The 144,179-nt window shown below is 35.5% G+C and overlaps 1 protein-coding gene across 2 annotated transcripts; it reads right to left on the bottom strand.

Moving 5' to 3' along the window:
• Positions 1-39,667: 39,667 nt before the first annotated feature.
• On the bottom strand, positions 39,668-142,008 carry LOC145693324 (endoribonuclease LACTB2). Of its 2 annotated transcripts, XM_081769210.1 has the most exons (7): positions 141,768-142,008; positions 100,807-100,977; positions 99,903-99,946; positions 82,713-82,830; positions 57,250-57,448; positions 47,930-48,058; positions 39,668-41,060 (listed from the first exon to the last, which is right to left on the bottom strand). In XM_081769210.1, the coding sequence occupies exons 1-7, from the start codon at positions 141,887-141,889 to the stop codon at positions 40,929-40,931; spliced, it is 915 nt and encodes a 304-aa protein (XP_081625336.1). In that variant the 5' UTR covers positions 141,890-142,008; the 3' UTR covers positions 39,668-40,928. The 2 variants fall into 2 exon arrangements, with proteins under 2 accessions (XP_081625336.1, XP_081625338.1); XM_081769212.1 differs by lacking the exon at positions 99,903-99,946 and having other exon boundaries at positions 100,814-100,977; positions 141,768-142,006.
• Positions 142,009-144,179: the final 2,171 nt, after the last annotated feature.

The following is a 144,179-nucleotide window of genomic DNA, read 5'->3' as shown; positions in this document are numbered from 1 at the left end:
CAAGTTAGTGATTTTACAAGTCGAATATAAAAATATTACGCAAATAACAAATGTATTTACGTTATGTTCTTTGAGTATGCAATAGAATTTAAAATAGTATAGGGAAAACAAACAAATAGTTTCTTTAATAATGCTATAAAGACATTTGTGCTTAAATATTACATGGTTTATGTAGCTTAATTGAAATAGTTGCACTATCGGTAATGCGGCTATTTGCACGTAAATGACAAATTTTAATGGTGTATGAATATATTAAGTTCTAGCATAGTATACATAGATTATTCATTTCTCTATAGCTACAGCTACAGCCGCAGCCGCAAATGTTAATTCATAGACACATAAGCCTAATTTTATAGTTTTGATTCTAAACGAATTCCTTTCAACGATACCATATTTCCTTGCACTTGAGAGAGACTGTAATATACCAATTACCATACATTGTGTATTTTTGACAGGTACCGAAAAGTGAAATACAGATCAAAAATTCCTTTCTCCACATTTATCAAAGATTTCACAAATTACTCCTGGTAAGTCTTTACTATGGCCATTTCATTTTTTTTATTCTTCGATTTAGCGATTTGATCTCTTGGTTCCGGTTTTAACAACTTGCCTCTTCACCCATATACTGTATATAAGGTAGTAGGTAGGTTGGTTCCTTTTTGTACCAAAGTATAATATTTAATTCACATAATATTCACGAGCGAGTGTTAGCGAGTGAAGGCTGGTTGGAACCCCGCAGAGCACTTTCTTTTCCGTCTTCGTTACGAATCGGTTCATTGAACGATTCATTGAAAGAAATGTCCAAAGTAAAGACTTGCCTTCCTCTTAATTCATATAATCCCATTACTGTACCCAGTATTAAAAGATTATGAACAATAATTTCTTCCGTATAGTTGAACAATGAGAGCCATTACATTACATACTGTATTTTTTCATAAAACCGTCTCTTAATTTTCATAAAATTCTTATTATATTTTTAGTAGTTTATTTTACGTTTATATTTGGACGAGGGGATTTGTTTCGTTACTGAATAACCATTTTCGCAGTGGGAAGCATGTAGGAAAGTATATTTCAAGAGAGATGTAGGGCGCCGAAAGCGTAGTAAAATGCACGTAAATGTTGAAGTGTATACAATATACAGAACTCCATTCAAGCAGGCTTATAAGATAGTAACCTCACTTTTTTTTTTTTTTTTTTTGTTATTTTTACCATACTACTTTCATTAGGGTTATTCGCCTTGAGTATGCATTATCCTTATAAATTGGTATTTCATAGCGACATAATAGCTTTTTTCTGTAATTTTGGTCCTCATGTTGTTCAACTTTACAATTTCTTTCCTTGTCATCCTTCTATGTGTTAACTTTTGCTGTAGATTAAGAATACGGAGACACTATTTCGATGATTTCCAGGTAAAATCAATAAATTCACAGTGAAAGAATAACATCTAAGGAACTTCAATATTAGCGCAATATGGTAGAAAGAGTTCAATCAGTATGCCTGAACTGAAAGAATACAGTAGAACTACAACAATTATACTGTCATTGTTGTGAAATCTACCGTACAAGAAGCAATTATACTCAGTATCAACCCTCTCCCAAAGTAGTTTTGTGCCACATTATTGTAAATACCGCTCTCCTCGGTGTCCTAACGCTCTTGCACGTTGCCTACTTTCAGTTGCAATAAAATTCCTAAACTAATTCGCAAAAGTGTCTTCAGCGCCCTAATCACCAGTGCTACTCTTCTTTCGGGAGATTATTAAATATTCCCTCCGCAAGCATGCCTAATAAAGTAGAATATCGCCAATAGTTTAGTGTTTTTTATGCTGTTACGAGTTTATTGTGCACATAAGACAACGCACACATATATTATATATGTATTGCATTTATGCTCCGCTCTTGTTAATCTGCGCGTGAAATACCCAAAATGACAAATATTTGCAGGCACGGCAAAGCTGAAGCTGTTGGCATACATGAAAAAAACTCTTAAATCATTTTATGGTTACCCCATATAGTCAATCTCTACGGTTTATTTATCTTTAATATAACTGGAAAGTCATTCATCTAAAGAAAAAAAAGCATGCTAATTTTTTCTAGTACGCGAAATTCGCCCTTCTTTTGTCATCAATGTTCCATATTCCACCACAACGAGGCGCTGTAAGCAAGTGCTGATCAAAAGCTAATTTTACGAAGTGTACACTATTTAGTGTGCACTCCATTTGTAGACTTCGAGTGTGCATCCTCGAAGTGTGCACTATGCACTTTTGGACACGGCCTTAGGTTCTTTTCTTACTACGTTTAAATCCAATATTTTTATCTGTGCTCCCTTTTTCTTTTCTTCTTCTACCTCCTTTCTCTCCCTGTTTCACTTCCGTACCTCTAACAAATATCTATTGCTTTCAATTTTTCATTGAAATAAGTTTAACTTTTTCCCTACATCAAATTATGAATCATGTTTCGTCTCATTTTTATTATTTCATTTTATTGACACCAATACATGTATATTTTGAAATTAGAATTGTGTTCATGTTGTTGCTGATTTTAATATAGGAGAGAGGAAAGGAGGAGAGAGAGAGGGGTCTCTCTACCAGACACAATTATGGGATAAGAAGCTTAATAATGGATGGCCTAGCAGCAATGTGTTAGGTGTCGCTTTTTATGAGTGTATAAATTCAGTAATTCAACATAAATAGAGTCAATCAGAAGTGTTTTTGTAATGTAGGAATAACAACCTGAAATTTAAAATCTTTTAACAAGCTGTCGAGATTTGAGAGTCGACAAACTTTACACTTTCGGGTACCGGTTACCTCGAAACCCCAGTAGCCAGAATAAGACCGGGATAAGGGACTTATATTTAAAAAATGACAATATCACACGTGTCAGCAAAATGCAGAAGTCTTTTAGTCTGAGAGAAAAAAATTAAATCTCTCATTTCTAGTTCTATTAGTTTGTAGTTCTGAGTGTGTCAAAATTACTGACAGAAATAAGGACAATGAATTATGGTTATTTTGTAGAATATTCCACTTTAATATTACAGGAATTTCATCTTCCGATTTCCTTAGTTGTAAAAAATTATAGAGTATATTGCTATACTATGTAAAGTATGTGTACTGTCACTAATTTCTGAAGACAATTAGAAACAGGATTAAAAGATAAATAGTAATAGTTTTCTATTAAGGGGAAGTATAACTACTTTTATTTTAACAAACTTTTTTGACTTAAAATGTTTGTTCGGGTTCATGCCCCTTCCCCCTTATTCTTGGTACAGAAATGCAAGAACATATTTAGATTTTGATTATTGATTCCAGTATATTTCAAGCATCATTTCTCGGATCAAGGCCTCTGCGATATGTCGATATCGATATTGACACATATCAACATTTGATATCGCAAATATACCAACATCGATATATCAATATCCTAAATTTTCGATATCGATCTTGGGGGAGGGGCGAGCCTTAGCGGTCACTAAGACTTGCGATGGATGAAGAAACGAAACTTAATTTTTACAATAATGTCTTCCAATGACAATTTCTTTATTATCACAAATTCCAATGTAAATAAATCCACTTGGAAATTTGCAATATTATGTACTGTAGTTTCTTAGGCTCCAAAACTTTTTTTCCCGAAAATAAAAAAAGCACCTGTCAAAAGCAAGTGCTTTGAACTTTGACCTAGAATTTATCATAAGAAAATTTTCTTTGTTCCTCTCTCTCGGAGATTTCCATCCCATTTGACCTTTGAGACCGCTCATTGACAGAATATGCACACATGATCACTATATGCAGACATGCTCTTAGGCAGTGAGATATTTGGAAAGGAAACTAGTTTTCAATAATAATAATAATAATAATAATAATAATAATAATAATTATTATTATTATTATTATTATTATTATTATTATTATTATTATTATTATAACAATTGGGTTCACAACTAGGGTCACATCTCTTTATCTTGCATGGGAGGCCCGCAAGTCTGGTAAGCCAATGATGTTCCTTAGCTGTGTTTGTCTCTCTTTCCGTCTCTTGTGAATGTTTGTTGTTGTGCTGTTAGGCTTTTATATTAAACCTTTACATTTAACTTTTTTCTTTTTTACGAGTTTTTTTAAAGAAAAACTGCTTTCGTCTGATATCTATTTCTTACCATTCATCTTGTTTGAACTGCTTAAGTGAGATCATTTTGTAACCTTTTTATGTCATCTATTTCTCTCTCAATAATGGAACGGTAATTCTTAACAATTTATTTTATTCTCTTATTTGCAGTTTGCCACACTGATATATTTGTAACAAAATTGAGGTTTGGTCCAACACTTTTCTAATTCTCAACCAACCCAACGATTCAGTTTTTCGGGCTGCCTACTATTGCAGGAAAAATTGCAGGTAGTAATGCACTTTTGGAGTCGTGTATACATCGCATTGTCATTAACAAATCATATATAATAACTTTTTAAGTAATAAGTAAAAACCTGTTGTGACTCATATTGAAATGTTTGGATCGCGAGCGGAGCGATCAAGAGAATTTTTATCAAATATATTTCTTTGCAAACAAAGAATATTGATTTAATAGGGCGCCGTGTCATTTACACTTTTCCAACATTTTTTTTTCTTCTTGCTCGTTCAGTGCCCTCTTGCTATCATCTCCCGGAGCGACGGATACGTTCACATCACTCGCTACGACTCTGCGTGGCACCAAAGCACATGACGTTGGCTAGACTCAATCATGATTGAGGTTAATCGGCGATGAACTGCTAACGACTTTGCCTCAAACATAGGAACAACACAGACATGCCTGAGCACATTAAAATTTTAACGTGGTGTGTACCTCATCAATTTAAACACTGAAATGGCAACGTTTCGCCATTGCAGACGTGCATTTTGATCAATTATACTGCAAATGGAATGTCACACATTCCTTGATAAAGTTAACATTTTGCATGTGCTATTAGTCCGTACGTACGTTACTCCACACGATAATTCTTGAACAAGAGCGAATTTTCGAATTATGTTTTAGGAATAGACAGCTAGAGTGATTATCTGGTCCAAATTCGTTAATAGAGTCAGTATGTTAACATATTTACTGCTAATGGTAACTTAAACGATGGTTATCATTATCCCGTTTAAAATCTTTAAACTCCCTTGCTTCTATGCAACCTGGATAGTAGCGTAGAAATGTTGGTTGCCTATAATAAAAGGATAAATAGCTTTTTGTTATTACAAAATTTTCCCTCCGAATATCCCATACATGGAATCGCGTGATCATCTTTATTGTCTTCAGTACAGCTTACTTATTTAATTTAGTTCTACGTCTCATAATTCTGTCCTTTACATTAAAGGAAATAATGAGGCTTGAATGGTGACAATGAAATGCAATTGAAAAGACATTGTACAACATAAATGTCTTGAACGGTGAACAATTTCGTTATGAATCAAATGGGCTTTTTCTCGTATTTTAACTTCTTACATTAAAAAGAACAAAATCCAAACACTATACTTGTCGATAAAATATTTTGTAATGCTTTATATTTAGAATATTTTCTCAACATTTTCTTTCTTCTCATTTCAGATCATACTCTGATTTTTAAGCAACAATGGCTGGAAATACAAGTAACAGAGAGAGGACAATCTTAACAAATATTGAGGATGATTTGTCTATAGATGCAACTACCACTCCAGTTAAAAACGAAGAACCTGATAATTCTATTCACACTGCAAACATAAAAATAATATCACCAAAAGAAAATATTGTCAGGTTAGAAAGAAGACCTAGACTAGCATTTCCTTCACATAATAATTACAAACAATATGATTTAGAAACATTATTTAGATCTAGGAACCAATATAATGCATCTACTGATAAACTGGTGACGAGTGAAGAAGACAGTGATTCGTCAACAAGTTCATTTGACTGTTGTGCGGATGATAAACAATGTAATGCTACTGCCGAAGAGGAAATAAGTACATTTACGAAAAATGATAATCTCTTGAAGCAAGACTCAGAACTTGAGAGTCGAACATCAACAACGTTAACAATAAACAATACGTATAATCATCCAAACAACGATGCAATTCATCTTTATCAAACATGCGTAGAAACATATAGACGTTCCGCAACAAACTTACTCACATTCCTGCACAAATACCACGATTCTATGGTTCGATACAGGGATAGCATGAGTGCTTACAATAACACCATTAAACAGCTCGATAAGGAGATGAGGGAGATTTATGGTATCATAACAGATAAGTTTATCTCAACACGGAAGAAACAGTCTGTTTATTCGACACAAAATAAAAGTCTTCATACGAATATCATACCAAGTAATCAACAAACTGAAACATTAGAAGAATCCTCCTTCGATTACAATAGTCATACTAGGTTTGGTGTAATGCCTCGACGAAAGAAAATGAATGTTCTAAATGGGTTTGAAGGAGATAAACGATCAACTAGTGAGATCACTTCTCCAAAGTCAATTGAGTTTTTAATTCCACCTATCAAGACCTTTCACGACATAACATCGTTCGAGAAAGAATACAAATATGCGCTACAACAGATTCATCAAGTTGGAAACCAGATTCAAGATATAATATCTAACATTGCTTCTGAGCAAAATGTTTCCAGAACTGTGAACAGAACGGCTTCAATCAAACAAAAGGCTTTTTCGGAATCAAAACTTCCTACAATGATCAAAAATCATGTTCGTCTGCATGTCAGAAATCTCATAACCAGGAAAACTCAAAGTGATAGCTACATGAAAAAAGATTTACAATATTCACCAATATATGCAGTAAGTAAAACTTTTACCAAATTTAAAGATGTTACAAGGGATTCAACAGAAAACAGAGAAATTGTGATAATTTCAGACATAGAACATGAGATAAAAAATAATCGGATTCAAATATTAAATCCAGCGAAAGCCATTGAAGGGAACCAAAGTAACTCGAGCCTTGTTATCCATGTAAAATCTAAAGAACTACTTTCTGAAAAGGATTTGTCTCTTCTTGCGATTAACTTCCTCAAAGCAAGCCAAGGAGACTTTGCGATAAAAATGAATTCTTTTATATCTAGCACCAGTACCACCACAATCCCTACTTCCAAATCAGTTATGACATACAATTCACTAAATAAAGATAACTATTGTTCTATCAATTTGAATAGTCCCTTACTTTCTCTAGGATCTAGATCTACAACTTCTTTCCATCCAATTATTGAAGAAACACAAAATAGCTTATGTTCTTCTGCCGCTACTGATTTCATTAAAAATCAAAGCTTCTCTGATCAAACCAAGGCAACTACTTTAATGATGCCACCTGAATCACAAGATACGAACATTGAAGGTGAGAATAGGCAATCACTGAAGGTAGATGTACAAAACGACATGCCACTGTCTACTTCGAAAAGCAACCCGTTCAATTTACCTGAAATAATTAAACTCGATATTTCTGAATTAACAGTCGACAAACAACAGAATCCAATTGCATTTAAAAAAAATAATCATCCGAAAATATCCGAGAGAAATGAGACGATTTATCCATCTTTAGTGTATGCTAACGTTGCGTCTACCAATAAAGAGATGGTTATGCCAAATGTAGTACAAAAGAAGGAGAAGGCTATATCCTGTGCAATATCACCTCCTGAAATAATTAAACTCGATATTTCTGAATTAACAGTCGACAAACAACAGAATCCAATTGCATTTGAAAAACATAATCCTCCGAAAATATCCGAGAGAAATGAGATGATTTATCCATCTTTAGTACATGCTAACATTGCCTCTACCAATAAAGGGGTGGTTATGCCAAATGTAGTACGAATGAAGGAGAAGGCAATATCACCTCCTAGCTCTATCAAAAAAATGTATAATGGAACACCTGTTTCAGAGAGTAAAGCATTATCTGTGTGTACAAGCGATTGTAGAAAACTTTACTTTGCAATGGAAGTTGCTCCTTCAAATGACATTATTCCATCGAAACATATCTTCCCTTCATCTGATCATCTTACGCAATTGCAGAGCCAAGCGTTAGCCATTAACTATGTAAGAAAACCATTAAATCAAAAGTTCGTATCGCTTATTAATACAAGAAGTTTGATATCTTTTCAAACCTTGTATCGTCGTGCCATTTTCCCACAATATTCAATATTCAAACACCGAAACTACTTCCTGTTCACTAAACAAAAAGGCATGACTCTAACAGTATCATTACCTATGTTACAAGTTTCTGCAATGTCTAAAAAAACAGTTCCCATCGTTCAACAAAAGGGACAACCAAATACACCATGTAAGAAAGCTTTTTCAACTACTGAAAGGAAGAACCGTGTTATACCAACAAATTTACACCTACTATATCCTGTCATTCTCAATAATGCAGTTTATTTTGAGAGGTACTTAAAAAGTAATGAACATTCTTTTAATGTTGCTCAAGGACACTCAATTCAGGATGTAAGTAAAACGAATACTAATAGTCAAATTCACGGCAGTTTGTCTGATATTTTGAGTTCTGGTGATCATATAGCACCGAAAGAAAATATCGTTGTTCTACATAACTACAAAAGCAAAACTATAATTGTTTCCGGACAGAAAGAAGGCTTACATATGAAAGAAATTTCACCATCAGTAAATATACGAATGCCCTCCCTTAATTTGATGTCTACCTCAGCTCTGAAAGAGCAAAAAGTAAGTTGTGAACAGTGCTCGGATCCGAAGATTGAAAGAAAGGAAGACGTTGAGGAGCTATACCGCGCCGAAACGTTTGTAAAAAAGTCACAAAGTAGATTATCACAATGTAGTGATTCATCGTATTACACAGGGACATCAAATTCTGTATGTGGTTCAGAAACTGACATCATCTCAGAAGTTTCACAATGTTGCACAGTTGAGCGTGGCAAAAACAATTTAATGCCTAATGAGATTGAAATAGACGAATTAGATGATTCTTCCATATTGTTAGTTGGAACTAAAACTTACAAAAATGAATCAATAAATTCCGAAGGTTGTCCAACCATATCGTCACAAGAATTTTTAACTCTAGAACTCTCACGTAAAAACAACGCTTCTAATGTAAGAATTTATAAGAACGACAATGAAAATATCACACAATTGATAAGGTCAGCTGAATGTAAAACACAACACTTGCCATCTAACAACAATAAACAGTTTTTATTGCAAGATACCAATAAGATAATTGCAGAAAAAAATAATATAAACTTTGAGGACTTAAATGCAAGAATTGAAGTAGAGAAAATATCGGAGGAAAGCAAAAGAAATTCAAGTTTTCCTAAAAAGAAATCACAATCGGAAAATGTCAATACTACAGTTGTTAGAACCAAAACTATTGCCACAAATCATGTTAATAAATCTATGGATTATACTACAAAACCATGCAATGGCTCGAATAAAATAGAGCTGAAAAACCTGGTGTCTCCTGGTATAAATGTAGCAAAAGAAAGAAGACAATTATCAGTGACAAATAGACACTCATCCAATCTGCCGATGCGCCATACAAGTGGGAGTAGATCTTTCTGGAATTCTAGACAGCATTCCCAACGATCGAGATCCGATTCTCACCTTTACAAACGTGACAAAAATAAATATGCTGTTAGAAGACGACCGAAAAGCGTAATTCGTTCTATACATGATGAGTTGCGTTTGTCATACGAAGAAGCAACTGCCCTCGAAAAAGTTAGATTATGGATGGCTCATACAAATGCCACTTCGATTGAGCGCTATTCAAAATGTTGCACACAAATGCAACATTCATCATCAATGATTTCCGTGAATATTCCTAATAAAAGAAAGTTTTCGCAGCAATATAATTCACGTATACCTCGTAATATATATATACTACAAAAAGAAAATTTAAAAATATTTAGCAATGTTCCAGAGTATAGAAGAAGCGAAATTGGAACCAATATGGAAAACAATAATATTGCACAAATAAGAAACTACAATATAAAACAAAATAAAATTACTGTAAAAAGTGCTATTAAATCAAATCTACATAAACAAAATGATGAAGTAAATTCCTCTTCCATACAAACCTCCGCAAAAATCTCAAACGACCAACCTTTACTTAGCACATATCCTAGAAGCCAACAAAACATTGTGTTAGGAAATATCAACTTGACGCGAAAGACATCTGCAATACCAATACGTTCGAAAACGTCCACGTCTATGAGATGTGCAACACAATTCCAGTGCTCAAAACTAGCTGCTTCACGTCCATCAAGTTCGAGAAATGTGTTGTTGTGCGTTATCAATACAGGCAGCAAGAATTATTCCTCAGTTCAACAAACTTGTATGACCAAAACAAATGTTCAGGGAACCAAGGAAATCTCAACAAGACCTTTAACAAAGAGTGTTTCGCTGGGAAATGAATCTGAAAGTATTGGAAGATCACTATCACAACAGAGTAATGGCACCACAAGAACTGGTATACCAGTATTTAAATTCAATAAACTAAATATAAATAAGTCAATAAGACAACATCAACAGAACCCTCAGTTGACTATTTCACGATTTTCTCCACTACCTGGGCACATATTAAAAGCAACGTCGCACAACTGTGTTATTAGAGATCTCCAGAATAGTAAAAATACCGCAAGTGCATATATAAAAAGAACATCTGGAAATAAATATTCAAAAGCTCAGAGAGCTGTCCCATCAATACGTGCTAATCAAGCTTGTGCCGTTCCTGTACAAAGAATGAATCATGAAGATAACGTAACAATAAGTGAAAATACACATGTAACCCGTCAACCAACAGAGCACAACGGAAGCATAAAACTAACAAAGAATAATGCATCCAAAATCCCTCTCAGCATCAAAGCCAAAACTAAATATTCGAGAAACATTACGCCAGTACAACCCACAAGTACAACTGCTGTCCCTTAGCATCTTTAAAGTTAACGATACAATACATTCGACATCATCGGGAATTATTAATCAAACACAAAAGTGTATAATTGAAATAATAGTAAATTTAGATATATTTATTGAATTTAATGTATATGTATCTTTGCACGTAATTGTGCAAATGAAAATTAAATTTGTACTAATAAATTATATTTTGTATTTATAAGCACAGTTCTTAATTGTTCCCGTTTAGCAACTAATACAGAAGCAATTCTTCACGAATGAGCAATAGCTAATTTATTACGTGATCGCGAAGAAAAATTGTGTTTTACTAGCTTCTTCAAATGGAACGATATCAGTAATGCTTACCATCTTCTGCAAGTGCTTGAACCGAATGGTCCAAATTTACTCCCCCCCCCCCCCCGGCCAAGAATATAGTAGAGGGACCTGAGTTAGTTGTGACATAACCCAGATAACTGGTTTACTAGATTGATTTTTATTCAACATCGGACATTTTGCCGTTCTTAAAAGCATCACTGTGGTATAACACGTTCGATTGCGACACTGAAAAATTATGCCCCCTCATACCCCCCCCCCAAAATAATCATGGGCGCAATCTGCGCCCTAAAACCCGCTTGTGGACAGTCTTGCTCAATATTTAGATTCGCTGACTCAAATCTTCAGCTTCATTTTCAAGTTTATCAAACCATTGTGACATGTTTTGTGCGATATTTTCTCATTATAGTGTGCTGCATTACTTTACAGTGCATTATTTTAACCATTGGGCACAAGAGGTATGTAAAAATCTGATTTCAATATCACGGGAAAAGTTTGTTATTTTTGTTTCAACCAGAGGCTCAGTGCCACGTATCAATAGTAGAAGAATCTTTCTCTAAGGTTACAATAAGCTTGACAGGGAATGTTTATCAGTAATGTTCGAATTGGTTACCATTTTAAACAACAGTGGCACACAATCGTAGTATGATATTGCGACAAATTTTAACGTCCATATAACAGAGCCCTCCTGTAATCACTTCATGAAGATGTCTCCACTAATACACTGTCGTGTAATTACTCTTCAAAAAACAACAGTCTAAGGCTGTGAGGTCCGGGCCCCAGGAGAACAATTCAATGCATCTATGACGGTAGATCAAACGATCTGTTGACCAAACGAGATCTTACTAAGCAAACTACGTCTGATTGCATCATCATCTTGTTGAAAGAAGCAGCCTTTTTCTGTTCCACTCTAGAGTAGAATTATGACTGAAGTATATCCAGGTACCAATGCGCAGTTCAATGCCGTCATAAAAAAAAAAAGAAAGAAAAAAAAGGACCCGGACATGACTACCACACAGTCATCTCAGGCAGATTTATATCCTGTTCAAGAATATGGGAATTGTCTATGCTAATAAACACAATTGTGCCAGTTGATGTATCTATTCAACTTAAATACCCCGTCAGGATTTTTCTATAATTTTCATATACCTCGTATATAGGGTGGTCCAGAAGTGGGCGTACCCCCCTCTAGTTTCAACAATATAGTGTTAGTTATGGTAGAATGTCTGTACACATTTACCTTGAAGTCTTCAGTCATAAACATCGGTATGATCATCATCCATGTCGTAAAACAGCTGAATTCTGCGCCAAGTTCTCGCAGATGTTTTGTGGAGATACTCCGGAGTCACGAAAGTGAAGGCGTGTTTCACAGCTGCTCGTAATTCCTGCGTTGTGTGATAGCGAGTGTTTCTTACTTGTTGCTTTATAAAACCCCAGAGAGCATTGCCTAGTGTCGTCAGATCGGGACTTCTTGGAGGCCAGGCAAAGGGAGCTGGTGAAAATACACAACCTCTTCCGATCCAGCGGCCATGAAACGTCTGATTCAGGTAACTGTTATCAAGCAGAAAACAAATGAACATAGATAACAATGTTGCCAGACAATGCCAAGCAATGTTACCAAACAACGCCAAGCAATGTTACCAAACAAATATGGGTAAAACCTACAACCGTCAGAAAACACTAATTAGGGGTACGCCCACTTCCGGACCACGCTGTATAATAATATGATTAAAAAAAAAAAAAGACCAAATGTTTCTGTTTCATCCTAGAACGTCTCTATATTTTAGATGTTACTATTCGAACTATTTTATTAGAGAAAGAAGCTAGTAATTTATAAACAAATGCTAATATATGAATTAACTGTTACGACAAAACATTTTTTAAAAAATATATCGTATTGTTTATTTATTGCTTTCGACGATTCTTTCGCTAGTTATTCTTTGTTATCATTAAGTATGAAACTTTCCTCGGGAACACAAGCTTTGTCAATCTATATCTCTGACGTTTCATGGTGTCAGATCTTGATGGTTGTTACAGTGAAGGTTATTCAAAAAATCCAGATCATCCACTCTTTTTAAAAAGGATGTATTTCCATAATCAAATGTAGGAAATTTAATATTTTTGGTTGAAATAAATATTTCAATTAGCCAAAGAAGATTTATATTGTACACAAGGATTTTCAACGAGTGGATAACCATTTTTCAAAAGCAAGACTTATATGCCAAATTCATGTGCTGGCATGTGAATGTCCTCCAAAATAACTTCTGAGAGCACACTATGTGAAACTATGGGTAACTTGAGCTTCGTTTAGCACCCATTTTGGAACCAATGCAGCACAGACAACTTATAATGCAAATAAAGTATTTAGCAAGAATGTGAGTAATAAACGCAAGTACGTCACAAGTTTGATAAGTTCTGTTCGAGTGATTTTAGTCTTGAAAATATGCCATAATGGCAACTTCAATCAAAAGTGGATGACGAGAAAACTAGTGGAAACGGGTCCGTCTCAAACTATCCATGAATTATTAGCAGCAAGGTTTGACATTAATATTTCAATAGTATTGGAATATTTGGATCAAATTGGCAATATTTAAAGAAAAAAAAAACTCGCGGTTGGCGTGAACTAAACGAGCAGCAGAGGTTATATCTTGAAGCTTGCCTTCCTTTGTTCACACGACACAAAGACGAACCATTCCTACCTCGCATTATGTACGCTGAAGAACGTATTCTTTTAAAGAATTTTTTACTTAATTGCCGAAACAGTTCGAAACTCGAGCTGCACCTAGAAAGTCACATGGTGTCCATTTAGTGGGCCAGTGTCGGTAGATTCAATGCATGAAAATCTAATTATTTTCACGAAAGCTATCGTCAACGTATTTTCTAAATCGCAGAGAGGATGTTAAATGCATTCCTTCTTCCTTGACTGATTTTATACCCAAATGTTGGGCATGATTGGAAGGTCTCAGATACAAAGGTCGTTCAAGGTTGACCGGAACTTTCGTGCGTAAATAATCGATGAATAGCAGGATCATGATGAAACTTGCGGGTGACGTAATGTATTCCTTCTCGAGTAACTAGCGCCCGGCATGACGTATTTGGCGCATGCGCAGCAGTTGCAGCGAACATGGCGGCAAGCAGTGTGTCTGTGACTGTGGAGCAGCGGTGTGTAATAAAATTTCTTGTGAAGGAAGAAGTTAAACCAGGTGAGATTTTCAGAATATTGCAAGCATAGTATGGTAAACAAACGAAGACACGGACAAGAGTGTACAAATGGTGTGAACAGTTTCGCGAAGGACGGGAGCTGGTGACAAATGAAGCGCATGGACACATTCGCCCGACTGCAGTCATACCAGTGAATATCGCACGTGTTGAGCAAATGATTCTTGAGAATCGGCGAGTAACAGTGTGGGATATTGCTATCGAGGTGAATATCAGTGTCGGGAGTGTTGAGACAATCATTCACGACCACTTACGCTTCCGCAAAATCTGTGCAAGGTGAGTTCCCCGCCAGCTGACATTTGATCATAAGTGGACATGCATGACGGTCTGTGAACAGCTTCTGAATCGGTTTCGAGCTGAAGGTGATGAGTTGTTGCAATCCATCATCATGTATGATGAAACATGGTTGCACAATTCAATCCCAGAGATCAAAAGAAGCAGCATAAAATGGCGGCATAAAGGTTCCCCGCTGCCCAAGAAAAGCAAAACGCAGCCGTCCGCTGGAAAATAATGGCAAATGTCTTCTATGACATGGGACAAACGGGGTACAACCTGATATAAGAAGTAAACAGTGTTTTTCCAACCTAAAATCTTGTAAAAAAAATCAAGTTTTGTAAAGTTGAAGTATAATCCAAGGAACATGCTAAATAGGATATTGTCAAAATAGTCTTGTACATTTGGTTTATTTCTGACACAAAAAATCAAAATATATAGAGTATCAGTCCAGTTAAGTTTGCAGCTGCCCTGCCCATTTTTAGTAACGTTCACATACTAATTATTACCCATACACTGAACTCAATGGGTGATATCAATAAAACGGAGAAGTTACTCATTACGCCCAATTTTGAAGTAGTTACTCGCATTGGTATCAATAAAAAGAGAACTGAGCACTAGTCGTCTCGGCTGACCTCGGAGAAGCCCCGCCCTTTTGAAGTAACCACACCTCTATTCTCGAGCCGAGTAACTACTACGCGTTTGATATCAATAAAAATCAAAGACCCCTCTGTGATGCTAGTAACTTCTCCAAATTTGTGGAGCAAGCTAAATAGGTGACTCCGTGCGAAATATGGCAGAGTATATGATTGTTTTACTACGTAGAAAAATTTATAAACTGCATAGAAATGTTGGAAATGGAGATTACAAAAAGCATTATAAGTTTATGAAAGAAAATGTAGTGATTAGCACAACATTTTTTAAGGAGAATCAACCGAAATTCGGGGTGGTGGACTACGTAATGATGAAAAGGGTTTTCTTCAAGGGCGCCGATCCTGTGAGGGCCCGGGTCCCCCAAAGCTCATGTGGGCCCCTATTGTATTTATGAATATACAATATTTGGCATAATTAGAGTGCAATTTGTCTTAAAATCCCGATATATATACCTTCTGCATCTGAATGTCCTCTCCCCCCAAATTTACAGAGAAATCGGTGCCCTTGGTTTTCTTGCGTTACGTGAGCGATCCGGGATTCCAGGTTGGAATGTCAGGGGATTCTGGTGTGGCTCAAAGTACTATCTATGACTACCTGAAAATGGATTGTTTTCGGAAGTGTGCGTAATATACAAACAGCAAAGGCAGAGTGGCAAGAACAATATACATTTCCGGGTGCTATCGGAGCACTTGACTATATACAAGTGGCATTAAAGAAACCTAGTATTTTGGAGAGTAATACGTTAATAGGAAGAGCTATTTCGTGGCTAAGCGGTTAGCGTACATGCCTTTGGCATAGGAGACCCGCGTTCGATTCCCGGCAGGAGCTCATGTGGTTTGGATTCCACGTTAATCAGTGGGTTCTGTCTCATATAGGCACGCTACTGAAAAGGACGTTAAACTAATAATCAACTCAACTTAACGTTGATAGAAAGGGTGTATACATAAGAATGTATTTTGTTTATGTCAAGGCGAAAGGGGACAGGTATGGTGTGGAAAATGCAATCAGATGGACGTGATTTATGACGTGGGTGGCTGGACTTTTTTTAAAAAGAAAACAAAGGAGCCAAGTGTCTGATTTCGTTCTTAAAGCCAAACAATCTACAAAGACCTTGGACAACACGTGATATGTGCTTGTCGTGTTAATCTTGATACTGCTGGATTCCAATCAACATCCATCAGCTCAAATAGGTTCATTCCCATGGTTTCAGTATTACTTTCTTCTTTCCTTTTTTTTATTTTTTCTTCTTTTTTATTTTTGTTTTATTCTCGCTCGAATATTAAATATTCTCTTTTGAATTTGTGTCTCAGTCGTAGATGTATTTGATATTTCGTTGCATTTCACTGTAATTACCTTCAAAGTTTCGGCTTTCCTTCGTTTACTTTCTGGTAGCTGTGACTTTGAATGTACCATTGGAAACTCTTTTAAAATATCCACAAATGCACTTTGGTTGAAGCTATCGTTGCTACTTGCCCGTTTCATGGCTTTTAAGATACTACGCCATAAGTTAAAAACAACGAAATGACTGCGCGATGAATGGGAGAAATGAATAATCACTTCTTTTATTGATACGACTCAGTGCTACGTGCAGAGGAAGCGCGAGTAAACGTTCATAAATCTGGAGCAGACTAGACCTGAGTAGTGGCTTGTTTTATTGATACGAAATTGAGGGAGGAGATTACTCCAGGCGTAGTTACTCCGATTCTCGAGCAGGACTTCTCAGGAGTAGTTACTTATTTTTATTGATATCACCCAATATTAACTTTGATTATAAATTAAAAGCTACTTTGCCAATAAGAAAGCTCTACCGTTTTTCGTAAAATAAGTTGATTTTTGGTCAGTTAAGTATATTTAGTCTATAGAATAGCTTTCGTCAGTTAGCAACACTGCTACTTCCTAATCTTAGCTTAAATAGGAAGGAAGCTGAAGAAAAGTTAACCTAATTTATAAAAAAGATAGTGCATTCTCATTGATAATGTATTCCTTAAGATACATTCAATATTAATATCAATATAAAACCTATTTGTAGAATTACTGGGATTTAGTGCTATTTTGTTAATACTTACATCATAATGAACCAGTGCTTTCATGGTTAGCTTGTTTTTGAAGAAATACAGAAAGTTCTGCATACAGTAATACTCCACTATATTAGATTCTAAGTAAAACAAAGATAAGAAAATTAATGTTTATAAAATGAGTTATTTTCCAGTCAACTTTCCAGCCATGTTGAAATTTTGCAAACTAATATGCTTATTGCCTTCGTATTGGGTATTTACTCATTCATCGTCAGGGTCTTCGTCGTCGGGATTATCTTCGACGGTAAAATCATCCTCTGATTATTCAGCTGTTAAGTTCTTGAGTTGCGTTGCAGGATTTTGACAGTTTGCTTCACCAAGACAGAACCCAAAAAACAGTACAACTTAGGTTACACTTGTATAAGCACACAGGGCTTTTTACACACCTGCACTTAATCATTTGTAAAACTTGTAGCGGAGCAACTTCTGTTCCTGTAGGCATCTTTGCTGCTACGAGAGCCTTTGTTGAGCTATCTAACACAATCCAGGTCCAGTTGGTTCCATTGCAGATCTCCATATTGCACATTGAAGGTGTGCTCGTTTCACATGCTCTACAAATGCTTCAGTTGTAGGTGACAATGTTTAAGAGATGGAGCAAGTGCAGCTGTATGCTTTCCTGTAACAGCACTACAAAAATGAAACCTTATGTCTGTCATTGTATCAAAAGATTCTTTTACATAGCATGATTCTATAAACCGTGTTGCCTCGCTGATAAAAGAATCCATATTAACATCTAGAAGTCCTAAAAGGAGTAACTCTTTGCCTTCTTAAAGCTTCTTGACTATTTTACCGTTACCAATTCCGTAAATGTTTTCTACACTATCACATCCTGAGAGAGCGTGAGCTGCTAACAGTTAGTCAACTATAATCTTATCTTTCATAACTGTTGCTCCTATATCTATTATCATCCTGTTTTTGGTCTTGTCGATTCCATAACAACATTTGCTTTCGAACTATAAAGATTATAAAAGTGTAGTAGTAAAAAAAATGCATCTATATCATCACAAATCACTTTTAAGTTTTCGTGGTTGCAATCTAGTACTTTCTTCGCAACACACTGAACAATAGTACATCAGCTTCTTCGTGTTCTGTTCGGAGGTCAATTCGTTCCATCACAACAGTGTTCTTAATTTCAAGAGGCACTGCATGTTGACCAATAATGGTGAGTGTTTGCAAGTTCTTCTCAGAGAATGGCCACTGTGCTACATATTTGCATATTATCTGTATGAGTTGAATTTTATTTGCGTAACTTGCAAAAACAAAACAAACAAACAAAAATCACATTGTGGTGGGAGTTGTGCCATCAAATTGAGACGATACTTTCTTGACCCTTTCTCTGACGCTCTTTCGGACCTCGTCATACTTTCAATGCTGCCTTCGACATATCGATCAAATATGAGACAAACTCTTGAGTGCCTAAGATGCTTCTCCAGATACTCAGAAAATTTAGCAACATAATTTCTAACTGTTCCATTTGCTGGCCATGCAACTATCCACAATATAGCACACCGAACAAGGAATACTTCATCCACTGCAGAGTAAAACCTTTGTGAATGTTCTACAATTAAAATGGTTTACATCTTTGACTTGCTGGTACTTCTCATCTCTTCATTGTCTTAATAAAAGCGGTTGGGGCAGGTGAAAGCTCATGTTGAAATAATCTTCTGATATCGAAGTCTCAATTTATCAACATGCCGACTACTCAGGTGTACACAAGATTAGAATCGACTATACGTTCACTTGAAACTTTATCATTTTTCTTCAACTTAGCCATAGTGACTCCTCTCCTTTCTATCCTATTGTAGAAACCTTCCGGCCATGATTCCTCAAAACTTTTAATCTGAGTTTTTCTAATTGCAACATTATTCACGTTAGTGTCTTTTGATGAAGCTACTGCAGATATATTTATAATTTTTTATGGGTGTTATTCTGGTTGTAGAGGTTCTATAAACTGTGCAAACTTAAAACGCATTATTCTCGATCACTGTTATCCAGAATAATTCTTGCTGGAGACTCCTCTTTGTGATGCATTACAATCTTTTGTGAGTTGTAGTTCTCTCTTATATCCTCCACGTCCTCTTCTATTTGGTTGAAAATGTGTAGACTACGTGCCCATTTCTACATTGCATTAGGTTTTAGAGTTAAGACCGATTATACCCTCTGGACCATGACCATATCACATAAATGTTTTTTCTATGCACATATCACTCCAAATTAGATTTCATACTCCTGGTTTATGTCGCATTACATGTTCTCCTTTCAGAAATTTCTCCATAATGTGGTCGGGAAGTTTTTCCCCTGTATCTTAGATAAATACAGACAATATTTTACGTAACTAAAGTGATTCACAGAAAAAAAAAAAAGAAAAAAAATGGTAACATTTGTTGGATAGCCCACAAATGCAGTAGGAAATTACCCTCACGTTCTGCTTTGATATAAATCATCATTATGATAACGGGTTTTATTGAACAATCCAGCTATTCGTACAATTTACACGTTTTACTTTTCATAGCAGATGCTTCCGAAAACCCCATCAAATCGACCTCAGAAGGTTGTATGTCAACGTACAATAATCTAAGGCATAAATCTAATTTTCTTCTATACCTAAAGAACTGAAGAAACGTTCAAAAATATTTATTACACCTTCCTGAAAGTTGTCCTTTCGTATGGACGAAAATGTTTACATACTAGTAATAAATTTGAGTTGGCAACACTGTTAAACAACGTGAACATGAAGTTTATTCTATAGTACAAACTTTCCCTTGACAAAGGTTATTTGCTCTGCAAAATTTCAAAGTAATTACTGAAGGTCTTGCTGCAGAAAAGAAGCCATTAATGCGCAGGGCGCCATATTGAAAAGGATTTGTATATCAAAATGCCCAACAATACCGACCCTTTGGATTTCTATTTTATCGATTAATATCTTTCAAAATCCGTTAAAAAAACTTTGGGCATACCTCCACGCAAGGTACACCTTAGATAGATTCTGCTAGATTAAAGTGTTCTTAATCTTCTTTCAGATTTTGGATATCGAAAACTGTGCTCAAATTGGTTGCCAAAGCTTTTAACAAGAGAAATAATACAAACGCGGAAAGAAATTTGTTTATACCTTTCGAATCTTTCCCAGGAGCACGTACTGAGACGTTTAAAGGTATCAGAACGGGTGATGAGACTTGAATTTATTATTATAACCCTTCTTCAAAGCGCCAATCAATGTAATGCACCCACAAACCGTTGCTAATCAAGAAAAAACAAGGTTTTTCTTTTTCAAAGACAAAATTATGATCACTGTTTTTGGGACGAAGATTAGCTCGTTTTCATGATCATTCTTGAAAAGAATGCTTCCATCAACAAGAAAAGATCCTGTATATCTTTAGAAAATATAAAAAGAGCAATTACAGCAAAAAGATCGAGGCTAAGTCCTCAAATCGAATCTCATCAGAACAATGTAAGACAGCACACCGTACACCAGACGCTGGCACGGATAGAATTGAAGTCTCATCCAGCTTACAGTTCCAAACTGCATCCCCGATGTCTACCTGTTTGGTAGATTGTAGAATTTTCTACCTGGTAGAACATTTGAAAACGATGCCAAGCCAGAGAGGAATGGTGGATATGCTTAATAATCCTGATATGTATCCAATGGTTGTGAGTTCATATGTACCAAGTATCGTTATTGTGAGTTATCAATTTAAAAAAGTTATAAAGGATGGTGCATTACTTATTGACCAATAACTATTTTTGAGAAAGAATAAGTGAACTGTGTTTTCATTTTAATATATCGCCTTTGTGGATTCAGAAAGTTATATAACATTGATTTTTTTTTTTTTTTAATAATAATAAAATTACTGTACCATCTTTCAGAATATAAATTGAACTTAAAGGTTTGATGCGGTAGATTCAAATCTGATTCCCATTAAATCGTAGGTCCACGTGTCATATTTCTGTGGCAAAGGGAAGTTCCAAATAAACAAAATCAAGATAAAGATTCTAATGATGTGAGCTCCATTGCATGACAAAATTATTAATGAAGTGCCACCCTAGTTGTGGAGAAGCCAATGCTAAGAAAAGCACAAATGAACTTAATGGACTTAGCTTTGACTTACTTCGCTTGAAACTGTTTCCATAAACTATACTCATTTGGATCTTATTGAGTTTTGGACTTATTTCTAAAAGATATGTATCAGACAGTAAATATGCTAAATAAAAAAACAAAAATGAGGGCAAAAACAATATAGAAATCAAAGCTGGTATTTGGAAATCTACAACCTGTGATTTGAATGAATGATACCAACATTTGTCTCACAGACCTGATTTTATTTCATGTATTCATTTAGTGCTCTATGTAGACACGTATTCGTTGAGTGTAACTGTAGAAAGACTTCGGCTAGCCGGCAATTTTGTCTCTAATGACAAAGTAAGCACAGAATCACAGTATTGCAGTTGCAGTTTCAAAATTATTTAATAGATTGCCCTGAGTCAGATTTACAATCGGAAGGAGACCGATATTATATTTCGTGACATTCTCCATGTTAAATCAGCCCAATAATTATCTATTTTGATTATAATAAAAAAAAAAATTGAAAATAGACTACCCCATTCTTCATAAAAAATAACATGAAAAAGTACTCATATATTGAGGACTGCCATCAGAAATCGACAAGACATTCAACACGAAATTAGTGTTAAGAATACCTTTCTTGAGGTATGAGATTTAGATGCCACTATTAAGAGACGACTAAAAAAACCTTTAGTAACTTCTGAAAAAGCACTCTTTTCAGAAAGCTATGAAGTTGGAAAGTTTCAGTGTCTATTGCTTCCAAGAACTGAAACTAGTACTTCTACAATTACGTTGAATACACTATCACTTATTTTACAATATAATGTTATAAATAGAAATGAAGCAAACCAATACTGAAAAAATATTTATTTTCAATATTTATAATCTACAATATTCGTAACTTCTTTAGAATAAAGAACAACTATATTCATATTTCTATATACAAAAGTATGATATAAAACAATCAACGTTCACTCATACTTTCACAGCAAATAGAAATTTCCCCGAATTAGCAATCTCAGTCTGCTTTGACTTCACATACTTAAAGCTTCCATAGCATACAAAACAACTGTATCATTGTATAATAACAATTAATAATGTAAAACTGTTATTGTGAGTAGTCCAAGGAAATAATCCCAAATTTTAACTCTTCTCTGCAAAGGAGGTCTATTGCAATATTTTGCTACAATCCTTCACTTCATGTATCTTGTGCTTATATTTATAGTTAGGGTCGTATGATACTTAAGTCTTTCTTTAGTATTCATCTTTATTCTCATATCTTTTAATTAGCTCTCATGATTTGTTTTAAAGAACAGATAAAAATATTTTAACTTATAGTTCTTTATGTCATCGAACAAGTCACTTTCTTCGGAGCAATTAATATTGAATCCATCTTGAAGTAACACGTACTCCCATCATAATTGTTAAGTTGCTTACCTGTACACGCTTCAGAACTTAAACGTTTCCCCACTTCGACCACCCTATTGGACTCCAACTGTTAACAAACGTATCCAAGTAGATTTCTATATTTATATTTTTCAAATAAAGATTATTAACTTGAGACTATAACTTCACCGAAATGAATTTATTAAATTCCTTCTAAACTGTTCAACAATAATGTCAAGTATTTTTTATAGAAGCTAACAAAGTGTACGTTATAAAATACTGATTCCTACATTGAAAGCCACTAATTGAGACAGTAAAATAGTGTTAATGAGACAAACAAGGAAACACATTGACCAAACAGTTTCTCTCTATGAATAAAAGTACAATTTGGTTCACCTGGATGGGCCACATTTTATCATCTATTTCAATGTTCAATAAGAGAGCAAAAACTCTTCCGTGCGCATCCAACCGAGAAATGTCTTTGGAAGTAATCAGATAAGGAATTTTCCAGGTGTCCACTCAGCCGTGGAATCAGCACTCTCGTTATCTTTCGATCAGCTTTTTCTTCAAGGAAGTGATTCAATGTCACGCATTAAAAATAACAGGAAACCACTAACTAGTTCATTTCTAAAATACTGATTCCATTTCACAGGTAGCGAGGTATATGAAGGCACAATTATATATAAATCTCCAAAATTCACTTCTATTCAAGTTGTCTAGTATAAGTATATATCAAATAAATATTCCTTCTTTAATTTTCTTACTACTGACCATTAGGAATAGTTTATATAAGTATACAAATGTATTACCGTTCAAGTTAGACCTTCATGTTCTCTTTCTTAGTCCGATTGAAAGTTTAACTTCTCTTTTCAGCACTGACGATACGGGACCTTAGTGGGATCCGAACCACTACTCAGGTTTGCATTTTCCTGGTTAACAATTTTAGACATCCAAACTATACTATGCATAAATATCGGAAGTCGTATAGAAAGGTTATGTCCGTCCGTCTGTCCTTTCAACGTTGATCGGCATTGGAACAAAAACGATAATATATAACAGTGATCCAAACGATAATATATACTAGTAGCTCCCGGGGGCATTTTCAGTAGATCGCGTTAACGTTCTGGTTGGCTAACCTTGATTCCTTCACTGAGCTGACGCAACAAACGTAACAGTTTTATTTTATTTATTTATTTTTTTTTAAAGTCCGTAGTTCTTTCGGTTATAGCTCAGAGTAGGATCTAAAAATGACACGGTAGGTCAGAAGCTTCATAACTTTGGCGACCACTGATATATAGCGACAAGCTTTTTTTTTTTTTTTTTTAATTGATTTAGGTTTTCAAGAAAATATGTTACTTTCGCTTTTAACATTCTACTAAAACCGAAAATAATTGAAATTTACTAGTAATCTCGGGGCCATGGATAAACGACTATTTTTCCTGAAAGAGGAAAAAATTTCCTCTACCTCCAATGGCTTAGCAACCGCAAACTTCACTGGGGTTCGCGAAGGCGTCAATGCTGCCAGATTTCTAAACCGAACTAACGAAGGTTTCATTTTTTAAAAGGGTCCTCTTTCCTTCAGAATGACATTTAAAAAAGCGAAGAGTGTAAATGCCTCTAAAAAGGTAAATATACATTCTCAATTCCTGCAAGAGTCTTTGGTGCTACAATATACAACTTAAGGCAGGTAGTAGGGTTAGGGTTATTTTCCTTTTTTCCTCTTGGGTTTTATAGTTTTCCCGATTTTGCAAACCATAATAAAATGAATCACATTCTTGTAAATTTAAACTTTTTTTTTTGAAATTTATATATAAAGGGGAAAAAGAGAAAGAAAATTTGACTTAGGTCTTCTTCATCCATGAATGAGCAGTAACACACATAAAAAAGTTAAAACAGTTTTTTTCTACTGTTTTGAAAATTAAAGAAACGAATAGAAAGAAGGAAGAAATCTTAGCTTAAAATGCTTTCTCAATAAACTTCGTTCCTTATAGAAAGATTCAATTTATCGTTTATAGCCAACAATAGTTCACTGGCGCAAATCCCGGAGGTATGAGGGGAAATGTCCCCCAATCTTGGAACTGGGGGGACTGTCCCTTCCAATAATCCGATTTGATTTTTTTCCTTATTCCATCAGAACATTACGTCGTCTGTTACATAAATCAACGCCAAGAAAAAGCGAGCGCGAAATGTGAGTCCAATGAAGTTATTACTTAGAGATACCGTTATCTCGAAGAAATTAAAGCTTACCGTTTCGCGGGATACTGTGACGTATACCTAGACGAAACTTGGTACGATAGCAACACGTGCCAAATCAAAAATTGGTCCGACGACTCTTGACAATTGCACAGTTGCAACTTCGGACAAAAAAAGGGAAAGGATCGTTATTATGCACTTTGGTGGCCGATTTGCTTTTGTGGATAGTTCTTTATTTATAACTCACAAGAAAATGTCTGATGCTCCTCCTGTCGATTATCAGGGATAATAAACGCAGAAATTTTCGAGCATTGGTTTGAAAATTCCATACCAAAACGCTTAGAGGAGATATCTTCTATATATTTGTATAATGCCCCTTCCCATAGTCATGTAATTAATCCGAAGCCTAATACTTCGTGGAGAAAAGAAACTATTCTTAATTATATGCGAATCAACAATAGTGCTGTATCTAGTCCGGTCCCAATAATACCTGTTCTTCTCCAAATTATTGATGAACAACTGCCTGCGAACGGAAAAAGAAGAAAGGTACGCAATAAGCGAACTGGCAGCATCATATGGGCATGTTGTTTTAAGATTACCTCCATATCATTGCGTACTTAACCCAGTTGAAATGGTGTGGTCACAATTAAAACGGACGGTAGCATCCCAAAAGATGAAAGGCGAACCCCTACCAAAACTGGTGTTTTCATTAAATAGTATATTCAACAGAATTCGAGTTGACAATTGGAGAAATTACGTAAGACACTTGGAGGATATTGAAAAAAGTTACAGAAATCTTCAGTCAGCTCAAGTAGAGTTTTAGTGGAAATAACAGATTCGTCAACAGACGATTCTAACTTAGATCAGGAGTAGACTTTCCCAGGGAAGATAGTAATCCATAGTTTTTAATATTCTCTTATTTTCGTAGATATGCACCTTATAAAATTTGTAGTTGGTTACTGTTCAATTAAATTTTTCTTGTTCAAAATATTTGTATTCACGAATGGGCGAACATATAATTGCATGTTTTTACAGAATTTCCTATTTAAAAATAATTTCCCTATTTATTTTTGCGTTAATTAAAATATTGATATATTTTATTGCAAGTTTTTATTTTGTAATATGATAACGCTTGCTCTTGTAGAAGAATTCACATACGGTTTTAGTAATACGTGGCAGTTTTATTTTATTACCACTGGCAATACAATATATTTCTTTTATCCTTTATGATTCATTACTCGAAGACGGAAAATAACATAGAAGCAAAGTTATCTGATATACAACCAACAAAGAAGTGAAAATTTTAGGAGGGCTGAAAGTAGTTGAAGACGAACTAACCCTAGCTAGATCTGATTTCGATATGAACATTGGTTAAGAAACTTGGGCAATATGTATCTTTAATTAATGCTAATTATTTAACACCTATCCCAATAAAGCTTTTAAATTTTTTATTGCTAAAAGTAAAAATTTACCAAGATTATTTTTAAAAGTCAAGAATATAAAATTACTGAACGAGATGATTTTTTTTTTTTTTTTTTTTTTTTTTTAAGATGAGGTGAAAAAGAATTCTTTGAGAATCGAGACAAGACTTCTTCAAACTTAACAAGACGTCTCTTCTCGTGGGCAACACTAGTCAAGATCGAGTTAAATTGTTTCCACGCCTCTAATTGTAATAATATACAATAAATCTAAACAACATTTCTTTAATATCGCCTATTTATTGGCTTGAATGATGAGAACCATAAACCCAGCCCAAGACATTTGCAAGCAACTGAATTATATTGATTTCAATACAATAGTAAAATATTTACATACAAGTCATCATTTTTCACAATAGCTTGTTTTAAATTTTATTTAAGTTTAGTTTACTAAAGGCTTTATCAACCAAGTGCTAATCAAATTGCAATTTTCTGATATTTTGCACTAATGTTTGTTTTTAATTACCTAGGACTTTTTCTTCAATAAAACTAAAATTATAGTACAATATTATAGAAAATGACTCTACTTCCCCTTCTCATAAGGGAACATCTTATATTGGTAGTAGCATTGCCCAATCAACCAATGCACAATCGATAGAGGAGTGAAGAATTGTGAGAAATCCAAAGCTTTACGGGCCAACACCCAGAAACACCGGAGATACAGAGGAAAGAAGGATCTAGAATCATGTGAAGATAGCAATGCAAAAGATACATTGACACAGAAATAACTTCAACATTATTAAAGTAATCAAAATGAAATTTTCACAACAGTATACTAAGCAAACATTGTACCCCCAGACATGCACAATAAGACCATATGTAAATCAATGTTGCCAACTGAGCACAAAGTGAAGTGTTGTTAAATGACCCAGCAAATATATACTAGATACATATAACATCTAGTAAAGCTAATTATGAGTAGAACCATACCTATCACATCTTGATGTACAGTGTTGCCAACGCTTGAGGATAGGTCATATGAATTCCTTTATGAATCTTGGATGTAGAAGACTGCATAAAGTATACGATTCAAACTAGTTAAAACCGAAATATGAGAAAACAAACAAGAATATAATCGCTGAAGTATGAAAATAAGGGACGAAGCAGTTTTATCCAAATGGAAAATCAGAATACTATCAAACACAGCACACAAAACTTCATATAGGAATTCATATAGGCTTATCTTCAAACGTTGACAACACTGCACATCAAGACTTCACAGGTGTGGTTCTACTCATAATTAGATTTGCTAGATGTTATAATTTGTGTTCCGCGCCATTTAACAAAACTTCATTTTTTGCTTAGTTGGCAACACTGCACTACATGATGTTATTGAGCATGTCTGTGGATACAATGTTTGCTTAGTATACTGTTGTGTAAATTTCATTTTGATTACTTTAATAATGTTGAAGTTATTTCTGTGTCAATGTATCTTTTGCATTGCTATCTTCACATGATTCTAGATCCTTCTTTCCTCTGTATCTCCTGTGTTTCTGGGTGTCGGCCCCTAAAACTTTGGATTTCTCACTTTTCTTCACTCCTCTATCGATTGTGCATTATTTGATTGGGCAATGCTACTATCAACATAAGATGTTCCCTTGTCAACAACGGAATTTTTAAAATAAAAGAACTTCAAGGATTCGTGAGATACTCTATTCTTAGCAAAAGCTATTTGAACCCTCTTTTACCCTCCTAAATACTCTACTATTCTTAGTCCTTGATTTTGTGACAAAGGAACATACTTACAAATTCATGTTTCTATCTCTAATAGTTAGACTTAGTTATTGATGAGTAAGTCATTTTAATCTTTTTTTATATAATAGTGTATATATCTTTCTTTTTTTAAGAAAAATGAATGATTCGTGTTAAGTTTTGATATTTTCGCCCGATTTGAATTATGTTGTAGGCAATGGAACACACAACATTTTTCTTAGATTATTTTTTATTACACAATTCACAATTTCTCGTGACGGGGAACAAATGCTCCAATTATGATGTGCTCATTAACCCTATCACTAAATCAAAGAATAAATCAAAAATCATATTATAAGTGGCAGACCTTTACTCACTACGGTATCTGCGTGCAGGACAAAATCCAAGCAATATGCTTGTGAAATGGACAAAATCGAAGAGACACAATCCAAGTGGGTTCTATTGATGGAGAATTCAAGTAGAAGTAAAACAGAGAATTTAGAAAGGAACGCATTTATTTCTCTCTTCTCAAAACTTTCATATTAGTTATATTTGTCAATAAGGCAAGCTAGTATAGACCCTATAATAAGCCAAAAATACTTCACGTCAAAATTAATCCACGTCAATGACATCTCAGGTGCATTTTATCCTTGGTTTATTGTCAATTAGACTAGTGCATAACGTCTGAGTTCTTGTTTCAAATCGAAGAATTATTATTATTATTATTATTATTATTATTATTATTATTATTATTATCACATTTGTCTGCTCTGTTGCTACGAAAACTTGGTCCTTCTTGATACCTTGGACTGCAATTCAATATGCTTATGTCCAATCAATTGCTGAAGGTCTCTGCTTTTCACTTCACAGAATTTATTCTTATTTGTACGTGATAGACCAAGTTCATTCTATGCTGGCGGGTATAGTGCCGGTACCCTTCGATTCCTCAATTAGTTGCTGAGTTCGACGAAAGACCCTCTCAAAATAATCTACCAAATCTGCATTTTCCTATTCTCCATTGCATATGTCTCTCAGGCCACTTTAAACTTGGTGCATTGCTAGAAATGCTAAACACAAATCACTCCACTATGTGTACCCATGGATTCATATTCCCTGTATAAAGTTTCAAAACCTAATGCTTGAAATTTTCTCTACACAGACTGCGGCAAATGGTAGAAACGTACCTTCACATTTGCACTCAGTCAAAATATTTTTTGACAGTGTTCATCATCGCCATTTCGAAGTTCATTACAATAGTCAAAGGATCAAGAATTATATTTAGAGAAACATACTTTTGATACTGTGTATCACTTACCTCTCTTAATAGTAGGAACTTCATTAATTATATGAACTTTCTTTTAAACACACTATAGATTATATGCAATAACTTCTTGCTATGTCTAGACCCTGTCCGTTCGTAGCCTCCATTTTCATTTTCAGTTGTAACTTAAAGGCTGTAACTGTTACTTGTTACTGGAATGATCATGCTCTACGAAATTCCTTGAATCTTGATTCTAGATTCATTTTTGAATGATATATCATCCAAAAATTATATAATATCATATGATGAAATACATTTTATCCTCTTAGATTTCTTCTATCTCGCTCTTAGATTTCTTCTAGGTTTTTATCTGCTTAGATTCTGATAGTTGCATTTTGTCTTTGTGTCACGGCACCTCGTCTTTTGAAAGTGATTTAGGTGAGCGGTTATGCAGCTTTCGTTTGAAATATATAATTAAAATTTTTGTTATTCAAATGGAACTCTACTTAGGACAGATTGAAATACGATACCTATAAAAGTATAGACTTCAAGGATAAGGAAATAACTGCAATATTCATATGGAAATAAGAGAGATTCAATAAAATACTTCACGATTTATAGAATAGATGCTAGATTATTATCGCAAGGTTTCGATGTGGATCAGGTATCAGAAGTAGGCTAAAAAATACAAACGGATATATTCAACCATCATCTTACAAATGAATCAGTAAACTACGATGTAGTTGTACACTCGAGATCGACAGTAATTGCGAATATAGTCAGTGATTTATTGAAGGTATTTAGTAGGAGCACAGGAGTTGGAACCTAGGCTCACAGTTTCCTTACATTTCCTCTATTCTTTCTGAACACTCACCCCTAAAGTAGGATTTTTTTTCTATGCTTTATATCAAATTGCATAGGCATTGAGAGGAAATCCTATGAAAAGCCGATAATAATTTATTAATTCACTTTTAATTACGAAAATGTTAAATTTAGTCTTGTCGGTTGTTTAATAATGTTGCTAGTTTGGATGATAGAAAAATAAAACATTTGGAATGACTTAAGAGATTTGTCACTATCAGGACAGAACAATGCTGCTTAAAATAAGTATACAAATCTGATGTTTTTTTAAATTTTATTTTACTAACTGCAGTACTTATTTCTGCACAGTAGAGAGATTTACGTTCTTTCTATGTTACAAATAATAATAATAATAATAATAATAATAATAATAATAATAATAATAATAATAATAATAATAATAAAACACTTGTTTTAGCATTAGAGATAGAATAACAGGTATTCACTTTTGCTGCGGATGTATATAATTTTAAATTTTAAATAGAATCTAATATAAGTAATACGAATCTTCAATAATAAAAACAATGTTGCAATTTATTGAAGACAATTTAAAATTAATAGTTTCTGTTTATCTAATGATACAAAACGATATTTAGAATTCCATTCAGCAAATTGCAGCTGATACTTAATGTTTAAAAATCGATGAAGTGTAAGAAATACAAACTTCTTTCTCCCCATTTTTCCTCCTTCGCAAGTGAGCATCTGTTTCACACCTGCACTTAGGGGGAAAAGAAAGCAATATGATTCATCGATCGCTTTGTCTATGCCTTTCGGCGTTTTCTTTTCATTTCCAGACCCCTATAAAACTAAGAAAATCGACCGTATTGAATCAAAATTTTGAAGTTCATTGTGGTGAAAGCATCTCTCTTACTACATAATTATGAATGATTTAAGCAGCGTGAGAAATCTTCGTCAAGCTATTTCGACTCAGGGTCTAAAGGAATTTCTTCTGCAACGGAATTTCATCGCTGTTCAAAAGATATGCAAATTTTGCGGAGGAAATAGCAGAATTCGTATTCAGGGGAAGGGTAAGTGAAAGAGGACTATTATGTCTAAGATATTTTATTTTAAGATAGCCTTTTGCTGCTTCTTTGTAATAGAGTTTACATAGCAAAATAAATGTTATATAATTAAAGCTTAGTTTCTGACTGTCTATACGACAAATCGCTCACATGCATTTAACCAACAGTTGTTAAATAACTTTAAGCATGTGTAAATAACGATTTTGTAAAATTTTAAAAATTCACGTACCTCAATGAAAATTTCATTTCAATAAAAATAATAAGACTTTGATAATACGGCCGCTTCTCTTGGCGACATATTAGATATAATTTAAAGGACATTTATTTTTAAACAATCATTGATTAAACTGGTTTTCAGGATTATAATTATCACTTGCACACTTTCGAAAACAATGAGGCAACACAACACAATGGCATGTACGCACATTAAAAAACAAGAAAGTTTAGATACTTTTGTTTTAAATTAAACTAAATTTATTATAATTCAGATTACATTACAATTTATTTATTTTTAAGGGAAGGAGCTTCTTTACCGATGTACGAAAAGAAATTGCTTAAGAAAAACATCGCTGCGAGAAGAGACGGTTTTTTCTATTGCCTGTGTAAAGACCCACATGTTTCTAGAAGTACCCATGGCATGGATCTTAAAGTATCCACTGTCAATAATACGCGAGACGGGACATGGAAAATATGTCATCTGTAAAATTTTAAGTGAATTTAGAGAACTTAAAGCACTATGGCTACTTGAGACAAGTGAGAAAATTGGTGGAAAAGGGCATATTGTAGAAACTGATGAAAGTGCGTTTGGGAAACGAAAGTACAATAGAGGACGTCTGATGCGCACGCAATGGGCTGTTGGTGGAATAGATCGACAGACACACCGTAGTTTTCTTGTGTTGGTTGAAAGAAGAGATGCAGCCACGTTAGAAAACGTTATTCTGGATAACGTTTTACCAGAATCTGTTATTAACACTGATTGCTGGAGAGGCTATAGTAGACTAAATAATTTGGGGTATGTGCACAATACAGTCAACCACAGTGTTAACTTTGTCAACCCTAACAACCCTGACACTCACACACAGACGATCGAGATTTTTTGATCAAAAGTAAAGCGAGACATTCGGCGACGAATTGGAAAAATGAGCGTCAGAAGAATAGAGTTATTTAGCTGAATACATGTGGCGTAACAAATTTGCAACAAGCGAAGAATTGTTTGGGGATTTTTAGCGTGCTGTTGAATACTTTTACCCACGTTAAAGTATTTTTTGCTGTTACTCCTTGACAATGGAAATTCATTTCCTGCAAGCTGTTAAAATTGAAATGTCCGTAGATGAATAAGATCTATGTAAATATAACTGACAAAGGGAAACGCACTTATCCTGCAACTTTTAAACACGTCAATGTGATGGTCAGATTTATAAATACAGAAATCGACGGTCACATTGCGTCCTAAGCCTGGAAATAAGTGTGAAGGAAACTTGGTATGGTCTTTCAATCTTTAATTTAAATATTTCACTAATGTCGATGTTTCGAATTTAAGTAAAGTTGAAGAGAAAGATATTGCCCGCAGCCCTCAATGGATTCGATTATTATTATTATTATTATTATTATTATTATTATTATTATTATTATTATTATTATTATTATTAACAACACGGCGAGATATAGCTGATGTTATTGTGTTGAAGAAAATTTCTGTACTCGAAAGTGAAGAACAAACGTGTTAATAGAAAAAAAATATTTGTCATCGGATATCGTACGAGTTGTCACACAAGATGCGTAAGATGGAGGGGAACACATTGCTCGAACTGGAAGTTTGTGGAGGTGTATAGAGCTCCAGGTGGAAAATCTTCGGGTAAAAGGCCTACAAATGATGAGAAATTATGTAACACAGAATGTTGGGAAAATAAAGAGGTTCGTAAGGGATAAATATTGGCAAAACAACGTTAGTTATAATGTCTGCAATAAAATATGTCAACAAATATAAAAAAATTGCTTCCTATCCCTTCTCTAACTGAATTATTTAAATGAAAATCAAAATTAACAATTTTTATGTACACACACACACACACACATACCAGCAGATGTGAATATATTCCCTTACCAGTTATTTTTATCTTATTGTCAGGACGACAGTTTTATTTTTTCTTTCGTTTTTAAACGTTGTCTCTCTATTGAGCAGACAACTTTTGTACAATTAGGAAATTTATTGAGCCTTAGACTTCAACGTCAACGGGTAAAAAGATCATGTCAAGTGTATATATCAATTTTGACTAGTATTGTTCTGTTCTGATAGTGACAAATATCTTCAGTCAGCTAAAATGGTTTATATTGTACAAACTAGCAGTTGTTTGCTCTCTGTCATAAAACGGTGGGGCAAGGTGATATTCAATATTTTTGTAATTAAAACGAATTAATGAACCAAAATTGCTTCATTTTCAGATGAATTCTTTTCAATCTCTATGCGATGTAATATAAATCATAGAAAAAAATTCCAGCAACGTTAGGAGTTTGAATGTTCAGCTTGAGTAGAGGAAAGATCAGAAGGGTTGTTCACGTCTGTTTGGCCTATTTTCGGGTATTTATCCTCTTCTTTTATGCGTACATTTGACCCTCTCCAATCTCTCCCTTAGCCGAAAATCGAAAGCACGGTTTCGTATGCGCTTAAGTCTACCTGTGGCTCCAAATGACCTCTTTCTATGCAGAAATCTGTCCAAATACACACAAATACATATACATACATTTAGTTTATATATATAATTATAGGTTTATACAATTCAACAGCAATTTACTCATACAATTAAACGATTGCTGATTTGATGCACTTACGTTTTGTTACTCTGTTATTGGCATTTGAATTTGTTATTCATAGTTGCCGACATGATGTCTGAAATATTGCATAGAATATTTAAAATATAAATGTGGAAAACGTTCCTCAGAGTCAACACCAACAAAACACATGCCATGTTTAATAAAAATTCGGTAAGTTCTGAGAAATGTATATGGGTGTCTAAGATATGGTTAATAAAACACATGTAATATACTGCCAGTAGAGATGCAAGGGCTCGGAAAAAAAACGGCTTTTTTGAAAAAAAAACTCGGTTTTTTCTGCTTCGCTTTTTTGCTTGGGAAATTTTGGGCTTTTTTCAAAATTCTGCTTTAAATTGATAAAGCAGAATTTGTTTCGCTTCTCTATAACACAAAAAGTTATTTAATTAGTGGTTGATGCCGATAATAATATAAAACCTCAAAAATAAACCATGAATTTCGAAAAGATATTTTAAGATTAAGATAAAGAATTTTACTTCAACATTTTTACATTATGAATTCCAAAGGATTAACCAATGTATATAATAAAAAAAATTTAACCTCCTATATACAAAAGTAAGCAGAGTTGGCAAGAACCATGGTTGTTTCTGAAAATGCCAAAAACCTGTTTTTTGGGGGCAGTTTAAACCAGGCTTTTTTGGGGTTTAAACCAGTTTTTTTTTAATTTAGATATTTTGCTTTATGTATTTATATTACATATTCACAGAAATAAGTTTGTTTCGCCTTGGTGTTATTATGCAATAACGGGGTTATGCTGGAAGAGGTCTCATAAGCTTAAAGAAGTCCGGTCAGTAAATTTCTTAAATTGAGAAACTCCCGCCCTAGCCATCGGGAAAATCCCGTCATTATTTTAAATGTAAAACAATAACGGTAAAATCCTTTTATTGCTTTCCATGTAAAATTTAAAGGTCAACGTATTATAATCAGTACACTAAAACTGAAGTATTAAATTACAAATTTAGTATGTAGATATCATTGAAAGTCCAATCCAAGCTAATGTTGGAAGCTACGTAGGCAATCGATAAATTTTACCGATTTCAATCAATATATTTAAGCATCCTTGGCTTCTTTATAAAACAACAGGCATGCAGAAATATATAATTTGGTTTCGTTTCGTATGTTTAGGCTTAACATCCTTACGTAATACCGAGGTTATCAAGGAGAAGACTTTCGCTTAAAGTGACTCCGAACCGCTACTTGGTTTACACATGAAAAAAGGGTTGTGGTTCGACCGAGAATTGAACATGGGACACCTTGATTAAAAGGTGAAAAGGAAATAAGACTAATGCAGATGGTTTGACATGTGGAAACGTCATCATGAAGTTCACACGATTCGCACTTTTGTTCTTTTTATTTTTTGGGTTTAAACCAATTAAAAAAAACAGCTGGTGTAAACGAGCCAACCCTAAAAGTAAAAACTTCTTTTAAAAAAATATACAAATAACTAGCAAAATTGTATGTAGTATTTTTACTTCAAAATATTCCATACCCACTTTTTGAAACAAAATAAAATTAAAATAAAATATAAGAGAAATACTTAGATTTATATGATACAATTAAAGGCTGCACATCTGGAATTTTTGGTTCTGTATATTCTTGAAATTCTACAGTTAAGTTTTTTATAACCACCATCAAGGGCGCCCATCAGGGGGGGGCAAGGGGGTGCTCCAATGTACTTCAGAGGACAATGTACTTCAGAATATCGAAAATCTAATAGAATTTTTACACATTAGTTACAGCAAAATTTGAAACTATTTTTGAAATGTTGCTTATACTTGCCCCGCCTTGGAAACCACAACATGGGCGCCCTTGACCACCATCACGGTTTACCCAGTCCTCAAGTTTTCTGAATTTTTAACAAGAGGGATTCAACATATCATTACGGAATTCCCCCCCCCCCCCCCAAAAAAAAAAGGACTACGGAAGATATTTAAGTTAAGCTAAATACAACTGCACAACAAACATGACTGAAAATCTTTAAGTTTTACGTTCCACGGTTATGCCGGTTAGGCTAAAGCAGAAAACATGACTGAGTGGTTGGCTTTTGCGCTTCTATCGGGAAGTCCGGGATTCAACCCAGCATTCGACCATTCTGACAAAGCTTTCCTTCATTCCATCTGTGAATGTAGAAATAGTGCGTGTACTGGCCGACTAGGAGTGTAGGAGTTGGCCGACTTCCTTTCTTATTGTTTTTAAATCGTTATTATTACTAATTACCAGCAGTGACGGTTTTGCGAAGGTTAGGGGGTCGGTCTTTCGGACTGAAGCCTGTTCCCCAAAGTTGCGGAATGTCTAAAAACGAACGAAATATCTATTAGTTATGCCTTTACTCATAAACTTTGAGCTCCCGAAAAAAAATAACGAATGTTTAGAAAAACTAAACATTAGTAGTAAGAAAACCCCTCCCAAAATACTTTTCTAAATTCGCCACTGATACTCAGTATAAAATGATCTTCAAGGTTGTATCCGGAAGATTATTGCTAAACATATAAACGAAACGAAATATTAGTTATGCCTGTACTCATAAACTTCAAGCACCTCCCAAATAAAATTAGGACTTTTTAGAAAACGAAACAATCAGAGAAACCCCTCCCAAAGTACTTTTCTAAATCCGCTACTGATTATTTGTATAAATTGGTATTCAAGGTTGTATCCGGAAAATTATTGCTAAATCACTGCACAACTACAGTATAACAGAAATGTGCAAGTACGGTTTGACGGACATATTGGAAAACGTATGCTTTGACGGATATATAGAAAAACGTAAGTTTAACTTTTGTGCTAGAAGCTAGAGTACTAAACTCTTAGAAATGAAACACGGATGACAAACTAAAATGATCTAGGGAAGAAAAAAAATATAGTTAAATAGACTGTAAAATTGCCCTCAAATACTACATTCTTCATGTTAGCTTTAATTCGTAAAACATGTGCTCCATCTATCTTGATGGTGAATTTCAGAGCTAAATATGGCATTTAGGTCATGAAATTCTTATCTAACTATAGAATATACTATAAGAAAGCTATTTGGATAGAAAAATCATGAAAATGAAAAAAGCCAAAATTTCCAAAATTCTAGTTTTTTTCCCAAAAAAGCCGGCTTTTTATGTGAGAAAAAACCATTGATTCAAAAAAGCCGGTTTTTTTGCATCTCTAACTCCCAGACATTACGTGACTTTAGTGCATATAATCCGTACCAGGCCGCATAAAACAGATTTTCGGGGTTAAAAAAGCGAAATTATTTTAATGTGATCTAAAGATGTACGAAAATTATACTATGCTTGAAAAATCACCACCGAAAATCTATCTCCTTAATATCGAATATACAGGGAGTGATATCTATTCTACATGTATAACGACCTGAGTATTAATTTTTGTAATTTATCGAGGGCAACTATCCTAAACCCTTAATAAAATATTCCTTGCTAAGTGAGAGTGAGTAAAATGGGCATACCTGTTACGCCTACATCTAAGATGAGATGAAAATCATAATGTAAGTTAGTAGTTAAGTCAGTAGGCGAAACGGGAATAGGCTACTCGGGAAGTCATCATTAGAAGTAGGGATGGTATCGAGACGAGACGAGACTTTGTACAGTCTCGGTCCCGTCTCGAGTCCAAAATTGCCGTCTCAGTCAACAGATGCTTGTCTCGATCTCGGTCTTGTCTCGAAAGTCTAGAAATAAATAGTGAGAAATTAAAATTGTGAAAGTATTAATATCCTACAGTCTGTCGTTTCCGCTTCTTATTTTGTGCCTTTATTCTTGACTTTGAATTATGTGTTTTGTGCCTCTTCGTAGCTAATTTGATAGCGCTAATGCTTTCCATGCGTGTGTTCCAGGTTCAGTCATCAGTGTGTACAACATACCTGGATAAAACCCTAATAGTAACCCATATTTCACTTTCAGCAATAGACTTTGTTTCATATAGCCTTAGTACTGCCTATACGATTAAACTCTATTAAATTAACTCCAGTATTCTACAGTAGTATATTTCCTTCATTTGAATCAGAATTGTTCAATACTTCCTAACGGATAACGCAACACATAGCAGCACGAAAGTATTTAATCGTACCGAAATTGAAATTCTACAATTTCTCATTTATTATCCAATACATTTTGCTTTGACTGTCATTTTAAAAACAGAACATAACGTTCATTATCTTAATAAATAGGGTAAATTATTACTACAATATATTTTGTTTCAAATTGATCAAATGCTTTATTATCGTTTCACATCTTCGTGTTTAATTGACACTTTATGACACGAACTTCCTGAACCTTGTGATGGGAGCTACGGCACTCATCTTTGCAATGTGTGGTCTCGGGTTGGGTCATCAAACAAGTTAGATTGAGAAGTTCGATGTTTCGCACTTCAGTTTCAGAGTTCGCGTCTCACTTTAAGTACATTCTGTTTCTTATACAAGTTCATAAGGTCGTAATGTATTACATAAGCATATATCCAGTGCCGTAACTAGGTAGGAGCAACTGGGCCACGTATTATCGTTTTTGAATAAACTATTCCCAATGATTAGCAATAAGAAATTCAAAGCAGGAATATTTATTTGATACATATACTAGACAACTTTTTCTGGAATGGCGGTGAAGTTTCGAGATTCATATATAATTGTGCCTTTATATACCTAACTGCCTGTGAGATGGAACCAGTATTTTAAAAACGAACTAGTTAGTGATTTCCTGTTATTTTTAATACGTGACAAAGAATCACTTAGGAAAACTGATCGAAAGATAACGAGAGGTGTTGGGTCCACGGCTGAGCGCACACCTGCACAATTCCATATCTGATTACACCCAAAGACATTTCTCGGTTGGATGATCACAGGGAAGACTTTTGCTCTCATATTGAAGATTGAAATATATGATAAAATGTGGCCCATCCAGGTGAACCAAAACCACACATTCTAAACTACCGTCTTGCCACTTCCACATAGGACGTTATAGGATAGTGTACAATAAAGGGAGTAACTTTTTTAGGCACATCACTACTGATTTCACTGTAGTATATGTACGAGTAAATCTACGTTTATACAGGAGGTAATGCACAGATTTCCACAATCATTAAACGTATGGAATGGAATTCCTATACATAAGAGGTAAATCAATATATATTCAACAGTAGTAAAGTTTTATAACAAATTTTCGTCTTGTTAGCAAAAAGTAACAATAGATAGTAAGTAAATTAAATCTCTCTTTCTACTGTATAAAGAAGACTAGGTCCTTTATGGAATCATAACCACAACTATAAGCAAACAAGTAAAATGGAATGAAAACTTTGAGCTTTACGTCCCACGATTATGCCGGCTAGGCTAAAGGAGAAGGTGATTATGACAAATTAATGAAATGGTGGAATGAAGAAAGTGGGAGGAAACGGGAGAACCCGAGGAAACCCACGCACACGCTGTTTGTCCACCACAAAGTTCACTTGGGAGCTGGGATTGAACCCGGCACCCCAAGCACCAGAGGTGAACGCTCTACCATTGAGCCACCGTGGCCCCCTAGTAAGCAAGTAAGAAAACCACAATATATACACAGGGTGTCCCAGGGGGAAAGGACAATATTTTGGGAAATTGTAGTATAGGTGATTCTAAGCAAAGGAGTTCATATGAAGATGGGTCCTAATCTCAATGGTTTGAGACCTACAGGTTGTGAACCATTTTTAACTTTATATTGCATATTGCTCCCCTGTAGTTACTCTATAGAGGTGAAATATAGCGTATTTGAAAGACGATTTAATGGCCTTTATAACGGTATGCAACACTGACAGTGGTATCTTTGGAAGGGAAGCTATTGAGGGAAATTTGGGAAAGTTAAGATTATTTAAAGAAATTTGATGCCAAACTGATTCCCAAATATCCCTCAATAACTTATCTTCCAAATACACCACTGCCGTATATTGCATACCGCTGGAAAGGCCATTCCGTCACCTTTCTAATCCGCTATGTCGCATCTCTATAGCGTAACTACAAGGTGAGCAATATGCAATATAAAGTTAAAAATGGTTCACAACCTGTAGGTCTCAAATCGTTGAGATTAGGACCCGTTTATATGAACTTCTTTGTTTAGAATCTCCATACTACCATTTTCCGAAGTATTGTCCCTTCCTCCTGGGACACCTTGTGTGTATATATATGATGATAATTATTTCATATAAATTACCATTATTTGAATGTATAAACATACGTATAACTTGTTTTGACATATCCCACAATATATATATAAAAACAACCTATATTTATGTTATTTCATGACCTCATGAAATTGTATTAAACTACGAATTAATATTGAAAATCAATACGTAAGTGAGTGAAAATAAAGCCGTCAACACCAATACTAGTTCTGTTTTAACGATCATATTTTTAAACAATGAAGCTATTTTATATATATATAGTTTAGATTTTAAAAGTTAATGTTCACTCCTAATTATACGCTATTTATTTAGTAAATGAATATTACTTTTAAAACTTGCATTCCTCAAAACCCAGATAAGATGCCAATAAAACAATTAAAATACAAAAGCAAATAACATTTCTTCAAAAAAATTTTAAAAAAGAAAAAAAAAGATAAACAGTACAACATATAAAGCACATAAATACTCCAAAACAATAATGTTTATCTGTATATCACCCCAGTTCTTGTACTCAGTTTCTCAGTAAAACATGAAATCTGTGATCACAGATCAAATATTATGACAAACCGTCATCAGTTCTTAATCTCCTTCCCACCAAGTTATAAAGAAGGTGAGAGACTTTTGTGTTGCCACAGCGATCCACGATGCAGTACTCTTCGTTCTTTTAACAACTTCAGCAAATGGTGACGAACATTTACTGCTGCTACTTGATGCATGTGTTCTGGAGTGTCCTAAAAAGAAGTAATTATATATTTAATTATGAGTATAAATAAAACATGTTTCTAAGCCTAGTGGATGTACAGTCCGCAGCAAAAAACCTGCAACATGAGCATGTAAGTTTATTGTGAAACGACGAAGTCTTTTGCTCCAAAATAAGTGTGCAGAGGAGCACGCCGAGGTTTCTCCTGGCGTAATTCGTGCCATTTAGACGTTATGTTGATTCCCTGGGCTGTTAGGCGTAGTTTCACAATAAACTTACATGCTCATGTTGCAGGTTTTTTGCCTCGGACTGTACAGCTATTCAGGTTTAACGTTAAATTTTCAAATACACATTTCTGTAGCCTCAATACCGCAAGGGAATGTTAAACTGAAATGAAATAAATAAAACCAATTATTCGGCATTTCACTACCAAAATATTTCACTTAACTGAAGGGTACATGTAAATAATAATAATAATAATAATAATAATAATAATAATAATAATAATAATAATAATAATAATAATAATAATAATAATAATTTAATAATTAGGTTTTCTTTTTTGGTAAGAGAAATTCCTGATTTGATCTCAGGCAAAGATACATTCGGATACTTCGTTCAATTTTAGACAAAAATACGACCAAGAGCTAACAAGAGGGGTCGAAACTCAGAACACGAAATAAACATGAAGCTCATTCTTGTAAAGGGGCGATCAACTGAAACCCATTCAGTGGTCAAATTCATGACATAAATTTTATTTCGAGCGGAAGCTTGCACACTATCTAGAGGTGTCTATAGTTAGCGTGCAGTAAAAATATTGTTCAGAAGAAGTCACCATGAGCGTTGAGACACTTGTCCTACTGTGTCACTAACTTACAAATGCCGTCCATGTAAAATTTGGACGGCTGACGATCAAACCAATCACGCACAGCGTCCTGTACCTCAGCTTCAGACTGAAATCTCTGACCTTTGAATGCCTTCTTTAGAGGTCCAAAGATGTGAAAGTCACAAGGTGAAAGGTCAGGGCTGTAGGGCGGGTGTCGCAACTTTTCCCACTTCAATCGTTGAAACAAATCCTGCACTTGGTTTGCAACGTGTGGACGCGCGTTGTTATGCAACACAATGATTCCAGCGGTTAATAAACCAGGTCTTTTGTTTCTGATGACTCTCTGTAATTGTGTGAAGGTCTGACAGTAGCGTGCGGCGTTGATGGACTGTCCTGGTTCCTTGAAGTCGAGCAATAATGGTCCGTGGCAATCAAAGAACACAGACACCATAACTTTCCCCGCTGACGGTTGCGTCTTAAACTTTTTGGGACGTGGAGATGAGAGGTGTTTCCACTGCATACTGGAAGACTTTGAACTCGATTCAAAATGATGGCACCAAGATTTACCCTCAGCAACAATAAGCAGCAAGAAGTCGTTACCTTCCAAATGGTAACGTAACAAATGTTTAATGGCGCAACCCATACGCTCCAATTTTTGGTCTTTCGTCAATAACCTGGGGATCCACTGCGCGCACACTTTATGATACCCCAGATCTTTCACAATTTTTTGAGCAGTACCATAACTCATGTTTAATCCGTTCGCTATGGATTGAATACTAATGCGTCTATGTGCAGCTATAGCCACAGTCACCTTTTCACGAGTATCTTCTGTGGCAACAACATGGGCTTGACCAGGACGGGGATAATCAGTGGTTTGTTCACGCCCCTGCCGAAACATTCTGGTCCAGTCCATCATTGTTGTTTTGGAGATGTATGCATCACTATACACGTCTTTCATACGCCGGAACACTTCAGCTGGTTGACAACCTTCTGCACTCAGAAACTGGATGACGGCACGCTGGTCCTGTTTGGACGGACTGGGGATCTTGAGCACCATCTTTCACTCGTTATACCTGCAAATCGGAAACAAGTATCAACCAACACACAGGGACATTAGCCATTACACACTATTAAACAAACAATATCCTCCTACACACTATGCCAATAATACATGGAACGAACGGGTTTCAGTTGATCGCCTCTTATACATAATAACGAAAGTTTTAGAATACTAAAACCAAAACAATGCTCTTATTGAATATGTAGATCTGATGAACAGCACATCGCAATCATAGGAGGTGATATGAATTACAATACAGTAGTGGGTATTTATAGTGTTAGACGAAATTTTGCAGTATTAAAACTAGAAAAATGTCTTATTTATGATGTGAGTAAAACTGAAAACTTGTATTAAGGTGACAGTACTAATAGATGACAGCACGTTTCCCCTATCTTTCCAGTGTATTTTGAAGGGAGTCAAAATAATTCGATTACATTCAAGAACTGAATATGCAAATTTGGTCCACAGAGACGTTGAACAGTAATATTAGTCGACAGTGAGATTTTTTTTTTTAAAATGAAACATGGTGTTCCTTATAGTTTTTGAGCTGCTGAAAACGAACCTGATTTTAATTTTTGTCCTACATCTTCAGATTTAGAAATAATGCCAGTTATAATAGACCCTTGCCAAAACTTCAAGAAAATCGCACAATTTCACCTTGTCAAACATACGCCCAGTTTCACACACCTCATGCAATCAGGTATAATATATTAAACTACCGCAGAGATAGCTCGAACATGAGGTAAAAAAAAGTGTTTGGAAGAAAAAGAAGAAATTAAAAATGGAAAAGAATAATTTTTGGTGAAATAGACAAGGTTGTAACACTTACAGTTATGGATAAATTAAACATAATTTTCTTACAAGGATGTCTATATTCTTTATTATAAATTAACGAGAAATGTTACAGTTTCGGAAGTATATCACTTCCTTCTTCAGACTACTATTCCAACTGAAATCATAGATAACGTAACATAATTTGTTATCTCTCTACGTTATCTATGATTTCAGTTGGAATAGTAGTCTGAAGAAGGAAGTGATATACTTCCAAAACTGTAACATTTCTCGTTAATTTATAATAAAGAATATAGACAGCCTTGTAAGAAAATTATGTTTAATTTATGGTTAAGATGGACACAAGGCCTTTTTATAAAAATTACAGTTATGCTATGGGAATATATTCAGGTATAACATATAAAAAATTCACAGATGTTATCTGAACACAATTTTTTTTAGGATTACTTTTTGAACTATTTTTAATTTTACTAAAATAATTATTTTTTTCGAGAAGTTGCTTCTTAAAATTTAGACGACACCTAGAAAAAAACATCATAATCATAAATGAGTTCTTTTATATTTCTTATGGGCATTAATTTTCTTGTTAAGTAAACTAATTAGAGTGCGAGAATACCATCTTGGATATTTAGAATTTATTTTAACTGCTATTGGAACATTGTTATTCCATCATTAACCTTTTGTGTAAAGGGATTAACAACTTTGTTCAACAAAATATTAGTCCATACCCCTCCTTAAAATTTGTTTATATAAGAAAGAAAATCACCTTTATGATACAACAAACAATGATCTCTCGAAATGTCTTGTACTCTAGATGGACATTTAACAGAAATAGCAATAGGATCATGATACTGATCAAAAGAGACCATCGGTAGAACATTTTTACTAGATTTAACGTATGTATTGTATACGATTATATCAAGACTTGAGACCGTACAATCTACAATTAAGTTGAGATCAGCCAAACAATTGAATAAAATTCTAGCTTTGAATTTTGAATAATAATTTATTTCACTAGAAGAATTTCTATTAGTCCAGTCAATTTTAGATATGTTAAATTACCAATAATAACTATGTCATAGTTCAAAAAATCCACTTTGGAAGCAGTAAAATCAAGTAATTCATGAAGTTTATAACAATGTCGGATAAAAGAAACAACACGCAATCAATATAGTTCTTCCCATTCACTATATCCATTTTAATCCATACACATTCAGTCTCAATTTCTAAGTCAAATCTCCGTTGACAACTTTTAACATCAAGTAAAACACCATCTCTACGACTACACTGCTTACAGGAATAATCTCTATCAGAGCAAAACATTTACATTCTTCAGAAAAATAATTGTAGGAATGTTGATTATCACTAAACTACGATTCTCTTAGAGCTATACCAAATGAAAAATTAGCAACAGCAGTACAAAACATGCTACTTTTGGTTCTCAAGCCTAGAACATTTTGATATGCAACTTCATTATAGACTAGTTATTATTATTCTCATTGTTATCCTGTTTTTCAGTATTAGTTGTTAAAAATCTCTCATAGAGAGGACCAATTAATATACTACTAGGCCAGATCGGAGTCATTTGTAATTCCAAAATATGTGTCAAATACTTTAATATGAAATGACACACAAGCATCATATTTACTTTTTTTTTTTTTTTTTTTTTTAATCTCGTGCATTTTACATAGGTTACATTCCTTTCATTCACAATATTTTCTGTATCACTTTCTTAACAGTAGAATCAAATCTTGTTACAAAAAACTTTTCCGACTTCTCGCTACTAAGTTGACTTATCTATGTCACAGCTTGTAACCAATGTACGTTCGCTTTTATGTATATTTGAACTTAAACTAGGATTTCTTTTGTTACTTGCCTTTCTTAATTTTTGATTTTTTACTCCCTTTTTGTTTTTTGAAATAACTTTAACCCATTGCTCTTTATTTTTGTCATACATAATACTTTCTTGACTGTTTCCATTAAAACGAACATTTTCGTCAACAATCGAATAAGGAAATTTTTCAGGATCATTCACATCTATAATATGCAAATTCTTATAAGAATCAACTAATAATGTCTACTCTAAATATTTGCATGATTTTTTCGTAAGAAAATCCCTAACTTCTTTACTCTGAGACTTTAATTGACCAATTCTTTCAAAATTCCAAGTTCATTCTTTCTTTTTTATTATTATTTTTTTTTTTTAAAGTTTCTATGACCTGATCTTATGGCTGCTATGACAGGTCTCCATAGCTCTGTTTCTGATTTTATATCTTTGCATACGTTTCATAATGTTGAACTTAACTCTATTTGTACAGTCACCAGCAAAAATCGGCGTACACATCTCATGGTTTTTCGAATAACTTCGGGACTCAGCTGAAAATTTTAGTTAGTTTTCTTGGCCTGAAGGGAAGTAATTATCTGTATAGTAATGAAAACTGTTCGAATTAGTCAATTCTTTTGGAAGTTATTGACGAAAGAACAAGCAATTCAATCATGATGGTGACTCTCCAATACTTAGTTGTATTAGTATACTCTGTAATTCATTAATCTGTCTGACATTAACAGTAAGTTACTAAATGTATTTTCTGTTCTGTCTGAAAAGTCTCTGACCACAGCCCCGGAAAAACAATGCACTCACTTGGTGTATTCATCTTCCTAATTTCCTTCACATTAGTTTCCTCCTGCTCCCAGACACTGAGCCCAGTGGCGTTTACACTGCTCGAAACAGGCCTGGAATTCTTCCTCTGCTGTTGGGGTAGCCGTCGCGCTGCATTAGACGTCCTCTCGTGTATGAACGTAAGTTCCTTTATGATGTCTTTTGATTTCTTGGAACAGCCAAAGTCGCCTGGGGCTATTCGGAAAGAGGAAGCTTGATGAACCATCGAAATATTATGTTCTGCCGAGAAAGGCAATAAAATGAACAGGAATATTGCCCTGGTGCTGTTGGGTGGTCCTCGAGTTCCACAAGTTTCATCATTTTCGACACAAAACTTCACGAAGATGACGGAGAACGTTTAAATAGTCCTCTGTAACTGTACACCTACGTCTATGTACTCAAGATTCACAATGCTACGGTAATCAAAGTACAATTCAACATTACCATATTTGCGCGAATATAGGCCGCACCTAAACTTTTGACACGAGATTATAGAGAAAAGTAAATATCGATTATAGGCCGCGGTACTAAATTTACGAGAAAGTACAATTAGACAGTACTTTGAAATGTATCTCTCTCTCTCCTTCTTTGACTTTTGCATAACTAAGGGTGATTCATGATGACCTTCTTTATAATAGTGACTCTGAGCAGCATTCTGGATCGTCTAGCGAAGATGAAGAATCAGACGTTGGTGATAATGAAATGATGGGAAGTGATTGTGTGTGATTTGGGTGGGTACAAACAAGTTGACAGAGTTTTGCGAAACAAAGTTGCTTTTTTTTTTTCAAGAACAGCTTACTGTATATAGATATCCGTGCATATTATATATACTGTATAACAAAGATAAGTATTCCTCTTAATAGAACTATTAAATGTACAAGTGTTTTTTTGTGGCAGTGTAAGGTGTTACCGGTTGCCAATGACTGTGATAATTTTTGTGAACAAGGTATGTTTTTCTGCTACTTTCTTCCTAAGTCTTTGATGGTTTACAAGCGTAACAGCATTAACTTGTAATGGTATTAACTTTAACACACAAGATACGTGTACATGTCATTTTGAAATTGACGATTTATGATCTGTGGGAGAAAATTTCAATTACAGGCCGCACCACGATTTTTCAAACCAAAATTTAGGAAAAAAGTGCGGCCTATATTAGCGCAAATATGGTACTTTGATTTTAATACAGATCTTACAAGCCTTTTTAGGTCTTGGCGAGCTAGGATGCTTCTTCTGAGACGATTATGCCTTTGTTTATAGGTTGCATCCATATACCAATGTTTTTATCCTCTTAAACCTGTGCAGAAACCATGAAACAAACCCACCATAACTACTCCTGTACAAACACAGTTGAAAGTGAATATACCGCCACCTACGCTAAACACAACATGAGTCTCTGTGTGGACAACCTGCGCAATGTAGTTTTTCCGAAAACAAAGAAGGCTGAATGTTTCTCAGACAAACCTTGTATATTTTACTTATAATCTTTATATTGTTTCTTGTCCATTTAACAGAAACATCATCATAACATGCAATCAGAAATATATGCAATGACAAGGCACTCACCGTGTATATTCTTTTGACTATATCTAATTCGGTAAACGACCTTGCTGACTCTCTTTCAAGCAGTTCAAGAATTTGCTTCTCTCGCTCGTTTCTATGATTAATATAGTATTGGATTTTCGGCAGCGGATCCTGTAAGAATGTAATGCACAACTTAAATTCACAGAACCTCTGTAACCAAACAATCATTAAATAAGTAATGTAAATTATTTCTAATTTATCTCTCGGGTAGTCGAATAGCTGCGGCCTTGTCTACAGTATACTTTTACAGAGCACAAAATACGATATAAAAATTAATAAACTTAAATCTAAAGTCACCTACTTTAACAAAGTTCGAAACCTTGTAAAAGTAATCTTCCAACAGCAATAAATGATTTACAATAATACATATATAGATTTTACAAACCGATTTACATCAAAACTTGCAATATTTTCTCTTACCTTCCTAGTTGTTTTGAAAAATAAATAAGATAGGGCCTAAACGATGGCTATGTTTTTGCAAAGAAAAGTACGACAGGGCAACACTATTTCTTCCAAGGATTTTTCGAGTGTGTTTCGATTTCTGAACTGGAAAAACAGAGGAATACGAGGACATCTGAGATATCTTTGTTTTGCTGATGACTTTGTTCTGTTGGGAACCATCACAGAACTGCAAGATATGATAGATCGAATTTGAAAAATAAAGAAATCAGGTTGAAAATGTATCGTGGCGGACAGAAGTCATTGATTAGGTAATGGCGAATGCTTTGAAACAGATACAGAGTATGAGAATTAAATCTGTCATATTTGTAGTTTCGTGTAGAGAAGAAAAAAAAAACTTGTGAATCAAAGGTTAAAGAACAACTCAAGTTCTTAATATAAACTATGCCGAAGATTATTGACTTATATCTCATAAAAGAAATACAAAAAACGTTTTGAAACAAACAAACAAAAAAAAAAAAAAACTTTGCAAGCGGAGACAAAGAAACCTAACGTAACCAGACTAAAGACGAATCCGTTACCGCGTAGAGATCGTGGTTCAGTGGTCAAGGCGATCGACCAGTAATCTGGAGGTTCTTGGATCGAATCCACGTCGGCAAATATTTTTTTTTAAAAAATTAGGATTTTTGATGGCGATTGATCGGCGACAACACACGTTTTATTATATTAAGATATTCGAATACTCGGATGTTTCAATACTTGAACTATCAAATCTTCAGAAATAATAATAGTAATAATAATAATCATCATCTCGTTGAAGATTAAAAATTAGAAACTTATTATCACTCGGGTCATTGCATTAAAACAGAAACGTGACGCGAAACAAAAAATATTTCGGTTTCGTTGAATGTTGCTCACGAAAAGAGAAATTTCTCATCTCGTTTCTAAAACAAAACAAACAAAATCGGGATAAGAATTAACATTTTGCATTTGAGACGCGACAAGGCTAACTCAAATTATAGTCTCGCTTTGGAGATCAGAATCGAGACGAGGCGAAAAGAATCGTAAACATTTCTCATTTTATCTCGATTTTCGAAATAGTGTATATCCACTCTTTAAGTAACAATTGCTCTGTAGACTGAATCTTATACGCTATTTTCTTACTTTGTATTTCAGACCTTTTATAATTACATTTGCATATCCTAAAAGTTGGTTTATTATATGCGTTACTGTTTAGTGATATTCAGTTATTTATTTATTTATTTTTTATTATTTTTTTTTTACAGTTATTTTACTTAAAACGCACTACGTATAACTTTAGTGGAACACTTTCGTTTAGAATTTGGGTAGTTGCAGAGGTGAGTCTTGAAGGTACAGACCCCCTTCCCGAAATCCCGACGTTTAAGTTTTGCCAAATTTTAGGGCAACTTTAAAACTTTCAATACCATTAATATTATTATTGTTATTATTATTACTGAAGTGTTGTGAATTTAATGGTTCAGTTCACCTTCCACCCAGCTCTCGCCTAGTGGGCATTGTGCTGGACAAACGCCGTGTGTGTAGGTTTTATCCGGGTTCCGCTTCTTCCCACTTTCTTTATTCCAATATTTCTCTCATTCTCATCATCAACGTTTTCTTTAGCTTAGCCGGCATAACCATTACTTAAAAACAAATTTAATTAGGGCTCTTGTCAGTTCAGTACCCCCACTTTCTACATGAAATTTGCCTGGAAACTTTTCGTTTAACATTTACCTAGTTGTAGAGGGGTATGCAGAGGGTATGTCCTAATGTTGCGGACACTTCTCCCCAATCCCGAATATTTTGTAACTTTTGCCTAACGCTAGGGTAGATTTTACAGATTTTAATACAATCTGTCCCCATACGTAATTTCTCTTCCATATTATTATTATTATTATTATTATTATTATTATTTTAAATATTATTATTATTGAAGATTTTTAGATCTCAATATAAAATCCTATTCGAATTCAAATAAGCATACTGAAGTTGATAGGAAAAGAAACTGGTTTGGACCCCGTTTAAGAGATCCTTTGCAAGTATTAGTGTCCGGAAGGAAAAGAGGGAGAAAAAGAAGGTGTCAACCCCTGAACAATAAGAAATTTCGAAACTTCGGATGCCTTAACAGAAACTAAGTAGGATTTGTTTTCATCACTAAACATAGTAACGCCCTTTCTTTGGATTATGTATGCGTTATATTGATATTTTAACAAAATAAACATACCAATATAGAAAAGAATAGTTCCTATTTACAAATTTTGGTTGAACGGATATATGGTGCGTGTTGGAAATGGCGAACGAAAATATTATTGTTATTTCTAGTAAGAGTGGCAGAACTTAGAAACAATTCCGCAAGGAAACAATAACGTTTCAGACACATTTATGACTCATACTAGGCCCTAAGGATGACCCTAATGTATTCATGAATTGTTTGCTAAATACGCTAAGCTCTCAGACAGTACGAATCAAGATTGTAGATATGTGAAGTCATGTTGTTAGTATTTCCCCTGTAAAGAAAGCCGTTTCAACTCTAATCTGTAAGACCGAGAGAAATTAAATAATTTTCATGTTATTATACATCAGAAATATCAACATTGTAAATGATAAAAATTCCCTTAACTACCTCAGCGGGAATCGAACCTAGGACCCCTAAATTACGAAGCGAATGCTCAAGCCACTACCCTAAAACTGCTTTGTTAAGTAAGAGTCAAGAAACACTTGTGTATGTAATCAAATTGCACATGTTTACGATTCCAATATTTTATTAACGATGAAACCCTGATTTCGGTCATGGTAAAACACTGTACAAATTTAAACTTAAAAAAGATATAAAAAAACGTAAGGATATGAGGGAGGAAGCGGTCTTAAGAGTAATTCGAATCCTTAACTGGAACCTGGTGCCTCAGACCACTTTTTTTCTGATTCACCGAAAGTATCTCCGTAACTTGTCTCTATTATACTCGGTTATATTCGTTTTACAGTTATTTCCAATACCTTGAACGACAGGGAAACGAACATAGATACATCGAGAACATTTAAAATTTCAAAGGCTCTCCCACCGGGAATCGAAACCGAGTGAGTCCCTGCTCACTGAACTATCTGATGGGTGGGGTACAGGGTTCGTTCCCAAGGCAAATAAGCTTGAGAAGGACAACATCGTGCTCGTGGGTTTTCTCGGGACACTCCCGTTTCCTCCCACTTTCTCATTCCACCAATTCGTCCATCATAATTCGCTTGCTTTAATCATGGTCTTCCTCAACCTAACAGGCATAATCGTGGTGCATTAAACGCAAAGATTTCATTTCATTTCCAAACGGTTAACCCAAACCATTTCGAATCGAAAAAGTTATATTTTCTATTGCTTATTAACGAGTTCTCACAAAAATATTTAGAGAAATAAACATGGGGAATCATAATTCGATTTAAAAGAGAAACAGAAGATTTATAATACCTTAACTTGAAACGAAACCATTTATGTACCTTTCGGAACTTTTCCAATATACGTATGAATATGCTGAAAAGTGGCAATATAGTGTCTGTTTTCAAACAAAACTGAACCAAATTATGATTCGGTTTCTGAAATAAACGGACACATTCTGTTACAATCTTATACCGAACCCAAACTAGTTAAAAGGGTTTTGGAACACGTTTAGTGTCTAACTTGTAGTTTTTGTTTCTATTGTCTCGTGAAATTTACTGCCATTATATAGTTCAAATTTGGAGATAAAACCCCTGTAGCCACCTACTTCCGCCCATATATGTAATAATTCGTGTAATTTTCTAAAGCACTGGAAGAAGATGAAGTTTTCACACTATTAATGTGCAATTTTTCATTCTTATTGAAAAATGTCTGAACTTTTCAAATTTTAACAGTAAATGAGAGAAAGTCATTCTTTAGCACCTCTTTTGGGGCGTGAGCACAAACGTTCACATTCCTTAAGGGAGATTCAATGTTAATTTTTTGTAGCTGTTTTCTCCAATCATTATTGGTACGGAATTTGGGGCATATGAGTATTATTTGCTAGAAAATACAATAACACTCATCCGCAATGTTAGTAATGTTAATAGTTCTGGAACATTATTTTTGGTAAGGATACTCTTTTGGGGGCAAGGAGCGTAAAAAGGTGGTGGGTAGTGTGTTACCAAAATCCCAAATTCTATATTTTAGAACTCCAGTAATCGTCAGCTTAAACACAAATGTCAGAATTAATGCTCCGATGCTCCTTGCGTGTCCCAGTGACTGATATGGGGCTACATTCCCGCTTTTAAAAATCACATAAAAAAATCACCGTAAATATCCCTAGCAGGGACTACAAGAAGAAGGTATTTTTTGGATCAATTAATGTGAAATTCAATGCTATTGTAATAGAAAGGTATGTGTATTGTTGTAAAGGCCTGGAAAAGAACCGGAAATTTTGGGTAAAAAAATAGTTTTTTACCGTTTTTTTCGAGCTTGGAAAAAACGAAAAATTGGGAAAAAATTAAATTTTTAAATATTTTACTACATTATGCTTTTAAAATGAAAACTATTTTATATTTACTAGTTTACAGTTAAGATCATTGAGTAGTTATGTTTCTTGCATTAGAATAGAGAAATTTTGTGGCAACAAATAGACTTGCACCGCTCTAAAGTTAGCACTGTGATAGAATAAAGTTATGGCTACAAAGGAACTGAAATATAATCCTAGTTAGACTAATTAATACAGACGCACTTAAATAATCTTAAGTAATCTTATAGTTACCATTTTATGGCTGGGAAATGTTAAAATAACAGGGCCAGTATCATTTTAGTTAATAACAATATGTTAAATCAAATATATATATTTTATGGAGATACGTATCTTCCTTGTGCTGTGCAAAATTTCTGGAAATTTTGAACTCATTAGAAAAAATCTTTTGTTCGGAAGTATTGGCAATCTGAAAATATAATTTAAAAACTATTTCTTCGCCTGATGCTAATCTTATTTGATGTGACGTATTTGCAGCATATGTACAACGTATTTCGCTAGCAGGAAAAATATTTAAAAGCAACAGCTTTTTATTTTACTGTTTAGTTTTCTGATTTCTGATAATAATCCCTCTTTATTATTTGTATATTTTTCTAACAACTCAAAAAGAGATTATCTTATTTACATATACACACACAAACCTCACAAGTGCGTAAATTTGAGCAGCGACAAGTATTATAGAATTTAACATGTGGAACTTCCGTTCGTTATTATTAAAGACTAGCTGTATACACGTTCTTTGCATGGGGAGAATACGTTTCATTTTTTGTATAAGGGGCACCAAAACTGTCACCAATGAACTTAGGGACCCCAAAAACTATGAATTCGACACTAGTATCAGTCATTTACAATTACTTTTACATGACACCCTCCAACTTTACGAGTACTAATGGGGGCTGAATCTGGATTTAAACGGCATAGAAAGTGTTACTGTTCATCTCAGCCAGCCCGAAAACTGGTATCAATACTAATATCGGTCATTTTCGATCATTTTTAAATATATATCCCTGCTCCCTCCCCGAAGTTGTGGCGCTGAATTTGGATTTAAACAGCAGCGGAAGTGTTACCGTTCATCACAGCAACCCCAAAAACTATGGATTCGACACTATTATCAGTCATTTTCGATATATATATATACACAGGGTGTTAATGAACTATACCGACAAACTGTAAGAGATGATTCCTTACATCAAAACAAGATAAAAAGTTCATATGAACCTGTGGGCAAAAGTTCATAGTTTCAGAGCTAGGGCTGTCCAAAATGGCGAAAAAGCCAAATTTCAAGAGGCCCTATTTCGAATTTGAGAAACTGTGAATGATGGTCCCTATCAGCGTAAAGGAAGTCACGCATACGCAATCCAAAAATGCATTCCCTGAATATTCATAAAAGTCATGTCTACCTTTACCCTGCTTCATCTCACAAGGAGAAAGCAGACTTTGATACATGAACTTCGTAGCCATCTTTCGCGAGATAGTAGTGCACAGTTAAAATGTGAATATTACAAACTGAGAGAGCGCAATGGCCAGAAATAGCAGATAAAAAGCGCTTTAACTTTCCGACTCGCTGCATATATGATACTACGCGTAAAGTTATCAAGTGACGGCGTGGCAGAGTGAAGAGCATCTACGACTCACATGCAAAGGGTCCTTTTGCATGGGGATGAGGAGGAAGTTCTATATGGGGGGAGGCTATAACCAAAGGGGATTTCCCCCTTATTCCTTTTGTAATTCGCACACTGTCCACAGATATAGACACGAAGCGTCAAGAACATTTTTTATAGAACGACAGTGGTAACCATAATATCAGGGTTGGCTGGTTTAAACCAGCTGTTTTTTTCAAAAAAAAAAAAAAGTTTAAACCAAACAAAAAAAGAACGAAAAATGCTTTAAATCCTGTGAACTTCATGGTGACGTCTCCACATATGAAACCATCTGCATTACGTTTATGTACTTTTCACCTTTTAATCAAGGGGTCCCGTGTTCAATTCTCGGTCGAACCACAACCCATCTTTCAAGTGTAAACCAAGTGCGATTCGAGGTGTCCCTTTAAGCGAAAACTTTGGTATTTCATAAGAATGTTAAGCCTAAACATACGAAACGAAACCAAATTATATATTTCTACTTGCCTGAATGCCTGTTGTTTTATAAAGAAGCAAAGATTGCTTAAATATATTGATAGAAATAGGCAAAATTTATCAACTGTCTACGCAGCTTCCAACATCAGCTTGGATTTGACTTTGTTTTAATTTTATTGAATGATATCTACATACCAAATTTGTAATTTAATACCTCAGTTTTAGCGTAGTAATTATGATACGTTGAACTTAAAATTTTATATACAAATACATTTAAGGTAATAACAGGATTTTTCCAATGGCTAAGGCGGGAGTTTCCCGATTTATATATAATTGTATAATGTTTTTACTTATGTAACTGTTTATCTTTTTGTCCTTCTGAAAAGACTCTTGACAATTATATTAACAAGTAGGCCTATGTAAAGATCAGTACAATGTATTTTTATCAGGAGTCCTTCGTGAGTGAGTCGGCAATCGCATTTATGACCAATTAGTCACGGTTTCGTGTCGAAATGGACAATTTCTCTTGGATGAAGCCGAGAAGCGGTTTGGATTCCGCTTTAAGCTTATGTGACCCCTTCCAGCATAACCTTGTTGTTGCATAATAACACCAAGGCGAAACAAACTAATTTCTGTCCATATCTAATATAAATACATAGAGTAAATTATTTAAACAAAAAAAAAAAAAAAAAAAAAAAAAAACTGGTTTAAACCAAAAAAACCTGGTTTTTTGGTTTTTTCAATAAAAACCATGGTTTTTGCCAACCCTGCATAACATATTATGTGGTATCAATATATTTACGGAACAGATTACATTTTGTTGCTAGTTAGCAAACGTTGAAAGATTTTACAACATATTTCATCATTTCTATTGTTTTACGCATTATAAACACATGGTGAATTAATATTTTATTTGTAGTTACAAATTGCTACTTTATTGGTTAAAGTAAAAAAAAAAAAGTTGAATCGAGCGGGAATTGAACCCTGGACCCTTTGCGCGTGAGTCGTAGGTGTTCTTCACTCTGCCACGCTGTCACTTCATAACTTTACGCGTCGTATCATATATGCGGCGAGTAGGAAAGTTTAAGATGCTTTTTCTCCGTTATATCTGGCCATTGCGCTTTCTCAGTTTGTAATATGGTGTCCCTGGCTCAAACCCCGCAAACGTAGTTTTGTGTTGGGCAACATTATGATCGGGATACTCCAATTTTCTCCCATACTTTCATTCATTTCTCATCGTCACCGTCTCCTTTAGCCTAACCGGCATAAGCGTGGGATGTAAAACTAAAGATTTCATTTGCACCAGTGTTAGTCCATCTCATCAAAGGGGTAATAATCTCCAAATTTTATGCCATAAAAGGGAACGAAAAAGCCATCATAACCTCCAAGCTAAAAATCCCAGTTCAGTGACGTCAAACGAACATATTAGCTCGATCCAAATACCTCTAATTCATTCGTACCAGCAGGTGTGCGGTGGCTCAGTGGTAGAGCGTTCACCTCTGCTGTATGGGGTCCCTGGTTTAAACACCGCGAAAGTAGTTTTGTGGTGGGCAACATTATGCTCGGGATACTCCAATTTTCCTCCACCAATTCATTCATTTCTCATCGTCACCGTCTCCTTTAGCCTAAACGGCGTATTTGTGGGACGTAAAACTAAAGATTTCATTTGCACCAGTGTTAGTCCATCTCATCAAAGGGATAACAATCTCCAAATTTTATGCCATAAAAGGAAACGAAAAATAAAAAGTATTCGTAAACCTGTACTATTTCATAACGTAATGAATCATCAAGAATATGTTTTTAATAATTAAAAAAAAGTCATCATAACCTCTAATCCAAAAATCCCAATTCGATGACGTCATAGCAGGGCCAAGGTACCTCTGACTCATTCGCAGTAGCGTGCATGGCCCCTGAATAAGCATAAGCAAAATTTAATAGGTGACGCAATACCAGGTCAAGGCAACCCTGATTCATTCACTATGGTCCACGGTGGCCCCAAATTGGATAATCAAAAGTTAGATAGGGTGGGGCCAGTACTACTATCGCTGTGCTAGCCACTATGCTACCCAGTGCATTCTCAGATATTTTCATTCCTCAAGTTGTTTCTCATTCAGACCCCGTGCGCTGTCACAACTCTAGTTGTGTTCGGACAACCTAGTACCTTTATATTAAGCAACTATACAGGTTGAATTATGTTGCATGAGAAAGAAGGAAACAACATTTCTTCTTACTCTATATTCTCTATGTGCAAAGCGTTGCTTCATTCCTTTTCATATAACTGCCAAATAATATATAAACAAACCTCTATAACAGGTCCATGTCCCGGATATATTGACTTCGGCTTCAAGTCAAGTATACGCTGCAGAGAATTCATATAATCATGAAGGTCTTCAAACACTGCTGTACCTTCACCCAAAATACAGTCGCCACTGAATAGAACATTATCTTCTTTTAACATTAAAACAATGTGATCTGTCGTATGTCCTGGTGTATGTATTACTCTGAAACGGAGATATATTAGACAATGATTTTTTCAAGCCAAATATATATTACAACTAATTTACAACATAAATTTGTTTGACTGTTATAATTAAAGGTAAATAATTTATTTTGAAGATGTTACTAATTAATTATATACTACAAATTGATACGAGGAAAGGCCAGATAGTTCTTATCCTCACCATAATAGAAATGTGTTAATAATGTAAAAATCTGCACAATGATAGATTGGCATCTCACTAATATGTGAGCCAACATGAGTCGACTAATATGCCTCACTAATATATGTCTTTATAGGTTCTGTTGAATTGATGTTACAGCCAGAAAACTAGTTGGTTATATGTTGAGCAAAACTGAATACTGAGCTGTAATTAGATTCCTCCATCTTCAAGGAAAATTGGCGCGAATGATACATGAAGAGATGACAGCTACGAATGGAGAGGAATGCTTATCTTATGACGCAGTGAAACGTTGGAAAAGAGAATTAAAATACGGTTGCACAAGTCTATAGGGTGGCTCAAGAGAAGGTCGTCTCTCAACGGCTACAGACCCAAGTGAAGTGGAAAATGTCCAGCTTGAATTATACGTGTGACTAATAATTGTTTAACTACGGAGGTGAACATTAATAGGGGTTCCGTTTACACCGTATTGCATATAACATTCTGCACACGAACAAAGCGGCAGCAAAGTGGGTTCCCCGATTGTTGACACTTTTTCAAAAACAATAGCATTCTGGATCATACCATAAGGATAAGAATTCTTTTGTAAACAGATTGGTGATTACGTATGAATGCTGGATGTCTATGTGGCCTGAAACCAACGAAATTAGTAAAACATCGAAGAATATCTCGTCATCCACCTCCAAAAAGGCTAAAGTGCCGCATTCATCCATCAAGGTCTGTTGTCCGTGTTTTGAAACTATAAGATGTAATCCTGATTTATTACTTTAAGAGTAAGGCTACAATTACAGCTACGTGCTGCAAAGGTTACTGATTGCTATCAAAGCTAAGAGACGGGATTCGCTCTCGAAAGGCGTGTTGCTACTAGTACCGACATACCAGGCAGCAGAAACACTCAGTTTTTTTATGCCAATGTAGCTATAGTCGGCATCAGAGAAGAAAACAAGTTAGGGGTGACGAAGTGGGAAACAGAGGGTATAATTGATGCTCTCGCAAAACAGTCAGGATAGTTTATGAGTGTATAAAGAGACTTTTGAGTTGCCAGGTATATGGTGAATGCCATGTTTGTGTGGAAATCAAAAGAAATGTACCGTATTTCCTTCTAAAACAGCTTTTCGTGGATTATTAATTTCTTACAGTGTAAATAACTTCACAGCTATATCTGAAGCTTTATTAGTAAATAGTAAGTAAATATGTCAATGTATCTGCAAAAGAAAAAAAATATTTATACTTGAAAATTATAATCATCAACGAATTACTCATTTCGCAGCTGAATCTTGTACGGTCTACTGAATCGTACCTGAGCGAGAAGTTAGAACTCATATTATTTAAGTGTTTTGACAGATCGTGAAGCATTGATGAAACTTCTTAATAGCATTTTGTTTATTGGTTTTTAGTGTTCTTTTTTAGTAGCGGAAGGGGGGCAGTGGTTCAGTGGCAGAGCGCTTACATCTGGTGCATGGGGTCCCTGGTTCGATCCCTGAACAAGTAAGTTTATGGTGGACAACATCGTGTCCGTTGGCTTTTACGGACTACACCCGTTTCCTCCCACATTTTCATTCCATCAATTATTCAATCATTCATTTGCCTTAATCATCCGTCTCCCTTAGCATAATGGGCATAAACGTGGGACGTTCAACTGAAATATTTTCTTTTCAGTACTGGGACCATTTGAGGCATGAATCAACAGTTTAAACTGGAACCCAAACAAATGAAGTGCGTTTAAATTTCAATGCTCTCCCTCCGGAAATTGAACCCAGGACCACGCGCACCACAGGCCCGTGCTACCTATTAGACCAGCGGGGAAGGCTAAAAGAAACTTTTTATTACTAGTTGTCCCCCCCCCCCCCAAAGCCTTCGGCTTACTGTACGCTATACGTTAAAATTGCTTAACTGTACGTTCCAGTTCATAGTGGTTCAGGATGAGCAAAAACCTGGCCAAAACCTATAAGTGGTTATAAAAATGTACAAAATGCTTCTAAAGTCCCAAATGTGTGAGAATTGTATATTTATAGTACTAAGAATTAACGAACACGTTCATCGTTCGGTTGCACTAGCCTTATCTGCAAGAGAAAGTTAGTAGGAAATGTTTGTAAACACTGATAAAGTACTGCGTATTCGTATGCAATATGTCAGTACACTCACATGTACTAATCTTACTACACTCATACATACAAGTCTTCATTACACTCACACACACGAATGAAAAACGACAATTGATTTTGTCAACCACATCTGTACGTCAATCACCACTGTCACAGTCAATATCACTGAAAGCAGATCGGATGCTTTCATTATTTTGGCTGTTGGACGCGGCGTTGGCTCTTTCCCCTCCACGCTCCGACATCTTCAACAGTAGTCGTCCTTTGTGTGACAAGCAACGATTTCTCTTCCCGGTAGCCACGTGCCTAATACTCGAAAGAAAGGGATCAGAAGTAATCAGAGGTATATGCAACATATCCTGATTCGTAATAGTGCGAGAGAATTTGCGCGAGTGGTCTTCTCGAAATGTTCGTAAGTCTTTATTCCGTGCCTCTTCAGAAAGCTGACCTATTGGTAAAATGGCATTCTGTATCACAGCCAATCCATGAACAAGTATTTTATGGACACTAGCCAGCATATACGTAGATCGAACTGTAAAGATGAACAAAGAGTTTGGCTGTCTCAAGTGCATAACTGTTAAAAGTCTTGGGATCAATATCAAGTCCAGAGTTGATTACAGATAGTATCACCAAAAATCATTTAATCAGTTGTTCAGAAATCCCGTTATTTGTGAAAATTGGTATGGGTCCGCAAAAATCTCCTAGTAGTGTTCCAATCATTGCTTGTTTCGCTGCCTCCTGCTTTGGGTCTATCAGCGGAAGGTCTATTTTTTCTCTCAACTGTTTCTGAATCTCATGTTTCCGTGAGTAATTGGCGATAACTTGGATAAATGTCTGTGTTGCATGTTTTGGCACCAACTCGTATACAGTTGTATTGGCTTTTGGTTAACTTAGCATCGATAAATAATGCAAGCACCTCTTCTTTGGTGTACGGTTTGGGAGAAATACTTTGGTCCTTTGCGCTCACAAACGCTTGCCTCATCTTACAAGCTCTAGTCGGAATTGTTTCTGTCACTTCATGAAGTACTTTTGCTGCATACTTTTGTCCTGATGCCTGACGACTAACTTTGGCAGCAAAAGCCAGTTCCGATGTGCTTGCAGATGCGTGTAAGTCTTTCGTTTTGCTCCGTTTTGTTCTGTCACTAGATTCTCTGAAATCCTTCGATGGACGAGCGCCAGAATTTGATCGACGTTCCATCTGTCTCTGGACTGTAAACGTCAGTTCTCCTCCCTCAAGCAATGCTGTATGTGTCTTCAGAAATATGTAATGATTTCTGCCACTCTTATACAGTTTTTGGTACACTTCCTGCAAAATATGGAAACAGTTCTTCGAATGTTTCACTAATGCGGGCTGGGTGATCACCAAGGTCCAATTGCGTCAAAACCCAGGTCTGGACCTTCCGTGTTTGCTCCCTCTGACAATGTCCTTTCATTTATCTTATTTTCTCATAGAGTTGGATGTGTCTTGGCTTTATGATAAACTACAGACTTCCTGCAAGTAAAAACCTGAACTATTAATTTCGTTGTACTGTCACCACACACAATCACAAAGAAACATGTATTTCACGAACTCGCACATAATCGCACCTAAACTTCATGGAAAACAATTCACCATGGATTATTCTTCGGGACCATTTCAACAACTCCGCTGGGGAACGTTGGGCACTATACTAAATCTTTGTAGTTTTGTGAACCTTCTGTTGACACAAGTGAGATTTTGACACATTAACATATTTTGTTTGAGGAAACGTACATATGGAAGATACTGCATAGCCACTTTGGATAGTTGCAGTGCTTGAGAGGTATATTGGTGCCATATATAACAGATGTTTCTTTTAACCACATATTCATAGGTATCAAGCCATGAACTTGAATGTCAAATACTCTATTTGGCAACTATTTCAGGAACATGCTCACAATGGTTAACTTCCACCCTTTCTAACTCATCCATTACATGTTACTCGTGTTCATTTTATGTACTTAGTAAACTTTGGATATTTCTTAAGCCATACATTAAACCAGTAACCTTCTAACGCAATTTTCAAAAATTGGGTTTTGGCTCGTTCTGAACCACTGTGCAATTGTTTAACTTTTTAAGTTTGTCCACTAACTTGCAGTTACACGAAAATTAATGTTCAAATCTTAATAATAAACAGCAAAACACACAGTTCATCATTATTATAGTTTCAGTATTTAAACTGAAAGAATACAATTACATCCTCACAATATATTGCTGTAGAAATTCACAACTACGAGTATTAATGCTCAAATCTAAGTATGATCACAGACCTTGTCCTATTTTCAAATGATTAAATTGAAACAATACAGTTTTTAAGCTGCAATTAAATCGTCACAATATTTTTATATGCAAGTTGACTGCACGTTAGCGATATCTATTGGTATCTAAGCATGACTATGAACTATTAAGAATTGGCGTTACTCACAGGATGAGATATTTCCCTTTTATTCGTAATAAAGATTAATTACGTCAACGAACTTTGCTTAAGAAAGTAAATTCTGCTAATGACAAAGATAATTTCGAAAGGAGTTATCTCCAGCTTTACACTAAAAGAACTTTATACTGACTTTCCTATATTTTAACGAAATTAGCTTATCGAGGTTAAAAATATAAATAGAAACTGAAGAGTAAAAACTATAGGCTATTAAGGATTATCTAGTTCATACAATGGATTCAGTTTCTAGTGTAATTGAAAGTACTTTTTACCTTTATTAAATTATGTAATTACGTCATTACATTCTTGCCATTTAATATTTACTCTATCACTTTCATCCTTTTTTGTTTTTTACTCTATCACTTTCATCCTTTTTTGTTTCCTTGAATTGTAATTTCTAGAAGGAAATTTAGATATAAGATTGGCCACCCTGTAAAAACTCTTCACAGCCGGGAGTAGGTAGAGAAACTCAGCAAGAAGGGTTGCTAAGACTGAATTCCGAAGTCTTGCAACCTTCTTAGATACCTTTGCTGCCCCTACCCATCACATTCACCCATTCGGGTCCGTATAATTACTTCCTCTTCCCAAATATGAAGCAGCATTTACGAGGTAGGGGTTTTGCAGATTGTGATGAAATCATTAATAAGCTTAATTTGTCTCCGACTCCGAAGACTTTTATACAGATGGTATTAGACTGATCCATAGATATGAGGAATGTAAGGCAATACGAGGTAAATATGTAGAGAAGGACGTAACCACGAACCCAATTACAGAGCCCTAGCTCATCTCTATTATAGTGCAAGTAAGAACTTTCTAGCCTCCCCTCGTAATAAACATATTTGTAAGAAATTAGTTACTTAAAGTGTTCAAATTGCCTGTTAATATAGACGCTTAATTTAACAAGAAGAGTGTGAACAACAACTGCACTCCATCCAGCAATAGCAAGCTTGAGTGGAAATAAAGTTAACATCACTAGGCCTACTTATTTCATAATGGACATCAAGTAGGTAGAACAATTCTCACTCTTCTATTTGAGTATCGATCTCAGTGAAATTTCCTTAGGATTTCGATTACGTACGGTTACAGTACTTTTCATCCTATTCTTCGATTCTAGAAAAGGAACAGATGCATCCTTCCTTTCCACATTAAGATTTCTATCAAACGCAATACTGCTTTTACAATACGGAATTATAGAGTAGCCATTATACGACAGTTTTTCAACGAAGAACGACCATTATTTTACACTATATACCCATCCTCATATTTTTCATTGTTTTTCTTCAAATTTTATGCGATGCACTTGTCCCAGCGTTTCTGCCAATCATCAAAGACATACTGGAAGTCATTTTTGGAAAGGTCGGTCCTTTGGTATTGCTTCCGATTCTGGCCATCTGATGATGAAAAATGACGAAGGTGAAAAACAGCAAAAGGCACACACGACCAGGCTTGGACTATAGTGCGGGTGATTTGATTTGATTCGATTTTGAGTTTAGCGTCCCTTTCAGCAGCGAGGCTATATGAGACGTGGACCTACTGGTTAACGTGGAATCCAAACCACCCGAGCTCCCTCCGGGAACCGAACCCAAATCTCCCACGCCAAAGGCACGTACGCTAACCACTTAGCTACGAGAGAGCTCAATATAGTGGGGTGAGAAACACATTTCACATAATAATAATAATAATAATAATAATAATAATAATAATAGAATATTTATCACAAGTCGACGAGCGTTGTCATAGTTGACGAGCGCATCTATTTTGTTGCGAGGAGTTAGATTCACCATCTTCGTGTAACTTCCGTTCCAGTTCCTAACCAACATATACGCAGACGTCCATTTGTTCTGGCGTGAGCAGTGTGGAGTTGAGTTGATTTTGAGTTTAACGTCCCGTTCAGCAGCGAGGCTATATGAGACACGGATCTACTGATTAACGTGGAATCCGAACCACCTGAGCTCCCGCCGAGAATCGAGCCCGGGTCTTCCACGCCAAAGGTGAACAGTGTGGAGACCCAGCGAGCACAAACACGTCTCATATTATTCAGTTTTCTGTTACTAAGGTGTGAATGACGCCTTATAATCTTTCCAACATGCCTTCGTAAAATTATTCCCCGATTGTCTCTCACAACTACGATAACAGTGTTGATGTTTTCTTCCGTAAGAACAGTTATTAATGCCTCAGGGCAACCTTCCTTTGAAGTTGATCGTCTCATTTTTCTAAACCACTTCCGAGTTATGTTGTAGGGCAGAGTAGTTTCTTCATAGTCTCATAGTCTTCATAATCTTCATTGAAGCATTGCATACACAGATCTGCCACCATGATATATATATATATATATATATATATATATATATATATATATATATATATATATATATATATATATATATATCAGTCAGTCAGTCAGTCAGTCAGTCAGTCAGTCAGTCAGTCAGTCAGTCAGTCAGTCAGTCAGTCAGTCAGTCAGTCATTCATACATACATACATACATACATACATACATACATACATACATACATACATACATACATACATACATACATACATACATACATACATACATACATACATACATACATACATACATACATACATACATACATACATACATACATACATACATACATACATACATACATACATACATACATACATACATACATACATACATACATACATACATACATACATACATACATACATACATACATACATACATACATACATACATACATACATACATACATACATACATACATACATACATACATACATACATACATACATACATACATACATACATACATACATACATACATACATACATACATACATACATACATACATACATACATACATACATACATACATACATACATACATACATACATACATACATACATACATACATACATACATACATACATACATACATACATACATACATACATACATACATACATACATACATACATACATACATACATACATACATACATACATACATACATACATACATACATACATACATACATACATACATACATACATACATACATACATACATACATACATACATACATACATACATACATACATACATACATACATACATACATACATACATACATACATACATACATACATACATACATACATACATACATACATACATACATACATACATACATACATACATACATACATACATACATACATACATACATACATACATACATACATACATACATACATACATACATACATACATACATACATACATACATACATACATACATACATACATACATACATACATACATACATACATACATACATACATACATACATACATACATACATACATACATACATACATACATACATACATACATACATACATACATACATACATACATACATACATACATACATACATACATACATACATACATACATACATACATACATACATACATACATACATACATACATACATACATACATACATACATACATACATACATACATACATACATACATACATACATACATACATACATACATACATACATACATACATACATACATACATACATACATACATACATACATACATACATACATACATACATACATACATACATACATACATACATACATACATACATACATACATACATACATACATACATACATACATACATACATACATACATACATACATACATACATACATACATACATACATACATACATACATACATACATACATACATACATACATACATACATACATACATACATACATACATACATACATACATACATACATACATACATACATACATACATACATACATACATACATACATACATACATACATACATACATACATACATACATACATACATACATACATACATACATACATACATACATACATACATACATACATACATACATACATACATACATACATACATACATACATACATACATACATACATACATACATACATACATACATACATACATACATACATACATACACACACAAAAAAAAAAAGAAAAAAAAAGAGAGAGAGAGCACTCAAGAGCAACCGCAACGGTCTCATTATATTTACTACTTAAATAAGGTATTCCGTGACATACTGGTATCTACTTGGTGTTTCCAACAACCTTGAAGTTTGGGGAAGATCAGAGTAGTATTTTGCGTTACAGTTGTTCAAATGCACTCTGTTAGGTGTGCCTGTACTCAATATGTGTGTCGTTAAGACTTAAAATGCTCGCTTTGTTTGCTTTTCTGGAGCAGTGTAAAGTGCAAATTTTAATGAAATTTATGTATTACTGAATATTCGTTTTGTTTACGTTCTAAACGGAAGTGCTTCACGTACATTACAAGACGTTGAAAAAATTTTATTATTTCCTAGAAACTCGAAATATGAGAAAAGTGCGTGACACAAGCCTTTGTAAACAAAGACGAATTCTGACACTGCTAAGTGAGGGCTACTCAAATAGAAAAATCGCCGAAATTCTAGGTATAATCATACTATCTTCGGTATAATAATACAGAAGCAAGGAGAGTATGGTATGTCTTCTGAATGACAACGGTGTGGGAGAAAATGAAAACAGCTGCAAGATTTGATCGAGAGGTTTTTTGCTTGGCTGTATCAGAGCTTTCAGGGCTATGAAATACAGTAATTATTTATTCTAATGCAGGTTATAACATAAGCTGGATGACTGTTGTCAAATCATTTAATGAAAAAGGGTTACATAAGAAAACTCTAAGAAAGAACCCACTTTTAACTCAAACATGTAAACGCTAGAAGAGAGTTCGTGAATAGACACGGTGCATGGAGTAATGAACAGTGTTGCCACGTAATTTTATTGGATGAGGAGAAGTTTATGATTGTTGAAAATGACATTGGAATTAAATTTTGGATGAGAAAAGGAAAAAATGTGCGAAGATGAAGCCAAAGTACGTTTCCAAACGAAGGAAATTTGATAAAAGTATCATATTATCGGGATGCTTTACTTCAAATGGAACGTGATGAATTAAAATCTGGAATAAACAAGTTAATGCGGCATATTATATTGACATCCTGAACCGAAAGTTACTACAACCATTTGTTGACTATTTCTCAAATTCTAATTCGAGTGGATTTATTTTCCAAGACGACAATGCGCCGTGTCACAGATCACGGAGTGTAGCATACTGGTTTTAAAGTATGAATTTCCAAAGAATATGGTGGTCACCAAATTCTCCGGATAGGAATCTTATATACAGTGGCATATTATGTCACAAAAAGAACTGGCATATTATGTCACAAAAAGGACATGGGAAGATATATCAGTCTAGGAGTGAAGCATTTGTGAACATCATATCCCGTTGGTTTGCAGCATTAAGATCTGGCCGTGTCGGTGTAACAAAAGACTGAATTGTCATAAAGATTGTGGTGTATGAAATTTTCTTTGTTTCATTTACTTTTAGTAATTTACCTACCGTTTAGCGATAAACTTTGCACAAAGAGTGTGATGATAAAAAATATGCATTAAATTTAGTTTCTGGATTATAAGATCCTTTGATGTATAAAACTCAGTGTTTTTAAGTAATGTTCATATATGTACTATAGGAGCACAACATAAGCATTAGAAAACTATTAAAAGATCAGTTGAACAATGTGTGACCAACGAGGTTTATAAAAATAAGTCTGGAATTAACAATGTAACAGTTTTTCCAAAGTGGTGCTATTTTTTTTGTGACAGACTGTTCTATATATATATACACAGACGTGTTCAAATTATTAGACTCAATATTCAGTTTCTGAATATTTTACTGTTCTTACAATATTATGTGAGAAAATACGTTCGAACTTAGTCCAAATTACTACTTTGTAACTCTGTAATAATTTCTATTGGATGTGGCATATGCTTTTCAATATCAATAAAACAAATGCGTACGTAACATTCCAATATAATTACTATGAAGTATGTATATCCAAATTGGAAGAAAATTGTCTCTCACCCAAAGATTAATATTTCGTATGAAATCCCTTATTCTTTATTAAGTCTTTTATCCTTTGTGGCATCCTACGTACGAGTGTAGCACATTTTGCCTTCAATTCAGCATCGTGACACCACAAATTAATTATCTCCTTGATCAACTGAAGTTCGGTTCTAATGTGCTTCTTCTCTAGCTTTTCTTTCATGAAGCTCCAAAAGTTTTCAATCGGGTTCATATCAAGACTAGTGCCTGACCACGGAAAAACACTAATTTCGTTGTCCTCGAAGCATTTTGTCACAGCTTTGGCCCAGTAGCATGGCTCCATCATGCATAAAGATAAATTGTACTTCATAAAACCAGTGCAGTTTGGGAAAGCAGTTCTTCTTGAAGAACTTGTAGGTATTGGTCGTGCTTCATTGTTCTCTCTATTATATACAGCTCACAGATCACGAGAACCCTGAAACAGGGTAGCGGGGAAAGGTCAACGACACGGTCAAGTTTATTTTCGGTTTTTGAGGTGTGGTCTATACTTAAATGTCGTCTGCTACTCCGGGTAAAGTGATCTGTGTGCTATTCCGTGGTGTCATTTGAAATGCGCGTTGTGCTTTGTTTCGTGCTTAGTTTATTTTTGTTTTTCGAATTAGTGTGTTTTTAATATTACAATATACTGTGTTTTAGTGTAATGGCGAGCTCTAGGAAGAAAGGCGCGACTATTCATACTGATTCTCGAGAAATAATAAGCAACATTGTTGAATTCTGTGACCGCGAATCAAGAGAGAAACAGTGTTTAGTACCTCTTGGTCAAGCCACAAAACGTGCTTCTAGAGCTGCAGGTTTGTCTGAATCAACTGTAAAATAATTCACAAGGACGAAAATTAATTTTTCCTGGTATACACAGGAAAAGACCTGATCACAGAAATGTAATTGTAGACGATTTTGATTTGCGTGTTGTAAGAAATGCTGTGAATGAAATGTACGTGTCAGACCACATTATACCAATGCGTGCTAAGCTTTTAACTGTAGTGTGGCAAAAAATACATTTCCCTTGGAAAATAGACTCACTGCACAAGGTATTGAGACAGTGTGGTTTCATTTGGAAGAGATGTAACAATAGGAGAAAGACCAGAAATTGTAACGTAGAGGAGTAAATATTTAAGAGCTGTCAAGAGATATCGGGGAGAAAATCGCGCTCTGATATATCTTGATAAAACTGGAGTCGACAGCAACATTACAACAAAGAAGTGTTGGCAGTCAGACAGTTGTAGGGGTCAGATGTTGTAGGGATCCATGCGAATGCTAGTTTTGCATATCGGCTCATAGTTGCGCATGCGGGAAGCATTAATGGATTTGTGCCGAACGCGTGTCTTATATATAAGGCAGGTAGTAGTAAAGGTGATTTTCACGGTCAAATGAATAATGAGAATTTCCAGAAGTGGGTTAGAGAAAAACTTATCCCAAACATTTCTCCTCGGTCTGTCATAGTAATGGATAACGCTCCTTACTATTCAGTAGAAGCAGAAAAAAGTTCCTTCGGACTATAGCTTGAAAATAGGCTAATAAAATGTATTTGCTACTCCTATTCGACTGTAGTGTCATTCAAATATCACTTTCCTCCACCTTCAAATTGAACAATAACATTAGTCTCGGAAGCGCTTTGCCAGACGTGCAAAATTCAATGAAGAACGTCGTGTACGATGACCTATATAGTCCAGTAAAGATAGCCCATTTTTCTGCCAAGAAAGGAACAAATTAGTAACAAGCTGAAAATTGGTATGGAAGTAGGGGAATATGTTAGGAATAACATACTAAAAGTCCCCTAAAATCCCACTGTAGCTTTTCCCGCAATTTTGAAAAATGTCCGCCATCTTTAGACGACGACAAGGAATTTATGGAAATCGTCACCCTTTATGTTTATTCCTCTAGCCACCGTTCTAATTATCACAAAGCCATGAATCATATATGGTTGGAAAGCTTGAAAGACAGAAAATCTAAGTAAATAACATATATGCCCATCGTCCTAAATTTCTAGAAGAAGAGGAAGAAGAAAACAGCTTTTTTATTTAAAAAAGTTATATTTTCAGAAATCATGAGAAGTTTGCAACACTGACAGTTATTACACACCAACGAAACACCACCAACAGATGTCCTTGATATTTATCTCAATCATAGCCAAGCAATGACACAAATCGGTGCAATACAAGCCGAGAAAAAATATAACTTATGTTACTTTCTGACCTCTTTGTACAAAAGTGCATAAGGTGACATACACTTTCACGGTTCTAGTCACATTCTTTTATCACATAGGACCAAGAGTTATATATCATTGGAAATCTTAAGAAACGTAAATTCGAACGAGATAACACTTATGCTCATCTTCATCATCATCATCATCATCATAGGTATTCTGCCTTTATTGGCAGGTCACTTGCCGCAGCTGAGAAGCTTCCATGCTCCACGGTCCTCCGCTAACTTCTTCGTCTTCGCGTATGATCTTTCTGTTTTTATATCATCCATTAATTGTAGTCTCCTTCGACCCCTCCCTCTCTTTCCCGCCACCATACCCTCTAGGACGTCCCTCATGATACAATCTCTTCTTAGGCAATGTCCCAACCAGTTTCTCTTCCTCTTCCTAATAATATCTAAAAGTATTCTTTTCTCACCCACCATTTCTAACACTCTCTCATTCGTTTTCCGCTCGACCCAACTAATTCTTTCCATTCTTCTCCACACCCATATTTCGAAGGCTTTCAGTCGATTTTCATCACCTTTACGTAATGTCCACGTTTCCGCCCCATACAGTACAACACTCCACACGAAGCATTTTATGAGTCTTTTCTCAACTCTTTATTCAAGGTCCCACAAAACAGACTTTTCTTCCTCCTAAAGGCTTCTTTCGCCATTCCTATCCTTACTTTTATTTCACGTTCGCACTTCATGTTATTACTAAGAATACTACCCAGATATCGAAAACTATTCACTTGTTCTATTTTCTCCCCTCCTACTTTTATATTTGACACCGACCCCTTCGTTCCAATCACCATGGCTTTTGTCTTTCTAACATTTATTTTCATTCCATATTCTTCAAAGCCCTTTCTCATTTTTTGTAACATTTTATTGATTTTCTTTTCAGGTTCTGCAACAAGCGCCATGTCGTATGCAAATCTTATGTATCTAATCATTCTACCTCCTACCGAAATGCCATCATCATCATGTAAACTCTTTTTCACTATCTCTTCTAGATAGACATTAAATAGAACACTTATACTAATCAAGCCCAATTTGTGGAAGAAGCGCAAAACCCAAACGTGATTTTCGCATAAATACTTTAAAGCTTGCAACACTGACAATTATCGTATGTTAACAAAACTTAGCCACCGTTTTCACTATCATCATTATTAATTTACTTTTAAAATGGCTAACGTTTTTCCCAATGAAGTAAGCTTTTATGATACATAGTTTTACAGCACTTAAATATAGTACAAAAATCATTTATTGATTGCATTAGAAAGTAGCAGAAATTGGTAGTCTCCTATTCATAGGAAAATCGTAATTCACACATTAAAAATAACTCTCAACTATAATAGTCATTTGAATGTAATTTTTTAAAAATATGTCTTGTTTAAACTAGAATGCAATTTCCTCCTAGTATTCTTCAAATCAACTTAACATTTACATTACACGTTAGTTTGCACTTTAAGAACATTTTTGTAACTAGTTCATTCGGACTTATTTTATTAGAAATCAATGAGGTTATCATTATCTCGTTCATCTCTATGGTCTTCATCATTTGGTTTTGCACTCATTCATCCAATTCCTCGACAGTGACATAAATTAGAGCACACAATTCCTGCTTTCCGACAACCGTATATACTTTCACAGCCCTTTTTACGGTTACAGGATATTACACGGAGCGGGTTCCTTGGTCATTCTTGCTGGTGCGAGAATACCTCCTAATGTTGTCCATCTATATTCAGTCGCTCGCAAATCATTTCCACGGTACATTTGAACCTGATGATATGGTGTTTCGCAGCATCACTGGTGTGTGGCAATTTTGCCAATTGTATTTCGTTCTGAATGGGGAGCCGACTTACTGCAAGGATGTATGAATGACATGGAATTCATCCAGTAAGGTTACTATTGCTGGAGAATCGTAGTGTGTTAGGAGAAATGATGTGCCAGCTTCATAGACTGTACACTAGCATTATCATGGTTCAAAACTTCAAGTGATTGGCATAAATCTTCCCGTTTTTGAAGTAATTGCAATGGTTTTTTCCTTCCCTGTCGATACAAATCACGTGAAGTGTCGCATCCAGTTAAAGCATGGTAACTGAGCAAAACAGTTATTATATTTGTCTGTGTATCTTACAACTTCTTAGTACTAAATTCTTTACTCACGTCTTGTACACGTCCGAGTTTTCGAAATGTGATTGTCGTACTGACTATTACCTTGTTCAAGCAAAATGATTAAAATATCAACATCCTCGCCAATTACCACGACGTGCCTATAAGGATTTAAAGACTTGGCTACAGCAATTTTACCCATAAGTGCGTCAGCATCACTTGTTGCTTGCTGGGTTTGAATTCCAGCTTGTGTCAAATGAACCATAAACTCAAGGGTGAAACAATCCTTATTTTTGAAATTATCTACGAATTTATCTTTTGTTGTTGTTGTAGTTGTTAATTATGTGGTTTCATTTGTGAATAACACCAAAGCTGATTGAACCTTTGACTCACGTTGCTCCCGCTCAGCGGCTTTTGTACAGTTTTCAGTGCAATACCCATAAAAAATAATTGTTGCTTTCGTTCCTGAGTTTGTGAGTACATAGGACACATACGAGTTGTGCACGTCAAGGTATGTTCCATGTTGTGGCCAAACAACATGATGTAGAAGCCAGCCTCCATCTATAACGTACACAGTGTTTTCAATTTGAGTTTTAAAATTTGTCCGATATTCAAACATGTCGTACAAAGCGAACTTTTTCGTTTTTCTCATGGACATTTCTGTGAAGAGAGAAAGTGAATAGGGTGCAAGCTCGTAAGAAAAACACCGCTGGAGTTCTTTTTCGGACTTCTAATCATATGATTCAGTTGAAGTATGGTGTTTACAGCCAGTAGCTCATCACTGATACACACTACATTGTGCATTACGGATAGTGGGGTGACTATCTTTTTTGTTTAAGTTTCACATTTCCAAAAGTCCGTCCAAACATTCCTTCCATAGCAGCCAATCCGATTTCCTTAGATTTATCAGTTGACCATTTCATTACCTACCATGCCAGTGCTTAGGGACGCGAGCTCCGGATATCAAGGGAATGGAGAATGCTGACAAAACCAACGCAAGAATTTCTTTAGATGTAATATATCACGCGATTGACTGCTTTGGTACAGGTCCACATGCCGACCAGTGTGAAGTTCTTGCCTATCTTTGTTTAATAATTTTTCAAGACATTCTCATAAGTGGCACGCTGCTGGATTGTTTCGCTGCTGGATTGCTAGACATACTTGACATACCTAGATATTATCTTTTCAGTCATGCCTCTCCCATGAGTCAGTCCACTGCTGCTCTTCATTGCTCTCGCTAAAACCTACTCAATCGCCATATCAGACCATGTACCACTCCAAAATATATCTTTTCTACGAATAGTGAAGTAACCGTCTCCTGTAAATAGCTGGAACTCATGAAGATCCATTTCATCCTCCAACCGCAACATTTCTAGTAAGTACAGATGGGTAAGTACAGATCTGCGTATTTGGCATACACAAGATGCCCAGCTGCACAGAAGTATGGTAACATTTCTCACATGCAGTGAAGATGAAGATTCAAGTCTCCAGTTCTTTCGAATTAAAAGACGCATAATTTCTACAAGCTGAAAGTACAGAGCGAATAACTTACAGATACGGCTTGTTTCTGCAGCAGCGTCAATAAATAGCTTCAGGTCATTTGCAATCTTGATTGACTATTTTACAAAATGTTGAACAACTACATCAGTATCGATATCTTCTTTAGTCATCAGAGGAATACAAACATCTCGCAATTGACGCACAAACTCCTCAGTGGCGTCGGATTCATGAATTAAACAGTATATATTGCAATCGCTGTGTTTTAAAAAATGAGCTCGCAAAGCACGAGCAATAAGAATGGCCTGACTTTATCTGTGGCATGGAGTTACTAGCATACACACAAGACCAAAGTTCTTCAATGCCACTACTTTTCATTATATATGCAATTGTTTCCATAAATGACATTATAGTGTGAAAAACCACTAAGTCTAACAACCACTGACGGTAATTCAACAGAATTTCTACATGCTGCTATAATGTCACATGCTTTAGAGTACAAAGGTTGATCCAACGTGACTAAGCACGCTTTTTTTGCTTATTTCCTGCACATTCTTTGCTGGCAAACATAAGCGCCGAGTATACAGCATTCATGCTTATTGGCTGAAGAATGATGAAAAGTTGAATTACTACTTGATATGTTTGGTACTTATGGTTGTTGCTTGTCACCAGCTGCATAAATCCATTCCAATTCGGGCAAGTTGGTGTCTTCAACCACTTGAGAATCATCCATGTTACATCGTACAGAAGGTGGATTTCAGTTTGGATATTCAGAACACGAAGGTATCTTATATCTTCAATAATTAAATCCGAAAGGCCATTGCCTTTGCGTGTGTACGTTAAAAGTGGTATGTTCCATTCTTTCTTTGACAGTGTACGGTTTTTGAGCCCAGGTATTGCTCAATGATATGTGAGCGACTGAATATGAATGGACAACATTAGGGGGTATCCTCGCACCAGCAAGAATGACCAAGGAACCCGCTCCGTGTAATATCCTGTAACCGTAAAAAGGGCTGTGAAAGTATATGCGGTTGTCGGAAAGCAGGAATTGTGTGCTCTAATTTATGTCACTGTCGAGGAATTGGATGTATGAATGCAAAACCAAATGATGAAGACCATAGAGATGAACGAGATAATGATAACCTCATTGATTTCTAATAAAATAAGTCCGAATGAACTAGTTACAAAAATGTTCTTAAAGTGCAAACTAACGTGTAATGTAAATATTAAGTTGATTTGAAGAATACTAGGAGGAAATTGCATTCTAGTTTAAACAAGACATTTTTTTTTAAAAAAAAATTACATTCAAATTACTATTATAGTTGAAAGTTAATTTTAATGTGTGAATTACGATTTTCCTATGAATAGGAGACTACCAATTTCTGCTACTTTCTAATGCAATCAATAAATGATTTTTGTACTATATTTAAGTGCTGTAAAACTATGTATCATAAAAGCTTACTCCATTGGGAAAAACGTTAGCCATTTTAAAAGTAAATTAATAATGATGATAGTGAAAATGGTGGCTAAGTTTTGTTAACATACGATAATTGTCAGTGTTGCAAGTTTTAAAGAATTTATGCGAAAATCACGTTTTGTCCCCAAATTTTGGGTTTTGCGCTTCTTCCACAAATTGGGCTTGATTAGTATGTGGTGCCTTCCATTTCAACTCAGGCAAAAAAATATAAAATTGTACCATCACCATCTCAGATATTGTTGAAACTTTTTTTTATAGCAACTAGACGTGTTTTTAAGAGACCCATATTTTTTTGTTTTGTCGAAAAAAATTTTCCCGCCAAGTAATGGGCCATCAAAGACGGGGAGTACAATTTATGAATTGTAGAAGACGTGGAAAATGGTCAACTTCGGAGCCTCACCATTCGGCTATGGAGACAGGTAGAGGGATATAAATAAACTATATTTTATTATAGTTTGGTTTGCACATGCGTATCTTTTTGTACATAAATTAACAAATGAACGTCAATTTATCTGAAAAGTCGAAGTTTGCGAATTTTTTTCAAGCACTTCCGGTTCGAATTTTAAAATTCTGTTTTCACGGTTGATAAGACCTAGCTACCCACTTTCCGAAACAATTTTTGTATCGCTTCTGTGTGCAACCGTTTTGTCGCAAAAAATTCGAGAAATTGTAAAATTTTCAAAAATCGCCATTTTTGGGCGCCATTTTCTCGAAAACACCATCTTGTAAAATTCTGAAATTTTGTCAGATGGTTCAACTTTACATGAATAATAAACACACCAAATATCATTCTCGACCAATGCTTCATGAATTAACTGCAGCCTTTTAAAGTTAGTGAAGTTTCGTTAACTTTGATGTCACAGTTAGCAACACTGAGAACAATAAAAGTGCAATGATTTGATGATGTTTGTGGTTCACATTCATTAAATGAAGAATAAAAGGTTTTCTTGACTGTTTTTTTTTTTTTTTTTTTTCATTATTTTGATCAAGAAGGCTCTCTGAAATAGTAAATGAGCCTCCCCCTACTCCTCCGTTTTCTTAAACCGAAATAATCTGAGGTGGAAATTATGATTACGAAACACACAAATTTTAACTTTACTTGAAACGGCCATCCAATAAATTCTGATGATCTACAAAAAGCCTGAATTATTACCTCAGTGATGATTTGGAATGCTCCAGACAAAGCAACAAAACGAGAGTAATACCCGGAGTTTGTACTTGCACTATACTCACGAATTCTTCTACGGTTTTAGTGGGGGCGCGGTGGCTCAGTGTTAGAGCGTTCACCTCCGGTGGTTGGGGTCCCTGGTTCGATCCCAGATCGCGCCTTGTGGGCTTTGTGGTGGACAAACACCGTGCTAGTGGGTTTTCTCGGGGTTATCCCGTTTCCCCCCACTTTCTGCATTCCACCATTTTACTCATTTCTCATAATCACCGTCTCCTTTAGCCTAACCGGCATAAGTGTGGGACGTAAAACTTCAAGATTTCATTTCATTTTCTTCTTCTGTGGTTTTAATACTGTGTATCTGTATTTGCCTAATGTTATACCGCGTTGCCACATTCTTTACGCCCCCCCCCCCCCCCCCAATACCGTCGCAGAGACCCTTGCATGGCCGGTTTCACTGCAAAACCACTGCTTTATCGGACCTGTCTGCATCTCGAACATCTGAAAGCTATTTTTAAAGTGGGATGCAGCACCATCAGAAATCACTAACACGATTTGGGAAATTGTAGACACTTATTTTCTCGTATTCAAACCTTTTTCTATAAAATATATTTTCGCTTTTCTTCGAGTATTTTTAGAATTTTGTCTATGGTTATGAGTACATAAGCTGAATCGTGTGTTTTATCGTCGTTTATTACAACAAAACTGTCAGTTTTTTCATATTCCGGTGATAACTCTGAATTTCACTTTGCAGAATAACAGCCCAGTTTTCAGCGAAGTCCATATGATGTAAAATAGAATTTGTATCTTGAAATTTTATACGGTGATTTTCGGTAGCAATTAATTCTCTTTGGATTTTCTTGATGTAGTTATGAATTACAATTCTTACAGTTAAAGCAGCAATGTTCGATACGAAAACAGAAAGTGGCACAGTTTTTAACGAGATTATTGTTTTCCCATATGGCATACGTAACACTTTCATTTTCATCAGGATCAATAATTAAAGACTCCACACTTATTCCTTCCACTCCAGGACATTCACCACATTCTTGAAGAAGACAGTTGTCATTTTCTACGGATCATACTACCAAAGGAAATAGGTCACTCATGACAGCTTCAATACAGGCTGCACCTTTGATTTGTAGCAACGCAGTAGCAGCTAACTTAAAATTTGCACAATACACACATACACACTTCCCTCGCAGGTTGCGGACTGACCCACTTTAGTCGAATACTGTAAAATTCCGAGTGACCCATTCTTATGCTGGGATTGTTCTGTTTAAAAAGTCAGTAAATTTCTTTGGAACGCGTAAGAAAATGTTTCGATTTTTTAAAACTTTTTGTCCTTTTTCAATCACTGTAATGACATCGCACTTAATTGTGACTTTGTCTGGAGCATTCCAAATCATCACTGAGGTAATAATTCAGGCTTTTTGTAGATCATCAGAATTTATTGGATGGCCGTTTCAAGCAAAGTTAAAATTTGTGTGTTTCGTAATCATAATTTTCACCTCAGATTATTTCGGTTTAAGAAAACGGAGGAGTAGGGGGAGGCTCATTTAGTATTTCAGAGAGCCTTCTTGATCAAAATAATGAAAAAAAAAAAAAAAAAAAAAAACATTCAAGAAAACCTTTTATTCTTCATTTAATGAATGTGAACCACAAACATCGTCAAATCATTGCACTTTTATTGTTCCCAGTGTTGCTAACTGTGACATCAAAGTTAACGAAACTTCGCTAACTTTAAAAGGCTGCAGTTAATTCATGAAGCATTGGTCGAGAATGATATTTGGTGTGTTTATTATTCATGTAAAGTTGAACCATCTGACAAAATTTCAGAATTTTAAAAGATGGTGTTTTCGAGAAAATGGCGCCCAAAAATGGCGATTTTTGAAAATTTTACAATTTCTCGAATTTTTTGCGACAAAACGGTTGCACACAGAAGCGATACAAAAATTGTTTCGGAAAGCGGGTAGCTAGGTCTTACCAACCGTGAAAACAGAATTTTAAAATTCGAACCGGAAGTGCTCGAAAAAAATTCGCAAACTTCGACTTTTCAGATAAATTGACGTTCATTTGTTAATTTATGTACAAAAAGATACGCATGCGCAAACCAAACTATAATAAAATATAGTTTATTTATATCCCTATGTACATACCACAACAAGAATTATAACTCTACCTGTCTCCATAGCCGAATGGTGAGGCTCCGAAGTTGACCATTTTCCACGTCTTCTACAATTCATAAATTGTAGTACGCGCCTTTGGCGTAGGAGACCCGGGTTCGATTCCCGGCGGGAGCTCATGTGGTTCGGATTCCACGTTAATCAGTAGGTCCACGTCTCATATAGCCTCGGTGCTGAACGGGACGTAAAACTCAAAATCAATCAATCAATCATAAATTGTACTCCCCGTCTTTGATGGCCCATTACTTGGCGGGAAAATTTTTTTCGACAAAACAAAAAAATATGGGTCTCTTAAAAACATGTCTAGTTGCTATAAAAAAAAGTTTCAACAATATCTGAGATGGTGATGGTACATGCTCTGCCTGAATTGAAATGGAAGGCACCATGTGTTATCTCATTCGAATTTACGTTTCTTAAGATTTCCAATGATATATAACTCTTGGTCCTATGTGATAAAAGAAGGTAACTAGAACCGTGAAAGTGTATGTCACCTTATGCACTTTTGTACAAAGAGGTCAGAAAGTAACATAAGTTATATTTTTTCTCGGCTTGTATTGCACCGATTTGTGTCATTGCTTGGCTATGATTGAGATAAATATCAAGGACATCTGTTGGTGGTGTTTCGTTGGTGTGTAATAACTGTCAGTGTTGCAAACTTCTCATGATTTCTGAAAATATAACTTTTTTAAATAAAAAAGCTGTTTTCTTCTTCCTCTTCTTCTAGAAATTTAGGACGATGGGCATATATGTTATTTACTTAGATTTTCTGTCTTTCAAGCTTTCCAACCATATATGATTCATGGCTTTGTGATAATTAGAACGGTGGCTAGAGGAATAAACATAAAGGGTGACGATTTCCATAAATTCCTTGTCGTCGTCTAAAGATGGCGGACATTTTTCAAAATTGCGGGAAAAGCTACAGTGGGATTTTAGGGGACTTCTAGTATGTCATTCCTAACATATTCCCCTACTTCCATACCAATTTTCAACTTGTTACTAATTTGTTCCTTTCTCAATCCTATCTTTACTGGACTAATATTGTAGTGTTCTTCCCCTTTCTGTAGCTAGGAGTGAGACCAATATTTTCTCAAAATGCTCTGTCATCAATATGTTATTTTATCCGGATCAGCTGTTCAGAAAAAAAAAAAGCACTGGGGCGCACTACAACACAGTATCACATATGGAAAACGAAAATCAGGATATTGTTAAAATGAAGCTAAATCAAATAAATTATCCACTAAGGGCTGGCATTGACAGTGAATACAAATATTAATTTATACCACTGGTATTTCATTTGTGGTTAACCATGCTTAAATAGCGATGCAAAGAGCTCGCTCAGCGCCAGAGAGGCCTGTCGCGGAACAAACCTGAGCGTAACTCCGACCCTGTCGGCCTATGCTTATACATCGCCGAATACGGTGTTCTATACCGTATATACGAACCATCGGTAGCTATGTGCTTCGTTTTCAGTGAATTGCAAAAATGAAATGAAATTTTTGCGTTTTACGTCCTATGGATATGCCGGCTAGGCTAAAGAAGACAATAATAAATGAAATGGTGGAATGAAGAAAGTGGGAGAAAACGGGAGAACCCCGAGAAAACCCACGCACACGGTCTTTGTCCACCACAAAGTTCACTTGGCAGGAGCAGGGTTTGAACCCGTGACCCCATGCACCAGAGATGAACGCCACTGAGCCACCGCGGCCTTCAGTGAGTTGGAATGTCGATTATGGGAAAATATTGGTTCAACTCCAAGGAATATTCTAAGACATTCAACGACAAACTAGACCGAAAAATTAGGGGGAAAAATGGTTAAGGGAATGTGCGCTCAAAGTTGTGAACAGGTGGTTTTTATTCTCGAGAAAACCGCTGTTTTGCACACTCATCGCTAGCCGATTGTTTGTTTTTTGGTCACATTTCTCGCGGAATATTGCCTGAAATTTGGTCACTATTTTCAAACAATCCTCATTAAAATCCGTTGAAAATTTTTAAAAAATGGCTGGTGGTGAAATATTGAAACACTGTCTTCCACAATTGATACCATCATGTCCATGGGATTTCTCGGGATACTCCCGTTTCCTCCCTTCTTCTTATTCCATCTATTCTTTCATCATCATTCACTTGCCTTAATACTCGTCCTTCTTAGCCTAAAGGGCATACTCGTTGGATGTTAAACTGAAATATTTCATTTCTTCCATAATACACAAAGGCCGGCTGAGTTGAGAGTCCTATCACGTTAGTTCCGTGGCAAAGCGTTTCGAAGACATGTGTCATTGTTCACTGTTAAGGTGGCCACACAGAAAAGTGACATTCAAATGACAATAGAGTAGAATAGGAGTGGCAAATAAATTTTATTAGCTTACTGACCCGGCCAAACAGTTGGTAATTTGCAAGTTGTAAAACAACATTGCCCTTCAAGCTTTAACCTTTCCCCAATAAGTTCCCCTATCTTGCAAAATACGTACATTTTGACCTCATCATTCTGTCGAGCACCCAAGAAAACACCCCAGTACCAAAAATGAAGTGTGTATCTCAAAAAATGGTTACTTCAAACTTTTTTCAGAACTGTTCGATTTTGAACTTTTAACGCTCATAATTCGAACACGCTTCCTATTGAGGATTTCTCTGGTTGCCTAATTGTTTCATATGTAAAAAGGAGTCGACTGAGCATAGGATCAATAAGAAGTCAGAGTAACACCCCACGACCTTCCCTAGTAAGCGAAATGAATTAGTATTTTCCACTAACGGGTTCAGGCAACTACTCGTGTACATACGAAAGCTCAAAAACATAAATAAATTATTTTCAAGAAGATATAATATTTTGCCTAAGCAAATTAAATTTCATAAAAAATAAAGAATGAAAGAAAAGAAAAAAGAAAGAACACATATTACATATTTAACATTCAAAATGATAGTGAAAATAAACTTGCTTTATATTATACGTGTGTATAATATTTACGTGGCAACAAACAGTTAAAAATTGAAAAGCGCTTAGCTGTTTCTTAAAATTATTCTTCCTTTCTCTTCGCTTCCTTTGCTCTTCGACCTTCTACTTTGAGCTGGATTCTTTTTTCTTTTATATGATTCCTCCCCTTTCCTCATTTTTAAACTTTCATTAATTATAATAGTTTTGTCACAATTCACAGCTTCCGCTTGTGGACTTCAAACGCTAACAAGGAATTGCCCTACTACTGTGACTGCAACAGCACACATACAAGTTTGGCAACGAAGCCGGCGTCTGCGCAAGCACGAGATTTAGCCGCTAAAACTATTTCCTTAAACTTAGAATAATATTTGGATAAAATGTAAAACATAACACAAAAAACGGCCATATTATATCCATATTCCGTAAAGAGAGAACTACTTGTAAAACAATTTATGCTTATAAGTAAAAATTTCATAAAACTGAGCACAGGAGTAACAAAATCTAACAGCAAGCGCCATCTTGCGTACTCATCTTAAAACTAATCAAGTTTTCCTCTTATATGTTAGTTTTTTAGATAACAGAATACATAAGCACAGGAAATAGTATCTTATGTTGTAGCTAACGCATAACTCTATTTTATAGTGCAATACTTATAATATGTGCCATTTCCTTACGCATTGGTTAAGGCAATGGACTAATGCTTATATTGACTTCCGGGTAGCGATCCACCTTAAGACAACATACTGGTTTACTGATAAGGCAAATAGAGCCTTCTCTCTTCTTTTACTCTGCGATGATAATATATATAAGGTCAAAAGAGATCTTGTTTTTATGTCTATTCTTCAAGAAGAGAAAAACCTATAAATAAGAACTGTAGTATACCCACAGATCAAAGCACACGTATCAATATCTATGATTTGTATTCTACAACTTACTCTAGTGTAGCTCCCTCTGTTTGTATTGTGTCTCCGTTTTCAAAGAAATTTAAAGCCAAATCATTTGGTAATGGATTATCTGGAGGATCTTCCCGCTTATATTTCCACACAGAACATTCTAAAAACGAAAGCAAACCAAACTATGATTTCCATCTGCGGTTAATAAATAATATAACTTGAGAGCAATACGTATATATATATATATATATATATATATATATATATATATATATATATATATATATATAAGGCTATTCTTATAGTAGTGACACAAAACATGTTAATTAACTACGAAAATTACAGTTCTTTAATGTAATGTTTTGCTGCCGCAATGATGTAATTAGAAATATCAGTAGGACAGTCTGTTTGTATTTTCGATTTTCCAGCAGCAATCTATACAGGTTGTTAATGAACTCTATGTCATAGATTTAAGAGGTAATCCCTTATGTCATATCAAAGAAAAATTTCTAACAAACACAGGTTGGGAAACGTCTTTCGGAGTTCTAAACCGCCTAAAATGCGAAACATCACTTTTTAAAACGCACTGCCTTGAAAATTATGGCATCTCTCACAAGCGGTTTAAGGAATTAGACACGAATTAGCATGTACTCTATATAAATATTCACGTTTCACAATCCCTGCGTATCGGAGTAATGAACTGAATAAAGTAGGTTGGAGTGCAGGTATATACTTTTAAGTACTAATTGACTACTCGTTGCGTGGATATCAGAGGATTGTGAAACAGATATTTAGAGTGCATGCTAGTGTCTGTGTAATTCTTTGAGCCATGAGAGGTCCCATAAATTTCAAACCACGGCGTTTTAAAGTGTGATGTTTCGCATTTTCGGCCGTTTATAACCCCGAAAGACGTTTCCCAACCTGTGTTTGTTAGAAATTTTTCTTTGATATGACATAAGGGATTACCTCTTAAATCTATGACATAGAGTTCATTAACAACCTGTATAGATTGCTGCTGGAAAATCGAAAATACAAACAGACTGTCCTACTGATATTTCTAATTACATCATTGCGGCAGCAAAACATTACATTTTCTTTCATTTGCTGTAAGGAATCATTTCCTAAATTTATGACACGGACTTCATTAACACCTCGTATGAAATCAGAGTTTGAAATAGAATCCAAACAATTACTTCGATCTGCATTAGTAGTTTCATGCACCCATTAGGAACTGAACCCGGAATCAGCGCCCAGAAAGCAATAGTAAGCCATTCAGATAAGAAGAAATTATTTGCGATTTTGTGTTACAAGCCTACCCTTTGCAATTAGGCCTCAACACTATCTCCTTTCGCTATTACTTAAGTTTTATCTGTATTAGAACTTGTTCCTAAACATTACTTTTCTATGTATTAATATGCAAGAATACTTAAATTTTAATTCCATCGTTTAAAATTTTGGAGCTTCTAGCTTCATGTTTTTGTGCATGATAAAGTTCAAACCCTGCCGGAGTTCGACTTTTAGCCTCGTTGCTATATACGGTTATTAACGTTAAAATGGCGAAACAACTGAATAATTTAAATTTGTGGTGCCATGTAGTGTATCAGTAAGCGGATAATATTTTTCAAGTTGAAAATTTTTACCATCTTATGCTCGACCAATAACGTACAGTGAAGTTTCGACATGGGTAGGTTGAAATACTAGAGGAAAAGTTATTCATGCAATACATACTTTTGCAATTGACTGTACGATGCTTTTGCTTCACATGGAGTATTGCCATTTCATATAAACAAGTAAAATCTAATCCGTATTAACTATCAAACACAAACTGAAGTTATTCACATCACTCACAACAACAAATGCCAACATGCTAATACAAAAGGTTAGTATAACAGAACACAGCACAATAAATTACACTATTACTAGAAGAAGTGCTCGTTCTTTACACAGGAACAATAAAGGATAAAACCCGCAATTTGAATATTGTAATTAGTTCGGTCTGTTTTCTTTTTGGAAGCGAAATTTTTGAAAACGCTTATTTTAAATGAATAGCTAATTGAAAGAAATTAAATTATAGTGTTATAAAAATGCTCCATTCGTCCCTTCGGACCCTTATTTTCGTTAAAGGTCACTATACAGAATTTCGCCTCTCCACCTTAAGCGTGTCCTCATATTGGACACTTTCTGTACAAAGAATCGGAAATTTGAATATTAAAGAAATTGTTTCCCCCCTCCCATTAGGAGCGGAATTTTCAGAAACGATGAAACATGTTTTCATCAATTTTAGGTAAGAGTTTATATACAGAATTTTACACGTGTAATTTAAGTACATTCCTACACTGAGCAAAATTTGAACAGAGTGTCGGAAATTTGGGTATTATAGAAATTGTAACCTTCCTCTTTAGAAGTGAAACTTTCGATAACGCTGAAATACGAATTAAGTTGTTTCTATTGAGGAGTTTGTGTACCAATTACATCTTCCTAACTTCAGAGATTTGTAAGATAATCTACTCTTAGCAAAGTCACTGAATCTCTTTTACCCTCTTCTTGAAGATAAGTATTAAAAAAAAAAAAAAAAAAAAATATGGTATCCTTTTCTTTCGTGGCAAAAGCAGTTTTCTGTGCAAATTTCAAGTTTCTAGTTGCGAGCTGAGGATTGATGAGTGAGTCCTATTACGTTTTTGTGTAATATTACAAACAGGGCACGTGCACCCCGCTCGTTGTAAATATACACTATCTAAAATGAGAAGCTAGCAGTCAAAATAGCAACACTTTCCGGAACTTTCTGCCATCATGTTTCCGTTTGGGGCTTAAAAGAAAGCAGAACTTTGCAAAAGCAATAGTTTAAGTCGATTTTCTAAAGGTTGAAGGAAAGGGATTCATCAAGCAAAATAATATAACATTTGTCAAATAGGGAAGAAAACAGAAGCCAGGAGAAGAGAAGAATATTTTTCTGCATATCACTTGCGACCCTCTTTAAAATACTTTCCTCCGTTTTATGCAATAGTGTTGTCAGGGGTAAATACGAATTAAGTTGTTTCTATTGAGGAGTTTGTGTACCAATTACATCTTCCTAACTTCAGAGATTTGTAAGATAATCTACTCTTAGCAAAGTCACTGAATCTCTTTTACCCTCTTCTTGAAGATAAGTATTAAAAAAAAAAAAAAAAAAAAAAAAAAACTATGGTATCCTTTTCTTTCGTGGCAAAAGCAGTTTTCTGTGCAAATTTCAAGTTTCTAGTTGCGAGCTGAGGATTGATGAGTGAGTCCTATTACGTTTTTGTGTAATATTACAAACAGGGCACGTGCACCCCGCTCGTTGTAAATATACACTATCTAAAATGAGAAGCTAGCAGTCAAAATAGCAACACTTTCCGGAACTTTCTGCCATCATGTTTCCGTTTGGGGCTTAAAAGAAAGCAGAACTTTGCAAAAGCAATAGTTTAAGTCGATTTTCTAAAGGTTGAAGGAAAGGGATTCATCAAGCAAAATAATATAACATTTGTCAAATAGGGAAGAAAACAGAAGCCAGGAGAAGAGAAGAATATTTTTCTGCATATCACTTGCGACCCTCTTTAAAATACTTTCCTCCGTTTTATGCAATAGTGTTGTCAGGGGTAAATACGAATTAAGTTGTTTCTATTGAGGAGTTTGTGTACCAATTACATCTTCCTAACTTCAGAGATTTGTAAGATAATCTACTCTTAGCAAAGTCACTGAATCTCTTTTACCCTCTTCTTGAAGATAAGTATTAAAAAAAAAAAAAAAAAAAAAAAAAAACTATGGTATCCTTTTCTTTCGTGGCAAAAGCAGTTTTCTGTGCAAATTTCAAGTTTCTAGTTGCGAGCTGAGGATTGATGAGTGAGTCCTATTACGTTTTTGTGTAATATTACAAACAGGGCACGTGCACCCCGCTCGTTGTAAATATACACTATCTAAAATGAGAAGCTAGCAGTCAAAATAGCAACACTTTCCGGAACTTTCTGCCATCATGTTTCCGTTTGGGGCTTAAAAGAAAGCAGAACTTTGCAAAAGCAATAGTTTAAGTCGATTTTCTAAAGGTTGAAGGAAAGGGATTCATCAAGCAAAATAATATAACATTTGTCAAATAGGGAAGAAAACAGAAGCCAGGAGAAGAGAAGAATATTTTTCTGCATATCACTTGCGACCCTCTTTAAAATACTTTCCTCCGTTTTATGCAATAGTGTTGTCAGGGGTAAATACGAATTAAGTTGTTTCTATTGAGGAGTTTGTGTACCAATTACATCTTCCTAACTTCAGAGATTTGTAAGATAATCTACTCTTAGCAAAGTCACTGAATCTCTTTTACCCTCTTCTTGAAGATAAGTATTAAAAAAAAAAAAAAAAAAAAAAAAAAAACTATGGTATCCTTTTCTTTCGTGGCAAAAGCAGTTTTCTGTGCAAATTTCAAGTTTCTAGTTGCGAGCTGAGGATTGATGAGTGAGTCCTATTACGTTTTTGTGTAATATTACAAACAGGGCACGTGCACCCCGCTCGTTGTAAATATACACTATCTAAAATGAGAAGCTAGCAGTCAAAATAGCAACACTTTCCGGAACTTTCTGCCATCATGTTTCCGTTTGGGGCTTAAAAGAAAGCAGAACTTTGCAAAAGCAATAGTTTAAGTCGATTTTCTAAAGGTTGAAGGAAAGGGATTCATCAAGCAAAATAATATAACATTTGTCAAATAGGGAAGAAAACAGAAGCCAGGAGAAGAGAAGAATATTTTTCTGCATATCACTTGCGACCCTCTTTAAAATACTTTCCTCCGTTTTATGCAATAGTGTTGTCAGGGGTAAAGAATATTATCATATGTCACTTTGAAGAGTTTCAGTGTCATTGGTTATTTTGGTAGATATTGGTGCACCCCCCTCAGACAATCCTGGATCCGGCCCTGATTACAGATATGCTTCTCCTTGGAAATAGCTATTTTGAAATTCAATCATAAAGGGCAGAAGTAACACCTAACTTGAATATCCATAGTCTTTTTTCTGTTTCTTTTCCGACAGGGTTTAAAAGTTACTAAACCAGACTGGTATTTTTCTTTAAGTCTTTCTGCTTTCTTTCTGTTCATAACCTTTCGTACTTCTGCAGATAGCCGCTATATTAAGACAAAATATGAAATATTTCAGTTTAACGTCCCACGACTATGTCCTTTAGGTTAAGGGAGACGGATGATTAAGGCAAGTGAATGATAATGAAAGAACCGGTGGAATGAGAGTGTGGGAGGAAGAAGGGGGGTACCTGAAGAAAATCCACGAACACGATGTTGTTCACTACAAACCTACCTGGCCGAGGATCGAACCAGGGACCCCATGCACCAGAGGTAAGATCTCTACCACTAAGTCATTACCATATATTAAGACACTGTGATGTTGTGTAGTAAGAAACTATGCAATGCTGTATTTTTCAATGTAAAAAGTACTACACGAAGCCAGCGCCTCCGCAGCGAACCACAAACAAATTGCGTGAATTTTCACACTTTCGGTTCCCAACGCTATATTTTGACTGTAGCTCTCGTCCCCCGAAATATCTCGAAAGTCAGCTTCGTATCTTCATTTCGGATTCGTGTATTACTCTCAATGCTCTCTTCTGCTGGGAGCAATGACAAAGTAATCACATTTCCGCCCATTCTCATGCGTTTAAGAGAAGATTATAAAGAAACAGCTTTCGGTGTGTTGTTGAAGGGTCTGAACTTGAAAAGTTACTATTGTTTGCTTATTGCTATTACGAATTATAGAAAACTTATAAAGTAAATCATATATTACTAAAGTATGGCGTATCAACGATTAGGAACACTGAGTTTGACGTATAAATACATTATTACAAACTTGGTCTTATACCTTACTAGACCCTACGTCCCTGCTCTTGACCGACTTCAACACCAAGCAATACAAGTAATTCTTAAATCTACAAGGAAACGCACGACATGCTTCACAAAAATTAGATTTTATAAACAAAAGTTATCCTGAAATATGTTCTTCAAGTTGTGGTGACTCAATTCGTTATTTGCAACAAACTGTTTTCAACCTCAAGCAACAAGCTACAACGGGAAGCTTCAAAGAACGCTCAGGGTTGCTACGCATTTTGCGAAATGAAATTCCCTGATTTTTCCAGGTTTTCCAAGAACAAGAACTGTCTTCATAATGGTGAAAAAATAAAATAAAACACCTAGCACTTTCGGTCACATACTATAGCCGTCCTGTTCCAGTCTCTGGTGAGTATATTGAATTTGTCAGTTAATGTCTTCCTACGTGCAATGGAGATTGTAATCATATATATTTTAACTATACAAAATTGGAAATTATGCACAATTGAGTGTCATCACAATAATAAAATAAGAAATTACTGTGAAAATGTTTAAGTATTAATGAAATAAACAACTTGCCTGTTTTGTTTCTTTCAACAGTTTCCTTGATATCCTTTGATTTAATGCACATAGTTTTTCTGAAAAGTTTTAGATTTAGACAATTCTTTGGTCACACTTATTCAGTACTTCACTATGTTGCATTGTCACGCTTAGAACGTTTATTGGGTAATTCACTATGTGTCATTAAGAAACTTCATCTCTTCATATTTCCACGAACTTCCCCCAAAGAACACTAAAGTTTAAAACAATAATAATGAAAAAAATTTAAAAAAAAAAACGACACTAATGTATAGGTTTTACTTTTGTAATGTGCGAATTTGATCTTTAAATGCCCTTTGATTTAACACACATAGTTTTTCTGAAAATTTAAGATTTAGACAATTCTTCTGTCACATAAACACTTACTCAGTACTTCACCTTTGTTTCATTGTGACGCTTAGAACGTTTATTAGGTACTTCACTGTGTCATTAAGAAACTTCATCTCTTCACATTTCCACAAACTTAACCCAAAGCACACTAAAGTTTGTAACAGCAATAATAAAGAAAGAAAAAAAAACTGAACACTAATGTACGAGTTTTATTTTTGTAATGTGCGAATCTGATCTTCGAGCAACTGTGCTACTTCCTTAGCGTCGGCAAGTACTTTCCTCTTCTTTTCTTCCAAAATCTTCACTTGTTCCCTTCTTCGTTCCTCCACCACCCTAGTTTTCTCACGTTCCTTGTCCTCCATTTTCTTCTGCTGAAACCTTTCGTGATATCTTGTTCGGGCATTTCTCACGTAATGGATCATTTCCTTAGTAATTTCAACCTTCTCAACACCTCCAACTTTTTCTACTGCTTCCCAAATCAATCTCTGTGCCACGAGTGACTCTTGAGATTGATTTTCAATTGGGCATTCTTTATTCATTGAAAAATCCTCGTTCTACAGCAGCATTCCCGTGTGAAGATACGAATATCTTCTTAAGGAATGGCATCAGTTCGGTTCCACTACATGCAGTAACATTCTTCCAGAATGTATCAAGTCGGATTGTCCGTGAGTAATTTCTCATCTCTTCCAGAAACTTAGGATCCGAACATGAAATTGTGAATTCCCCCTCTACACGATCAGCACACATTCCAGAAATCCACTTGATTTCGACAAACGTCTCAAGGCATGAACGAAGCCGTTTCTTGGCAACTTCCGGGTTTCTAGAGATTACATCGGGATCACAAAACGACAGACTTCTCACGAACTGGAATTTCAGAGGAGTCTTTTCAAGAAAATTTGTGCAAAGTGTCTGCAGACATTTTCGACAACTCTGTTTGAACAAAAGTATATCTTTCGGAGAAGCATTCTCAACTTGTTTAATAGCATCACGAACGCCATATCCCAAGTTGATGTTCCTTGCGCTAACTAAGTTCTCGAGATCTGTTATATTAATCTTAACAATATTTGTAGCTATAACCATTACATCAGGTTTCACGAATCTATTCATTGCAGTTGTCACTATATTTGATAATTCACAATACAAGAAAGGAACCATGGGCTGTTCGGCCTGAAATGCCTTCAAAAAGGGTTCAACATCAGAAGCAAGCAATTTAAAAAGTGCTAATTTTGGACCAATCATTTTATCTTCTAAATATTTATTCATAGTGTCGTAACTTGCGGATTTTGGTTCTTTTTTCTATCTCTTTGCTACGTCAACATATTTAACTAAGTTCTTAAGCACTTCTAGTGCTCTATCAGCTACTTCCGTATTCTCAACCCAACGTACGGCACAAAATTTCTTCGGAAACTTTGATGAACCAGTAAAGGAGACATAATCTGCTCTTCTTGCGGGTACGTTCTTAAATACATTATATATAGCTCTTAAAAAATCTACGATATTCCACTCGGCAGATTTTATTGCAGTTTTGAAAGAATTATTCACATTTTGTAGGCCACATGTTCCAAATTCTAGGATAACTGGACCGACCTCTAACTCTTGACACAATTCTTCTTTAAGTTCCAGGAGAAACTTAACATTAACATTCGGTCCATCCATTGAGACGTGCAGAAGACGTCTTAAGTCAAAGGACTGAAGTTTTTCTTTGAACGCGACTAACAGATCGGCTACTGTTGAGTGTCCTAAAAATGACGATCCAAAGTATTTGCTAACAACCTTCTCTTCCTTCTTACTCCAAAATCTGATCACAAAGTCCATTTGTTGAGCTTGGTTTATTTTATTTAGGCTTTCATCAAAAGAAATACAAAAACAATCACTATCGGCTGCATCGCTTATTGTTTGTTTTAAGAAATACGGTGCTAAACCATAAACTAGACAATATGCCATTTTTGCTCTGCCGATTGCGATTTCCTTAGCTATGTCACTGTCAGGGAACATAATTGGAAACAAGTTTGAGATTTGGCCAGCTGCAGAGAGGGACAAATGAACATAAACTGACTGCAAGCACCAATAATATTTCTGCTTTTGTTGTTTGCTCCTTGGTAAGACATACGGGTTTTAGTCTCAGTAGTGGGTTCAGAAACTGAAGCTTTACATGTCGAATCAGGGGCATTATCACTACAGGCACGGGTTTTATTGACAGTCTCTGGAGTAGGTCCAGAAACTGAAGCCTTATTTGTCGAGTCATAGGAATTGTCACTACAAACAGATGCAGCAACCACTTCATTTTTTCACACATAGATACCGGTTTGTCTTTGGAAAACATGAAGATGGCCGCTATACCGGGTGATTTAGCAGCACTTACTGCGGCCTTATGCTTTCTACCTTTTATGTGGCTAACAAGCGCTAGTTTCTCCATGTTGCTAAGAGAAGCACTTTTCCTACAGATTTTACAGTAAAATGAGAATTGGTCCGATTCACAAGGCAGAAGCCACGAAGAGAAGTCACTATTTGTAAGCCACTGGGAATTAAAAGAACACAACCTATACTTGGAGCTAGCCATAATATGAGGTGCATTAATTAACCTGTGGAAGAAACAACGTACCGTCGTATAAGAAAGCTGGATATACACAACTGTCATATCAAATACGTATATTACTCATAGAAATTGAAACTTTATGTTTCTGTATGAACACTAGAACGAAAACAGTTCTTAATATCATATGTTTTCTACGGGAAACTTTTCGGTGTTTAAAATTTTCGAATTCATACTTTTTTACACATGTTTATGTACGTATGCCCAAAGCTTTTCGCTTTTTTTTTTTTTTTTTTTTTTTTTACGTGTAATCCATTACTGTGCGAATTTGCAGATCATATATAAACAAAATCACTCACCAGGGTGCAAAATTACTTGTTAACAGCAAATGTTAACATTAATAGCACTTACAATACATTTACTACGGCCAACTAATAAACCAGATTTTAGGATAGTGTTACTAAAACTATTATACCTGAACAAGAAATGTATCTTTTTTTTTTCTTTCTTTCCTTTTTTTTTTTAACTTCTGTTATGTTACGCTGTATTACAACTCTCCCGCTTGGTTCTTTGTTCTTCCTCAAAATGCGCTATAAAGACCAGTGTTGCCAACAGAGCAAAATGTTTTTCCATCACATCTCAGAATTAAAACCACTAGAATCTCTCAGACAATTTGGGAAACCATCTGATGAACAATTATGCACACCAGGTCGTGGAAGTAATGCACCTTAACATACTCTTTTTACATTATGTAGGTGCATTACTGGCGTGATCAGGAGTGTATGATTGCACAGATGATTTCCCAAACTTTTGCTTAGTTGCAGACTCGCCCTCATCTTCGATTGTATCCAGTGCATGTAGTGAGAGTGCGTCCAGTTCAAAGTTGCAACTTTTATCTCACAAAATTCCCTGACATTTTGCTCAAATTTTCAAAATTGCCTGATTTTTCCAAGACTTTTCCAGTAACTTTAAATTCCCTGATTTTTCCAGGTTTTCCAGTTTTTCCAGTCGCGTAGCAGCCCTGAAGTTTAGTAATATTTCATGAAACCAGTAATTTTTTAAGAAATTTGTAGTTAAGTATTTCTATTAAATTTTTGTATCAAAGTAGGTCGTGAATTCACCCACTTGCCTCTTTTTCAATCCTCAAAAATGCGAATTAAGGTGATTCAGAAGCCTCAAAACACCATACGCCATATTGCGCTTTTTTTTAACGAAGTTATCATGAAAATTTGCTGTTAACATATTTATGAAGAAAAATTAATATTGATTTTCAGTATATTTATAATATATTTACTCAATTACTTTACCAACAAATCATCTTTACGTTTCTTTTCCCGATACAAGTAGTCTTAAACATCTTCATTAATATAAAGTAGTTTATATATTATTTTAACTATAAACTAGCATATAAACTAGTTTAGTACTATATATCGGGTGTTCTAAAAGTGGCGCCCACGGACCACAGAGCACTATTCTACAAGCCAAAATACAGCGAAAATGTTATATGATGGAATGTTCTCCGGGCCCTCCTTCAGCCGCTATGGGGAATCAAAATTTCATAATGTGCAACGTCGCAGATTAACTTGGAGCCATTAGCATTACTCTACGAATACAACAATCGATTGCTACACTAATAAGTGATGCTAATGTCAATCATTTACCTGCCATCTGGAAAGAATCTATATAACTATTTGATAGATTGGTAGATCTAATCTATGGTTTTTATTTGCCACGTTGCCATATAGTGCAATTTATGTCTTCAGACGAGGACTCGAAAGGTATATATATATATATATATTGTTTGCTTTATTTTGAAAACTGGCGGCTCTGTGCGCCGCCATTTTTAGAACACCCGATATAGTACTTTATACACTATATGTAACACAGAGTGGCCCAAAAGAGGTATACACCCTTGCATTGATCAAGTGTAACATTCTAGTTTATGGGTTTATTTGCTTCTGCTCTTCCGAACTTAAGCTGCAAGTAAAAACACATTAAAAACAAATAATAAAGAAACTATGTCTACCTGATGGATAACAATAAGAAATGATACGAAATGCAATGAGCTGATCAGTGTGGTCGGTACTGTATACCTACTTTTGGGCTACCCTGTACATAAACTACGTCTACATATGTCCTTTTATTAATACTTTCATAAATTAGAACTCACTTGTCGGTAATTATTTGTAAAAATAAAAAAATAAAAAATAAAACTTCTGGGTTCAAAATGTACTACAAATTTACTAAACTGTTTCAGTAAACCTTCGCCTGAGTCAGATGTTTTTGTAACTCATATAAGTCTTGACATTTTTTCATACAATCACTTTGCACTTTTGCCTGTGCTCAGCTGAAAAGTGATAAGCTTAAAACTCTCATACTCGACAATTCTTTTGAACCATCTACTATAGCAAACACTTTGCACAAAAACTTCTTTCGTAACAACAAATGTATTGCAGCACTCGAGAGTTGAATTTCGAAAAACATACTAGCAAATGTATTTTCTTATTTTAAATTACGAGTTCATATGGGAAATTTCATATTTGCAACTTTAGTAGTTAATGATATCAAGTATTCTTTTGAAAATAAATCATCTCCTCTAACATCACTCAAGTATACATTTCCAAAAGCCTTTCTTTATTATTCAATACACCAGCTTAACGTTAGGGTACACAATGAAGGGAGTCCCGTCGTGGGTTGGAAGCTCGCAGACTCTTCCCTTTTCTATAAGAGAAAGGTCAGTTTAAGCATTACCGCTGTTTTGTAGAAGACTCCTAAGTGTTCATTATGAGTAGAAAACAAATTATCATGAGGCTCGTCATCTCGAAAACCAACCAATATCGACAATAATATGTAGACTCTCGCGCGCAAACCTTTTTTCTTTCTTTCTTTCTTTCTTTGTCCATAAGTACCAGTCTGAAATTAGGCGATTTAAACATGATACTGTAGGGGACACGAATATTGAAGTATTCCACACGTAACTTTTAATCTACATTAGGAAGTAAAATTTTAGTGAAGGAATGACACTGAGATTTTACTAACAATTTTACTCTTACATTGTTTTTATCCTTAATCGGTTCCTTAATTTTGTTCCCTAATTTAGAAAATCTTTGCACTGAAATGAGCAAGGTTCGACAGGCACCATTAGAACATTGGTAATAGCAGAAATATATCATATTTGGGATTTTGGTACGTGGTCCCCTTCTCACCTGGAAAGCAGTCTCAGGGTTCGTTTTATTACTATGATACAGTTTTATAAATATTAAAATTACATGCAGCAGACAAAAATACATTGTCACTGAAAACTGAATTTCAGTTATCTATATCAACAAAATAGTAATAGTAATAATAATAATAATAATAATAATAATAATAATAATAATTTATTTACTAATAACTTAATAGCTCCTACAGGTGATATAACTAAGTACGTTAACTTTGCACTTTTGTTTGCTGCAATGTTCCGTAACTAATTGTAACTTATTTAGCGCTTATAAATTTTAATTACATTTTTAGAGGATCTGAAATGTATTTTTGCAAACGAAACCGCATAGTTACGAGTGTTACGTAACTGATCCGTTACCTGCATCATAAAGTACAAAGTCAAAACTTAAAGCTTCTAAGTATAGCGGTTTCAGCTGTTCACTAAAGATGAGTTACTTCAGAAGTATTAAGAATTTTAATATTTCTATCACTACGAAAACTTATGAAAGATGGAAGATAATGGATGACCAATTCAGGATTCAATTCAGTAAATGATTTGACAAATAATCTATTATCGTTGCACATCACACATCATTTCAAGTTGTTATGGAATTACAATAAAACACGAAATTGGAATAGTATTGAGATGAACAGTGACACTTCCGATGCCGTTTAAATCTACATTTAGCCCCTTCCCCAAGTTACGATTTAAATTTAGATTTAAACAGAATCGAAGTGTCACTGTTCATCTCAGCGATCCCCAAAACTATGGATTCAACACTAATATTGGTCATTTTCGATAATTTTTATATATCTCCCCTCCCCTAAATTGAACCATCAAAGTGAAATGACAAAAGCTATTCCAGGCCCGAACCTCATATATGTTGAAAATTTGATTGAGATCGGTGGGGTAGTTGAAGAGTTATTAAGTCACAAACGTAGTCACTTTAATTTTTGTTTATTTTTATAGATCTCCCCCTCCCAGGTCCGAACCTCTATGTTCAAGATCGGTCGGGGGGGGGGGGGAGTTCAAGAGGTACGAAGTCACAAACATAGTGACTTTCATTTGCTTTTGACATAGTCACTAATCACATAGTGATTATATATATATATATATATATATATATATATATATATATATATATATATATATATAATATTACACAGGGGTTGGATAAAACATCTAAAAACACTTCATATAGAACACGTAAGTTTAGTCCTCCACTAGACAACACGTGTTGCGGTTACCGATCGTTTTTTTTGTTTTCAATGTGTCATGTGGACCTTCCTCTTCCGTCAGCAGTAACCAGTTCACCTGTGAGTATGGTGGTGTGAATGTGGTGCGGTAAAATGGGCGACCTCACAGACTTCCAAAGAGGCATGATCGTTGGTGCCCGTCTGGTTGGAGCTTCAGTGGCAACAGTGGCGAACATTGTGCCAGTATCAAAAGGCACTGTGTCCAATGTCACGAGGGCATACACAATTCATGGGGAAACGACGTCTGCAAAGCACAACAGTGGTCGAAAGACAATCCTGTCAGATAGGGACCGGAGGGCATTAAAACGGATTGTAACAGTTAAAAAGAAGACCACTGCAATGAAAATTACGTCTGAACTCAATTCCGGCCTACAGAACCCGGTTTCATCGAAAACAGTGCGACGGAAACTTCATAAAATGAAAATTCATGGCAGAGCCGCTATCGCCAAACCCCTGGTCACAGCAGTAAATGCGAAGAGGCGTATCCAATGGTGCAAGGACAACAAGGCGTGGACTCATGAGCAGTGGAAACACGTAATGTGGTCCGATGAATCGACCAACACCTTGTTTCCAACAACCTTGTGTTTACGTATGGAGAACACCGTCGCAGGCCTATGATACAGACTGTCTGCTCCCAACTGTAAAGCATGGGGGTAGTTCTGTTACAATATGGGCAGTGATATCGTGGTTTTCTGCAGGTCCCATCATAGCCCTGCATGGAATGATGAATGCTAAGGCGTATGAGATCTTTTTGGGGAACCAAGTTCTACCCATGGCCCAAATATTGTTTCCTGATGGTGATAGCATCTACCAAGATGATTTGGCACCCTCTCACGTCGCAAAAACGGTGAAATCATGGTTTGAGGAGCAGGACCAGGAGCTATCACACCTCCCCTGGGTCCCACAATCACCAGATCTGAACATCATTGAGCCATTGTGGTCTGAGTTAGAAAGGCGTGTTCGGTCTCATTAGCCTCCACCAGCATCCTTTAAGAAACTGGAGCATGTTTTGGAGGAACAATGGTACAAAATTCTACACACCACGATTCAAGAGCTGTATACGTCCATTCCACGTCGGATCCAAGCTGATTTAGACGCAAAAGGAGGCCCCACACCATACTAGGTATGACTTTCACACTTTTGCATACGTTTTAGATTTTTTGTCCAGATATATATGCATTTTCCTGTATAGTCAGTAACATGTATATTATCTCGTGAATATGTTAGACAATTACGTCACTATGGTCACTATGATACCTTCTGGTTTCACTGACTATGTGGAACTTTCCAGAAAATATTCTCCCGTTCATTCTAACATTGTGGTTACGCTTTTGGTTTATTTATTAAATTTTGTTTGAAGTACGCTGCGAGAGATTTTTAGCAAAATAGACATAACTAAACTTTTTGTTATATTCTTGATAGTATACCTAGTTTTATGACACGAATTAGAACTTAATAATTTTACGCGTGAATGAAAGATACAAGCCTCAATGTGTAACTAATTTAATAATTTTGATTGTTTGTTGTTATGCGGCGTTTGTGAAGTGTTTATGTGGTGTGACATGCATGGCAGTTGACAGTTTTCAATTACACATATCAACTTATTTTTAGTTGAAGTGGTTGTTACTTACTTAGAGTGAGAGCTTACTAACTAACTTGCTTACTTAGAGTGAGAGCACAAGTACTTGATATAGTAGAAGTCTACAGAGATGGCTGCTAATTGATATTAACTGTTATTTATTTATTTATTTTGAACTTTATAGACATAGAGATGTTTGGTTTGAACTCGAGATGTATTTTTAGTTTTAGAACGACAGAGAGAGAATTTACGATGTAAAATTTGGCCACACCGTACCATCCCTATTACTTTTGATGAAGTTATTACTCAATGTGCCCGTGGTTATGACGTACAGCCACGCGCTTGAAACATTGACCCAGAAATCTGGGTTTATGTTCAAATCGGAATTTGTTTACACGAAGAAATTTATTGATCCAAGATTCACATAATGAAGAAGTTCATTATGTAAGGTAAGCTGTCTTCAGCACACAAAGCGAAGTTACAGACGAGCTTATACAATAATTGCTAACGTTGTACAATGGATTTTTTAATATAAAATTATGTGTAGCAACTTTTTTCTGTTTCTTTATTTATTTTGGCAAATGATATTAAATTTGGAAGCAAAAAACAATAAAAATAAAAAGTTTATAATTTGAAGGTTACAATATTAGGTAATTCCCAACCAATCCTGCACGAAGTATTATTCTGTTTTGTGGCATTGCGTTTCGTAAATTCTTACTTTAAAATACAAGGAAGCAAAATGAAATCAACTGTTCGGACGTACAAATCTTAAGACAGTAATAAACTATCGTACTATTTCCAAGATAGCAAATGCACGGTAAAAGCAATCTTGTTTGTTAGATGGATGCATCAAATGCATTAGATTAATAAATCAAATCAAGACTGGAGACAAAGATACAAAATGTTATACGCTTTCACTTATGAACTTCTATAAACAGAGCGCTTTATTATCTAGATAATGTATAGCAATGTAACTTCGGTAAACATATTTACTTCTTTCTACGCACAAATTAAATTGCATGGACACTGATTTTACCCTGTTTACAAAATATTGAACAATTTCAATACTTACTGTTGCCTAAAGGTGCACACATGAGAAAAGTTAGTTTCAATTAGCTCCTAATGCCACTGAATTTCTTTTTTCAATCTTTTCATCTGTAGATGTATTTTTTCACGCAAATTTAAAACTGGTGTTCTGAGATTCTGATTCTCAATTAATGGGTTTCAAATTATAGAAAAAAGTGTTTATAAGCTTTAACATATTGTTTTATAGTAGAACTTTATTATAAAGTGTTATTTATATGAAATTACTAAACAGTAACTACTATGCCACACTGCAACTTCTACCCTACATCCATCAACTTTTTATGAATAGTAACGTAAATTTTATCTTGAAAAGTAAACTATTCTTAGCACGTAATTATTTTATTTATACCCGAAATTACAAATTTGTACATATTTAATGCATGATGTAATTGGTTATCCAACAATAATTTAATGCAACTGACAATATATATACACAAAATGTTCAGTCAGAAACCAACAGTCCAATCAAATGATGATTCCTGTGTGTGACTTATATGATGCATTTTTCTGTACATTATTGAAGAATCACGTGGGTAACGAGTGAAAAAAGAAAATAATTACCGATATTGGAAGACAACTGTTATTATTGTTGTCATCTATTTCTTAAATAAAGAATAATGAACGAACGACATACCAAAGAGTTATTCCTACTCCACACCTTACTGTGTTGTAGTTAGTCGAAATACTATTTTTAAGGCTCATTTTTTTAAACATTAGCACTGTAAATAATCCTAACGCATACACATCTAAAACTGGTAGTAATAATGTATTATAAACATAAATACTAAAGGTATTTCGCTTCCACCTTTTGTAACTCACCTCTTCTTTTTCTCCTCATTAGAAGATATGTCTTCAAGAAATCCCTGTTGAGAGATAAATTTCAGTCGTAACTCAAATTCTCACTGTGCATTCGGACAGGAATTAATCTGTAACGGCTGGGAATCTATCTCTTGTAGGATTTTATACATCCTCTTAAATCTTCACTGGCAACTATCAACATACAAATTCTCAAGTAACACTAGCAAAACACTCACCTTTTCCTCAAATTCTCCAAACAGACTATTTTTGAGCACATTTGTACAGATTCTTCACCATAGAATAATCGATATAAGCAGAACAACAGAATTATATATATAATCAACCAAATTGACTTGTTAGGAACTTGTAAACAGACATACAATGTGATCGCAGGCCAAGGCTGAGATCAGATATCGGATCATTAGCCGCGAACACAGAATAGCTAAAAATCCAATAAAGTTATAGAAATAAATTATATTTAAACATGTGCACAATTCACACGTAATATCTTACACAAGAAATACTAATATTTGGTAATATACTTAAAATTGAAAACTCTACAATTCTATCCCATCTTTTCTACACTTACAATATATATTGCATAGGGTTGTATCCTAAAAAAAGCGAGGCAGGGCAATTTCTTTTCCCTATTTCAGGAATAATTGAAGATTTGAGGCTTGACGGACGTAGCAATACTCATTAAGAGTATACCGTACAATTAAATATTAATTTTACTAATTATAAAAATATATACAATCGAAGAAAGCCCACAGAATGTATTTGCCAAAAAATATGGTTCTAAAGCAAAAATTCAGAAGAAAAATAATTTTCTAGAGAATCTCAATTACTTATAGAAAGACTATGAGAAAAATATAAACAACACTCAAACAATTTAAACCTATATAAGGAACTTAAAAATTAATACCATGTACCAGGCTTAAAGCTACTCATGATGTCGCCAACGCCACCTATATGATCATGATGCCAGTGAGTTACAACTATCTTCTCCAATTCTATATTTTCCTTACTGAGAACATCCTGCAAATATCCTATATACTGTGGTCTATCATTTTCACCAGTATCCAGTAAAATTCTCCTGCAAATAAATATAAGCACATTTAGTTTTTACATTTTTTTTTAAAGATTCCGCTATGTTGTTACAATGAGAATATATATCAGCATTTTTTAAAGTTTGCTACACAAAATCACAGAATTGCGATGCAAACGAAAACTTTCATCGCAAAATGTGTTACATCTATGATTATAATTTATTACCGAAGTGAGTTATTTTCACTCACTCACTCTCTCTCTCTCTCTCTCTCTCTCTCTCTCTCTCTCTCACACACACACACACACACACACACACACACACACACATACACACACACACACACACACACACACACACACACACACACACACACATATATATATATATATATATATACATATATATATATATATATATATATATATATATATATATATATATATATATATATATATATATATATATATATATTGGGTGTTCTAACAATTGCGTCCACGGACAGCAGAGCGCTATTCTTCGGGTCAATATAAAGCGTTTACCAAATGTTATATATAGTATACTCTCCGGGCCTCCTTTAGCCACTATGGGGAATAAAATTTTCACTATGTGGCAACATCAAATATTAACTTTAGAATTTCTCTACAAATCCATGAAGCAGTTACACTGATTCGAATGCTAATAGATAGTGCTAGTTGTAACGTCTATCAACTTTAACTGCTATGTAGAAATAATCGATGTAACTATTTGATGGATTGATTGATCTCCTCCATGGTTCTTTATTTGCGACATTGCCACATAGTGCAATTCGTGTCTCCGGACAAGGACCCGAAAGGTATACAATTATATATACTTTTCACTTTATTTTGACTTGTAGAATAGTGCTTTGTAATCCGTGGGCCTCATCTTTAGAACATCCGATATATATATATATATATATATATATATATATATATATATATATATATATATATTACGAGTATAGTATACGATACTATACTGTACAATATATACAGGGTGATTCAATAAGAACGTACCAGGCCTATATCGCAGCTAATACTCCACGTAGAGCCTTCAAACAAAAAATTGCATTACCAAATCGTATATGTAAAATGCAATAAAAATAGTAGCGACACCAGTGGCGTCTCATGAATACCTCCAACGGGGGCCAACTTCAAAATTGAAATGGATAGTGGTATAACTGTTGGAATCGTTCGAAAGGACATTAAATGTCATGCAACTTTTAGAGGACAAACTTTGTAATATCCTTTCCCATTTAGGCGCGGGAGGCGTTGTTGCAGACTTGTATCTAACTACCCGTACCAGGCCTATATCGCACCTAATACTCCACGTAGAGCCTTCAAACAAAAAATTGCATTACCAAATCGTATATGTAAAATGCAATAAAAATAGTAGCGACACCAGTGGCGTCTCATGAATACCTCCAACGGGGGCCAACTTCAAAATTGAAATGGATAGTGGTATAACTGTTGGAATCGTTCGAAAGGACATTAAATGTCATGCAACTTTTAGAGGACAAACTTTGTGATATCCTTTCCCATTTAGGCGCGGGAGGCGTTGTTGCAGACTTGTATCTGACTACCCATAGCAGGCCTTAATCTCAGCTAATAATGTACATAGAGCCATCAAACAAACAATTGAACTACCAAATCGTATGCGTATAATGCAATAAAAATAGTAGCGACACCAGTGGCGTATCGTGAATATCTCCAACGGGGGTCATCTGCAAAATTTGACATGGAAACAGGGGTTGATTGTGCCTCCATTGAAACAAGCGCACAATGGGAGAAGCGTCGAGATGAAACACGTTGTCATATTTCTTCCTCGTTGGCAGCAACGCGGTCGCATTACTAGGTGAACGTCAGATGGTGCGAGGGTGTATCCAGTCACACCAGGCGAATGCCGCGAGGGTACGCGCAAACCATGCCCTGGCAAACAACAGCCGACGCCTTTGCAGGATTAACTTGGGGCCTAAGTCAAGGGTAGCCCAGACCCACAATGACGTGGACGCGCGATGTATCTTGTGTGTGTACGTACAATATGAAATATCTCCAAATCCGGGAGCATGTGTTGTGGGATTGTTTGTCGTTCTTTCGAACAGCATACTCATTTATCATTGCCAGTGATTGTGTGGTGGTACTCTTGTAGATCCAGTAGATAACTCGTACATGACCTTGCTCAAGACATAGTCTATGCGGCTTCGAACAGGCGATTGCTGCTATGTCGGACAGAGGGCAGAAGGAGCGATGCTGTAGCCAAAACAGGTAAAAACAAGCGTGTAGAGTAAAAGTGATTAACCTCTACAGTGAGTTAAAGTGGTCCGTGTACTGGACAAAGTGTGGTGCATTGAATTGTACTACCCCTGTGCATTACAAGCTCGTGACGGACGAAAACGAAACTTCCACAAGCAGTGAAACCTCTGTGATTGTGTTGATGTTTGAGTGATTGTAGTAGGAAGTGTCGGTAGTAAATAACATTCATGCGGTATACGAATTTGGAGGCATTCCAAATGCTCAATTTTAGGAGAATGCCGGGAAAATTATAGGGCTGCAGCTCGATTATACGCTGAACGCTATCCACAGCGACAAGCTATTTCCCACAATCTGCTGCGGAGATTAGCAGCACGATTGCAGCAGACAGGCAACATGCGTGGACGCTATGGTGTCCGGAGAAGAATCGTACAAAATGAAGACGTTGCCATTGATGTACTTGCCGCTATTGCAGTAAATCTTCATGTATCTTCGCGGCAGATCGCACGAGATCGTGGTATAAGTCAAGGTAGTGTCCTGCGTATTCTGTGGAAATTACATTTTCACCCGTACCACCTCTCTCTACATCTAGAACTAAGTGATGCGGACTGTAATTTACGGTGAAATATCCCTTACACAGTTGGCAGGAAACCTTAATATTCGTGTACATATATCTACCTTATCAAGAGCTGTGAAACGCTACAATTATCTCCGATATAAGAAGTGCAAGCGACAGCCGCCACTCACTGCGCAACACAAAGAGCGACGTGTGAATTGGGCCAAGACACATGTGACCTGGAAGCAGAACTGGCGTCGTGTCATCTTCAGTGACGAAAAGAAATTTAATTTGGATGGTCCCGATGACTGACGATACTATTGGCACGATCTGCGGAAAGAGGAACAGATGTTCTCTAAGCGACAGCAAGGAGGACAGTTGGTAATGGTGTGTGTTTGTGGGGAAGGGGGGCTTTGGTTATTATGGTACAACAAACCTCGTATTTCCTACATCTCGTATGGGACCAACCACGTACCAAACAACACTTGCAGACAATTTGTTCCCATTTGCCGCGCAAATTGCTGGTCCCGAATGGATTTTCCAACAGAACAATGTCACTATCCATGTTGCTGGAACTACCAGGGATTGGTTTCGGAACAATGGTGTGAATGTCCTTACAATTCCCCAGACATAAACCCGATGGAAAATTTATGGGGAATGTTGTGTCGCTCAATGTACGCCAACGGTACCCAGTACAAGCATGTTCGTGAATTGCAGGATGCCATCATCGCTTCATGGAATCAAATGATGCATGGTAAGGCGTATGAGGCCATTTTGGGGGACCAGGTTCTACCCATGGCCCAAATATTGTTCCCTGATGGTGATGGCATCTACCAAGATGATTTGACACTCTGTCACGCTGCAAACACGGTGAAATCATGGTTTGAGGAGCATGACCAGGAGCTATCACACCTCCCCTGGGTCCCACAATCACCAGATCTGAACATCATTGAGCCATTTTGGTCTGAGTTAGAAAGGCGTGTTCGATCTCATTACCCTCCACCAGCATCCTTTAAGAAACTGGAGCATGTTTTGGAGGAACAATGGTACAAAATTCCACACACCACGATTCAAGAGTTGTATACGGTGCCTTCCATTTCAATTCAGGCAAAAAAAAAAAAAAATATATATATATATATATATAAAATTGTACCATCACCATCTCAGATATTGTTGAAACTTTTTTTTATAGCAACTAGACATGTTTTTAAGAGACCCACATTTTTTTGTTTTGTCGAAAAAAAAATTTCCCGCCAAGTAATGAGCCATCAAAGACGGGGAGTACAATTTATGAATTGTAGAAGACATGGAAAATGGTCAACTTCGGAGCCTCACCATTCGGCTATGGAGACAGGTAGAGTCATAATTCTTGTTGTGGTATGTACATAGGGATATAAATAAACTATATTTTATTATAGTTTGGTTTGGGCATGCGTATCTTTTTGTACATAAATTAACATTGGACAAAGGTGATATGTCCGTGCCGTAATATTTGCAGGACAGAAACTTCAAGGCATCTCATAAATCAGAGGTTCATGCAAAACTTTGTTTTTGTTAATGGAATATTTGATGGAGGTTTTTTTGTTTTTATGTAATGTGCTACAAATGCAAAAACCCTTCGGACATTATCCATATCAGTCAAAACCTGATTTTCGAAGAAAAATGGACATATCACCTTTGTCCAGATACCCATCGAAATGAACATCAATTTATCTGAAAAGTCGAAGTTTGCGAATTTTTTTCGAGCACTTCCGGTTCGAATTTTAAAATTCTGTTTTCACGGTTGGTAAGACCTAGTTACCCGCTTTCCGAAAAAAAATTTGTATCGCTTCTGTGTGCAACCGTTTTGTCGCAAAAAATTCGAGAAATTGTAAAATTTTCAAAAATCGCCATTTTTGGGCGCCATTTTCTTGAAAGCACCATCTTTTAAAATTCTGAAATTTTGTCAGATGGTTCAACTTTACATGAATAATAAACACACAAATACTATTCTCGACCAATGCTTCATGAATTAACTGCAGCCTTTTAAAGTTAGCGAAGTTTCGTTAACTTTGACGTCACAGTTAGCAACACTGGGAACAATAAAAGTGCAATGATTTGATGATGATTGTGGTTCACATTCATTAAATGAAGAATAAAAGGTTTTCTTGACTGTTTTTATTATTATTATTATTATTTTGATCAAGAAGGCTCTCTGAAATAGTAAAATGAACCTCCCCCTACTCCGTTTTCTTAAACCGAAATAATCTGAGGTGGAAATTACGATTACGAAACGCAGAAAATTCAAGTTCACTTACTTAAAATGGTCTTCGGAAACAAAATGTCACTGATTTTTTTTTTATTTTTTTATTTTTTTATTTTTTACATGGACCAATCATTTGCTTTATTTGTGTCTTCTTCGCTAATAGCATGTAACCGTGCAGGTGCTCCAATAGGTGTTGGCTCACTCACAACTCGTCCAGGAGTGGATCTAAGGGGAAGAAACTTTTTTATTTTATATATAAATAAAACCGATCTCAGAGTTTGGAGCTCGTAGCTCTAAGTAGCAATATTACGCCCCCCCCCCCCTTTCCAGAAGTCCATCCTGTATCCGCCCCTGCGTAGCACATTGTCGATAGTCACAAATGCTGAAGGTCCATGTGGAAGCATAAACAACACTTCAACTTCACGTAATTCATGACTTATTCATAATATTTCTGCTACGCACCACTGGTTATCATACCTATATGTATGTAACAGAAGTTCCTTTTTTTGCAGATTTCTTAAATCTACACTTTGAATTGCAGAAGTTCGAGTTTGGGGGAAGCATGAAGTTAGTTCATGGTGACCCGTTACTGCCATAAAAACTTCGCCATTTTCCGAAAGCGAAAGATGACTTCGTTGAATACCAGCTACCGGTCGCATACTTTCCCTTTTTTTCTTTCGGCAGTCGTCGAATTCAGTTCCAGGGAACAAAACGAGAGTAATAGCCGGAGTTTGTACTTGCACTATACTCACGAATTCTTCTGCGGCGCGGTGGCTCAGTGGTAGAGCGTTCACCTCCGGTGCTTGGGGTCCCTGGTTCGATCCCAGATCGCGCCGTGTGGGCTTTGTGGTGGACAAACACCGTGCTTGTGAGTTTTCTCGGGGTTATCCCATTTCTTCTCATAATCACCGTCTCCTTTAGCCTAACCGGCATATGCGTGGGACGTAAAACTTAAAGATTTCATTTCATTTTTTTTCTTCTGCGGTTTTAATACTGAGTATCTGTATTTGCCTAAGATTATGCCGCGTTGCCACATTCTTTACACCTCCCCCCCCCCTCAATAACGTCTCAGAGACCCTTGCATGGCCGGTTTCACTGCAAAACCACTGCTTTATCGGACCTGTCTCCATCTCGAACATCTGAAAGCGATTTTTAAAGTGGGATGCACACTATCAGAAATCACTGACACGGTTTCGGAAATTGTAGACACTTATTTTCTCGTATTCAAACCTTTTTCTATAAAATATATTTTCGCTTTTCTTCGAGTATTTTTAGAATCTTGTCTATGGCTATGAGTACATGAGCCGAATCGTGTGTTTTATCGTCGTTTATTAGAACAAAACTGTCAGTTGTTTCATATTCCGGTGATAACTCTGAATTTCACTTTGCAGAATAACAGCCCAGTTTTCAGCGAAGTCCACATGAAGTAAAATAGAATTTGTATCTTGAAATTTTATACGGTGCTTTTCAGTAGCAATTAATTCTCTTTGGATTTTCTTGATGTAGTCATGAATTACAATTCTTACAGTTAAACAAGCAATGTACGATACGAAAACAGAAAGTGGCACACTTTTTTAACGAGATTATTGTTTTCCCATATGGCATACGTAACACTTTCATTTTCATCAGGATCAATAATTAAAGGTTCCACACTTATTCCTTCCACTCCAGGACATTCACCACATTCTTGAAGAAGACAGTTGTCATTTTCTACGGATTATACTACTAAAGAAAATAGGTCACTTATGACAGCTTCAATACAGGCTGCACCTTTGATTTGTAGCAACGCAGTAGCAGCTTACTTAAAATTTGCACAATACACACTTCCCTCCCAGGTCGCGGACTGGCCCACTGTAGTCGAATACTGTAAAATTCCGAGTGACCCATTTTTATGTTGGGATTGTTCTGTTTAAAAAGTCAGTAAATTTCTTTGGAACGCATAGGAAAACGTTTCGATTTTTTTTAACTTTTTGTTCCTTTTCGATCACTGTAATGACATCGCACTTAATTGAGACTATGTCTGCAGCATTCCAAATCATCACTGAGGTAATAGTTCAGGCTTTTTGTAGATCATCAGAATTTATTGGATGGCCATTTCAAGTAAACTTAAAATGTGTGTGTTTCGTAATCGTAATTTCCACCTCAGATTATTTCGGTTTAAGAAAACGGAGAAGTAGGGGGAGGCTCATTTTACTATTTCAGAGAGCCTTCTTGATCAAAATAATGAAAAAAAAGTAAAAAAGAAAACCTTTTATTCTTTATTTAATGAATGTGAACCACAATCATCATCAAATCATTGCACTTTTATTGTTCCCAGTGTTGCTAAGTGTGACATCAAAGTTAACGAAACTTCGCTAACTTTAAATGGCTGCAGTTAATTCATGAATCATTGGTCGAGAATGGTATTTGGTATGTTTATTATTCATGTAAAGTTGAACCATCTGACAAAATTTCAGAATTTTAAAAGATGGTGTTTTCGAGAAAATAGCGCCCAAAAATGGTGATTTTTGAAAATTTTACAATTTCTCGAATTTTTTGCGACAAAACGGTTGCACACAGAAGCGATACAATTTTTTTTTTTCGGAAAGCGGGTAACCAGGTCTTACCAACCGTGAAAACAGAATTTTAAAATTCGAACCGGAAGTGCTCGAAAAAAATTCGCAAACTTCGACTTTTCAGATAAATTGACGTTCATTTGTTAATTTATGTACAAAAAGATACGCATGCGCAAACCAAAGTATAATAAAATATAGTTTATTTATATCCCTATGTACATACCACAACAAGAATTATAACTCTACCTGTCTCCATAGCCGAATGGTGATGCTCCGAAGTTGACCATTTTCCATGTTTTCTACAATTCATAAATTATACTCCCCGTCTTTGATGGCCCATTACTTGGCAGGAAAATCTTTTTCGACAAAACAAAAAAATATGGGTCTCTTAAAAACATGTCTATCTATTAAAATGCTACAGTACCAATTACGAGTGACCGAGCTCTAACCTATAACCTTAGCTTTCAAAGCTTTGATTTACGGTTATTTGTGATTTCACGTTTATAACAAAGACAAATATTTTTAAAAGAGTGTACTTTAAATAAATTACTTAAAGAAATATTCTTCACAAAGTTTATCCTTTAAAATTATTGTTCAAAGGCCTTTGCCTTTAATAAGCCTTCTCCGAAATAAATGCAAATGAATTGTGCTGCCATCTTTGGAGCTTTTTTAAACTACGTTTATATGTTTGTGGCCAATCCTTTCGACAATGAGATCTCGGAAACTACAGGCTCTAGAAAGATGACGTTTTCACTGATCGATTGCAAATTTCATGTAGATTGTCCAGTTCTAATTGAATATTTAAAAAACATAGGCACTCTTTCTTTATTACATTTTTTAGGGGTACATTGGAAGTGTTGAAATTAAAAAAACTAAAGCATCGCATCCTACGCATTATACATTCCAACATCACACTGTTGTATATAGGGGTTGTATATGTCTCAAGCGTTTGTTTCATGGCCAAATAATAATGGAAAAGGAAAAGGAAGGATAACCATTTCTCCAGTCTAAGATGAACTTTTATTTTGGGAGTGTTTTGCCCAATGAACACCTGTATATAACTGACATTATAATTAATTGTATATATAATGTATTTGCTTATTACATCCTGCATGCAAGAAGAAAGAAAACACTGGTCATACATGAATTAGAAACTCCAACCGGAAGCAGGCTCAAATCTTGCAAACGGTGCGAGATATTGAGAAAAAATAATCGAAAAATGTCTCCTCTTTATGATACCCCTTGTTTTTTTTTAATCACTACGTCTTTCACTTGTGTCTGTAAAGGGACATGTACAGATGTTGTAAGGAATGATAAGGAGATTTATACTCATATGCGAATGATGCGCTGTGTAGAGAGCGCTGGTTTAGCTAGTTGCTATAAAAAAGTTTCAACAATATCTGAGATGGTGATGGTATATGCTCTGCCTGAATTGAAATGGAAGGCACCATACGTCCATTCCACGTCAGATCCAAGCTGTTTTGGACGCAAAAGGAGACCCCACACCATACTAGGTATGATTTTCACACTTTTGCAAACTTTTGGATTTGTATATATAATGGATTTGGATTTGTATATAAACAACTATTTATAATGTATAGTTTTTTCTTCAGATAGAAGGATTCTCTTTTGATCTGATATAGTTGCGATAAATCTTTCCGCAAGAACCTGACGCTTTTCTTTATGTACCTGTCGCTTCTCAATAATACATACCAATCCATTATAAGCTAGATATATATATTACCGGAGAATGGTCGTAAAATTGACCATGTGAACTTCAACATTTCATAGCATATGGAAATACGTAAAGCGCGTCAAAGCGCTTTGCAAATGAAGAACTTCAGCTTACTTTTGTGAAATTAGATAATTAACGAAAACACGAAACTAGCAGTAAAGTTCAAGAAATTTCTTGACGTCCTCAGTGGGTGGTTCAGAAAATTGACCTATTAGTCTTCGCCCACTACATGGTAGTGAAACATATATTTTTTCCGAAATCCGATGTTGCCAACAAAATTCTAACTGGCGACAGTTTTCGGCTGCGATAGGGGAGTGAGAAAAACCTATCTACTCTGTCATTTAAGTAAGATACGGAGTGACTTAAATATTTCGACGAAGAAAAAATAGCCTAGAAACTCCTAATGCTTTGTGACGTTTTCTTATTTGACACTTTCAAGAGAAAATCTTCCTTCTTCCAGTGAGAAGGAACAAACTATATACAAGCAGTGTTCATTTTCTTCTTCCCTAGTTGAGAGTGTGCATTCTTTTAGTTATAAACATGAATACATCTATTGAAAAAGCAGCATGGAATTTTTATCTATAAAATACTCTTAAATTCTAATCAAATATTAATATCCGAAATGTATGCTGAAGTATCCTACTTTCTCATTCACATAATAGAGCATAAGATCAAAATTTTATGAATAGTATATTTTAATTATATTTTACATTTTATTACATTATATCTAATTATTTTATTACATAATTACATTATACTGCATCAACTATTTTTATAAAATTCTACACCAGAGCATAAGCCGTCCTAATTAATTTTCTTTAACTGATTTTTCCTTATGACACCAGAAGAACATTGGTATAATATTATATTTTCTTCTTTCTCTTCCTTATTCGATAAAGATAGGAAAGATGCCTAGTGTTATATACAGACCACGGTTGACGGAAAGTTAGTCCGATAATAAAATAGTAAAACAAAGAGAATTCCGTTCAGGTCCTCGTATTAGAAGAGGAAGAGAAATTACAATTGATATATGTTACTAAAAACGATAAATTTTATTTCAGTGCTAAAAGATCACGACGTAGGAAGGCTTCACACTTGTAGCAGTTCTGCTAGCAATAGCCAAGGGCGTATCCAAGGAAGGGATCCACTGGATTCAGGACCAAGAACATAAGAAATTGTACTTCTTTTTGTAATATACTGTACCTATGTTTTGTCTACACCAGGGGCACACTTAGGAGGGACCTACTCGATCTGGACCCCCTCTGGTGTTTCGATTTCGGACAAAAATTACAGAGTGTGCGCCTGACAAAATACTTAATAACATTATTATTTTATGGGTATTTCTGACACTATAAATCTACTGTCGTCGTAAGTCTTGGAAACTACTTTTGGTATTTCTGAGCGACAAAAAAAAAAAAAAAAAAAAAAAAAAAAAAAAAAAAAAAAGTAGCTGTTTTCTTTGAAATGAAAATGAAATCTTTGAGTTTTACGTCCCACGGTTATGCCGGTTAGGCTAAAGGAGACGGTGATTATGAGAGATGAGTGAAATGGTGGAATGAAGAAAGTGGGAGGAAACGGGAGAACCCCGAGAAAACCCACGAGCACGGTGTTTGTCCACCACAAAGTTCACTTGGCGGGGGCTGGGATCGAACCCGAGACCCCAAGCACCAGAGGTGAACGCTCTACCACTGAGCCACCGCGCCCCCCTGCTGTTTTCTTTATTCTATGGTACATTCCTAATGGTAACAGTGATAAAGAAAACAAATTATACAACCAGAATAATCGTCCAAATATGTATCTTAGTTACGAAGGGAACAAGCAATCGCTATGTCATATTACCATAGTAATGTAGCACCAACGGAAATTCTTCCTTTCGCTCTCCTCTCATTATACTGTATATTGATATTTAATTTCATACAGCTGTGTAGCCATACGATAGTTATTCGACGTAAGAATTATAGAAATTTGAAGCTGAAGAAATTAATATCTACGGCATTTTCGTTGAAAGGATAAAAACATAATTACTAGCACTGCTATATGTAATTACCTCATTAGTTACTTCTTATGAAATAGTTAATGTGAGTGATTTTCTTCCAACGTAATTTCACTAAAATATAATTATCGTATTTTATGTTTAAGCAATAACTGCAGCATAATATGATATAGTTTAAGAAATTGGAACGAAAAAAAATTAGTAGAGTGTATGTTTTATTACATATTGAGAACGTAAATTAAGTAATATAATTCTATATTAATTTTAAGTATTTAAGTAATATATTCTATAATAACAATTATAGATTTTTTTCTTTTTAAATGCGGAATTTCAGAAAACGCTGGAGCATGTGTTCACTTACTTTTACTAGGGAGTTTATATACTAAATTTCATCTCCCTAACATGTCATGAAATACTCTGTTTTTGGCATACATTTTAAACCCCGTTCCTCCATCTTAATGCAATTTGATGACATGACAACAAGTCAAGTGAGTATCGTTTCACAGTGTGCAACTAATAATGTACATTTGCAAAATGTCCCTCAGGATTCGTGTAAAATTGATTAAAATGCAAAGTTCTCCGTAGCCCAATGTGTATTGTACTAATTTTAGCAGCCCATACCGGTAATTAGCATATTTATGGAGCTTCATATATATCCGGAATTCAATTATACACTACTATAACGTTCGGACACAAAACTGCTTTTAGTTTCTTTAGATGTAACTGGATGGGAATATGGAAAACAAATTGGATCAAGTACTGCTTCTCTGACACATGCTACTCACCCCGGCTGCAATCTTGGATCCAGCATATTGGATTCAACTTTCGGTTTTTCCAATGGGGATAGGTGCAAATGATACATCAAATTTATGTATAATTTTCTCGGAATTTCACTAAGGTAGTGAATTTTGCCGTAGTTTGTACCGCTTGGACGTTATTGCATGTTAAATCCTTCCAGGCACTTCGCGAATAGGCATTGCAGAGTAATATCAGTTACACTTACGTTTTTGATGTTGACAAATGAAAACAATTTCTAACTGGAAAAATACTGTAGGCAGGGTCGGATCCAGGATTTTCTGAAGGGGGTGCACCAATAACTACCAAAGTAACCAATCACACTGAAACTCTTCAAAGTGATATGCGACAATATTTTTTACCCCTGACAATGCTGATACATAGTACGGGGGAAGTATTTTAAGGAAGGTCGCAAGTAATGCACAGAAAAAAATGTACTTCTCTCCTCCTGGCTTCAGTTTTCTTCCCTACTTTATAAATGTTATATGTGCCTTCCATTTCAACTCAGGCAAAAAAATATAAAATTGTACCATCACCATCTCAGATATTGTTGAAACTTTTTTTTATAGCAACTAGACATGTCTTTAAGAGACCCATATTTTTTTGTTTTGTCGAAAAAAATTTTCCCGCCAAGTAATGGGCCATCAAAGACGGGGAGTACAATTTATGAATTGTAGAAGACATGGAAAATGGTCAATTTCGGAGCCTCACCATTCGGCTATGGAGACAGGTAGAGTTATAATTCTTGTTGTGGTATGTACATAGGGATATAAATAAACTATATTTTATTATAGTTTGGTTTGCGCATGGGTATCTTTTTGTACATAAATTAACAAATGAACGTCAATTTATCTGAAAAGTCGAAGTTTGCGAATTTTTTTCGAGCACTTTCGGTTCGAATTTTAAAATTCTGTTTTCACGGTTGGTAAGACCTAGTTACCCGCTTTCCGAAAAAAAATTTGTATCGCTTCTGTGGCCAACCGTTTTGTCGCAAAAAATTCGAGAAATTGTAAAATTTTCAAAAATCGCCATTTTTGGGCGCCATTTTCTCGAAAACACCATTTTTTAAAATTCTGAAATTTTGTCAGATGGTTCAACTTTACCTGAATAATAAACACACCAAATATCATTCTCGACCAATGCTTCATGGATTAACTGCAGCCTTTTAAAGTTAGCGAAGTTTCGCTAATTTTGATGTCACAGTTAGCAACACTGGGGACAATGAAAGTGCAATGATTTGATGATGTTTGTGGTTCATATTCATTAAATGAAGAATAAATGGTTTTCTTGACTGTTTTTTTTTTATTATTTTGATTAAAAAGGCTCTCTGAAATAGTAAAATGAACCTCCCTCTACTCCTCCGTTTTCTTAAACTGAAGTAATCTGAGATGGAAATTACGATTACGAAACACACAAATTTCAAGTTCACTTACTTAAAATGGTCTTCGGAAACAAAATTTCACTGTTTTTTTTTTTTTACATGGACCAATTATTTGCTTGGTTGTTGTCTTCTTTGCTAATAGCATGTAACTGTGCAGATGCTCCAATAGATGTTGGTGGTTCACTCATAACTCATCCAGGAGTGGATCTAGGGTGACGATTGCCGCTCCCCCCCAGAAGAAGAAACTTTCTTATTTATATATAAATAAAACCCATCCCAGAGTTTGGAGCTCTTAAAAATAGCTCTAAGTAGCAGTATTACAATCCCCTCCAGAAGTCCGTCCTGGATCCGCCCCTGCGTAGCACATTGTCGATAGTCACAAAACACTTATTTTCACTTCTCTTATGCTCTTCTGGAAACCTGTACCCTGGTGAAGGTTCATGTGGAAGCATAAACAGCACTTAAACTTCACGTAATTCATGATTTATTCATAATATTTCTGCTACGCACCACTGGTTATCATACATATATGTATATAACAAAAGTTCCTTTTTGCAGATTTCTTAAATCTACACTTTGAATTGCAAAAGTTCGATTTTGGGGGAAGTATGAAGTTAGTTCATTGTGACCCGTTACTGCCATAAAAACTTCGCAATTTTCCGAAAGCCAAAGATAACTTCGTTGAATACCAGTTACCGGTCGCATACTTTCCCTTTTTTCTTCCGGAAGTCATCGAATTCAGTTTCAGGTAACAAAACGAGAGTAATACCCGGAGTTTGGGCTTGCACTATACTCACGAATTCTCCTGCGGTTTTAGTGGGGACGCGGTGGCTCAGTGGTAGAGCATTCACTTCCGGTGCTTGGGGTCCCTGGTTCAATTCCAGCTCGTGCCGTTCTGCATTCCACCATTTAATTCATTTCTCATAATCACCGTCTCCTTTAGCCTAACCGTGGAACGTAAAACTTCAGGATTTCATTTCATTTTTTTCTTCTGCGGTTTTAATACTGTGTATCTGTTTTAGCCTAAGGCTATGGCGCGTTGCCACGTTCTTTCCCCCCCCCCCCCTTCCCCACTACCGTCGCAGAGACCCTTCCTTGCATGGCCGGTTTCACTGCAAAAACACTGCTTTATCGGACCTGTCTGCATCTCGAACATCTGAAAACGATTTTTAAAGTGGCATGCAGCACCATCAGAAATCACTGACACGGTTTGGGAAATTGTAGACACTTATTTTCACGTATTCAAACCTTTTTCTATAAAATATATTTTCGCTTTTCTTCGAGTATGTTTAGAATCTTGTCTATGACTATGAGTACATGAGCCGAATCGTGTGTTTTATCGTTGTTTATTATAACAAAACTGTCAATTGTTTCATATTTCGGTGATAACTCTGAATTTCACTTTGCAGAATAACAGTCCCGTTTTCAACGAAGTCCACATGAAGTAAAATAGAATTTGTATCTTGAAATTTTATACGGTTTTCAGTAGCAATTGATTCTCTTTGGATTTTCTTGATGTAGTCATGAATTACAATTCTTACAGTTAAACCGGCAATGTACGATACGAAAACAGAAAGTGGCACAGTTTTTTTTTTTTTTTTTTTTAACGAGATCATTATTCTCCCATATGGCATACGTAACCACTTTCATTTTCATCAGGATCAATAATTAAAGACACCACACTTATTTCTTCCACTCCAGGACATTCACCACATTCTTGAAGAAGACAGCTGTCATTTTCTACGGATCATACTACTAAAGGAAATAGGTCACTCATAACAGCTTCAATAAGGTTGCACCTTTGATTTGTAGCAACGCAGTAGCAGCTAACTTAAAATTTGCACAATATATATATATATATATATATATATATATATATATATATATATACACCACACACACACACACACACTTCCCTCTCAGGTTGCGGACTAACACACTTTAGTCGAATACTATAAAATTACAAGTGACCCATTTTTATGCTGGGATTGTTCTGTTTAAAAATTCAGTAAATTTCTTTGGAACGCGTAAGAAAACGTTTCAATTTTTTTTTTAACTTTTTGTCATTTTTCGATCACTGTAATGACATCGCACTTAATTGAGACTTTGTCTGGAGCATTCCAAATCATACTGAGGTAATAGTTTAGGCCTTTTATAGATCATCAGAATTCATTGGATGGCTATTTCAAGTAAACTTAAAATTTGTGTGTTTCGTAATCGTAATTTCCACCTCAGATTACTTCAGTTTAAGAAAACGGAATAGGGGGGGCTCATTTTACTATTTCAGAGAGCCTCTTTGTTCAAAATAATAAAAAAAAAACAGCCAAGAAAACCTTTTATTCTTCATTTAATGAATATGAACCACAAACATCACCAAATCATTGCACTTTTATTGTTCCCAGTGTTGCTAACTGTGACATCAAAATTAGCGAAACTTCGCTAACTTTAAAAGGCTGCAGTTAATCCATGAAGCATTGGTCGAGAATGATATTTGATGTGTTTATTATTCAGGTAAAGTTGAACCATCTGACAAAATTTCAGAATTTTAAAAAATGGTGTTTTCGAGAAAATGGCGCCCAAAAATGGCGATTTTTGAAAATTTTACAATTTCTCGAATTTTTTGCGACAAAACGGTTGACCCCAGAAGCGATACAATTTTTTTTCGGAAAGTGGGTAACTAGGTCTTACCAACCGTGAGAACAGAATTTTAAAATTCGAACCGGAAGTGCTCGAAAAAAATTCGCAAACTTCGACTTTTCAGATAAATTGACGTTCATTTGTTAATTTATGTACAAAAAGATACCCATGCGCAAACCAAACTATAATAAAATATAGTTTATTTATATCCCTATGTACATACCGCAACAAGAATTTTAACTCTATCTGTCTCCATAGCCGAATGGTGAGGCTCCGAAATTGACCATTTTCCATGTCTTCTACAATTCATAAATTGTACTCCCCGTCTTTGATGGCCCATTACTTGGCGGGAAAATTTTTTTCGACAAAACAAAAAAATATGGGTCTCTTAAAAACATGTCTAGTTGCTATAAAAAAAGTTTCAACAATATCTGAGATGGTGATGGTACATGCTCTGCCTGAATTGAAATGGAAGGCACCTATATTGTTTTGCTTGGTGAATCATTTTCCTTCAACCTTCAGAAAATCTACTTAATCTATTGCTTTTGCAAAGCTCTGGTTTCTCTTAAGCCCCAAACTCTGGTTTCTCTTAAGTGGTTATGTATGTACTTCAGAGAATATTTCGTCAACGATCAATCATATGCACACGGAGCCAGTCCAGTTACATATTCATGTCCAGTTACATCTAAAGAAATTAAAAGCAATTTTGTGTCTGAGCGTTATAGTAGTGTATTATTGAATTCCGTGTATATGAAGGCCCAGAAATATGTAAATTACCTGTATGGGCAGCTAAAATTAGTACAATACACATTGGGCCGCGGAGAACTATTCATTTGGATCGATTTTACACGGATTCCGAGGGGACCCTTGGCGAATGTACCTTGTAAGACTTTCAAACTATGAGAATTCAAGGAGACTAGAACGTATTCTTGGGACACTAAATCGATTGCAAAAAGCTGTTTTATATTTTACTAATTTAAAAACAAATATTTCACTCGTTGTTGGTGTTTTAAAATAAAAGTCGTGCACGAGAAAATGCTTACTTCTTTTAGCGATTCTGTTAACCCTGAGATTTGATTAAATGGGACTTACTGCAGTCTGTTTAATTAATGTTGTTACTTTTATGAATTATTGAAACAAAGTTGAAAAAATGAAATGAAATGAAATCTTTAGTGTTACGTCCCACGATTATGCCGGTTAGGCTAAAAGAGACGGTGATGATGAGAAATGAATGAAATGGTGCAATGAAGAAAGTGGGAGGAAACGGGAAAACCCCGAGAAAACCCATGAGCACGGTGTTTGTCCACCACAAAGTCCACACGGCGCGAGCTGGGATCGAACCAGGGACCCGAAGCACGGGAGGTGAACGATCTACCACTGAGCCACCGCGCTCCCAAAACAAAATTGAAATAAGCAAAATAAATAAATAAACAATTCATTCTTCTTAAGAGTTTAAAGTGATGTATATTTAGTATTTTAAAACACATTCAAGAATAAATTATAATTTATGAGATTTGCATTAAATTAAAGTGAATAATACACATAATTTCTTGCTGTGGATAGAGAAAACAATAAAAATATAATGTACTCTGAAATATTAAAATATTGGTGTGGTAGTATACGTTAAAATCTCTTGTTTCTATTTATTCACTTGAAGTAACACGAAAGGAAGCATCAATCTTTCATTAGCAAGGGGAAAAAAAGAAAGAGACGGAAAGTGACCTCTTAAACCCACATGTGTAAGTCATAAATCAAAGTGAAACAGCGACCAAAACAATGGCAACGTCGTTGGACACATACTAAGGTACAATGTCACTAGTAAGAGGATACTACTGTTCGGACAGCTCCAATTATCACCCACTAAGAGCTTTCTTGTTATTGAGAATAGTTTACTCCCTTTTTTGTCCTTCCATTGTTTCAAGCTCTAAGTAGTTGAGTTCTGTTTATAATTTTTCGAATTAAGGAAAATACACTTGAACCAGGAATAATTTAGCTAGAATATGAGTTAGAAAGTTAATATTTGTGTGAAATAAAGTTTTTGTACTTTTGTCATAAAAATATAGGTTCAGTTTGTGGGCTGGGTAATGTCAATATAGCGTTTCTTGACGTATTATAGATTGAGAACTTAATAAAAAGTGCCATGTGAACACACTGAAAAACAGATACAATCTTAGGTAATCTTCATTCATTAATGTCAGTGATCATTAGAGAAGGCAATCCCTCACTCATCCTGAGTTCGAGAAACGTATGCTTATTAATAAATTGTGTATTAACACACTAACAAAAAAGTGAAATTCTTATACCGGTGGACAATCCTGCTCCCTTTGCATAGGCAAAATGTGAAATGACGCTACTGATTATCGTACGTGTTTGTGTTTGTTATATACAAAAATGTTTATTTTTAATATTTCATGTCACTAAAACAAAAATAAATATACATAATTTCCATTTTCAATGCTGCCAAAAATGCTACACAAAAATTGTAAATTGCTACACAAACAGCAAAATCTAGAAAGAAAAAAAGCTAATATAAAGGGGGGACCATTTATTTTGATACGCCATTGTAATTTTTAAATTAATGGACAAAAAACATTGGAATTTTGAATCATGCAAATATCGGCAGTGGGACATTGTTTGACATCCTCTGTGATAGGAAAGCTTAATAATGTTACTATCTTAACATGAAGTTGTATTTTTTCAAATGGCACTACGTTAGGTTATTACATATTTCAAATCTACATATAAAATGAAAACTGACAATACTATACTTGTCACGCAGTGTTGCAAACTAAAAACACCGCAGTATCACTATATCACTAACATCGAAACACAACAAAATTTTGGTGATTTTTACAACAATTACAACACAATGAAGACGGATGTCGTAATGCACATACACAGTATCTTAATTTGAATACTATGGTCATCATATGACGTATTTCGAACATGTAAAAACGAGGTTACATGGAATTGAAAATTTGACTTTTTTCAAAGGAGTTTATTACGAAAAAGGGTCGAGATAAATATTATATCCAATTACATACATGGTTTCCGATAGACGTAAGGATCATAATGCCCTTTACAGCAATTTGATGTCTCAAACCATTTGGGAGATATGGAAAAAATCTCCCACATGTAAATGTAAATGTAAAATTTTATACATTGCTTGAAATGGTGTATTTGTGGCAGGGTTTGCCCAAGCGGGCCCAGCCCGAAAAAACCCGCCGGGTTTTTTCGGGCTGGACCCGCCTGAAAAAACCCACTTTAATACTCACCTGGGTTTTTGACCTTTTTGTTAGTATATTATTGGTGCAACTAAGGTGATCACATTTAAAGTGATTTTTATCAGATCTTGAACTTTTCTTGGGCGAATTAGATGCTTTCATGTTAAAGTATACAACAACATTGAGCGTTAGACCTATATAAAGTTCTGAATGCACTGAACGGATAAAAGCAGCTTACTTTAGCTTGAGATAATTATAGAACAAATTAATGTATGGATTGTGTTTATAGCCTACTTGAAGTAAAATATGCAATTTTATATTTTAGAAAATACTTTCCGTGAATAGTGTGCTCGCCTACTCGGTGACGTCGGGGGAAGTTATCCCCCATACATTTGACGAGTTTAAGGCCATAGGTGCCTGTACCAGCAGTAAATATGTAAATACATTTGTATTATTTCATACATTTGATGGTAACACAAGTATTCTTACGTAAAACTTTGCTTTCCAACAACAGTAGTGTAGTTCCGTCATTAGTTGCTACTCTTCAAATAAGCATTCTGTAGAATCAACACCAGCAATAGTGTAAAAATCTTGTCAGATTTACGAAGCTTAATGCTCGAAGACTACAGGGTCGTATCCAGAAGTAGTAGGACTGATTTTTTTAAAAAAATATTGAACATTTTGGTACATCGACATAATACTCTTCAAAATAGGCCCCTTGGGCATTCACACACTTCTTCTAGCGAGCCTTCCAGGTCGCGAAGGCCTGCTGGAAGTCGTCCTCCGGGATGCCGTTCAGCGCCCTCGTCGTCGCCGCTTGGACCGCTTGCACCGAGTCGAAACGATGCTCCTTGAGCTGCCTCTTGATACGGGGGAACAGGAAGAAGTCCGGCGGTGCCACATCAGGGCTGTATGGGGGGTGAGGCAACGTGGAAACGCCGAATTTGATCAGGATATCCCTCACAATCCACGCCCCGTGGCACGGCGCGTTGTCATATTGGAGCTTCCATTTCCCCACCAGGTCTGGTCGCACACGTGTGATCAGATTTCGCAGCCGTGTAAGCACTGCTACGTAAAATCTTGCATCTATACTCTGTCCAGGAGGTACAAACTCCTTATTGTGGAAGTACTCGATTTTCGAGGATAATAAGTTGTATATTTTGATTTTATTTTTATGTTTATGTCGCGGAATTGTTAATAAGGTTATGGGAATTTAATGTTGTAAATGTGAAGTAAATGCAAGCTGCACAGTCTGGTTAACGTTTGTGTCAGCAATTTATTGTAAACACTTGTGTATAAGAATGTCATCATTAAGATTCTGGCAATGTAGGAAGGAAATGTTGACAATGTGTCTTTCCTCACATTAGCCAGATTCTAGAAATTGTATAAACTGAATCTGTGGGATTTTATGAATTTCATGAGATTACGGATGTACGGAGAATTGCTTAGAACCGGGAAATCAGAGCGTGTCGAGGATTGCAATTTTGAGTTTTGACACATGGAAGGAATTTGTCTCTCCATGTGAAAACGGTGTTACACGTGCCGCAGCAGACGAAAAAGCAGACGATGGTAGTTGGACCCCGCCAAACAAAACCGGAGGACGAGAAGGTTTTGGAATGAGTTCATGGAGCAGTTCTTGACAGTTCTCAGACAGTTCTTGGATGAGTTCTTGGAGAGTTTGCCGAGATACGACAGCGAATAATTCTTAGAAGTCCATGATCAATTTACCGTGATCATTCTTGGGTTCGATTTTGGAGAATCGAGTTTCATTTAAATATCAGCCAGATGATAAGAGAAGACAGTACGTTGTACTTCAACATATTCTAACGACGCAGAACTTAGGCAGAGATTTGCATTGAGAGGAGCCATTCCTCAATGCCCATTTTCGTCGTCCACCAGCAAGGAGTTTCAACTTAAGGAGCAGAGTTCAACACCAGAACGACGAGGGAATACACCAGTTTAATCCAGGTATGTGTGGCACCGAGTCAGAATTCAAAGCTCAATACTTGATCGTTCTGTACCTGTCTGGCAAATGAATCCGAATATCCGTTATAGCTAACATTCATAGATCTTACAGTTCATTCATAAGATTACAGAAATACAGTGTTTTATTTTAAATGAAGTGGACGTATCTTTATTTGTCTAATCCCCAAATGAGAAACCTCTCGCAAGTTAATTTTATAGTTTGTCCCACTCATTCTAGATGGTGAGTGGTAGGCGCCTAGTAGCACTCAATTTGCATCCCCAATTAGGCACAGAGTGGCTAGGTTGTCATGGTGGAGTATGCTTAGGGTTCGATGCCTAGCGGAGGTTATTTGTAAAGTTCTTAGTAGATCCGATCTTAATCGATCTCAGTTTAAAATTTAAAGAAGTTTAAATGATTTTATATTACGTAACGAAAACCCACCCTTCCCACCCTCTCTACGATGAAGTGTAATTTTAAGTATTGTGATCGTATTTTCTCGAATTAGGTTAAGGTATTAAGTTATAATGTGTAATTAATATAGTGAATTTAAGGTTTTGCAATAAAGAAAAAGTTATCCGATTCTCACGACAAGTGGATTAAGTAGCTCGAATATACGTATTATAATAATAAATAAGGTTAAATAAGTTATAAGTAAATGAGTAACGAAAGTATTCGTACAAGAGCACAAAAAGCGGCAAAAGGAGTGCAGGTCGGTAGCTTGTTTAATATTGCAAGTTCAAGTAAGAAAAAGCAAGAAAGTCCGAAACCAAATTTGAAATTAGGACCCGTCGAGAATTTTCCGTCCAGTCCTATAGCAAAATCGTATACAGAAGAGTTTACATCAATCTTTCCATTTGAAAGTAACGTAATTAGTAATAAGCAGTCGAGTAGTACAAAAGAAGATAAAATGGCGACAGGAGTAACATTTTATTCCGATATAAACAAACTTCCCAGGTTTGACTTGAAGACAGATAGCGATATAATAGGTTTCTTTGATGAGTTTGACGACGCGTGTCAAATGGCAGGCGTGAGTGAGGAAAAGAGAAAAGAGCTATTACCTAGTGTATTCAAAGGTAATGGTAGACAGTGGATGAAGGTATTTTTAAAGAGAAGGAATGTTAGTGAAACCAGTTATAAGCAACTACAGAAAAGCATAATCGAAGAGTTCACACGTACTAATGTGACATTAGATATAGAGGATCGTATAAGAGAAAGGTTGCATCTCGAGGATGAGCCTATAATAAATTGTGTATGATATGCTTGTTTTGTGCGAAAGGTTAGACGCCAACATGAATGACAAAAAGAAAATAGGAATAATTTTAGGTGGTCTTCAACCGTATTTCATGGAACGTGTAGGTACAAATTCATATTCGACAATTGATAAATTTGTAGAGGATCTGCAAAAAGTAGAGAAGAATAAGTGTAAAGTAGAGAAGCGCGTTAAACGGGAAAACGGAAAGGTTACTGTTAAAGACCTGTTAAAGAAGATGAGAGAGCAAGTAGAAGAGGAAGATAGCGATGTGGAAATTGATAAGTTGTTGTTAAAGAAAGAGATTAAAAGTAAGGAAGACGTGAAAGTTAAGCAGGAACCAACGAGTATTACTCAATTGAGTGAGCTAGAAAAGAAAATAGAGAATTTACAGTTGACATTAGCTGCGAATTTTCAAGACCGAAATAGTAGAGAAGATAAAAATGGTAGTGATTCGAAGCAATACAGGAACAATAGTAATAATTTTAGAGGAAATAGAAGTTTTCGGAATGGAGGACGAAATTTTTACAAGAATAATGGAAATAGGAATGGGAATAGGAATAGTAATAATAATTATATTAGGAATAGAGGTTCTAACGGATATAATAATGGAAGAGGATTTCGAAATAATTGGCGTAATAATAGAGGCGGAAGGAAGACAAGTTTTTGGCAACAAAGAGGAAATAGTTGTTGTGCGAATGGTGTTAATAGGCCAACATGGTGCCAAAATCATAGCCAAATAAATAGTCCCGTACAGTATGTTCCGGTAGTACCGAACCAGATAAATGGTACAACTTATTACCAGGCTACAACTTCAAATAATTTAAACTAGGTCAAACTGTAAATGACAGAGGCACATTTACAGGTAGTAAATTAAAAGTTAGAGAAATAGTAGCCTCTACGTTAACTGATAATAATATGCTCTATGTTCCGATAGAAGTAGATGGTAGAAATCATAAGGCTTTAATTGATACAGGATCGCAGATATCCATTGTAAACGAAAAACTAGTCCCACCTAGTGCGAAAGTAATCCCTAGACCAACGAGGATTCGTGGAATAACACAGAATGTGTTAGTAGTGAACAAGATCGCTGTGATTAGATTTAAAATGGCCGGACAGACATTTCATTTGGAATTTCGCGTAGTAAAGGATTTTCCGTATCAAGTTTTGATCGGGAATGATTTTCTACAGAGTCAAAATTGCCAAATAAATTACGGTCAGAATAAATTGACATTGCAGAGATTTGGAAAGCCAAGATTAAGGAAAAGGGAAGAACAGGAATCTGTAACTGTGTCTGATAATGCGGCGTTAGGAATAAAACATTGTATTCGACCAAGATGGGTATTAGGTCATAAGGTACGGTTGTTACCTAGGTCTAAGACTACGGTAGAAGTGAATTTGGTTAGTGCCTGGAATAACAGGGAATACTTGTTGGAACCAGATAGGAAGATAGAAGCCCAATACAATGTGTTGATTCCGCGTGCACTTTTATCGGCTGAAAATAACAAGATAGAGATTATTAATCCATCTAATAGAGCAATTTTATTGAGACCGAATATAACATTAGGAAAAGCTGAAGAATGTGTGGATGAAGAACAATTGAAGAATGAAGGATTATCAACCGAAGATATTGATAGCATTTTAAGATCTCGTAGAAATTTTGATAAATCTAGATTGAAATTCGGGAAGGAAACGAAACCGGAAATTAGGGATAGAATTGAGAGTTTGTGCTATGATTTTGCGGATGTTTTTGCATGGCAGGATGACGAATTAGGCCAAGTAAAACATTTTGAGCATCACATTGAGTTAGAAACAAAGGTACCATTTAGACGTCACCAATATCCGATTCCCATAGCGTTAAGAGATAAGGTTAAGGAACAAGTTAACATTTTGTTGAGACAAGGAATAATTGAAGAAAGTTCAAGCGCTTACAACTCTCCGATGTTGTTTATACAGAAACCGTCAGGGGGTATTCGTGCAGTTTTGGACTGTCGGTTTTTGAACAAATGCGTTAAGCTGCATAGCATTGCGCTGCCTCCGATCCATCAAATTTTAACGTGTATGGGAGGACACAAATATTTTAGTATTTTGGACGTAAAATCGGCTTATCATCAAGTGCCTATTTCTGAGGAGTCACGGGAGTATACTTCATTCAATATACCAGGCGTAGGAGCTTATCAGTATCGTGTTCTTCCTATGGGATACTTACAATCGCCCGCCATATATACCAAGATAATGGCAATGACCCTGGCAAATGTAAATCCAGAGTCAGTTTCCTATTATATGGATGACGTATTTCTATATACGAATAATCAGGAGAAGATGGTAGATGTACTTCAGTCTGTTTTCAAAAGATTGAGACATTATGGACTCAAACTATCTGTTGAAAAATGTCAATTCATAGAAAGGAAAATTATGGCTCTGGGACATATTGTAAGTGATGCGGGATACGAGGTTAGCCCGAAGATAATCCAGGCGATAAAAGCATGTAAGGCCCCGAATAATGTAAAGCAGTTAAAATCTTTTCTTGGTTTAACTAATTATGTTCGAAAATTCTGTAAGGACTATGCCAAAATCACATCAGCGTTTCAACCAATTTTGAAAAAGGGTCATAAGTTCGAATGGAATGAATCATACCAGCAGGCGTTCGATCAATTAAAATCTGCACTAATGAATGCACCATTACTAGCTCCATTTAGGGAAGACTTAGACACGAGAGTGTACACAGACGCATCGACTAGTTCGATTGGTGGAGTATTAATGCAAAAACAGGCTAATGGTGAATGGACACCAGTAGCGTATTACAGTCGCGTGTTACGTCCACAAGAGAAGACCAGACACATAGTGGAATTAGAGATATTAGCAGTGATAAGTTCTTTAAGAGCATTTAATTATTACTTGTTCAATAAAGAATTTGAGCTGTACACCGATTGTAAGGCATTGAAGTATTTGCAAACGTCACCTAAATTAGCTCCGAAATTAGTAAGATGGAGTTTGGACTTAGCCCAATATAAGTACACACCGGTGCATTGTCCTGGAGAAAAGAATCCTAGTGATATTTTGTCCAGGAACACAGATATTGAACCAAAGGTAGATGATGTTGAGTTAGAAACGTTGAAGGTGAATTCCGAAGATCTCCAAGTTAATTTGACTTTTGATAATGATATTGACGTTGGCGACTTACAGAGAAAAGACTCATTTTTCGGACCGATCATGCATGCAATAGAACACCCAGAGGATGCTGATGTAAAAGCTGAGAAGCAGGCCCGATGGTATACAGTAAAGGACGATAGGCTTTATAGAACACAAAGAATGGCAGGTGGTACAAAATTATTATTATGTATTCCTTATGCGTTAAGAGAACAAGTATTCAAGAATCTACATTGTTCAGTATACGGTGGCGGACATTTTTCGTACACGAAATGCTATAGACGTGCTTTAAAATTAATATACTTTCCAAACATGAAGAAATTCTTCATGGAGAAGATAGGAGAATGCATAAGTTGCCAGATACAAAAAAGGAAGACAGGAAGAGTACCATTTCATGCGCAGACGTACCCCTCTTATGCTCCATTTCAGTCAGTTGTGATGGATGAGGTTGGACCTTTTAAATTGTCTCGTAACAATAGAAATAAGTACATTCTAGTGTTTGTTGATAATGCAACTAGATTTGTTATCGCTAGAGCGGTACCCGCAGTAACGGCAGAGATCGTTGCGCAGGTAATTTTCGAAGATCTGATTACGAAACATGGAGTTCCATCTCAGCTCCATCTGGACAGGCTATCATCTCATCGTAGCCGAATAGTGGAAGAAATGGCTGAGAAATTTGGAATGCAATTGCATTTTGCGAATACTAGCGCCCATTATTCTATAGGAAGTGCGGAAAGGGCCATTGGCTCATTGCAACAAGTAATGAAGCATTACATTGACAAGGATTTTTCAAACTGGGACGAGATCTTGCCAAGTTTGATATTTACTATTAATACGCAAGTGCATGATGGTACTGGTTTTTCACCATACTATCTTTTGCATGGAGTCGAACCAAGAACGTTTCTTGAGCAGGACCTAGACATTCCTTGCGAATACGTCGATAATGAGGTGAGACTTCAGAGCATAAAAGAGGCACGCCAGCTAGCGTACAAAAATTTGCAGAGAAGATTTAGATCTCAGAAGAAGCAAATAGAGAAAAAGTTTGATCAACCGAGTTTTGAAATTGGTCAGAAAGTGTTAATAAGGGAAATGCCGAGAGCAGGTTTGCCCGCATGTTTTGGTAACCGTTACAATACTAAAGGGGTAATAGTGGACAAAATAAACAATAATTCATACAAGGTACAGTATGAAACGAAAAATGGTGAAAAGAAGAGTGATACTATAGACTTAAGACGTTTAAAATTATTTGTAGAAAGTAAAAATGGTGAAAGGTATGGTGAGACAGAGCAAACATCAGATGGTGATGAATAAAATTTCGATTTGGTGAAAAAAAAAAGAAAAAAAAAAGAGTTTAACATAGGGTCTAATGTAACTATGGTACAAATTGGGTCTACCGATGAAGTGTCAGAAAGGGGGCACTTTCTCAACCAAACCCTAATCCCGAGATTGGAGGAAATGCTAATCTCCATCAGGAAATTTCCCGAATCGATACACACTTTTTGAATTATAGTTACTAGAATTGTGAATAAATAATAAATGTATGGAATGTAAAATTAAAAGTATTGATTAAAATCAGTTGATACCTAGAAAATAAAATAAAGATAAAATACATAAGAATAAATAAATTGTTGATAGTAGGCTAAAATACTAATAAATAAATAAATAATCAGTAACAGGAAATTAATATTAGGTTTTACTAATTCCAGAATTTTATTCAAGATTGAAAAGGAAACATTAGAATATGGAAACAACAATGTGGGTGATCTATATAAAATTGATAGTTATGGTTCATGTTGCGAAGTCAGATGATCATCATCAAGTAACTATGAAGGACGTAGGGATAGCCCTAACACAAGATTCATTGGCAGTTCATGCATCAAATATGGTATATACAACAATTCGATTACATGTTAACTTTCACGAAGCTGTGCCAATGCACAAAGTGTGTAGCGAATCATATGATATTCTGGATGAATACGCAGAAAGGGAAAGACAATTTAGACTTAATATAATAAATTCAATACCATGTCAGTTCGTATTCATAAATGGTAGTTCTAAATGTATGGAATCAGCAAGGACTAAACGTTCAATTTGGTCTATGCTATTAGGATTTGGGTCTATAGGATTGTCAACCTATAACCTAATACACACACAACAGTTGTCGACCTCAATTCAAAAATTGTCCGAACACGAAAATGTATTGGCTGAGGAGATTCATAAATTAAAATTATCGCATAATGAAGAAATTTCAATAATGCATGGTGTGGTAGTTAAGGTACATCATGTTCTTCAGAATGTAAGGAATAAACTGCAAGAGATGTATTGCTACTTGCAGCAAGCTCAAAGGAAAATTTTGACTAATCTATTTTCTCATTTAGCTAGAGAAAGAGTGACTAAAATATTCAACGACATACTTAGCAACCAATTATCTTATCATATTTTGTCAAACTTAGATGTGAATAAATTTATAAATAGTCATGATATTTTGAAGTATTCAATTTATCGTTCTGATATAGGAATGTTTTATCGAGTATCGTCGATTTATTTAATGAAATATGACTATAATGAAAACAACATCGACTTATTATTAAAAACGCCAATTGTTTACGAAAATACAGTTTCGAAGATGTTTAAGGTAATTTCTATGGGTTATCTGACTAACAACTTTAGAACGTATGGAATTTGTCTCTCCATGTGAAAACTCAAAATTGCAATCCTCGACACGCTCTGATTTCCCGGTTCTAAGCAATTCTCCGTACATCCGTAATCTCATGAAATTCATAAAATCCCACAGATAAAGTTTATACAATTTCTAGAATCTGGCTAATGTGAGGAAAGACACATTGTCAACATTTCCTTCCTACATTGCCAGAATCTTAATGATGACATTCTTATACACAAGTGTTTACAATAAATTGCTGACACAAACGTTAACCAGACTGTGCAGCTTGCATTTACTTCACATTTACAACATTAAATTCCCATAACCTTATTAACAATTCCGCGACATAAACATAAAAATAAAATCAAAATATACAACTTATTATCCTCGAAAATCGAGTACTTCCACAGTGCCACGACGGTCAAAAAAATGCAATCAACATCGATTTCACTTTCGGTTTCGACATTCTGGCCTTTTATCGGGGTGATGGTGCGGCTCATGGTATCCTTGTAGGCCTGCGTAAGCATGTCCTTGGTTTCGGTCGCTGATTTTCCCAGTTTGACGCAAAACTTGATGGCGTACCGCAGCTCCAAATTTCGCTCCATCGCAACTGACGACGAGACGTCACAACAGGAGGTCACTAACACAGTGGTCCACACTCAACTAACGCACGCAGGCGACTGCCGCCGGTTGACACCTGTTCCCAAGGCTCCCCTCCATAACATCCGGCCTTGCACCCCCCCCCCTCTACATTGCTCTGCGCGCCAGGGAAAATATGTCCTACTACTTCTGGATACGACCCTGTATGTAACTATTATTTCAAGTGCTGAATTCAAACTTCCGTACTAGTGGAAATGTCGATGTACAGTAAAGAAGCTACATTTTCGGGGAAAATATGTCGTGAAAGAAGTGTTCGGAAAATTTCCGCAATTGAATGCACAAAGCATCGGAAGTGAATACTTCAACAATAAAACTATTTATTTTAAGCTGAAAGATATTTAATTTCATTTATGGCAGTTTGAAACACTTACTTTATAAAATGTGAATTATCTCTTTGTTAATTGTTTTAAATTCATTTTCAGGAAAGAACCACCTGCTAGTACTAGGGAAATTCCCGTAATTGAACGCGCAAAGTATCGGAAGTGAACTTCAAAAACAAAACCATTTATTTTACGCTGTAAAATATTTGCCATGAATATCTTTGTTTTAAATTAATATATTTGGTATTCATATTTGGCGAACGTTACTAAGGCTCCTGGGATGACTTGATTTACACTTGTTCGTTTGTCTGCCTGTACCACACACACATTACAGGGTACAACTTTCGGTCTTAAATTTTCATGGTACAAGCACGAGACACACTAAATTTCCTGTATAGATTTTGGCGGCATACCAACGTAAAATTTCAAAACGGCGGCAATCTTAAAAAAAAAAAAAAAAAAAAATAGCGGGTATCCACACAAGGCGCAATTTTGGGTCTCTTGAATGGAAGTTTTCAGAGTAGAAGCACGAGACACACTAAATTAGCTGTATATATATTTTGGTGGCCATCCAATGTAAAATTTCAAAATGACGGCCATTTTTCAACTAGAGAGTATCCACGGTACAGGGTGCAATTTCGGACTTTTAAGTTTAAATTTTGAGGATAGAAGCAAGATGTTCTAAATTTGCCGTGTAGATTTTCTCGGCGATTCAATGGCAAATTTAAAAATGGCGGACAGTTTTTTCAAAACAGTAATGAACAGAATATTGTTGCAAGTTGCGAAAATGACAATCTTGAAATATAAATCAAATTTGAACACTTTTACCCCAAAGACATTGAAATATTTAGAAAAAAAAAACAATTAAACCCGAAAAAGCCTACATGGGCCCAGGTCGGTTGGGCTTTTTCAAAAATACCCGGGTTTTTTCAAACCCTGATGTGTGGGAACCTTTCAAAAACAAATCTAATTAACTTTGCTTCAATAATATTACAAAAATACTTCTTAGTAGGTGTGATCACAAGTTCTCGGAATTACATAATTTTAAGCAGTGTTGTAACTTTAGACCATATCTCCAGAACAATCTGAGATATAATTTGGCTGTAAAGGTATTATGATCTTCACATTTATTGTAAAACATCTATACAATTGGATAAGGTATTTGTCTACGTAGTGTTTTGAAATAAAGACTTTTGAAAAAAATCAAACTTTCAATCTCTTGTAACTTTGCTCAAATTCATTCGAAATGCGACATTTCATGAACACAATATTAGATACTAAAGTACTTTGATGTGCAGTGTCCCGCCTGTCTCACTTGTGTTATTACTGCTGTAGACGCCAAATTTTGATGTTTTTGATACTGTAGCGTCATTAGTTTGCAACATTGAATAATACTATAATATTGTAGGTTTTCTTTTAACATGTAGATCTGAAAAAATACAACTTAATGTTGGGTTGGCAACACTGTTAACCTTGTGGTATCACAGAGTATGCTAAATAATGTCTTACTGCCGATATTTACATGGTACAAAATTTCAGCATTTTTTTTGTCCATCAGTTTAAAAGTTTCAAGGGCGTATCATCAAGATAAACTGTCCACCCTGTATATTATATCAGCGTTTTTCTAAAGCGGTATCGCATCGCAGTTTGCGATACAAAATCATAGAAGTGCGATGTAAACAAAATATTGCATCCCAAAATGCAATACACTTTTTGATCATAATTTACTACCAAAGTGAGCTACTTTTGCAACGAAAAACAATATTTCATTATCTTTCCTTCACGACAGAACCTTTCTTTCGATGTCACATATACTAGTAAGCATTCAGTAATAAGTACACCTACGTTCGAAAACCCAACTTTTCCACTTTAAGTATATTTCAGATTCTTAATAATACAAACCAACCTACCACGGACTACACACCATATTACTGCAGAACAATGCACTTCGACATTATATTGAATCTGGAAATAAAGCACCTTAATGAGATTTCGCGATGTTAGAGCTAACTTTACGTTTCGGAAACAACATCACTAACAAAAACATGTGACTTTAGCAGTACCCTCTTTACTGCCCTTCTGTTTTTGCAGTTGTTCCAAGCTCTTATGAGTTCAAAAATGACGTATCTAGTTGTTACATAGCATTGGTCAACAAACATTCTTTTTGCTAAGCCGTTTTACTTTCCAGTGAAAATGGAGAAAGAAAATTAATGTTTGGTCTAGAACGTTTTAGAAAACTGGGAAAACGAGCTGGATTAGATCAGATCAATTAGCTAGATCAGTGTTTCTCAAAGTATGGGTACGGGCCGTTTCTTTGGTAGGTCGCGAGAAGTTTTTCCTTTTAATTGTGAAAATTTTATTTTGATGCAGAAACATATGTTGTAAAGTAAGTACCATTCAGGAAATGAAAATTGAAAGCGTTTGTTAATGAGGTGAACAGTAAGTGGTTATTCAGAGCTCTGCCCTGTTGTACAGTCAGTAGAGATGCTATGTTAGGATGGAAAGAGAATGGGTGAGTCAAAATCTGTCACGGGATAGAGCATTACGTTGAGAATAGCGTTACCTTTGTATGGAAAAATTAGAATTATAATTTACAAAATTAAAATACCACCATTACGTAGAATGACAATGTGTAATTGAATAAAAGTAGGTGGGCCACAAAGTACTTTTTAATATTTAATGTGGGTCGCGGTAACAACAAGTTTGAGAACCACTGAGCTAGATCATTTGGCTACAATATCAGTCACGAAATTAATATTTTTGGAAAACTTAACTTGTATCTTTATCATAAAAATGAAGGCTATATAGATTAATAATTCCAAATCTCCGTTTCGTGACGACGTTACAGATTCAGCACTTGACAGAAAACTTGACATGGATGCATTCAAAACCAGCTACCAGCTTAGACAATCTATACAACACAAAAATACTACTGACATTACTTTTCGTTTACCTTGCTTTTCATTACTATTATTGATTGAGATTTTTTTTTTTATTATTCCCTATCCATATAAAACAGTGAAATATAATAATAATTTCCTAATAATGAGACACAAAACTTAAAAATGATGACGCAAAAACAAAAATCTAAAACTTGATATATGATCAAGTTGACAATTAACATTTCATATACACATTAATAAATGCATTCGAATTGCTCATAGAAAACATCACTTACCATGCTGAATAAAATACGCGCAAATCCAAACCATACTAAATTTATGGGTTTTTATTTTATTTTCTTAATATTGGTGGTTCACGATTGTCCCCCATGTGGATCAAAATTCAAGAATAAGCACGGCAGCGGGAGAATTTTTACTGAAGAAAACTCCAGAGAGAGTTGAAACAATTGAAAAAATATAACACATTTATCTGGGACGTAAAATTTGTTAATTTTAATATTTTTATGGTAAAATAAAACGGAAAATAACTCTTCTTAATTAACTTTGAGAATATCGAACCTAAAACTACATAAAAATTATTCGAAGACTATTCTACCAAAATTCCTTTTTTATATATATATATAACGAATGAATATAAAACAGCCAATTAACTAAATTGCCACAAATTAAATATTTTATAATTAAAATAAAATTAGTTTACATATAGAATTATGACTTACGGTTTTCCCCAAAAATTATGAACATTGTACAACATGAGTACATCACAATAAAACTATATACAGGGCGTCTCGAAAGACTGATGCATTGATTAATGGAAATTTACCACATTCCTATACGAATATTCGTGATATTACCATAAAAGATGTAGGATTAATCGCAACAACCTATTGAGTTGCCTGAATAAAGACGAAACAGCTTATGACTTTGTCACATAAAAATGATGGCTTTGAACTGAAAGTAATGTTGCAAACCAAGGGAAGTGCATTGACTCTATTGTAACAGTAATTTCAAATAGCGCTCGCTCTTGCGCTTCTCATCTGACTTTGCTTGTTCAGGCTTTTACACTATTCAGTAGGCTACGAAACAATTACCTCGTACAAGAATATATAATACAAATAAGAAGCTGGTAATAGTATAATAGGTAGCAGATGACGATTGTGTTATTTCAAAACGGCTGGAGGGAATAGGAGTGAAAGGAATGGAGTCACACCCGACAGGTTGTAATGTTATCATCGTAGCCATCTAGTGCTCAGGTCCAATCTTTGAATGAGAACAGAAGGTCGTATGGAGTAGTATTTCCCCACACACCCAAAATTTTAAGTTATTTGTATGCCAACTTTCGTATAAGAGTTCATGTAGGAGTTATTACATGTGAAAGTGAGAAAATGCCATCCTATAAGATGTGTTCAATATGATCGTCCTACTCGTGGATAAACTATTCCAGTCTTTTTAATAACTCTCTTGAACCTGCTTTAACACTTGTGAATCCATAGAGGCATAAACCATCCACAATGCGTCACTTGAGATGAAGCAAGTTATCGATTTTCATGTGGCAATAACAATAAATAAATCAATCAATCAAAGTGACGATATAAATAAGTCAAGTGAAGATATAGGAACCACGGCAGCCCCATAATGGGAACTCCCTCCTACATATTCAATGCTAGCAGCGACGCAAATCTGTCTTCAACATTGGGCGAGTGGGGGGGGGAGTAAGACCATTCCCACATTTTTATTGCTATGTTTAATATATTTATGAAGTTAAAAAACAATGCTGTGGAGGATCAGCAGAGCAGAGTGTCGTCTTCAACATTGGGAGGCGGGCAGATTTGAAGCTTATTCTCGGGAAACATCCGTTTCACCTTACTTTCATTTGTGGCTGTCGGAACAAATTATCACATTTCCCCTCAAACAACATATTTCAAATCGGATTACTGGGGAACAGTCCCCTTCCCCCGGAATTTGCACAAGTGAATGCAAACATACTGATTACTCAAAATCTGTCGGAATCCGGAATCCTATCCTCATTCATTAAGGTACCTCGTACTCAAATGAATACAAATGAAACAAACACAGCTTTTTAATATATATATATATATATATATATATATATATATATATATATATATATATATATATATATATATATATATATGTATATATATATATATATATATATATATATATATGGTCACCATCCAATATTCCGCTGATGAGCAAAGGCCCTGCAATTCGTGTATTTCATGTAACGCACACGAATTTTCCCTTCCTACATACCACAATTTCCCATCATTTTTCTTACCAGTCTACATCTTTACTGTGATACATAAAGGTTAGGTTTCGTAGTTCTCAGCATTACTATGAGCATTGAGCTTCGATCAAAAAAGGAACCAACGTGGTTACTAATCCACCCTTACCTATATGTGCGGGCCAGCATTCTAGAACCTTGCCCTCTTACTATCTTAGAAAATATTTCTTAAGGGAAGAACTGCATTAATACGTGTATATTGACTTTAGAAGGGCTGAGTAAAAACGCAGCGTGTAGACATATGGGTGCTGGTGTAGTTTAGGTGAACCACACTTTGGAAGATTTACAGGCAAAATTCAATACTCTGCAGGAAAAGACATGTTTACGGGGTTCTTACAAAATTACTTTTATCATTTCCCCTGACTCTTCCTTGATTTTCAGGTACAAGACCAACAATTTTCCCTGACCCGCGGCATTCAATGAGATAATGGTGTACTGATAATGAATGCCTGTTAAAGCTAAATAAGACTTAGGTCAGTGATTCTCAACCTGTGTGCTACAAAAGATCAGCAACTTTCCGTTTGCAACACTATACAACAGACGCAGGGCCATACAAAAAGCTAATAATGGTAGACAAGCAAACCAGTGTAAGCTAACCAAAGAATTGCTATTTGAGCTAGTGAAGAAACTTTGTAAGACATCTTCAAATATTACACATTAACGTTCAATTTCTTTTTTTTAAAAAAAATAAAAAATTGGCCACCTTTCTCCCCAATGAGCAGCTGTAACGGAAATAAGACGCGCTCCTAAAAATTTACTAAACAAACGAAAAAACAATACTTTAATGGAATTTGTCAATATTTCTTCGAATTCAATAAAATGAGAAAATAAAACAGTGAGGAACTTTTCAAAATAATGTGTAAATGTATATGGAACTGTGAATTTAACATAATGAAAGTTATAGGGAACGAATATTACAGGTGCCCATGCCAATTCCCTAACCTCTATTTTCTTGTACCGATTTTTTTCAGTTATTTCAATAGATCCTATATTATACAACATATTAAAAGGTAATAAGAATTTTAGGCATGATCCAAAAAATGCATCGAAAGAATGCGATCTTGGCCGATAATTAGTTTTGGATCAGGAGCTACAACCTGGATTGAAATTAGAGATAGCATTAAACATTTCAGCAAAAGAAAAGTTAGGACACGCGGAAATACGTAGGAACAAAACATGGTTCGACAAACTAGCAGAGAAGAGAAAACAGGCAAAATTACGCTGTCTACAAAATCCGAATGAAATAACTACACAAAATTTCGCAGATATCAGGCGGGAAACTTCCAAAACTTTTAGAACAAAGAAACGTGATTTTTTAAAGCTAAAATTAAGGAACTTGAAGATAATAGTAAAAATAAAAACACCCGGGACGATCAGTGAAGGGCTATCAACCTCGTGCTTATATATTAAAGAAATCTGACGGTACAGTTATCACTGATACGGATAGCATCTTAAATAGATGGAAAGATTTCTTTGACGAATTGCTTAACACGCAACCAAAAACTAGTGTGCGTGGAGAAAAGAAGATACACTCCGCAGAACCGTATATTTCAGAACTCAACCGAATAGAAATAGAGACCGCTATAAAAAAAAATTAAAGAAACATAAATCTCCGGGTGTAGATGAAATTCCGGCTGAGTTTATTTTAGCTGGAGGCGAAAAATTGTGGAACAAGATACACAAACTCTTTCTTCTTATCTGGAACAAGGAAGAATTGCCAAAAGAGTGGAAAGAATTAATCATTGTTCCAATTCACAAGAAAGGCGAAAAAACTGACTGTAATAATTATCGACGCATTTCTCTTCTGTCAACACCCTATAAAATCCTTTCAAATATTCTATTAGCAAGACTGACCCCATACGCAGATGAAATTATTGGATATTATCAGTGCGGATTTAGACGAAATCGATCAACTATCGACCAAATATTTACCATTCGCCAAATACTCGAAAAAAAGAGGGAATACAATACACCGGTACATCAACTATTTATTAATTTTGAAAAGGCGTACGACTCGGTTAGGAGAGAAACATTATACAACGTTCTTACTGAACTTGGAATACCGAGAAAGCTAATTAGATTAATTAAAATATGTTTCAATGAGTCCGAAAGTAAAGTCCGGGTAGGAAAGCTTTTGTCCACGAGCTTTCACGTCGAAAATGGCCTGAAACAGAGATGCGTTGTCGCCATTATTAAACTTTGTCCTGGAATACGCTATAAGGAAAATCAAAGATAGCAACCAGAGCCTAGAGTTGAACGGTATTCACCAGGTTATGGCATATGTTGATGATGTAAATTTAATGGGGGATGAGAGGAGAACAATAGAAAGAAATGCAGAGATCTTATTAAACGCTTGCATGGGTTTAGAAGTAAATGCAGAGAAAACTAAATACATGGAAGTGCGTCGGGTCCGTAATACGACAAATTATGGATACATTAAAATATTAAATAATACTTTTGATAAAGTGGATAGTTTCAAATATCTAGGATCAATGTTAACATACGAAAATCATATTCACGAAGAAATTAAATGTCGACTGAAAGCAGGGAATTCGTGTTACTATTCGGTTCAAAATCTCTTGTCGTCGCAAATTCTGTGGAGGAATTTGAAGCTTAAAATATACAAAACGATAATCATGCTTGTTGTTCTGTATGGTTGCGAAACATGGTCGCTTACTCTGAGGGAAGAACATAGACTGAAAGTGTTTGAGAACAAGATCCTGAGAAGAATTTTCGGACCCAAGAGGAACGGGAATGGGGAATGGCGGAAACTTCATAATGAGGAACTACATAATTTATACGGTTTACCCAACATTGATAGGGTGGTCAAGTCTAGGAGGCTTAGGTTATGTAGCTAAAATGGAAGAAAGTAGAAACGCTTTCAAAGTCTTGACTGGAAGACCAATCGGAAAACGACCACTACAGAGACCTAGGCGCAGATGGGAGGACAATATTAAGATAGATCTCGCAGAGATTGCAATACAAAGTAGAAACTGGATGCAGTTAGCGAAGGGTAGAAGTCAGTGGAGAGCTTTTGTGAACGCGGCATTGAACCTCCGGGTTCCATAAGCCATAGAGTTAGTTAGTTCAGGAGCTACAAAATTTTTGAATGGCGTCTAAATCGAGTTTTCGTATTTTTTTACGGAATAAGCACATCATACTGAGTGAAGTGATAGTTTGGGCTTGGCTACACTATATGTAGTTCCCCAGATATAAGACCTACAAGAAAATTTTTCCTGAAATATACTGGATCTTTTGGTCCAAAAAGAACTTAAATGATATTAAATAGCTAGGAACACTAATTAAAAGCTATTAACAATAATAGCTATGATTACCTGTTTTAGTTACTTAGATTGACCGCTTTAAAATTTTTATCTCACTTTCAATTTCTTCTGATTCCAATCATTGTTTTTTCTTATGTCATCTCTCTTTTTATCTAGTTCTTTTAACTTAGCCATTTTCCTCCGTTTAAGTACTCTCTGAGACTTCTCATTTTCTCTTTTCTTCCAAAGCCGAACTGTATTTTGTTCTCGCACCTATTACAGAAGTTATGAGTTCTGGATCTGAAGCACTAAGACATCTAATTCCACCTATGTAAGCCAATCTACCAGTTGTCGTTGGGCTACTGAAGAAGCCTCTTACAAATTTTCTACTAATAAACAGAAATACCAGAATCTACACTTGCATTTCCATGTGAAATAATCCATGTCATTTTTACAAGACTCCACAAATGTTTGAATTCACCTTTGCCACTTAGAACTGATTTTTTAAGCTCACCAAGATTTGTTTTGTTTTCATCTGAATTATAATAAGACGCCAACACACTTTAAGACGGCTGAAGAAAACATTGGAACTCTTTCTGAACTAGCACTGCTTTAACATCATCCAAACGAAACGACTGATGAAGTATATTCCAAGCACTTTGTCATTCTTATCCGGGCAAATGTAAGAAAACTTCAGGATTAAGGCATGAAATGGTACGAGTACGATATCTAAGAGGACATTTTTCGAGTATTTTTTCAGTAGTGCCTATCAAAAATTTTTGACAATCACTGAAGAAACTGCCCTTGTCTACTTCCTTGACATCTTTAAGCTTCCCAATGCATTCTTTTCTGCCCCGAATCCTATATCCACATTCTTTGGGGCTTTCAGATTACTTTTAACTTCTAGAGCTTGCTCTCAGTCTCCTTCTTTGGACATCGGCATTTAATTCTTTTTTTTTTTTTTTTTTTTTTTTTTTTTTTAATACAGTCTATTATGGTGTTGAAAAAGCATTGAGTAGCAGCAAATTAGCTTCACTCACTTAACAGTACTTCTACACTATTATGTTTACAACAAAAAGAAATGCCACCACTTATAACGTGAAGTGTAACAAATCAAAATATCTTCATAAATTACATTCTTAATATTAGAAATAATGTTGTGTACAACGATACATGAAGTAGTAACTACTTTACTTAACAAGTTTACACACTATAAATACAACTCCTAGAACTCAATGGAAATCATTTAATTGTAGTGCTTCATTCAACAAACACTAACTGAATTTTTGGCTTATCTTAACAAATAGGTAAGACGGACAATAGTTTCATTTCCTGAGAAAAATCCCGTTTTCCCTGATTTCCAGGCTAATCACCATTTTCCCTGACATTTGACCTATGTTTCATTTTCCCTGTTTTCCAGATATGTAAGAGCCCTGTGTTTATAAGGAATAAATTTCTGCAAGTGACAGAATTAAAAACAAAGTAATACTGTTGTATTCTATGTTTAGAAGTGTAAGAGTACTGTATTCGAGATTAACAAGTGCTTTACGACGGACAAAATAAGTGAATGCATATGAATGATGACTTATGCTATTTTTCACAACTGGTATATATATGCGTACTTTTCACATACCCCTATACGGGACCGCCAGCTTTGGCTTGCTCTGAGTCGGTTAGATACCATTTGTGCCTTTTACTGGCCACCTAGCACAGGCTGGTTTGTTTCTTGCTTGCAGTTTTTATGCCACACATCCGGAAGCCGTATTTATACGCAAATCGTAAAAGCGTGGAGGTTTACTTTTGACGCAGCACTAAAAACACTTTCACTAATTTCCTTCTTATTGTCTTCTAATTGATTTGCGCTGGGCTACATGAAAATATCTCACTTGGCATAGATAAAATTCAAGGTGGCCATCAGAAGTAATTCTTGAAAAATGAGAATTCTTTTTGGATTTGCTTATAAATACGGCTTCTGTATGAATGGCAGAAGAACTAAAGTGCAAAAACACAAACCAACCTGCGTTGTGTGGCCGTGTCTGAAGGGAGCAGGCGCGTCATTGATGGTAGGTATACGATGATAGTAAAAAGAACTGGGGTTTGGCGAAGATACGAGTTTCAATAGCACTTGCCATGGTTTTATACTAGTAACACTCCACTTGTAAACATAAGATACAGCTTTCGCATACCGTGCAGAAATACCCTGCCGGTGGAAAGAAGCATCTAATAGAGTTACCATTCATATGCACTCACGTATTTCAACCATCGTACAGCACTTGTAAATCTAAAATACAGACGTATTACTTTATACAAAATTCTGTTGCCTACAGAAAAGTGGCCTGTCTTTTCAAACAAAGTATTCAATTTTACTTGTAAATCTTCCAAAATGTGGTGCGCCAAGCCTACACCAGCACCTCGTAAATGAATTGTAAATTTTCAATTGCTTCTGGTAAGCCACCTTGATATTTATATATGCCAAGTGAGATTTTTTCATGTCGCCCAGCGGAACCGTTTTAGCGGACAATAAGATCAGTGAAAAAATTATAAATTTTCAACAATTCTTTCTAGTGATGCGCCAAAAGTAAACAAGTACGGACATATGACGTACCCGCACCGGTAACTCTTTACTTGGGCAAGGCAGTGATATCCTATCATTGTTAATATGTATTATTCACAGGTTGTCACTTCTTTGCTGTTCTTTATTCATATAGATATTTCCCTGATATACATAGTATTGCCGAGCGAGCGTCAGTCCCGCAGGGCACATTGTTCTGTCCTTCGTTCTTGGTAACTGTAACTGCGGGAACCGGTTTAGATGAATCGCTTACTGTCACTGCCTTGCCTAAAGTAAAGACTTGCCCCTGCACCTAAGCAACGATTACAAAATCTATAATGAGAATGTTGTTCTTATAATGGGAAAACAGTACTACATATATTTCCTTGCACTACTTTACGAGAACGATCTTTACCTTTTACCTGTCCCTATAATGTAAGTGTTTGTTCCTTGCAAAGTCATTGGACCTGGATTACATCCTAATATTCTTATTACTCTAGATGACAATCGTGATATATTGGGTATGAAAGCAGCCATGATGAACAATTACAATTTGCAAAGATAAGGTTTTCCCACCCTCATCCAGGGATGACAAAACATATATCGAAAGTGAAACTGCGACCAGCTGATGTTTCGACTTTCGAGTTTTTCCAACACTAGCGCCACTCTTGCACTATCAGAAACGGAAAGTTTCATCAACCATCATATGGAAAATCCAAGAAAAATTTACCAACTTTAGTGGAATAGCATATGTGTCAATAATTTACAAAGGACTAATATTTAGTGCTAGATTTTTTAAAAGATATTTATGTATTTATTTTCTTCAGTTTGTTTAACTAATACAAAGGTCAATTAAAAATGAAACCATAATCAACCGTAGTTTAGTAAACGCTAGGGAATTGAAGTTTTGAGGGATATAGCAGGTCCTTTGGAAATGCCAAAATATGATCCCTTTTAATATTACCAACCCAAGGCTTCAAAATATCAGTAGCAAGCGCTCTAAGGTGTAGGATTAGATTTAGATTTTCAGTTTAACGCCCCTTTCATCAGCAAGGCTATGTGAGACGTGGATGTACAGCTTAACGTGGAATTTGAACCAAACGAATTTCCGCCTGGAATTGGACATGGGTATCTCATGCCAAAGGTGCGTACAAGTAGCAGGAGCGTCATTTCAGATTTTGCTTGGGGGGGGCAAGACCCCTTGATATACGTAAAATTTCGCGTTTTTCACTGATTTACTACTATTCTATTGATAAAATCTATATACACAGGGGCGCCGGAACCGGGGGGCAAGGGGGCAGTTGCCCCTCCTGAAATTTTCAGAGGGGGCAAGATACTCCTTTTGCCCCCTCACTTTCAGACTATAGAAACATCACACAACACTGATTATAAGAACTAAATTTTGCTTTTTATGGTAATGTGAAAAAATTATCTATTCCAGATTCATCTCTCTCTTTGAAACAAGGGACCGGGCGCTTTTTCTTCCCTCATGTTAGAAAGAGTTAGGAAAAAGAATTGAAAATTCTCTTTATTTCCATTGGTGTACATTCTCAAAACACTGTAAATTCTTTAAAAATTGTTGTTTAAGTAATCGTAAGTCTGCAATATGAAACGAATCGTTGAGCGAGATTTTAAAGTTTGAAAAATATAACAGTTTAAATGAGTAACAGGACTTTTAGGACCTAAACACATTTTCCACAATGTTAAATTAATGTTCTTACAAACAATATGCAGAGTGCAGTAAGTTTTACAGTGAGGAGGAAAAATGTATGAGGTAGGATTAATAATTCAGAGCACATGAAAAATGCGAACTCCATTGTCGTTCCGTTCGTTTAACCCTTTCACTACCATTTTTTTCCGGAGTGAGAAACATTTTCCACCGTTTCGTTTTTCGACGTGGAAAGGGTGGGACATTATGTAACCCAATGATATTTTTACGTGGGACCTATATGTCCCAGTGGTAGTGACATGAATGATCATCTTGTATTTTCAATTATGATACGTATATTGTCAAAAAAAAAATAGGTCGTATTTATGATTACAAGTATTTTACATTTCTGCATCCTTTTCCAAATGACAGCACATGCAACCACTGCTTTATCACTAGCACATTGTTCCTCACTTGCATTGTTCACGTTCACTTCCACTATTGTCTATTTGATAATGTTCATAACAATTCTGTGAACCATTTGCAGGCTTCTCTTTACTAGTGGAACATCTATTCATAGCAATAACATGCGGTAAATTACCACGGGTTCTCTGAGAATGTATCGTGGGACACATATGTCCCAGTGGTAGTGAAAGGGTTAAGATATGAGTGCAGAAACAGAACACCTGTTTCAGTTCTCCTTTCAGACCAAGTTCGTAAACAAGAATAAGGAAGACAGTAACTGCTTATAATAACTAGTAGTCTTAGATATTTAGCTCGCAGTGGTCAAGCAATCAGTGGACATTTTGCATAGTACGGATAATTTGATGTCGCTCCTGGCTGAAAGAAAAATGGATGTGACCGTTCTTAATCAATGGATTAACCGACGGGATAACTGGCTTAGTGCTGATTAAAAGAATGAAATTTTAAAGATTATGGGACATGCAATATAGAGAGACTTGGTAGCAGAAATTAAAGAGTCTCATTTTATGCAATCATTGCCGACTCCACGACTGATATTTCAAAGAAAGAACAGTTGTCTCTGTGTGCGCAGTATTGACCCTGATTCATCAAACCCAACAAAATATTTGTGGGAATGATCACCCCACATGACACAAACAAAATTCACGATCAAAGATATTCTAACGAAACTTGACCTGAATGCAGAAAATATACGCG

The sequence above is a fragment of the Thermobia domestica genome, chromosome 8, assembly GCF_964235325.1.
Source record: "Thermobia domestica chromosome 8, izTheDome1.hap1.1, whole genome shotgun sequence".
In the NCBI taxonomy this organism is placed as follows: Eukaryota; Metazoa; Arthropoda; class Insecta; order Zygentoma; family Lepismatidae; genus Thermobia; species Thermobia domestica.
This window is presented reverse-complemented; position numbering and strand designations above follow the sequence as displayed.

What these genes read in the sequence shown, in the direction of transcription:
- LOC145693324 (XM_081769210.1), bottom strand. Translation starts at nt 141,889, where the DNA reads ATGGCTGCTTTCATACCCAATATATCACGATTGTCATCTAGAGTAATA. An exon ending in AGCTTTAAGCCTGGTACATG is followed by an intron (nt 99,947 to 100,806) that starts GTATTAATTTTT and finishes ATCTCTCAACAG; the next exon opens with GGATTTCTTGAAGACATATC. An exon ending in AATGAGGAGAAAAAGAAGAG is followed by an intron (nt 82,831 to 99,902) that starts GTGAGTTACAAA and finishes TTTCGTTTTTAG; the next exon opens with AATGTTCTGTGTGGAAATAT.